Source organism: Chelonoidis abingdonii, chromosome 14 (genome assembly GCF_003597395.2).
Source record: "Chelonoidis abingdonii isolate Lonesome George chromosome 14, CheloAbing_2.0, whole genome shotgun sequence".
Lineage (NCBI taxonomy): Eukaryota > Metazoa > Chordata > Testudines > Testudinidae > Chelonoidis > Chelonoidis abingdonii.
In genome coordinates, this window is record NC_133782.1 from 3,410,009 (window position 1) to 3,535,555 (window position 125,547).

Genomic DNA, 125,547 nt, shown 5'->3' on the forward strand with positions numbered 1-125,547 from the left:
TGGCCCCTGGTTTTTGTATCGCGGGAAAGGGTAAATAACACTTTTTTCCATTCCATTCATGATTTTACAGATCTCTACGATAATCCCTTCTCCCCTTAATCATCTCTTTTCCAAGCTGAACAGCTCTAATCTTTTTAGTCTCTCCTCATATGGAAGCCATTCCATACCCTGGATCATCTTTGTTGACCCTTCTCTGGACCTTTTCCTGTTCCACTAGATCATTTCTGAAATGGGGTGACTAGAACTGGACACAGCATTCCAGGTGTGGATGCAGCACAGATTTATATAGTGGCATTATGATATTTTGTGTCTCATTTTCTATCCCTTTCCTAATAGTTCCTAACACTCTGTTAGCTTTTTTGATCGCTACTGCGCATTGACCTGAAGTTTGTGGAGAACTATCCACAATGATTCCCAAGATCACTTTCTGAAACTGTAACAGCTCATCTAGAACCCATCTTTATACATGTGTAGTTGGGATTATTTTTTCCAATGTGCATTACTTTCCACTTTCAATGCTGAATTTCATCTACTATTTTGTTGCCCAGTCACCCAGTTTTGTGAGCTCCCCTGTAATGCTTCCCAGTCACCTTTGGACTTAACTATCTCGACTGGTACTACTTGCATGAATTAGACAAGGAAGATTTGAGCCATTTTAAGGAACTAGCACATTACTTCTCTGATCGCACTGAGTTATCCCATATGTTCCCTGTTCCGTGACACACTCTACTGTTCCATTCTCATGTTTGGTTACTCATGCTCTGAAGCAGCTGATGTTGCAGCCTGTGGCTTTATATATGGCCAGGATTTATACCGGCTTAACTATCTTGGTTAAGGGGGTGATCTCTTTTCTGCTGAAATAGCTGTATCAGTGTAAGTCCTAGTGTGGGCACAGCTATAGCAGTATAAGGTGCCTTATGCTTATAGCTTATCCTCCTTCCCACAGGAACAGCTATACCAGTACAAGGCACCTCTGCACCAATATAACTGTGTCCACTTTCGAGGAGCTGTACCGCTTTAACCTCACAAGTGTACTTAGAGCACTGTTAGTTTTGTGTGTAGACAAGGCCTAAGATGCAATGACCTACCCCACATTTCCACACTTCTGATCCTTCCAGCCTGTCCCTTCATTGTAAAGATCACTTCATTCTTTCAGCTTCGTCCACCCACCTTTCAAACTCTAACACCCATGTTCAACAACCCTTCATCCGTGACTTGCCAACCCTACCTCCCTTGGGCTTCAGCCTGTTTCCCCATGTCCACTCCCCCTTCAGAAAGTCCCCTCCTGTCCTCAGAAATGCTAGTAAGTGTTGGAAGACTGTAGCAAGGAGGGAGGGGATGAAGGTTAAGCTGAGGGTTTCCAGTACTGGTTCCATCACGTTTAGATCAGGCAGTTCACAGCCGTGGCTGGACTGTGCCCCTGATGTTTGTTTTCCCCCTTCTCTGGATGGATGGAATAAGGGTTTCATAAACCAAAGCCTGGTACAGTGCTAAAGACTCAGCATCACTGCTATTTAAATATATTTTTATGCCTTGCTCCAGTCAGAGATGCAGCTCCAGGATCAGCAGCTGCTGGAGAAGCTGTTACAGCTGCACGCCAGCATGCAGGAGCTGAAAGTGGAATGCGCTTACTGGGAGAGTTCAGATCCAAGCAGGGAGATGATCCGCGCCAGAGCTCGATCCAGTTCAGAAGACATGGGTGCTCCAGTTCCCACAGGAGACTCGGCTCCATCCCTGAAAGGAGAGACAAGCAGGAGGAACTCCATCCCATAAGGCAGCTTAAGCTATTTGGGAACAGAATTGATGGTCATGTCAATGTTAAAGCCATCAGGAAATAACAAATCATCTCTCTCTTTTTTTAATGGTCATCCTGAGGCATAAATTGTGACTGCTTCTGTTAGGGCTGAGCTGGTCACTGCCACGCAGAGATTCTCTCCATGAACTGAATCAAGTGTCTGAAACACGCTTCATCAATCAGTGTTACTGCCACGTCAGTGTTGGTGTCTTCGGCCTAACTGATCACGATCGTCCCGGCCAACAGGCCTCCTTCAGTGGACACCAGGGAATGTTTTCTACTCAAACGCCCCTTCTGGGAAACATCTCAATATGCACAATAAAAGACTGCCCCAAGTGTGCGTGTTTCATGAACCTTCCTTTTCACTTCCCAATACACTGCCCCTGGTTTGGGGCAACTCCTCATGACAGCTTCCAAATTGAAGGAAGCCTGTGAAGTGATTTGGTCTGATGCCTAAGGGCCAGATTCTGACATCCTTATTGCCACTGAGAATCACCGTACTCCCATTAGTCAATGGGAGTCGTCATGGAATAAGGTTCCACTAAACCAGAGTTAAGGGTGTGTCTACACCGGCTGGCATGGGTGCTCTCTGGGGTGGGTAGACAGACCAGCATGATAGCTCTGTTTGAGCTATCATGCTAAAAATAGCAGAGTGGCTGTGGTGTCATAGCCAGCTGCTTGGGCTAGCCACAAGTGTACCCAGGGGGTCACACAGGCTTGTAGTCAGGCTGGTTAGTCCAAGCTGCTGCCTGTGTCTCCATGGCTATGCTGCTATATTTAGCTCACTAGCTCAAGCAGAGCTAGCACGTATCTGTCCACCTGCACTGGGAAGCACTCTCTCAGCTGCAGCATGGATGCAGCGAAGAGCACATCTGCTAGCGTGCTGAGATCTCTGCCTGTTGTACTGGCCAATACTGTCTCATTGTTTCCTTGCACTTTTCTGCTGGTCTGTATCCCTCTGTTGTCTCTTGTCTTATACTTAGGCTACGTCTACACTGCACGATTAATTCGAAGTAGTTTAAACCGATATTACAAAACCGATGTTATAAAATCGGGTTTGCGCGTCCACAGTGCAATCACAAAATCGATTGCTTGCGTCCCTGGTCCAAGGCTACCATCGATTTAAGGAGCGTGCCTGGGGTACCGCTGTTTCACTCAGCTATATCCCATGTTCCACTCCGTGAAGAGAGCACAGTGCCTGGAGGGCAGAACACATTGCCCGAGTGGTGCTGGTACAGCCTCACCCCTCCTTGTGAAGCAGCACAACCTTTGGCGCCTTTTTCGTAGATGATCATTGAGCAAACCATAGCACAGCATCTTTCCCTTTTTTCACTTGTTGGGGGGGGGGATATAAACATGAGCTGTTCCCTGAACCACGCCAGACACCTGTTTGAACCTACGACATTTAGTCAGCAAGATGAAATCAATATTCAGAGCACGTGCTGTGGACTGTGAGATAGTCGTCGCAGTCAATCTCGGAATTCTGTAGAGTACCCTCATCACCCATACCCCTGCGATAGAGGCCATTTCGAAGTTCTACTGGCTCCCGTTACGCTTGTCACCGCAGCGACTAATTAATGTATAATCCTGCATATTTTTATTCAAATACGCTCTCTTGCAGTTTTCGGAACAATGTACACACAATTACCTTTGAGTTACTGTAACGGGAACGATGCAGTTAGAAAAAATACAACAATTTTGGTTCATCCCCATATACTCACTCAATCAGACGTCCTTATATTCTCGCCCAGTTTATCCAGAGGTCCATCTGGAGCTCGTTTTGGATTTGAGACTGCGTCCCTTGCCAGCCGTGCTGATCAGAGCTCCCCCTGGCCCAATGCAGTGATAATGGTATTTCAAACAGATATCAGGCGGGCTTCCTGTTTACTGCCCGCTGCATCTGATTTCAGACTTGCTTCCAGACGTCATAGATGTGACACTCGACCCCGCGCCAATAACGTCGATTTCCGTCCACACGAATCCTAATCCGAGTTATCACTATCGAATTTAGCGCTACTCCTCTCGTTTGGGAGGAGTTCCGAAATCGATTTAAGGAGGCGGTAAAATCAATATTAATGAAAAAGTCATGTGAACGGATACAGCGTTAAATCGGTATATCGGCCATTAAACCGATTTAAAGTCGCAGTGTAGACCTGGCCTTAGATTGTGAGCTCCTGGGGCAAGGACCTTCTCTTTGTTCTGTGTCTGTACAGCACCAAGCACAACAGGGTCCTGCTCCATGACTGGGCTCGTAGGTGTCAAGCTAACACAGATAATGAATAGCTGTATCAGAATCTGGCCCTTTGACATCTGTGGATTAGTGCTTCCATGACAGCTGTTATTTCTGTTATCATGGTAGTTAGGGAAAGGAAGATTCCCAGAGACTGAAAGTTGTGGCAGCATGATGCTATAGCAGGGGTCAGCAACCTTTCAGAAGTGCTATGCTGAGTCTTCATTTATTCACTCTAATGTAAGGTTTTGCATGCCAGTAAGTAATACATTTTAATGTTTTTAGAAGGTCTCTTTCTATAAGTCTATAATATGTAACTATACTATTGATGTGTGTAAAGTAAATAATGTTTTTAAAACATTTAAGAAGCTTCATTTAAAGCAGAGCCCCCTGGATCGGTGGCCAGGACCTGGCAGTGTGAGTGCCACTGACAATCAGCTTGCCTACCGCCTTCGGCACGCGTACCATAGGTTGCTTATCCCTGTGCTACAGTGGTTGTGATTTATGCTTTTTATTCATGAAAATGCACCCACAGCTCAGAGAAGACACAGTCTTATCAATAGAAATAACTATCTGCTAAATCTGAATATGTGTGTGTGTGCTCACGGGCGTATAATATATTTGCGGAAGAGCTTTCAGAGATACCTGCCTTTATTCCAGTATCTCCATAACTGCGACTGGTGCTGGGTGTGCATCAGTAGGAGCTGGCATTTTACTGATCCTTGACAGCGAGGAGTTCCATCTGGTATAGAATGGAGACACAGGAAATGCAAATCCAGCTGAATCCATGACCAAAGCAGGAAATGTTCAAAGTTATTGCACTATAAGGTCAATTAACTAATTTCTTTTAAGACTTAATCAAAACTGTCCTTTAAAAAAAGAACAGAACAGAACTAATTTAGAACTGCTCTGGAAGTCTCTTGTTTCCCCATGAACTCCGTGTGCCAGCAGACTCTCCAGATAGTGACATATATTCAGAGCTGAAGGCCTCAAAAGTTCATTAGATCCTCTAGGCTGACCTCCTGTAGATTCCAGGCTATTAAATGTCACCCAGTTACCCCCGTATTGAGACACATAACGTGTGTCTGGCTAAAGCATCTTCCAGAAAGGCCACCATGATTTTTTTTTCCCCCCTATTGTATTCACGCCACTTTTAGGATAATTTGTAGTGAGGCACCCTTCCCTACGTGAGATGTGATGATTGGGACACCTTGGGTGGTTTTCTTTAAAGGAGAGGATGAATTCTCCAGAGCCAACAAAGTCTGTTCAGGTGACATGAGCTTTGTTAGACAGGGTTAGCTTGTGCTACACAATGTCATAGCTCCACCTGGGGAATAGCCCAGTACCAGGATAGTGGAATTGCAAAGAGCCTTTTTTTTGCCAACAGGAGAAAGGAGGTGGAAGAGCCAGCTGCTAAAGGAGGAGGCCGTAGAGACCCCTGCAATGACTGTGTTAATGGGGCTGTGTCCTGATAATAATAATAAAAAAACATTCCATCCTGCTCCATTTTCTTCCTCTTTCTGTGGATTCTCTGTAGCTGTCTCGAGAGGTTCCCACTGACTTCAGTGACACCTGCTAATGAGCTGACCTACTGCAGGGTGATCACTCAGGCCTAATGTGGGTAAATGAGCAGCTTATCCCACTCCCAGTGAAACCCATGCAGAAGGAAGGACAAGGACCCCATGCCAAGAGCCAGTCGTCCCCCATAAGGAAATGCAACGTTTGATCTGCCAACCTGCAGGTGCTGTAAGATAAGTACTTCTCCTAGAGGGGGGTTAGCACCAGCAGATATGCAAACCAGCAGGCAAAGGATCAATTTCTATCTCCAAAAGCTGCTCGGGGGATGGGCTGGAACCCACTAGATGTGCCAGAGATTTGCATGGGAAACATGTGAAAATATAACTGATGATAATTGAAGTCTAATTATCTCCCACTAGCACCAGGCCACCAGGGAGATGAGGAAAGCAACAGGGTGAAGAATTGTCCCTGGTGCTGAGAGGCAGCAGCTGCTGATGTGTCAGGCTGAGGCTTTGAAGCCCAGGAGGCTGTCGTCTGTGCTTGGGTTTAATGTAAAGCAAAGTGGATGTGATCAGGCTGTGAAAACTCTATTTGCTTTCCTTTTTTGCTGGAATATTTATCAATGGGGTTGATCTGCATCCCTCGAAACCATTTGTGGGAGGCGGGGGAGCGGTGTGCCATTCAGCATGTTAGCATCTCATCCCTGGCCAGTTACACACATGCAGCTGCCTATGTCACCACCATTGCAGTTCAGAAACAAAGGATTCTCCCACCAGAAACAACTGAGGTGGGGTCTAACTTTGCTCTCTGTGATTTCTAGTAGGGCCAGAGGTTTTCTGAAATTTCATATCATGACTTTTATTTATCATTTCTCGTAGCACCCTGCATGATCCCCTGTCCAGTGTTCCTGCCGGTTAGATGTTTGCTGATTGACACAGCCCCTCTGAGTTTCCTCATCAAGCTATATTGAATTCCCTACATCAGTTCTTCCAGCCCATGTTTCCCTTCTACAAATTATCCTCCGTTTCTTGGCCCATTCTACAGGAGGCTCCCAGAACTGCGCTGGGTTCTCGTCTCACACTGGTGTCAGGTTGTTATAAATGAGAAAACCAGGCTCACTGTGTTTAAATCAGACCATTCAAAGTACTCGGGCTGCAAGGCAAAAGGAAAAGCCCCAATCTTCTGAAATGTTTGCAAAAAACTAAATTATATCATCAACATAAGAGAGACATGGTAGGCCAGGTGATAACTTTTATGGGACCAACTTCTGTTGGTGAGAGAGAAACTTCTGAACTTTTGAGATAGTACTCAGCGAGTCACAGCTAAATACAAGGTGGAACAGATAAGGGGTTAACACATGTTGCAAGAGACCATTCAAAGTGAAGTGGGCAGCTAACACCTCTGCAGCTGTAGGACAAAGGAGGGTTAGTGGGTTACAGAGTGTTGTAATGAGCCATAAATCCAGTGTCTTTATTAAGTCCATGATTTTTGGTGTCTAGCACAGTTCTGAATTTAAGCTCCCAGGCTCGTCTTTTGAAGGTGATGTGCAGGTTTCCTTGGAGAACGAGGACTGAGAGGTCAGATATAGAGTGATCACTTTGTGACACGTGTTCACCCAGGGGAGATGGGTTCTGGGTTTTTATAACTTTTCTGCATGAGTTAATTCAAGAGCAGAGTGATTGTCTTGAGCCAATAAAAGATATTACCTCACCCCCCTTGTCTCGCTAATATCCTGAGACCAACAGAGCTACAACAACTCTGCAATCATCACCATGAAGCTCCTATAGAGAGTGGTGTGCTGGGATGATTCTCAGATTCACTCAGAGAGCCCTGCAGCCTGGGGGTGAGGGGGAGAAATGGCCTTGTTTACATTTTGAATCTGCTGTACTAGCAGGTCCCCACTGGAGCTCATGGAAAATTTCTGGGAGTGTCCTGTTTGTGAGACAGCAATCTACAACCATGCGCTTGTATGCATGCAGACATACAGCCAATCATGTTTACCAGACATGCTCAACAGGTGGGAACGAAACTATCAATGCACATACAAAGGGCGTCACTGCAGAATTTGGAGCAGTCTTGCAGGGACCAGATGAGTCATTTCCATCTGCAGTGCTGGGTCAAAGGGAGCTCCTCATTAGGACAGAGAGAATAAGGAACCCCCAAACAGAAAAGCTTCCCACACACTGCAACAGGAGCCCAGGGTTTGTGGCTTTCCAGCACAACCTTAGATTGACAACAGCATCCTCAGAGCACCTCCTAGAATACAGCAGCAGGATGGAGTTAAAAATTACCCAGCATAAGAAATGAAACACAGGGCAACTTTCAAAAGAGCCCTTAGTTTGCTGGGCTTTCTGCCTTCAGCCATGCTCCCATCTTACTCAGACTCCTGCTTCTGCTGCCTTCTTGAATGAAGAAAGAGGAATGGGAAGAAAGTTTCTTACTGGGCAAAGCCAGAGCAATTCAGATGCACTTTGAGCTACCAACAATGCAAATGTTTTGGGTAATTTTATATATGTTGGGAGAGTCACAGCAAAAGAATTGCAGAAAAGCAGTGAGAACTTTCTTCCCTGCAGGAGTAAGAACTGGAACGTACCATTGTGTTAATTCTCTAGATAATGCAAAACCAGCATGTGTGACTTGTCTGTCAGTCTCATGATGAGCTACACTTAGTGTCATTCACTGAAGAAGTGTCTGTTAGTGCAGCTGTCAGATCACCAGATTTATCCTTTACAGGGGCAGTGCCTCCTGGTGTCCAGGTCACGTAAGTTACTCTTTAAAATGCAATTTTGGAAAAACGATTGTAAAATGATACTGTGGGGTTCTATATTTAGTCTCATTTAAAATAGGCTCAGTTCACAAATCAAAGTAATTTTTTTTCTCAATGCCAGGATTGCGTATTAAGTCAGGGATGGGAAAATCCAGCTGTGTCCAGATTTCAGCCTCACAGTCTAAGCAGGCACAACTGGAACGTAGCTGGCATTTCTGTTAAGAATAGTGGAGGCAGAATGGAACCCAGCTCACTCTTGCATATGTGCATAGCTAACCGGAGTAAATGAAGCAGCTCAGATCCTTCAGCTGATCCAGAATGCTAGTGTAACTCAGGCACTTCCTGGGTGTGGTGTTCTGTCCCATCTAGTGGCACCGAGACCACTTAGAGAGGGAAAGATTAATGAGTCTGCTCTACAACCTTAGCTAAGGGCCCTGTGGATTTTAGCTCATGCAGTGGAAGCTTAATCCCGTTTAATCCCGCCCACCGACAACCGGGATCTGTCAATGTGACACTAGGAACTCATGAAACAGGTGCTCAAGTCTTTTCACTGCCACACTGTGTGATTCTGAGATGACAGTGAGAATCTTCAAAGCTCTGAATAGTCTGGAACCCTGTTATCTGAGAAACTTACCTCTCATCCTGGCCCATCATGATGGCTGAGAACAGTTCAGATGTTCTTGCTGCCGGCTTCTATCGTAAAACTCTGACCAGCGGCAACTCCCTTTCCACTGAGGGCTGTTGCCCTTTGGAATCCATTCTCCAGGAGGGAGCCCCCAGAGTTTGAGCTTGGAGGGTGGTGGGGCACAAGGCTTGTTTATTGTCTTTTGCATTGAGCTGATTGATTTTGTTCTGGGTTTATTTGATTTTGTTTTGGGTTATTTTCTATTGACATTTGTTGAGGGGGTAGCCTGGTGGTGGGAGAAAAAGGGCCATTATTTCAGGAGAGCTAGTGTCGGCGCCTAGAAGCTTTGTTCTGCATTCACTTCCACCAGTATAATTCCACCAAGTTCAAGGAAAATAGTCCTACCTACACCAGCATGAGATCAGCTTTCCATTCTATGGGCCAGATTCTGCTGTCCTATACTCCTGTGTAAACACAAAGTAATTGCATTGCAGCCAACGAATTTATACCCTTATAACTGAAAGCAGCATTTGGCCCTTTCTTAGTCTACCTAGGTGTGACAGTGATCCATGCTGTGCAATTAATAAAACATTACACATATTTTTATTAATTGATGTGAATTTATTGTGGCCTACGAATGTTAGCTTAGGCACTGAGATATTCCACTGAGCAAAGAATATAGCAGAATAGAGAGTAGCTTGATCAATACACAATTCAGACAGTGAATATACTGGTTTGTCTCTTGCCATTAAAGTAAACTGGAGATTTGCCATTAATTTCAATGGGAACAGGTAATGAAAGATTTTAAAGGGCAACCACTGTAAATTGGATTAGCCAATCTAGCAAACACATTTCTTCACTGATAGGCAAAGTGAATTTCAATAAAATTCAGTCCTTGTCCTAGAGGGGAAGGCTGCTTTTAGTTCATTTTGAAGTAGGGCCATGGGTAAATGTGGATGTTTGTTCTAAATGTTGTCAGTTAGGTGCGTCTGTTTGTTTTTCTTTTAAAGATGGCTTCAAAACCCAAGGCAGCCTAACCAAACATATTGCCACAAAAAAACAATTTCTTCACATCCTGTGCCTAAAGTTAAGCATGCGTGTGAGCAATCGTAGGGTCTGGGCCTGAGCCCACAAAAAGCTCTTGATAATAAATAGAATAATTAATAACAGCACTTTGAACTATCATCACACCTTTCCTGGGGATCTCAAAGTGCCTTACAGTGGAGGTTAGGGACTTGCTGATTGCACAGCTGGGGAAAAGGAGGCAGAAAGAGAAGTGGCTTATTCATGGTTACCGGTGGAGTCAATGGCAGGTATAACTAAAGGTATGTTTGTCTATTTGTATATTGATATTATACGTATCGCATAACACACACACACAGAGTTTCCAGTCTTTATAGGTTTGGGTTGTTTGTTTGTTTTTCTGGCAGACTGAAATACACAGCAACAAAGGCCTGAGAACAGCAGTTGGGCACCACAACAATAACGTGCTGTAAGGATCACACGAGCAACACAGGGATATTTCCATACACAGGCAGCCCCTCTGCACCGGGGTACGCCCAGGGCCCCCCACTGGCTGTTGCAGCTGCCGTGCGCTCGCTCGCTCGCTCCCCGGCTGCAAAGCGCGAGCCCCTTCTCCGCGGCACGCGCTCAGCTCGGGGTCTTCTCACCGCCGGCGGTTGGCTCCGCGAGCCACAGTTGCGCGTGCGCAGTCAGCGGCAGTCGGGCTGGCGGTGGCGGTTGAGCTGAGGAGAGAAGCGCGGGCTGCGGGCGAGCCGGCAGGTGCCCGACTGACTCGGCTGCCTGAGTCGGGGTGGGGTGGCCGCCGGTGCTCTGCGTGTAGGGGCTCTGCCACGGGCCTCGGACTGCCCGAGCGCCCCCTGGCCAACAGCACCTCCACCCCTCACACACCCCATCTCCTCACCCCACATACACCCCATGCCCTCCACCCTCTCACCTCATACCCCCAGGTACCCCACGTCCTCCACCCCCTCAGCCTGTACACCCCAAATACTCCCCAGGCCCTGTCCCCCTCACCCCTGCACCCCACATACACCCCATGCCCTCCACCCTCTCACCTCATACCCCCAGGTACCCCACCCTGCACCCCGCATACACCCCATGTCCTCCACCCCCTCAGCCTGTACACCCCAAATACTCCCCATGCCCTGTCCCCCTCACCCCTGCACCCCACATGCACCCCAGGCCCTCTGTCCCCCTGACCCCTGCGCCTCACATACACCCCATGCCCTCCACCCTCTCAGCTCATACCCCTATGTACCCCACCCTGCACCCCCATCTCTCTTACCCCACCCTGCACACCACATACTACCCATGCCCTCTGTCCCCCTCATCCCTGCACCCCATGCCCTCCACCCTCTCACACTATACACCCCACCCTGCACCCCCATCTCCCTCACCCCATCCACCCACCTTGCACCCGACATACTCCCCATGCCCTCTCTCCCTCATCCCTGCACCCCTCACCCCTGTATATACCCCATGCCCTCTGTCCCACTCATCCCATACCCCTATGTACTCCACCCTGCACCCCCACGACCTTCTGCACCCCCTCACCTCACTACCCCCACCCAACATCCTCATATACACCCTATGTCCTCCACCCCATCACCTCATACCCCCATGTGCACTACCTTGCACCCTGACACACCTACCTTGCACTCCCATGTACACCCCATACACCCCTGTGTATTCCCCACTGGCATCCCCTACACCCCCACTCCATATAACCTGTACCTCTATGTCCTATATCGCCCTCACTCCATATACCTGCACGCCCCACATCACTCCTGGGAGAATTCTGTGCCACTGGATATGCACAGAATTCATGTCCCCTGCAGATTTATTTGCTTCCCTGCAGAAAAATGACTTTCTGACAGGGGAAGCAAAGGGAAGCTGCAAGACCAGTCATGTACCACTCCCTAGCAGTGCAGATACGTCATTTCAGGCAGCTGGAGGAGAGGTAAATTACCATGGGGCTGGGGACACCCCAACCAGTGGCTCCTAACCTGATCCAGGATCAGCTGCTAGTCCCATCTGAGGTGGAGGCAGTAGAGGATGGGAGTTCCTCTTCCTTTGCAAGGGGTTGCTGGGGCTGTGTCAGATCCACCCCCAAAAACCTCCTCCAGCTGCGGGAAGCTCAGCTGCCTCCCCTGCTTCCTGCCCACATTGCTCCTCAGCTGTGGGAGGGAGGGGTCACTCTACAGGGAGCTGCTCCCTCATCCACCCACCCAAGCTCCATGCTTCCAAACCTCCCATACCCAGACACCCCTGCCAAGCCTCATCCAGAACCCCCACTAGCTTTCCATACTCAAACTCCACCCTACTGAACCTCAACGCCTGCATCTGGAGCCCCCCCTGCACCAGGCCATGCCTCAGTGAGCTCCCTGCACTCAAACCCCACCCTGATGCCCCAACCCGCTGCACCACCCTGAGCCCCCACATCCAGATCCCCATGCCACTGACCTCCAATTACCTGCACCCAGACTCCCCCCACCAAGCTCCACTCTCCCAATACCCAGAGCCCCCATCTGAGCATCTTCACCTGGAAGCCCATGCAGAGTCCCATTGCCCCTGCACCTGGAACTCCCCCACCCACCCCAAACAAACCTCTATGCATTCAGACAGCCTCCCACACTGTGTTGCCTGCACCCAGATTGTCCCACACAGAATTCTCTCACCCCATACCTGGATCCCCCCACAGTATGCCCCTTCACATTTGGATCCTGCCTGGTTGAGCCTGTCTGCCCCACACCTAGTGCACCTGGCTAAGAGGGGCAGACAGGACCCCCGAGTGTTTCTGGGGCAGAACCAGGCCTTGTGCTGTGTCAGGATTTGCTGCAGCCTCACTGCTGAATCCGTGGGTCAGGGATGGGGAGGCTGCAGGCTGATCTCCCACCTTTGTGCAGCCAGTGGCCCTTGCTCCCCGCTGCCATGCTGGAGCCTCTGCATTTATTTACTGACAAATGAAACTTACAGAATTTTTAATTTTTTTGGCACAGAATGCCCTCAAGAGTACTACATACCTTCCAACCTTCATTCCCCATGCCTTGTACCACCTTACCCCGTACACCCACACATACCATCCCACCATGTACTCCAGTGCCCTATATCATCCCTGCCCTCACCCCATACACCCCACATGCGCAGCTTATGTGGTATATCCTATCATACCCCTATTCCATATATGCCCCCTCCTGCCCTATATTGCCTCTACCCTTCATTCCATACACCCCTCCTCCTTAATATGCTTTGTCTTCCCCCTCACTCTGTACACCAATGCCCTATCATACCCCTACCACCTCTGTCTTCTTCCCATGTATCCCTCTCATTCCCTCTACCACCCTCCCCTTACACATGATCCATCATCCCTGCCCCACATCTCTCCTGCACCTTCTCCCTGTGCCCCCTCTCCACGTATCCCTGATTTCCCCTCATCCTATACCCCTTTCCCCTACATGCCATATAATACACATCTCATCCCCGCATACCCCTTCTTTCACCTCATTCTCCATTGCACATACATGGCTTACAACCTTGGCCCTACACATTTTTCTATTCTCCATCTTTATTTCCCCTCTCCCTCTACCCCCCACCTCTTTATTTCTCCAACCCCCCATCACATTCATTCTCTATTCTTGCAAACTAAACAAATCTTAGGTGGGCAGCACATGTTTTTAAAACATTCTCTTCCCTGCACCAACAAATGTAGACCCTTCTGCAGTGGTTCCAGAACTTCTACATTGAGTTGTGTGCGTGCTAATGAGATTGGTGTTCCAAATCTCAGTTGCTTTGCACCCTCTGGTGTGCACAGTTTCATGGGTTGTGGCATACTCGGAGGAGGAGTGCAAGAGGCTGGATGGCTAGTTGGTGGTGACTGGAAAGGGAATGGAAGGCCAGAAACTTTCTGTTCCATTCCAGTCTGCTTTCTCAAATTCCACACCCCTAGCTGGAATCTGCTTATCTTCCTATAAACTGAATCCCCAGGGTAGTGAAATCTTCCTGATTTCCAGACTTATCCCCCACAAAGGAAAACCCTTACAGCCCTAACCTCTTCCTCTCATATCCATTCTTTCATGAAAAGCTGCTTCCTAACTCAAAACTGTCCCATTAGCAAAGATAAAACCAACATCCAACTGTCATAACTATCCAGTACACGCACATACTTGTCTCCCCTCATGAGCCTCCACTTGCTATGAAACAATACTATAACACAGGGGTAGGCAACCTACAGCACGGGTGCCGAAGACGGCACATGAGCTGATTTTCAATGGCACTCACACTGCCCGGGTCCTGGCCACCAGTCCGGGGAGCTCTGCATTTTAATTTAATTTAAATGAAGCTTCTTAAACATTTTAAAAATCTTATTTACTTTACATCTAACAATAGTTTAGTTATATATTATAGACTTATAGAAAGAGACCTTCTAAAAATGTTAAAATGCATTACTGGCACGTGAAACCTTAAATTAGAGAGAATAAATGAAGACTCAGCACAGCACTTCTGAAAAGTTGCCGACCCCTGCTCTAACACTTATCCATGGGGAGTGGAAAGGACTATGACGCCTTAGGTGCTCTCTTCAATTCCTTCCCTCCCCCTCAAAACTTTAAAGAAACTTTTTATAGTTTCTGTCATAGTACATTACAAAGCCACTTTACAGAATGAATAATACTGACCAAGTTTTTGAATATGTGCAAAGTTAAAAAAAAAGTAGATTGAGATGAAAGAGAGGAACAATGGGTGGCTATTCACAAGAAGGAAGTAGAGGAAGGGTATTTGGAAGAGGATCTGAAAAGTAGCTGCTTGTACTTTCTGTTTCAGCAGATCTATAGTATTCCCTTTACTCCTCCTTCCTTTTCTGAAGACCATAGCAACATTTTATTAAAATGCATTTTGGGAAGTCCATGCCCTAGAATGCCATCTACTGTGACTCACTGGTACTTCAGAAGCAGTGACTCCTTTCTTCAGTAGGGATTGTAATGAGTATGGCAGCCTCTTTTTACCCTCTGTCTGGTGGGAGACAGCCAATGGCTTCTTCCTGAGTCTGTACAGGTCAGGAGATAATAATACTTATATCTTTTATTGCACGTTTTTTCTGTAGATCTCAAAGTACTTTACAAAGGAAAGTAAATATCGTTATTCCTGTCTTTACCCACCCTGAGAAGCTAGAAACGGTCCTTTCTTGCCTTTATAAGCTAGTTCTACAAAAGAGAGTATCTTTTGTAGTTGGGTGTACCTCATGCCCTTTTTTCTTTTCAATATCGATTTCCTTTTAATTCTCCTACTTTTTCTCCATTTCCCCTGCTTTTTGTCTATTCCCTTTTCTTCTCTGCTACTGAGCCAAGTACTTAAAAAAAACACACCATTCTACTCAAAAAAACACCTGCTCTTTGATTTCTGACTAACAGAAATGTTCAGCATGGTTTACAGTTTATCACTTTACTTTATACAGATTATATGACATACGCCTCTAATTTTGATAGGGACATATGTGGCTGTAACTAGCAGATGGCTTCTAATAATTTACTGAAAGATTTAGATTTTTAGAGAGTTTAGGGGCCCCAAAGTCATGTGTAATTGTATAGGTGCCATTATTATGCACAGAAGCAGTTAACCAGACATGTTTTCATGCATAGTCATACAATTTCTACACACAATAGAATTACACGAACATTTTGCAGGCCTAAACTGCGTGAAAATCCAATCTGAAGTATTTTATCCCTTTATCTTATAATGAACATTAAAGTCAGTATTCTTTAATCTCCATTAAAATTGTGCATTCCAATTTTTAAGATTAATTCTTATGTTTTTTCCCTAGTTTACATGAATTCAGCTACTGAGTATAGGCAACATGTTCTATATGCATTTGTTTATGAACAAGCGTGGGCCATTGGCCAAAATATGGCTCGCCGCTCACTGGGAGAAGAAGCTCACAAAAACTCACATATTTGAATGCAATTTGGAGACTACTATTGAAAAGATAATTTCACCAAAGGTATGTAACTGACTGAGATGTATAAGACCAGTTGTCAAAAGGTAGATCCTTGGTTTTTTGGAAAAAGAATATATCAACAAATATTGTAAAGGTCCATATTTGAAGTCAGTAAGACAAGGTAGGTAAGGTAATATCTTTTATTGGACCAACTTCTGTTGGTGCAGGAGACAAGCCCAGCTTACACAGAGCTCTTCTTCACATGTGGGGAAGGTACTCAGCATGCCATTGCTAAATACAACGTGGAACTGATTGTTTAGCATAAGTAGTTAACATATATCAAGGGACTCTTTGAGGTGAAGAGGGGCAATGGAAGAGGAGGAAGGTAGCTGGTGTGAGGGTTGTTAATGGCATAGATTGTTGTAATAAGCAATAAATTCAGTCTCTCTGTTCCCATGATTTTTAGTGGCTATCAAAGTTATGCCTTTAATCTTCCAGGCTCATGTTTTGAAGGTGCTGTGCAGGTTTCCTTTGAGGACAAGGACTGAGAGGTCAGATATGTAGTGATCACTTAGTGAAATGTGTTCGCCCACAGGTGATGTGGTGGTGTTGTCTTTTATCATTTTCCTGTGAGAGTTCATTTGAGTTCTTGTTTCATCCACATAGTTGTTATTGGGGCATCTAGTGAGCTACATCATATGTTGTGATAGGTATGTGTGGGATCCATGAATCTTGAAAGATGAGTTGCAGGGCTGTTGATCATTGTAGCAGTGTATATATGTCTGCAGGTTTTGCATCTGTTGCTCTGGTTGTGTCTGGTGCCGCATTGAGTTGCTGGGTCCTGAGCTGTGGGGAGCTTGCTTCTGATGATGAGCTTGGAGAGGTGAGGTGTTATTTGAAGGCCAGAAGAAGGGGTTCAGGAAAGATTTCTTTCAGGATGGGATCCCCGTCAAGTATGAGTTGTAGTTGTTTGATGATATCCGATATGGGTTCCAGTGTGAGGTGATAGGTGACAACTAGGGGTGTGCAGTCGGAAGGGGTTTTATTTCTGTATTGAAGCAGGTGTATTTGGGTGGCCCATTCCATGATGTGGTCCGCTTCTCTGGTGGAATGTCCTTCTTTGGAGAAGATGTTTTTGAGTGTCTTAAGGTGTATATCTCAGACTTTCTCCTCAGTGCATATTCTGTGGTATCTGAGTGCCTGGCTGTCGATAACAAATTTATTGGTGTGTTTGGAGTGGTTACTAGATCTATGAAGGTAGGTATGGTGATCCGTGCATTTCTTGTATATAATTGTCTGTAGGGTTCCATTGTTGAAGCTGATCATGGTGTTGAGAAAGTAGATGCTAGAGTGGGAGTGTTCCAGAGAGAGTTTAATGGGTACACGGTGGTTGTTGAAGTTATGGTGGAAATCTATGTGGGAGTTTGTCATCTGTCCGTCCAGAGGGTGAAAATAAAATTGATGTGTCTCAGGTGTATCATTGGTTTCATGCATAGGTGCCAGAACTTGGGGAGCTGGGGGTGCTACTGCACCCCCTGGCTTGAAGTGGATTCTATTATATACCGGGTTTACAGTTTGGTTCAATGACTCTCAGCACCCCCACTATAAAAATTGTTTCAGCATCCCTGGTTTCATGGTACATTTATTCAAAAATTCTTCTTAGAAACTCCAACCAAGATTGTGGCTCAAGTTTGAGGCACTGTACAAATGCATAGTAAGGGCTAGCCCATGTCTTGAAAAGCTTGTAATCTAGACAAGACAGACAAAGGGTGGGCAGGGACCAGAACATAGAGGTGAAGTGAGTTGCCCGAGGTCACATAGCAAGTGTGGCAGAGCTAGGACCAGAACCGAAGTCTTCTGAGTCCTAGTCCAGTACCCTATTCACCAGGAATTGTCTTCTTTTAAGTGACAATAGCTCTTGAGCTCCAACCCTGTGTTAGCCTGAATATCTCGGAATGACACATATTGTGTTGTTTTATTGTTTAATTGAGCTCCTTTTCTATACTTAGCTAGCAGATAAAGAAATTTTTCCAAGACTTCAGTAGTACACCTTTTGCTTTGTATAATAACTGAAATTATTTTGTCTTAATGATTTTGTCACAAATATTAATACTTGAACCATTTAAAAATGTTATTAAAGGTTAAAATTGCTCTGCGCACCTCAGGACACTTGCTTTTGGGAGTGGTGCGAATCTATCATAGGAAGGCAAAGTACCTCTTGGCAGACTGCAGTGAAGCTTTAGTGAAAATGAAGATGGCATTTCGTCCAGGTACGTACCAAATTCTGCATTTATCTGTCTATGTCCTTTACAGTTTCTCATCTGTAAATTTCATTTGGGATATTCCAGTCAGATATACGTTATTGATTTCAACAGAAGTTGGACTTCGTGGTGTTTAACAAAAAGAATTAATGGTTATTTTGAATGTAATTTGATCTTTTTGGCTCCTTCGTGGCCTTGGAGGAACCAGCTCTAGGAGTTAAAGGATAATTCTGTCTGCATTGTCAGTTCATTCCTTGTCCTTTCTAATGAGGCCACCAAATTCTCTACTGACACTGGCAGTTAGAGCCAATTCTGTTAGTGCTTTTGTGATCTACCAGGATGGAGACTACCAAATTCAGTTAAAATGGACCATCTGCTTAAGTTTCATTTTATTTTGGGCACCTAATAGGGAGGTAGTATTGTCTCATGGTTAGAGCAGAGGACTATGAACAGAGGAACTTCGGCTCTATTCCCAAACGTACCACTGAGTAATTATATGATCTTTGTCAAGGCATGTACCCTTTTTATGGTCTAGGACAGGTCTACACTTAAACTGTGACACTCTATACCTCGGAGGAGTGTCCTGTAGCCCCCATAGTTGTCATTTATATATAATCGTGATATTTCTCCTAAAGCATGCCATGTGATGTATCAAGGGAAAGGTTATGATCTGCTGAAAGTCATTGTTCTATCTAAATATGTATATCATTAGTGCATATGAAGTAATGAGACTGTGTTGTATGGTGGTTACTAACATATTCTGTGAGTTGGGGAATTGTCTAGATATTAGATCCCCAGAGTCAAGGACAAGGTTGCTAACCAATGCCTGGGCAGGTGTCAAACAACCGTCAACAGCCATTGTCCAGCAAGGGAGTTACAATTCAATTACTCACTTGAACAAGGCCACACCAGGGGAATTGCTCAACCAACCTTGCCTGGTGACTCAACAATGACCGCCGTACATGCCTGGACTTACGTTCTCCAAGCACATGGACTAAGGCAGTGGTTTTCAAACTGTGGGTCACGACCCAGAACTGGGTCACGGCGGCTCTGGTAAGCACTGCTGACTGGGCCATTAAGTCCCATCAGCGGTGCTGCCCAGCTAAGGCAGGCTAGTCCTTACCTGTTCTGACACCGCGCTGTTCCCCTGAAGTGGCCAGCAGCAGGTCTGGCTCCTAGGTGGGGGGGCCACAGGGCTCCGCGCACTGCTCATGACCCAAGCACCAGCTCTGCACTCCCATTGACTGGTTCCCAGCCAATGGGAGATGGTGGGGCAGTGCCTGCGGGCGAGAGCTGCGCGGAGCCACTTGCACACCTCCACCTAGGAGCTGGACCTGCGGCTGGCCTCTTTCAGAGTGCAGTGCGGTCCATGGTCCCAGGACTGTCAGGAAGCCTGCGTAGCACTCCTGATGTGCCACTGACTGGGAGCCACCCGAGGTAAGCCCATGCCCTAACCCCACCACCCAATCCCCTGCCTCAGCCCTGAGCCTCTTCCTGCACCACAAACCCCTCATCTCCAGCCCAGAGCCTTGACTCCCTGCCGCTGAAGACTCGGAGCACCGCCCAGTAAGTACAAGCCCTACGTGGTTTTTTTTTACATTTTTTTTAAAGTCATCCCTGCCGGGGCCCCGCCAAAACTGTTCAAATTGGGCCCCACGCTTCCTAAAGCCAGCCCTGATAACAGCACCTGGAGGGGTTTCCTGCTTGTCACTAGCAAAGCATTGTGAGATACAGCCCAGGTTGGAGAGTTAAGGCGGACACCATGGTGCCACAATCCCAAACTACACTCCAGGGATCCCATCACATAAACCACTGCACCGGCACAGCTGCAGTACTTCAGTGAAGACGTTACTTACGCCAATGGGAGATGCTTCTCCCATCGGTGCAGGTGCTCCACCTCCCCGCAAAGTGGTAGCTATGTCAACAGGAGAATTCTCCTGTCAATTTAGCGTTGTCTACCCAGGAGATTAGGTCAGTTTCACTACATTGCTCAGGATGTGGATTTTTCACATCCCGAGCGATGTAGTTATGTCAGCCTAATTTCCTAGTGTATACTTGGCTCCAGTGGTTGTTAGTGGCCAAAATTTTCCATGATCTTTGAAAAGCTATTAATTAGTAGTTCCAGTAGATTGACAGCATTTCAGAACCTCTAGCATTTTTCAATGGCACCATACATTTGTATGTATGCCAATAAATAGTATGCCTCTGAAATGTACATAAATTAAAGATTAAGTTCCATTTTGGGGTCCTAGTGACAATGGCAAACTTAGTTTATGATGGCATCATAATTCCTTGATAGATTAACAGTCTTATTGTAAACACTTGTGAGAACATTACTCCTTATCACGGCTCATTTTGTTATGTTTTGCATTTCTTTTAGGACTTGTTGATCTTCCAGAAGAGAGCTTTGAAGCTGCTTATAATTCCATTACATTGCCTGAAGAGTTTCCTGAATTTGACACACAGCTACCTGACTTGAAGTAAGTGTTTCTCAACTCTTTTTATATTTTGTCTAGCCTCATTTTCTCAGAGGTAAAAATGTATGTTCTTGCTTATTATCTGACCCTTACTCAGCATGCAGGTGGTACAGTCATTCCAGTTATTTGAATTTGATAACCCGATGCTTCCGTATTCTAGGCCATAGAATTATGTATTGGTACAGTTCTTCCAATCTCATTTTATGAACACAGACCTTTTCAATGAAGTAATTGTTTCAGCGTAAGCTTTAGAAGTTTTTCATTTAATTTATTTGAATGAATACTAGAGACAGAAAAGTTGAACTGTTGTGCTCCAGAGGAGGCAGCCCAAGTAACCTAAATTTCATTCTGATGTAAGAACAGGGTAGCCAGGATCCATGGCATAGAAGTCCTTCACTGGTATGATCTAAAATTGAATTTAAAATTCTGGTCTTTTGCTCCCTGAGGGTTGCTAGGCTATGGGAGGCAGCATTCTGACACTTCAAAAGTTAAGAGCTGGGAACTAAAACATTTATTTTTGATGGACTTTAGTGGGGGTCAGAGCCAAAGCATAGTGCACCTTCACAGACATTTTCCTTTTACATATCAATAAATTTAGTTATTTTGGATCTGAAAGTCTTTGCTATTTTTTGTTAAAAATCTAACTTCAGAAAACCTGTAGCTTGCAGATAAATAATACATAATTGTTTTCAGTCTAATAAAGTAATACAATGTGCCACCGTGTGAGGAACAATGATAGAGCTCCCTTTTTCAAATTACCTAAGGAATTTATAGGGTTTAATTTATAGATGATATGCTATATTGAGGAGTCCATTATGTGACATTGTATCTGGCAGAAAATGGGACTTGTATGTGAAAATATTGATAGAAGCTGAAGTTGGACAAGATGAAGGTGTGGTTTGTAGGCAAAAATAAGTTTTTGTAGAACGTCATAGGGATCATGTTTTCCCCTGTCAAGCAGGTTTGCGGTAAAGGGATATATCCTGATTACAAATTGCTCCCGTAGTTGGAGGTAGTGTCAGTAGCCAGTAGCCTCACTGCATTAATCTAAGGCCTTGTCTACACTGCCACTTTACAGCACTGAAACTTTCTCTCTCAGGGATGTGAAAAAACACCCCCCTGAGCAATGCAAGAGTCAGTGCTGTAAAGTGGCAATGTAGGCAGTTTAGACAGTGCACCAGCACTGGCAGCCGCACTCCCCGCGCTGGTAACTACTCCCCTCATGGGGGTGGGTTTTTACAGGACTGGGAGAGCTCTCTCCCAGTGCTGGTGCCACAATTACACTGCCATATTAAAGCGCTGCCGCGGCAGTGCTTTAACGTTGGTAGTGAAGATATTCCCTAAATGCTTTTCTCTCCAGCGTGGATCTTACCACAGTCATTGTACCTCTGTGACTTTGTGACTAGATTATTTAATATGCTGTGCAAACTTCTGTGAAGATTACCTAGAAGCTTCAGCAAGTACAGGAGGCAGCTGCCTGTTTGCTTCGAGGTATCAGATGTAGGGAATATATAGCATCTATTTTCCAGTAGCTATTCTGTCTTCCTTTTAGCGTCTAGATGCAATTAGAAGTATCAATTTTAATCAATAAAGCCCTAAGTAGTTCGGGTTCTGGCTGCCTGGGAGATTGCCTTTCTCCCTGAACAAGAGTTGACATCAGCTGGGATGTTTTGGAGCCTTAAAAAGTAGTAATTTATTGCTTTTTGTCTATAAAGGAAAACATGAAGTTTGAGGGCCCTTTGGTTACAAGCTTTTTGCCTTGTAGCAACATGGCCAATGGGTTTCAATTCATGTTGTTTTTTGTATCTTTACCTTTTTCATTAGTGCCATTGATGTTGCTGAACACTTTACTTTGAATCAGAGCAGACCTGAAGACATCACACTTCCAGAAGATTACAGAATGACAATGCTTCCCGGTGATGGGAATTTTGGTGAGAACAGCCAATAGAATTTGAAAAATTTGTAAGGATTTTTGCCACCATTTTTCTAAATTATTAGAATTGTACTTCATAAGCAAATGCATTTACATTATTAATGATTTATAAAATTACATTTTAAGATTTAATTACTGTATGCAAGCTCATAAAGCTTATTTTTACTCATATGAAGGATTTGTTTGCTTGTTGTAATTACTGAGTCTCCTTATTCTCTTTGGGCTTGAGCCAAACACCACTGAAGTCAGTGAAAATCCACCTGTTGGCTAAAGTGGGCTTTGAAATAGGCTCTAAGTGACTTAAAACCTAATGGGCGTAATTCTCATTTATGCTGATGCCCCTTTAAGTGAGTGTAAACATAATATATGCAATTTAGGCTTGCGTTCACTGCAAAGTTAACTTCACTTCTTACCTAACCCCAACCCAAGTTCCGTCCACACACACAAATCTCTCACTTGAATTGGCTGGCCCATCAGAGAATATAGATTAAAGCCTGAGTGCTGATCACATTTGAGCAGCTAACACAACCACTCCTCTGCTAGAGGAATGTAAAGAGGCCTTAATGTAAAGGAGAATCAAGCCTAAAGGCTATGTCTACACTGCACTTTTATTGGTAAAACTTCTGTGGGCCAGAGTGTGAAAAAAACAAACACACCTGACTCATTGGGGGGGGGGGGGTGTTATTTTGTCCACAGGAGAGAGCTCTCCTGCTGACAAAGGGCGGCTACACTGTGCACCTTACAGCAGCACAGCTGTGCCACTGTACGGTGCGCAGTGTAGACTTAGCCTAAGATATTTTGTGTTTTTACTGAATTAGCTTAAATTGTTTGTTCTGTAATGCAACCTCATTTTGAGAATTTTATAAAGTTCTGAGGAAATTGACATATATGTATTTTATCTGTATTGTTAGAAGGCATTGTCAGTAATTATATATGTTTGTTCAGGTGAGGAGACTGAAATACTAAGAGGACATAGCTTCTTCAGTGATGGCATACTAATGAGTACTAATAGTCTCTTGCCTGATCACAGCTCAGTGAGCACCACTGGAGACAAATCTATACTATGTGATGACACACATGGATTCAAACTTGACGGTTTTGGAGACGAAGATGTTCCTGGGGATATGATTGGTATGGTTTGTCATAGATTAACACAATCCAATCAGTTCTATCCAAAGTATTTTTACAGTAAAAACCCCACACAAAATGTAAATAAAAACAGAACTTGCATTTGAAAACATTTTTTCTGTAATTTACTATGTGTTTCCTTTTGCACTTTTAGTTTTTTGCTATTTAATAATAATCTGAGCTCATTTATATAATCCGAGACAAAACTCCATTGAAATGAAATTAAGCTTGAGAGTACATATCAGCAATTTAGGGTAAAATACATTACAGGAATGTTCCAATTAGCATTATAAAACCAGGAAATTGAGAGTTAAAGTTAAACTTAAAAGAAATTCAAACGTGTTAAGATACGGAAATGCACAGTTAGGGCATTCAGACAATCTTAACTCTGCCTCTTTTGTGACACCAAGCAATAAGCATATGATTTTGATTAAAGCATTTTAATGTTTTGGGTTCCAGATTCGATTAAAATGATATTTTAAAATACATTAGTTTTTTTTCTTTATTTCACCTCATTGTGTCACCTGTTTGGTCCACTCTTCTTCACCCCACATTTCCCAGCACGTGCATATGTGTGCACACAAACCAGTTTTCCCCTTCCCCACTGATCCACTCCTGCACTATATCTCTGGCTTCCCCCTTCTGTCCTCTGTTCAGTAGATCTGGTGCAACAGTTTGCTTTTGAAAATAAATATTTAGCATTAATTGTCACTTTTTGTCATTTTTTTTAACCAATAAAAGTCTCTCCATCAGCACAAGCTTGTATATAAGAATCTTCTTCAGTGAAACTTACTTAGAATTTGCAAAATGGTTTCAATAGTCCATTGTTCTCAGAAGGACTGAGGTCATGTCTTCCCTCAGTCAATATACTCTATTTAAAAATGACTGGTACTTTCCACTGTTTCCATTAAGAGTGAAGCCACTCAATTTTTTTGTGAAGAGCACTCTATGGCCACACTCCCATTGAGAACAATGAGATATAGGTGACCTTCTCAAAATGATCACCTAACAGTGGACAAGTTATGTCCTGAGTCGTCTTGAGAAAAATGGGATGGCAGCCATTTTGAAAGAGGGCAGTTCTAGACAGAATTCATTGTAATGGAATGTTATTTGTTAGCCTCTTGCTGGGGAGAAACGTTCAGCTATAAAGAATAAACAGGGAGAAATTACCACTAATTCTAAAAAATTAAGTCTTCAGATGTAGTCTATGGAGTGAGTTTTACCTGTAAATAATGTCCAAATCATTCGTATTATTCTGTTATTAAGTTCATTCAGGACAATTAAACAGCCCTACATTGTATGCCACATTTTTAGAGGATCTCTTTTTTTAATTAATTTTAACTCAATCAAATTAACAATTTACTTGTAAATTCTGAGAAAATTAATTCTGTTCCCAAAGAGTAAGTACAGCAGTTTTGAGAAGGATATGCTGTATCTTCTTACATAACAAAGCACTTGAGTCACTGCTTTAAGTGCAAAACTCAGCTCTGCCTTTACTATGGGCTTGGCTACATTGTGAGTTACAGCACAACAAAGGAGCCCCAGGTGCCCTAGTTCACTCCTTGTCCACACTGGCAAGGCATGTAAAGTGCTCTGACTCTGTGGCTACAGCACTGCTGGTATTCCGCCTTGGTGAGTAGAATAACGTTTGCTGCGCCCCCACTGGAGCGCTGTGGCACCAGTGTGGACGAGGTGTTGCATTACTGTGCTCTGATCGGCCTCCGGAAATGTCCCATAACCCCCTTAAGTCAAGTGGCCACTGTTGTCATTGTTTTGGTAGGAATGCGGATATGCTGTTTGAAAGCTCCATTTCTCTCAGCCGGGAATGCTGTGTGTAAGAGAGAGACGCGGCGGGAGGGGGAGGTCTGCTGTCTGAACTTACAAGACAGCATGCTGACATGCTCTCAGCCCCCCAGAAACCCACTTTCTGTCCCCCCACATACACACAACACACTCCCTATCACACTCCACCCCACTCCCCATTTGTAAAGCACATTGCAGTCATTTGCATGCTGGGATAGCTGCCCATAATGCACCGCTCCCAATGCCACTGCAAGTGCTGCAAATGTGGCTACGCCAGTGCGCAAGCAGCTGTCAGTGTGGACAGACTGCAGAGCTTTCCCTACTGTGCTCCCCGAAGGGTTTAACTCACAGTGATCTACACCTGCAAGTGTAGCCATGCCCTATGTCACTGCAAGTGGTGCTTCCATAATAAAACATCTTAAGTAAATCATCATTTGAAATTTATGCTTAAAACAGGTTTCAGTACATTTTCCTCAGCTTTTGTTTTTTGCATCTGTAGCCATGCAAAAACATTTTAGAACTACAGCCTTTCCTTTTGTACTACAACAAAATGCTTTTCTCAAAAGAAATATTTGGAAATTAATGGCAACTCAAGTGTGTCATTATGCCTGCAGTTTTGAAGGACCAGCACTGTAAACAGCTATAATTAATGGTTTTAGAATTTACATACAAACCCATTTATTTTAATGAAACTATTAAAAAAAATTTGTATAAAAGTTGGTATGCACATTTTAACTCAAAAGCACTTTTTTTTTTTAAAGTGCTGGAAGAAGAAAAAAGTATTGTTTTTAACTTTCAGGGGGGAAACATAGATGCAGAAACATAGATGCCCACTTAAACTGAATTTTTGTTTTTGACAAATAAAATATTATAATTTTTTTTTAATTTCATCCTTCTCATAATAGCAAGAGCAGCTAAGTACACTTTTTGTGTGGTCTGTTAAATTTTCATTATGATTTTGCAACACATGTACAAATATAAAATAATAGATATTTTACCACAGTATGGTGTTATTTTCTGCTTATTTATTTCAAAATAGTTTGTTTACAAACAGCTGTCTAGTAAGTGATTAATTTGTAATATGAGTTAATCAATGTTGACATTTTCACATAGAATTTTACTAATTATAAAGCACTCTGTATAAGTGCTGGGGCCTCGTTGGCAAGGTGCTGCACACCTCTTCTGATTAGCCAAACACCCTGAGCTCCCATTGATTTTGAAGGAGATGCACAGCATCTTGCAGGATTGAGCTCTATATAATTCCTTCTAAATAATTCATTTTAATGGATTCTGCTGGCCTATTGCATAAATAATGCTATTTTAAAACATTTTTATATATGTCTACCCTGTTGACCAGGTCACCTATGATTTACTTAATAGCTTTTTATTTGAGATGTAAATTTATATTTGTATTAATGTAGTTCATATACCACAGGGTATTGTAAAATATGATAATGTACAGATTAGTTTTAATTTTGAAATGTATATATTTAGCTTTTTGTGATTGCCATTGTATATAAGCTAGAACAGGTATGGGGGGTTGTTTGTTTTTTAGAATAAAGAAGTTATATATAAAACTATTTTTAAACAACATTAAAGATCATACTTTCACAGGTGAAAGGCAGAAAATTCAAAATTAAGTCTAATTCTCTCCTTTATATACATTGTTTAGTATTAAGAAAGCTTTAATTCTAAATCTTCAGACTTGTTTAAGTCGGTCTCTTGCTTTAGATGCAAGACTGATATTTAAATAGCAACATTTGGCTGTGTCATTTGTTTTATTATCACTAAAACTTAGAGTGATTAAAATTATGCATTTTATTTTCAAGAAAATCTGTTGAGGACTGAGCAAAATAGCCTAATTTATGACATTCTTGATATGGATGAAGAAGTTCCTTTGTCACAGGAGCTTCCTGATGATAATGGAGTGGGTGAGTTTGTAGTGTTTCTGTTCCTTCTGATTACCTAAATCAGTACCTCACTAATTTGTTAATGTATAAAACTAGTGTTATGCAGGCATTATGTGATCAGAATCATATCCTTTGCTTCATTACTGTCTTGGATTCTGTTTTACTTTTTTCTTTTAAACTTTGTTCCCCTTTCAGGTATAATTAATTCTTGGAATTCTGTGTCTGTAACTCGACATTGATAGAAACATGTTTTTACATTATACCCTTTTCTACCTCAGAGGATGTTGTAAGGTTTAGTTTGATATTGGCTCCTTGGATGAGAGGGGATATGACTGTTCTTTATAAATACATCAAGAGAGTAAACATTAGGAAAGGAGAAAAGCTATTTAAGCTAAAGGACAGTGTTGGCACAAGAGGAAATGAGTATAAACTGCTATGAATAAATTTATGCAGAAAATCAGAAGCAGGTTTCTAATCATCAAATGAGTGAGGTTCTGAAACAGCCTTCCAGTAGGTGTACTTGGGAAAAAACGATATCTAGATTTACTATGGAGCTTGATAAATTTATGTATGAGTTTATCTGATGGGGTTGCCTGTGATAGATGGGGACTAGAATTGATGACCCAGGAGGTCTCTTCCAGTCCTGTGTTCCTATGATGAAAGAAACTGCAGAAGTGAAAATATTTGTATTAAAATATTTTAGAAATTAGTTTCAGGGAGAAAAAAAATTCTATTGTACCTTAAGACTTACACTCATTTTTCTAACTCTAGTATTTGTGTTTTACTACCAAATTAATTAATTTAAAATATTTTTATTGGATTGTGGGATGTGTGTTTTACAGTGAATTTCAGCTATGTAGGTTCTATGCATCCAGAAGAAAGCCACCAGATGAGTGAAACTACGCTGTTGACAAATGAAAAAGAAGGATTTACACTTGAGCCAGTTGATGCTACAGGTCAGAGTTCAATCAGTTTCCTGTTAGGTGCAAATATTACAATTCCTGGTACATGCAAAAACCCTGAAAAACATGTTATATAAAATTATTCTAGTTATATTATTTGCTTTACTCTCCTCACTCATTATTACTAATGATATTTGTATCAGAGATTATTTTTATTTACTTACATTTCATCTGTTCCTGCTGTCCAAGTTCAGTTCTGTTCTGAAAAGTCACTATGCAAAAAGGGCATTTTCTTACATCAACTGATCCACTCTCAACGTTTATTCACAGTCCTCTCCACTTACTAAAATAAGTTTCATTATTTTTCACTTCTGTTAGCAATGCAAAACCAATACTGCTATAGGAGAAGTGAACTGTATTCTATTCTGGCTCATATACCATCAACAGAATTGTTAACTCAGTTCCAGTTGCAGAATCTTTGTGCTTTGTGGGCAAGTTGTGGCCAGAAAGAACCAACATTGACTTTCAGATTCCAGAGTGAATTTTCAGGGTTCTCTTTGTTTCATAGTCTTAATTTTACTTAAACATAAAGATTTCCCTAAGATACTGAAAAAGGAAAAATTTTCCTCATTACTGTGAATAACGGGTGTTCAAAGTTAGTTTATTCAAGAAGATTAAAATCGGATGGCTCAAAGAGACATCATCAGTCCTTGGAGATACAAGAAATGAAAGTGTAATTTGTTTCATCCAGTGGCCAAGTCATGTGGTACATTTGTGGGTGTTATCAAATACATAAAATGATACAATGGAAAAGAATGTTATGAAATAAATACCCACACCATTCATATTGAAACTAAACCTTAGAATGCTTACATTTTCGAACCTTCCTGCCAAATGACTATTGAGATGCATGTATACCATAGATGTGTTTCTCCATGTGTTGGTGTCTGTCTCCACATTCAACATCTTAAAGGGTTAAAGCTGACAAAACCAGACACTAATCCTAAAATACTACTTTTTTAAGAACGTTTGCAATTCTTGGCCTGGCTAACTTCTCAGTAGAGTAAACTGGCTGAGAGACAAGGGAGGTGAGATAATATTTTTATTGGATCAACGTCTGTTGGTGGACTGTACTAGCTTTTGAGGTATAATACCTGTCTCTCACACACTTAATGATGTCCTCTTACTTAAATAAACCATTACTTTGCAGCTTTTTGACTACAATATTTATAAATCTTCCTGCACTTAGAAGTATTTAAACTTGAGAGTATATAGAATTCCCAATAAAATGAAGAGGCTGTCTTTCTGAAAACTTTTGGTGAAAAGTTCCCCTCATTGTCAATGTAATTCTCCAGTTCACTCTACTTTTTTCTAAACTATTTCCAGCCTATCCTTTTTATTCCAACTATTATATTCATGCTTAACTTTTAAAGCATCAGAACTTGTTTGTATATGTTCATAATTCAACAAGAAATTAGAGGAAAATATTCTAAACTGGAGTCAAAATGTCCCTTATTGTTTGGCTGGTGGTTGCCGTATTGACACTTTTTTTTTTAGCTGAAAGATTGACCTCAGGATGTGAGGGTGTGAGAGATGAAGGTGATACTTTTGGCCCCTTAAGGACAGTTACCAGTACACATGCAATAAACAAAATGCCCTCTAAGTTGCTGCAGGAAAATGTTTTACGAAGAGAGTTGAGGACTGGGAGTAAAGTGAGGGAAATGGCCTCAAGGGGAAGGTCAGCAATGTCAGGAGGGCCTAATATTCAAATCTCTGCATTAAGAAGATCACAAGCCAGCCCCTCCCCATTCCACGCTCTTGTTATAGTATATGCTGTCATCAGAACTATGAATAAGGGAGAGCTCCTGTTCAAATGTTGACACCAACATGCTGAACAATGAAAATGTAGAAAAAATAATGCAATGTGAATAGCATCATTTACTTCAGGTGTGATACCCAACACCTCTAGTACAGTAATAGACAAGTGTCCATCAGAAAAAGAGATAAACGTCCCTGTTTGTGAATGTTTCTTATGCTTAGTTGTCATAGGGAGAAGGAGCTTTAAAAGAAAGAGGAAGTTGCTTGTTGATGTAGTGAAGGAGCTCAGCAGCAGTACTATTTACAAACAGCTTAGCAACTGCACGGATATTCTTACTATGTTGGATCTTGCACCCCCCACAAGAAAGTTGATGATGTGGAAGAAGTCAGGAGGAGTGGATAAACTTCTGTCCCACACTACACAGCCTTTGATTAATGCTGAGCTACAAATGGTAAAGGTTTATGCCTTTGTATGCTGTTACAACATTACCCTAATACATGATGGAATTGTTGCATATTTAAGACCTGATTATCAGAGATGGTCTCCAATTTCACAGGTTTCATTTTGTGGGCACAAGTAACTGTGTGTCCAATAAACTGCCGGTGAAAATATTAATAATTGAACATTATCTAATTATAGAGAAATTTGGATAATTGGACCTCTGATGACTATATTTGTATCCACTGGTATTTGCTTCTACTGAAAAGTCTGCCATCTCTAGAATTTTCAGGCCCTGAATCTTCAAAATTCCAAGAACCAGAACAAGAGGGCATAGAAATGTGAGCATATGTTTGTAATTTCACATATAAGTACTTAGTTGATTGCACACTGGCACATTATTATTTTTCTGATTTATTGCTCTGTAATTAGTACTAGACCATGGTGACCTTCTGCAATTATTGCTTGTTATAATAATAGTAAAAATATTATATAGTGCTTTCCATCTATAGATTTCAAAGTGCTTTTTTGTTTGTTTTTTGTTTGTGTTCTGAGGTCTTCAGGCTGCCAAGTAAATACAAAAGTATTATGATTATTTTTTTATTAATATAATCTTATTGAGTAGGAATTATATTCTAGGAAGTCCTAGTTTTGAACAATGAATTCAAAGAAAAAGAATTACTAACCTTTAAATTCGCAGAGCCAAATAAGATCAGCTTGAGGAAAAATGTGTGACTTGACCTGATGCTGTACTGTTGTAGTAAGAGCCTTATGTTAGAAAGAACATTCTAACAGTCTTACAAGGCAAGAAGTCTTACAGAGAAATGGTGTTAAAATTGTTTGAAATATCTGTGGACATGTCCAGTTTTACTGAAATTGTCATTTCATTAATTTTAGTTTCTGAAACATGTTTTTAGTTGCATCAAATGGAGACAGTGCCAGCTAATTAGATTACTGGTGGTGGCTACTTATTTATTGATTTAAAACAAAACTTCATCTGGTTACAAGTAGAATATACTTTAAAAACAAAACAAAACTGTATTTTAAGCTCTTATTGGAAGCACACAAGTCATTTCTCTAAGCCAGACAGAATTCAGCTATTCAATAATGGCATAGTGAACAGCTGTCACTATCTTGGTCCATCAACTGTTAGACAAAAAAGACTTCAGTTTTTCAGTATAATGGGACTAAAGTAATTGGAATAGAACATTAGCACAAGAAGACTTCTGTCAGATAAACATTGAAGCAAAGCAAAAGGAAGAAGTATGTTGTGAATCCTGAACAACAGTGTGTATGTTTAAACCAGCGGCCTGTGGTATACCTGTGTTTATATTTTTATTTCAAATGTTTTTTAGTTTTCCCTTTTATTAACTATTTTAGAGGAAGGCAATTGAAACCACTGAGGCTAGTTGCGTGAAATATAATGATTAATATTCTCAAAGCAGTGCAGGGGATTTAGATTAGGGTGACCAGATGTCCCGATTTTAAAGGGACAGTCCCGATTTTTGGGTCTTTTTCTTATATAGGCTCCTATTACCCCCTACCCCATCCCGATTTTTCACATTTGCTGTCTGGTCACCCTAATTTAGATACAGGTCTTTGTGTAGCAAAATTCCCTGCATTGCTTTCAAAATCTCAACTTTTGTGTTTTTAATTTTTCATTTTAAGTAAAAGCCTTCATTGGTTAATTGCAATAAGACCCTGTATTACATCTTTTTTTGATAATAACGTACTTACTAGTGTGCCATTGACCTAAAACAGTGGCTCTCAAACTTTTTTACTGGTGACCCCTTTCACATAGCAAGTCTTTGACTGTGACCCGCCCCCCCCATAAATTAAAATCACTTTTTAATATATTTAACACCATTATAAATGCTGGAGGCAAAGCGGGGCTTGGGGTAGAGGCTGACAGCTCGTGATCCCTTATGTAATAACCTCACGACCCCCTGAGGGGTTCTACCCCCCCCCCGTTTGAGAACCCCTGACCTAAAACATGTCTTTGTATCCAGCCATGTCTGCATCTCTTAGCTCATTACAAGATAAGAATCTCTTGAACACTGTCTTCTCATTATGCTGAAGGATATTGGCTGGAAAAATAGGTCAAATCATGCATGGAAGGACCTTCCAGGCATGGATCCTCACCTCTTTTCCACAGGAGGGAGATATCAGTTGCTTTTTGGCACTGTTCCCTGCTCCTTCTCCCATGATTTCAGGGACCTTCCAGACAACCTTCTGTAGGTTCAGGATCCATGATGGGGTGAAGACTGCTGGGAGAGCCCAACTTGGGTGGGAGTAAGGCAAAAGGAAGCATATAGTGTCCCTCTGCTGGCCCCACAGAGATTATATAGGCTCTATTACCTTTTATGTGGGATGCCTCTTTAGTGGGTCACCTCTCCTTTAAGAGTTTTCCAGGCGTCCATTCAGATAGCCTTAACCTCTTGTTAATCCTTTGGATACATACAGATCCCTCAGATCTGCAAGGTTTAGGGACAGAGCCACACCCTGTTCCACATGGAGACAAATCATGGCTCCACAACTGTATGAGGGAAACTCCCATGTGAATAACCTCACAGATTTTTCTTTCCCTTATCTCTCTCCTGTGGATAGAGAGAGATGATCCAGCCCAATGTTAGCTTTGCCACCTTCTCACTTAGAACAGCGGTTCTCAAACTGTGGCTTGGGACCCTCAAGTGTGTTGCGACCCCGTTTTAATGGGGTCCCCAGGGCTGGCTTAGACTTGCTGAGGCCAGGGGCTGAAGCTGAAGCCAGTCCCCACCATATGGGACCAAAGCCTGAAGGCTTCAGACCTGGGCAGTTGGGCTCAGGTTACAGGTCTCCTGCCTGGGGCTGAAGCCCTCAGACTTTGGCTTTATCCCCTACTCCAACCCCCCTTCCTAGGGTCGTGTAGCAATTTTTGTTGTCAGAAGGGGGTCGCAGTGCAATGAAGTTTGAGAACCCCTTATTTAGAGAATCTCTGCAAAATTTGTGAACAGGGTCTGAGTCAATGAGTCTAAATTCTGGATCAAAGCAATTAATATACAGTAACTGTCCATCATTTCCTTGTGTTTTCTGTTATGTTTTGTTGTTAGTTATTAATCTGAAGTTACATTCTAGAAATATAAAAAAGAAACAAATCTTTGTTATTACAGTTGTTTGCAAATTGCTTTAAGTATCATGGCTTTAAGACTGGAAGAAAAGGTATACAGACAGAGTCTGAAACTGAAGAAACAAGACAAGAGAGAGAGACTACAGGTGAGATTTTTATAACTCTGCTTGTCCCAATTGATTTTATTATTTAACCACCAGAAAATATTTTTTTTTAAACTCACACATTTTATTTAGTGTTTCAGACACAAAACATTCAATGTGCATCACTGCACAAACCAGAAAGGCAAGAAAGTTTAAAGCTTAAGAAAACTGGTTACCCACTTAACAAATTTGTTACAGCAATTATATTAATTATAGGGCTATCGATTAACCTCAGTTAACTCACGTGATTAACTCAAAAAACTAACTGTGATTAAAATATTAATTGCAATTAATCACACTGTTAATAGAATACCAATTGAAATGTATTAAATATTTTGGGTGTTTTTCTACATTTTCAAATATATTGATTTCTATTACAACACAGAATACAAAGTGTACAGTACTCACTTTATATTAGTTTTTATTACAAAATATTTGCACTGTAAAGATGACAAACAAAAGAAAGCATTTTTCAATTCACTTCATACAAGTACTGTAGAGTAATCTCTATTGTGAAAGTGTAACTTACAAACGTAAATTTTTTTGTTACATAACTGCATTCAAAAACAAAACAATGTAAAACTTTAGAGCATACAACTTCACTCAGTCCTACTTCTTGTTCAGCCAATCACTAAGACAAACAAGTTTGCTTACATTTATGGAAGATACTGCTGCCTGCTTCTTATTTAAAACATCACCTGAAAGTGAGAACAGGCATTTGCATGGCACTTTTGTAGCCAGCATTGCAAGGTATTTACATGCCATATACGCTAAACATTCATATGCCCCTTCGTGCTTCAGCCACCATTCCAGAGGGCCTGCTTCCATGCTGACGATGTTCATTAAAAAAATAGTGTGTTAATTAAATTTGTGACTGAACTCCTTGGGGTAGAATTGTGTTTCTTATTCTATTTTACTGGCATTCTGCCATATATTTCATGTTATAGCAGTCTCGGATGATGACCCAGCACATGTTGTTCATTTTAAGAACACTCAGGGCCGGCGCTTCCATTTAGGCGGTGTAGGCAATCGCCTAGGGCACCAGGATTATTGGTGGGCGGCATTTTGCTGAAGGGGGCGGCAGGTGGCTCCGGTGGAGCTGCCACAGTCATGCCTGCCGACGGTCGGCTGCTCCCGTGGCTCCAGTGGTCCTCCCGCAGGCACCACTGCAGCAGCTCCACCGGAGCCGCGGGACCAGGACGCGGGGCAGTGAAATTGCCATGCGCCTAGGGCTCTAAAACCCCTAGCGCCAGTCCTGAGAACACTGTCACTGCAGATTTGACAAAATGCAAAGAAGGTACCAATGTGAGATTTCTAAAAATAGCTATAGCACTCAACCCAAGGTTTAAGATTCTGAAGTGCCTTCCAAAATCTGAGAGGGACGAGGTGTGGAGCATGCTTTCAGAAGTCTTAAAAAAGCAACACTCCAATGTGGAAACTACAGAATCCAAACCACCAAAAAAGAAAATCAACCTTCCGCTGGTGGCATCTGACTCAGATAATGAAAATGAACATGCGTCGATCTGCACTGCTGTGGATTGTTATCAAGCAGAACCCATCATCTTCACGGACGCATGTCCCTTGGAATGGTGGTTGAAGCATGAAGGGACATATGAATCTTTAGTGCATCTGGCACGTAAATATCTTGCGATGCCGGTTACAACAGTGCCATGCGAATACCTGTTCTCACTTTCAGGTGATGTTGTAAACAAGAAGCGGGCAGCATTATCTCCTGCAGATGTAAACAAACTCGTTTGTCTGAGCGATTGGTTGAAGTAGGACCGAGTGGACTTGTGGGCTCTAAAGTTTCACACTGTTTTATTTTTGAGTGCAGTTATTTTTTTGTATGTAATTCTACATATGTAAGTTCAACTTTCATGACAGAGATTGCACTACAGTACTTACATCAGGTGAACAGAAATATACAATTTCTTTTGTTTTTTACAGTGCAAATATTTGTAATAAAAAATAAATATAAAGTGAGCACTGTACACTTTGTATTCTGTGTTGTAACTGAAATCAATATATTTGAAAATGTAGAAAACATCCAAACATATTTAAATAAATGGTATTCTATTATTGTTTAACAGTGTGATTAATTGCAATTAATTTTTTAATCGCTTGACAGCCCTAATTAGTTATAAAGAAGAAATACATATTTTGCTTCGTAAATACTTCAATGTCCTGCTTAAAAAATGCTTAAGAATAAGAGGCATAGTACATTTGTTAGGTTGGTGAGGGTCTCTGTATCTGGGAGACCACTGAAACCAAAGAAGGCTTTCATTTTATTCTGAGATTGATGAATAATAGCCCACTGTCCCAAGACAGGTATTTAGGTCTATTCTATTCCAGATGTTTGAGACTTTGTGGAACATCCAAAAAGAGACATGTTTCTTCCAGAAACTCTTGATTACAGGTGTTCCACTCATTTTTGATTCTCAAATCATCTAGAGAAAACAATCTGTAATGTTGTCAAGAAGTTAGGTAGAGGAATAGATTAGGATACCTCTATATCCACAGTTATTCTTCCTCAGTACTTAGCAGTGTACTCAGTTTCTTTTAAAAAAGATTTTCAGACCCAGATTCACCCAGTTCATTTTGAGCAGCCTCATGGCATAATTATAAAAATTTATAGGCATACTTTAATGTTTGCCTAATGGTAGTGAATAAACAGCATGTCATATCCAGCCTATATCACAAAGACATTAATCCACCTCTGCATGATGGCTGCTTGCTAAGTCTACTTACCCATGGTAACCAAACAAGCAAAAGGAAGCGTGTACAGAAGTGTTTACAGACCACAGACTAGCTCTCCCAGCATATACCACCATCCTGCCTCTTTTTGGCACTAGTATAACTTAGATCAATTTCAACCCTGGCATAAATGAGTGCAGAGAAAACAATCAAAAATGCACCTTTTATTCCAGTGTCGGAATTGGTCCCTTTTCTTATTTACTCCTCCTCCTTTATTAATTTGAGAATGTGACTACTAGCATTATACTTTACATTGAGTAGAATGGTATATTGTCACTTGCTGAATTGCACTGTGGGATGTGTTGAGAGAACTATACTTGCAGTGGAAAACAGTGTTTATTCCATGGTAAATAAGTCTGTTTCTTAACCAGTCATTTATTTTGTAAAGTTTGCCCAGTTTTCCTGCAAGTGAAAGGTCGGTCTTTAAATGCTTCCAAGAAAACTCTTCCACTAGTTTTTTGTCCCAAAGTACCATTGGGTACGCAGCTCCTTCTCAGGACTCATTTTGATTCTTACAATCCTTAATCGTTTGGTGTTAATGGTGGTTGATTTTTGAGATTCAATGTAACTTCATTTTAAACTTTGTTTTCTTGTTAATATAGAGATGTTGATAATAGAAGAGTCAAGTTACCTGCAAGAGTCAGCTCATACAGAAACTGAGAGAACTATTACTGATGATTCATTTGTGTTGGCATTACAGAATGGCAGAAATGAGGATGCTAATAAAATGAATGAGGCTATAGTAAGCACCTTCAATAAATGTAAAAGGACCAATGCATGTATTTATTAGCCATGCTTTATATTAAGTTTCCATTTACAGAGAGTTATAACATCTATTAATTATTTACTAAGTATGTTACAGACATGAGTAGTTTGTGTTATAGATGTTTTAAGTACATTAGTAAAATGCCTTATGGATGGTTATAACCCATGTTTATAAGCAAACTTGTTAGATACAATACCAATTTATTAACCATTTATTAAAATAGCTATTCACTTATTAACTCTTTATAAACTACTTATAAATTGAACCTAATTATTATTTAAGTGTGCTGAAAAAGATACATGTTAATGGCCATTTGTATCAAGGATAGGATTTCAGATCTCCCTGATATTTAGTAACATTAATGGTTGTGAAAAAAACCTTAAAAACTTGCACCAAGTCCCTGTTCTTTTATTAGTTGTCCCCTGTAATCAGTGGGGTTCTGTGGTCTTGTGGATCCTCCCCTTAGGCTGGAGGGGGATCCTTTAGCAGTGGGCGCCGCCCACTTCCCAGACACCCAATAGTACCAAGTTTAAACTTGAGTTTGCAGGCAGCTTGAAACAGTAGCTATGAGTGGTGTGAAGTGCCCCATTCCTCTTAATAGGTCAATAACTCCAAAATACAGAGATAACATTTTAAATGCCAGATTGGCCCATGAACAGTAGCAAAATAATTAAAAGGCTCTTTACTTGCATAGTAAGTAAAATGCTGTTAAACAAGATTTGAGCCCATCTGAGTAACAATATCTATCTAATGTTTTTACAATTCCTTACAGCCTAGTACTCCACACATGCCAAAAGCCCCAACTGTCCCCTATGCAACTACCAAAATACCCAGCTTCACCCTTAATACAGCTCTGATGTGGTTAGGCATTGTCAAAATAGATAACACACGAGCCACATAAAAAAAAATTGCAGCCTTAAAAAGTGAAGTTTACCAGGTAGAAAGGTAAATAACTGTTGAAATTTAAAGGAGTGAGCTAAAATACTTCTCCAATTTTTAACATTTTGGCATATGATTTTTTTACAAGTTACATCTAATGCTTATACTACTCTCCTATACAGGAGATGGTGAGGAATGATCAAGACAGTGAAGAAAGAAGGTGGAGCAAAAGAACTCTTCAAATATTGAACACTTTACGGGTATGACGTTGGATTTAGCCATTAGATGCTTTTTAAATCAGCTATTGACTTGGATTGAACCACAAAATATAATGTACAACCACTTGCTATTCGTTGATACATTACATGTGCAACTGGTCTCTGTAAGAGTTTCATGTGTGTTACAACCATGTTTTATTGTGTGTTGACCTAGATACTCTCAGGCTTCAGAATGCTTTGTATAATGGCAAATCCTGCACAGTTTTTGGAATTTTTAGAATTTTCTAACTGTGGAGTACTTGATTTCTTACTCTGAAGTTTGCTTTAACACTGGACCATGATTTTATTATTGGTGGGTCTGGTAGCACTGCCTATTATTAAGGTTGTCTGACACTTCCCATTGTAAGACCCTATTTTCAATTGCTCATAACTTTGCCAAAATTTGCCAAACTGTTCAAGCTAAAGTTTTACATGCTGGGTGTCTGCGTCAGGCTAAATTTTTTGGACAATTTCAGCCCAAATGATTCAGACATTTCTCAGAATGATGTTTGGGAAACATACATTGTTTTGCCCATATTAAAAGAATTCTGATGACCTTTATTTTAAGATGCTTTTATGCCCATATGCTTTGGAGCAGGATCTTGAAATTTGATAGCGGCTTTTGCCTTTGTGTCAGGGATGTGCTGTTTGCCTTCCCTGTGAAAATCTGCCAAATTTGGCCAAATTGTAAGCCTTTGAACAATTGCAACAATTGCTTAGTAGAGCTTCACAGCTAAAAACTCAGAAGGTTCATGCAGAATCTGGCATTCTCCAGCCCAGGACTGAGCAGGACTTCCCTGAAATTACAGGTCTGGACTGCTGTGGGCCAGGCATCAGAAGTGAGAGTGGGGAGACTGGCTCTCCTGTGCTCTTGATGCCCTCCTTCTCTCCCCTGCCCCCAGGCTGGCACTGAGGTGGCAGCTGTCTGTTTTGAATGTAGAGGGGACATAAGCCAGATCTTGGAGAGGGGGCAGATGACTGTGCCAGGCAGTTGGTGAGGGAGTCTGGGAGGAATGTGAAACAGAGAGATGACACCAGGCCTGGGAGATGGCTGTGGGGAGACTGGGTCTGAGAGATTGAGGTAAAGAATTAATAGTTCTTCAAATGGCTCTGCATATTCCTTCCCACTTATGAATATTGCCGCACCTGGTGGCACCTAACAGTACAACCTTCTCCAAGCACTGCCTGTTCGAGCGCATGTTCACACGCACACCCCAGCCTTCCCCTCAATACTTTTGAATGTTCTGAGGGCAAGACTATATAAGGGGGCACTGCACTCTACCACCTCAGTTCCTTCCAGTTGCTGCAGCAAACAGAAATGAACCATTCCAGTCCATTCAGATCCAGGGGTTTTCCTCCTTTGATAGTGCCTTTGATAGTTTTAGTTGTTGTTGTTAGTGTGCAGTGTAGTTAAGTAATAAGTGTAGATAGTTAAGGAGAGTTGGTAGGTTTGGTTCCATGATATGGCGGAACAGTAGAAGAAGAAGAAGAAGCTGGGATTTAAGAGATGTGCTTTGTGCTCGGCTGTCTTCCCATCATTGGATGACCACATTAGATGTCTGAGGTGCTGGGTTGGAGGTAATTCTCCTTCTGGGTGTTCCATTTGCCAGGATTTTATGCCCAGAGCATGCAAAGACAGACAGAATAGACTGAAGGTGCTTCTGATTATGGAGGCTTTAGCTGCTAAATCCTCTGGTTCTAAATGGTCATCGGATCTGAAGCCTAAGAGGTCAATTTCAGATCCTGAGGCTTCCTCCAGCAAGACTAAGCTCCTTAAAGGTTCCCAGGACATTGGGATCTTCAATAGTTTGGTCTCTGGATCCTTCTGTTAAAGACGTCAAGGCTTCGAAGGCACCACTAGTGTTACAAGGCCATCTTCCTGCTGAGGATCCTGGAGCCACATGGTTGGCTCCAGCCTTACCTGTTCTGAGGAAGAAGACAAGGGAGAAGACACCCAGTGTTAGCAATGCCAGATTCTGTACATCAGATTTATCAGCTCCATCCAAGTCTGACATGGCGTTTGTGGTTCTGATTCTGAAACCCTAGGTGGATCTGGGTTCAGCTTCGTACCTGGATCTGGTACTTAAGTTTGTGGGACAGGCTCCATCCTCTGTTTCTGTTTAGAGATTCTCCTCAGACCTGAAGAGGACTTTTACAGTGGTGTCTGATGTGCACCTTCCAGCTTCTCATCACTCATCAGATCCAACTGAGACGCAGAGGACGATGAAGAAGAGATGGGTGTCATCCATTCCATGGTCAATGTCTTCTTCATCTGGAAAGAGAAGAGCAGAGGAGATACTCTTTCTCCAGATCCATCAATGCAGCCTCTTCCTAAGACTCCTGCAAGATCCTCTGGCAGATCTTTCTCACCTTTTATTTCTCTTTGACTTCTGGTTCCATTGTTGTCTCTGGTATGATCAACAGTGGTTCTGAGGTAGTATCCTCATTTAAAGGAGGAAAGAAAGAATTAAGACACCTGATTCATCCCAGTTCATGCCTCCTCAGCTTGGGCTCCCTCACTTCTTTGCTTCTCCTCCTATGGTGTGTTTCCAGATCTCATCTGTTGGAGAGATTGGCAGTCCTAGTGTCCATGGCCCCATTGCATTGCACTGCAGGAATTTCTGAATCCTCCTCCTTATGAATGGAGAGGTGATGTCTCATCTAATAAGGATCCAGTGTCTCAGCAATCATTGGATCTGGTTGCACCAGATCCATTGGCAGCACAGGCAAGGGTACCTGATACACTATCGAAGAGAAGGATGAGAAGATAGCTCCTCTTTTTGAACAAGAACAAATGAATACTGACTTTGATGTCACCTGATGAGCTGATGTCAACTGATGAGCATGTGGGTGTGCTTTCTGCTTCTTCCGTTCTCAGGATACTTTTCAGTTCTACTACCTGGTGGATTGCATGGCATCCATATTGAACCTACATATGGTGGCCTTGGGAGAAGAGGCGGAGTGGGGGCAGGGTCTCAGGGAGAAGGGCGGCGCAGGAGGCGGGGTTACGATTCGGATGCTAGTGCCCCCCCTCCTTTGAGAGAGCTTCTGCCACTCCTGGAGTCAGTGCTTCAGTCATTATTTAATTAGGACTCTGTTCCAACTTTCTGAATTTTCAGCACTGCACATAATTGGGAATATGCAGAACTACTCGAAGAAATGAAGGCTACTTTCTTGTAACCAGAGTTCTGTGAGATGACTGCATATTCACAGTTTGTGCCCACCATCCCCTCTTTCTCAAAGTCTTATTATGGTTTCTCTGGGTTAGCAGTGGAAGGAACTGAAGTGGTACGGGAGGAAGACCCCCTTATAAAGCCTTACTCTCTTGACGCTATAGTGATGAGTACTATGGAAAAACCCATGAGAAAATTAATAATTTTCTCTTCAGAACAAGGTTTGAATAATGTACGGTAATAAGGCGTGGACCACACATTGAACAATTAGGAGAAAACAAAATATTGAATAGCTGTGTATTAATTGAGCATAGACTATTCTGTGCACTGAAAGAGGCAGGGATTCTGTGAAAAAAATAAGTGATCATATAATTAAAGAATCTATCAAAATGCAAACATACAAGGGGGGTACAGGCAACCTTAATTCTAGCATTTCCTAACTTTGGAGTACTTGATTTTGCAACCTTAATAATCTTCTTTTAACATAGTTTTTGTGAGAGAGATGTGTGTGTGTGTGTGTACGTACATATCCAGTATGATACATGTGTGTATGTTTACACAGTCACACGGCCATTTACAAAAATCACACAAACTTTTGCCAAGTTGTGGTAGACTTCACTGTATTTTTAATGGTATTTGCTGTACTTAGAAGGGAAGATAGTAAAAGCCACAGTAAATTATAACATAAGGACTGGCAGGTCTGCAAAGCCTTACACATGTGATTGTTTTTATGGATCTGAGTAGTCCTATTGAATTAAATGGAACTAATGACTTATACTGTAAATACACATGTAACGTTTTGCAGGATCAAGGCCTAAGTAGATTTTTATGGGATACATGGCATCTTGTATCATCAACAGTATTGCCAACTCCAACCATCCAAAAACCATGACTCAGACCCCCCAAAATGATGAGATTTTAAAATAAATGTTAGGTTCTTTTTATGTGCCTTTTGCTTTTTGGCCCCATTAGGATGCACTTGCTTTATCTTTTCAAGTATTTCTGCACAACCACAAAGGCTAGAATTTTGTTTAAAATGAAAGCTTAGATTCCCATGCAATCTCTTGATCCAGAAGGGTGTGTGTGGGGGGGGGGTTAAGAAAACACAAAATATCGTGAGACTTGTGATAAAATTGCAATAGTTGGCAACACTGTAAAATTTATAAAGAACTTTAGGAAAATTACATACATTAAAACTTACAGATAAGAAACCATCTTAAGGCCTCAATCCTGTAAATATTTACTCCTGTGCAAAAATGTTTAAAATCAGTAAAATCAGTACGTTGGTTCCAACACCATGGGAACTTGTTTTCTCAGTAGTTAAACTGACCTAAGTATATTTTTCAATTTCTTTTTTCTATACAGTACATCAACAAATCAGGAGTGAGTTCTGTCAGTTTTTTGGAGCTCTGTAAGAACAATGACCGGAAACAAGTTTCAGCCAAGTTTTACAGCTTCCTTGTTCTAAAGAAACAGCTGGCTATTGAGCTTACTCAGTGTGCTCCCTATGCTGATATTATAGCAACTGTGGGTCCAAAGTTCCATACAATCTGAGAGCTAGCATAATCTACACATACCATGGTTAAAACCTGTGCCCTGAGTTTTTCAAAAATTCTTTTTTCCAGAGGAGGGAGTTGCAGGTCTCATCAGACTATGGGGAATTGACAAATAGTTCCCCCCATATCATCGTTACACCTCCTCTCCGGATTATATAATAGCTTGTGTAGGTGTGATATATATGTCATGGTTATTCATGGAGAAGATATTTATTATAAGGTTTAGGTTTTTAAAAAAATATTTTGTTTAATATTATCAATAGTTCAATATTTTGTTAATGGAGAAAAGCTAAAAATAAGCATTTCACTCAAGCAAATTTTGTATTTAATATTAAATTTCTTTTAAAAATCTCTGTGAAAGTTCTGTAAAACCTGTCTAGAGTTATGACAAACACTGTTTTTAAAAATTGTTAAGCCAAAATCTTTTGCACTAGGTTATTTTTCAGAAAAGACCATTAAAAGACCTATTAAATATTCAGTCCAGATGTCACAGGGTACATGGATAGATTTGACTATTTCCTATGGCATTGTAAGGTTATAGAAGTGAGATACAAATGTCCATATGTAATGGTCCATGAAACCCTACTAACTAATGTAGATAATCAATTTGTGTACATCTCAGAAAACTTATATAGTTTATCACAAGCCATGGTACAGTCTATTTCATAACTGAAAGTCGTGTATTTATTTTTAACTTTATTTTTATTGGATAACACCACTAAAGCATATTTTTCTACTTTGTGATAACAGTGATACTTTAAGTGGTCTTTATTAGAAACATTACAGTCCAGTTAAAAATTATAATTTTCTTACAAGGAGAGTTTAAACTTTATATTTTAAGCTCTAACAATAGATTTTCAACCATTGCTGACTATGTCTCTTACTCTAGAAAACTAATAGTTCCATTTTCTGTTACTCTGCTGGTTCTTTAGGGCATTGTAGAGAAGTTACTCCAGACCTAAAATATTCATATAACATCAGGAAGACATGTTAAACTATGAAATACTGCTCAGTATTTTTCTTAAAGATTACTTTTTAAAAAATTATTTGTTGTAGTTTAAAATTCTTTGTTAAATTTATATATAACTAACTCAGTGCATTAGTATATCTTTTCCTTCCTTTTCTCCTAGGATGTTCTGTCACTTTTATTTCAGTGTTGTAAATTGGTGTTTTCTGCATTGAGAAATTAGTTATCTTAAATATACTGAAATGTGAGATGGTAATGTACATTAAATTTTTTAACAAAACGTTGATGTACTTTGTGTGCAAACCATTGAGATTAAATCCGTAAAAAGCAAAAATAGACATCTTCTTATCTTGTTGATATCAGTTGTAAAATGTCAAAAACAACAGACACATAAGCATGGCCATACTAGGTCAGACCAAAGTTCCATCCAGCCCAGTATCCTGTCTACCAAAGTGACCAAAGCCAGGTGTCCCAGAGGGAATGAACCTAACCGGTAATGATCAAGTGATCTCTCTCCTGCCATCCATCTCCACCCTCAGACAAACAGAGGCTAGGGACACCCTTCCTTACCCATCCTGGCTAATAGCCATTAGTGGACTTAACCTCCATGAATTTATCCCCCTGGTCCACATGTTTGTTGACCCCCTCAAAGAACGCTAATAGATTAGTAAGACATGATTTCCCTTTACAGAAACCATGTTGACTTTTGCCCAACAATTTATCTTCTTCTATGTATCTGACAATCTAAGGGATTTTAATATCTCAGCCACAATTTTTTTCTACTGTCTAAAAGATGGGACCAAATACTGTTTACGGAAACTGAAAAAAAGATTGGATTGCCATTGGTTTAAGTTATAGGAATGCTCCTTTCACCCAAAAGTTAAATGAGTGGTGTGAATTTTAGTTTTGAATTTCTGAATTTCCACACATTTATCAGTTTGGATACCTCCTCAGGGCCCAAACCCACATGTAAAAGCAGCAAAGAATCCTGTGGCACCTTATAGACTAACAGACGTTTTGGAGCATGAGCTTTTGTGGGTGAATACCCACTTCGTCAGGTGCATGTAGTGGAAATTTCCAGGAGCAGGTATATATATGACACCTCAACTGCTAGAACAGGGCCTCATCCTCCCTGATTGAACTAGCCTCATTATCTCTAGCTTGCTTGCATATATATACCTGCCCCTGGAAATTTCCACTACATGCATCTGAAGAAGTGGGTATTCACCCACGAAAGCTCATGCTCCAAAACGTCTGTTAGTCTATAAGGTGCCACAGGATTCTTTGCTGCTTTTACAAATCCAGACTAACACAGCTACCCCTCTGATACCAAACAGATGTTGCTCACCATCGACATGTAAAAAGTTACTTGTTTGTGGAATTGGGGTCCAATCCTGCATAAGAGTAGCCCTTCCCATTGATTCAATTAGACTACTCACATGAGTAAGAATTAGTAGAATTAACCATTAATTATTACTTAAATGCTGTTTGCTTGTTTTGCCCGGTTTGAGATAACCTAATAAGGTACAAATTTAAAAAGGAGTCCTTGCTGTTATTCTAGAGCTAACAATTTGACAGATTGCCTTCTGTGAAGAAAGAGACCCTGCCAGGCAGAGCTGAAAGACCTAAGTCTTTCTCTATAGAAGCAGAACATTTTCCATTGATGACATGTGCAGGAGAAATCTCATCCAAATTTAGATTGGCCTGGGACTGTAATTATGAATGGCTTATATTTTTCTTTTCTTTGAGGGCTGGCCAGACGCTTTTATTTAGGAGTCTGAGTACCAATTTGTGGAGAAAAAGGGAGTTTGTTTTTCAAAATCTAGCATCTGTTACCTTGGGAGCAGGCCCATGACCATGACCATGACCAAGACAGAAATAAAAAAGTCTCTCTGACTTCCAGTCCAAGGCCTTACCCACCAAAGCTTGCTGTCTCCCCATCTTGTATATGAATCGGGAAGGCTCAAATGATGGGCATTCTAGAAAATGTAGCTGTAAACCAAAAGTGAAAACTTGTGAATAATAGGCTCTAGGATGTTATGGAAGGAATTTTTTTGGAAATGGCTTCCTTGTCAGAAAAGTAGTTTTCAAGGACTCCCTCAGACCACATCTCACTATTTAAGGGAGTAGTTACTGATGCTATCATTTGTCACTCCTCAAGTAAACTTTTATGCTAACTTTTAAGCTAGCTGACTGCCAGAAACTGGGAATGGATGTCAATGGATGAATTATTCAATGATTGCCTGTTCTGTTCATTCCGTCTGAAGCACTTGGCTTTGGCCACTGTTGGAAGACAGGATACTGGGCTAGATGGACCATTGGTCTGACCCAGTGTGGTCGTTCTTATGTTATATTCTTCTGTACTTGGGGGGTGGGGAGGGAATTAACTGCATATTTTACATCTGCTACTGTCTTGTGGTAGTTTCTTCATAAATCCCAGGTAACCTGTTTGATAGCTGTTTTTTCAAGTGCAGAGTAGAGGAACTGACATGTTAAGGTATGATACAAGGAAGGTAAAGGGAAAGACCAGCAGTGTATGGTGCATCCAGAGAAAAACTGCTGCATGAGAGACTCACAGGTGGAGAGAAATTAATGCTAGTGATGCAGGAGATGGAGAGCAGGAGGGAGAAGAGTCTGAACATGAAAATAACTGCAGTACCTGAGGTGCATGAGAAGACACGACTACAGATCATAGGTGCTAGAATAATACAAATACAAAAGGACACAACAGTGAGTAGGAAGATGAACCAGCAGAAATATCTCTTTCCCTTGTGGAACTCTTCAATAGGACCCAGATTTCAATGCTGGAGATTTTGACTCCTCCACTTCAAGATCAAGATCTGTAGATGGTTTAGGAACCTTGCAAAGATCACTGTTTGAAAGACTTCCACAGAACGAGGTGTGCTTTGAAGAGGGATTTGAAGGAGGAAAGAGGTTATTTAGCTTGAGTGTGTCTAAGAGTGAAGGGCTTGCAGTATGGAAGAAAGCATGAAAACAAGAGTAGGAGCAGGATATAACAAAAGTCGTTTGGAAGAAGATCTGAGGAGGCAAGCAGGGATGAATACGAGAAGTGTAAGCCGGAGAGAGAGAGAAATTGAATACAATGTGTACACTTTAGTTGAATCAACTACAAACCTTACAAGAAAAAAATACTATAATAATATCATGTGCTTATAAATTATATCAGATTAAATATAAAATGAGAAATTAGGGATTTTATGAATGAGGTTTGCAAATATAGACAAAATTTTGGTTAGCTGAGTATATATAATATTTGAGGCATGAGTTTGGTTTATTTAATCTAGATGTTTGTATTTTAAATAATGTAGAAGAAGTTATATTAAATAGATATCAAAGAAAATATATGAGTAGTAGTATGACCAGCAAGAATGTGTATCAAGATATATTGCATAAAGGAATCTCTGCCTTCAATGTCAATATGGATTAAGGGTCTGAATGCATGTTTCCCATTAAATGTTTTACTTTTGAACTGAGAGGACATTCCGAGACATTTAAGAAGCTGTACACAAATATGTGTGTTGCCATTACTAAGTATAAACTTTTATTTTGTTAATGTTTATTAGTGTTTGTAGCTATATATTTTGTTAATTTCAGCCCAGATGTTGGCTGCATTGAGCCTGATCCTGCAAAGATTTTTGCACATGCTTTACAAATACTGCACAAAGTTAAGTATGTACAAAAGTCTTTGCAGGATTAGGACTTTATAGACTAAAACGACAGCACCTTTCATCCGAAAGTCTCTCAAAGCACTTCACAGATTTTCCATAGTATCTAGTCACAAACAGATTGAATAGTCAGGAAATACAAAATAGAATCCCAAATACCTTAAACACCTGACATCAAATGAACTGTCACCGTATCTCTCTGTTTGACTCTTCTGGGTCTGAATCTCCTCTCCTCTCCTCTCCATCAATTTTACACCAATATATTTCTATTGACTTTGCTGGAGTTACTCCTTTAACCAGTGTGAGAGGAGGATGAAGCCATGTCTATTGATTCCCAATTATAATTACATATTTTGGTGTGAGGAAGGGCCAAATTCTGGCCAATTACAGAAGTGTAAATTTGGAGTAACTCTGTTGCCTGCACTGGAGTTACTCCAGATTTAAATGAATGGTGCCTGAGATCAGAATCTGTCCTGGAGACTGTAAAGTGCTTTGGGGAAATCTGGATGGGATGCCTGTTGCTATAGAAACTATTATTGCTTGTGTGACATTTCCTGGGGCTTTTTTTTCTTTGTTTCTGTGGCAGCCTTCACAAGCTGTGCAAGCCATTGGGCTATTCATGGAGTTTCTTGTCCTTTCACTCCTGCTGCAGTTTATTAACACTCCCGACGCCCCCCCTCGCCTTGACACGGAATAAGTGAGGTTGTGTGAATTGCAGCGGGGCTGAAAAACCAGGCAGTAACTGGAATGTGGCTGGATTAGATATGTCCATGCGTGTGTCCTGGCCTCACGGCACTGAAGTCCGGAGTGGCACCAGGAATGACTATGGCCCATCATTCCGAAGTGGAGCTGATTTAGTAAGTCACAGCAAGAGCCCCTTACCACGCGTGGCTGGAGTGCTTCGGACCCCCTGATCGCTGGGAGAAGCGGGGAGGGTGGGGTCTGCTATAAACTTTGCAAAAATCGCCCTTTCCGGGGGCAGGAAAAGCCCAGCGGGGCGGAGACCCCCTTGCCGCTGCCAAGCGCCAGCTATCCCTTTAAGAGCCGAGCGGCAGTTACGCAGCAGCATGTGAGCGAAGCCAGGCGCTGCCTTCCATCCATGACCATCCCTCCCTGCCGCCCAGCCCCAGCGCAGCCGCCTCTCCCAGCGCCCGGCCGGCCGGCCACGCAGGAGCATCCTGGCATGGCCGCGGAAGCAGGTGATGGAGGCAGAGCTCCCATTCCCCCAGCCGGCACCGGCAATGGACGGTGCTTTGCAGGGATTAGGCTGCGGAGGGCGGGAGGGGGTGGGCATCTATTGCGGTGCGCCCTGGTGTGAGCTGGGGGGGTCTGTCCGTGCGCCTGGAACAGATGCAGGATGCTGCGCATCGCTCCCTGCCGGGGCTGAGATTTGGGAGGGGCAGGGGCAGGGGCCTGGGGGCTGGCTCTGATCCGTTACCCTTGCCTCTATGTTCCCTGCTGGCAGGTTGCTGAGCTAGCCGGCTGCCTGCTGCAGTACCGCAGTGGTGCTGCACCCCCCTCCCCCGGAGGAATTGCTGAGAAGACCCGGTGGGCCCCGCTGAGCAAACTCAGGTGAGCGCAACGCACCCAGGATGCGCACACAAAGCGCTGCATCACCCTGGGAGAGGAAAGCCGGGGCTGGGAGAATGCTCCGGAGACTGCAGTGGGGATAAGGTGTGAGGCTGCATTGGCTCTAGCCTCCCCATAAGTAAAACTTAAGGATGATGCATGTAACCGGCACAATCCCACCCCCACCCCAGCAAACGCAACGCAGCTCTGCAGCGAGGAGGCTGGCAGGCTGCTTGTTGTTCTGGATCACACCCTGGGCCAAAGGGGAGGATATTCCGCTTTGGGTCAGGCATGCCCCCAATCAGCTTCTGCCGGGGCCATTCCAGATGCCTCTCCTGCAGCATTTCACCCTGGGGCCTTGCTGTGCGTTTGGGGGGTTATTATTTAATGATTTTATGCTGCATCTCAAAGGAAACCTGGCAGCACATGGGGTGATTGATGAGTGTGCTCCTTGCTTATTTCTTCCCCCTCAAGGTCAATGAAGGCAGATTCTCCCATAAAAATCCCCTGCCGTGCATGTGTCATCTCTGTAAACTATCGCTCTGCCCCTGGGGCTAGACAAGGCATAGTTGAAGTAATGCCCTGGCTCAGGCAGGCAAAACCATTTTCCCCCAACCTTTTTTAGGTCTCTCTGATCTTTAAGCGGGTGCATCTTGTGCTCAAAAGAAAGCAACATCTGCCCATGCTTTGTAGGGCTAGCACAAAGTCTCCACCACCACCACAGAAACCCCACTTCATCCCCGAAGGCCTCCTTATAAAGCTCAAATGGGACTTCAGTGGGCCACAGACTTTGTGAACTGCCTCTCCTGGCACAGGGCGGATTGAGGTTAGAGGGGAGCTGGTTATACTAACATTTTGCTTTTTCTTCCACATTGAGAAGTGAATTTCTCTTCACGCGTCATTCTCCCTAGCCCCATGGAATTGTATCTTCAGTCCCTGGGCGCCCCCACACAGGCCAGCTCACTTTGCTTCTGTAATCAGCTGCGCTCTGTAGTGTTGCTGTTTCTCTGACTCGCTGTTCTATCTGGGCCTCACCTAGGAACATGGGGCCTAGATCCTAGGGATCCTGCCTTTAATCTACCCCTGCTCATCCCTCAGTATCTGTCACAGAATTCCACTCCCCATGCCTCTGCCCAGGAACAAGCGTCTCTGTGTCAAACAGGGCTTCTCGGAGAGACTGTGTTTTTTGATAAAGCAAGTTAACAGAGTGCCACATACTGTGCAAATTGGCACAGGTGCTGGAACTGGGGGTGCTGCTGCTCACCCTAGCTTGAAGTGGTTTCCATTATATCCAGGGTTTACAATTTGGTTCAATGGCTCTCAGCACCCCCACTATAAAAATTGTTCCAGCCCCCCTGCAGATTGGATCAGGCACAATGTAAAGTTGACAGCAAGTTAACCCTCGTGGAACTGGGAAAAGCTTGGTGAACTGAACCCCTCTGCACAACAGGGAATGTGTCAATTGTAACCAGCTTTAGAAGCTTGCCATATGTTTCTCAAAACTATTCTTGAAGACACACAGGGAAGCTTTCCGGTTGTATACGAAGGAAAAGGGTTACCCTCCAATGATCCCTTCCTCCTGGGAATACCAGCACCCTTTGTCCCTGCGTTAATATCAGTTTGAAAAAACGATCAGCTACTTAGCACAATAACGTATTCTTGTCTAACGAGTTTCTTTTCAATAGGATCTTTGATGCAAACTCAGCATTTAGTGGTGAGCCAAAAAAAGAAAAGGTTTCCAGTTACATGTGTAATAGCAGCTCTCAGAGAAATCCCTTTCTGCTGCTGTAGTGGCTCCTTAAAGCACAAATCTTGAATGTGCATGTTAGTCTAAAGCAGTGGTCCCCAACATGGTGCCCACGGGCACCATAGTGCCCGCCGGGGCATTTATGTGTGCCCGCCTAGTGCCTAGCAGGGGAGAGAACCACAGCCCTGTGCCTGCCGGGGACAGAGCACTCAGGCTGTGGGTGCAGTATTCTCTGTTCCTGGCAGGTGCGGAGCCTGCTTAGTGCCCCGCAGGGGAGAGAATCTGGGCCCCCGTGCCTGCTGGGGACAGAGTACTCTGGGGCTGCGGGCACCAGTGTTCTCTGTCCTCGTGGCTTTTCTCCAGCTTCTCTCTTCTCTCTGGATTCATATATTATGTAATATTAAATATGATCTGTTTTTGTATTATTTAATGTACAAATACAAAATAAGCCTTGAAAAATTGTTGGTGCCCACCACACTCTTCTGAAAACATGAATGTGCTACTGGCCATGAAAAGGTTGGGGACGACTAGTCTAAAGGACCACGTTTCTCTAGCCGCTTCTAGATGTCACCAGTCCCCTGGAAACCACCAAAAACCCCGGAGCCCACAGGATCAAAGGATCTTAGAGTGCAGGGCCGGCTCCAAGCACCAGCGCAGGAAGCAGGTGCGTGGGTCAGCCAATGGAAAGGGGCGGCACGTCCGGGTCTTTGGTGGCAATTTGGCAATGGAGCCCTCAGTCCATCTCAGAGTGAAGGACCCGCCACTGAAGAATGAAGTGATGCGGTAGAGGTGCCGCAGATTGCAGCTTTATTTATTTATTTTCCACGCACACTTCGCCTCTTAGGGTGGCAAAAAAGCTGGAGCCAGCCCTGCTATAGGGGGGCAGATGCTTCATCTGAAGGAGCAGGAAGCAGGGTAAACCTCAGATTTGCCCCCTTATAAAATTGTTATACTTTGCCTCGGAAATTTCCTTCAGATTCTGTGTCTTTAAAAACCATCATCCCACCTCTAAGATAAGAAGCTTTAAAAAATGTAAAAGGATAAGCCCTGTGTTTGCTGGGAGGAGCCAAAGGCTCCTGGACCTCGTTGTCAGAGATGCTGGGAACACAGGCTAAGTTTACACTGCAGGGGAGGGGTGAGCCTGGCAGCCTGGGTGACAGACTTACACTCGCTGGGCTGGAGCTAACGTCGTGGCTCCGGCAGAGACATGGGCTAGCCACCCAAGCTCAGATGCAGGGGATCGAGTGGGCTTGAACACCTGAGCTGCAGCTGAGCTACAAGGTCCATGCGGATATTTTTAGAGCACTAGCTTGAGCCCAGTTAGCATGAGTCTAACAAGGCTCACTCCCAGCTGCAGTGTAAACTTACCCACAGAGCCCTCATTGGCTTTCAATGGCCTTACAAGTGCTCAGCAGATATGAAAATCAGTCCACAACTGTGACTGTGTGTATACAATCATGCATAAGTAAAGCACAAATATTCCACAGTGAGGGTAACTAACCACTGGAACAATTTAACAAGGGTGGTCAGGGAGACTCCATAAATCAAGATCAGATATTTTTCTCAAGGATCTGCTCTAGTTCAGGGGCATACACAAGTGGGGGCAAGTAGGGCCCTGGGCCCCACAATAATTGGGGTGGGAGAGGGCGCAAAGCTCTTCTGACCCCAGGGCTGGGGCAGGGGACAGCGAGTGCCTCTGGCCTCAGGGCCTCAAGGGGGGCACAGAATGTGCCCCTCTGAAAGCAGTGAAATTTAAATTCCTGCATATGCCACTGTTCTAGTTCAAAGAGGAATTGTTTCAGGGAAGTCCTGTGGCCTGTACTATGCAGGAGGTCAGACTAGGTGAGCACAGGGCTCCCTTCTGGCTTTATAATCTATTAAATCGATTGAAGATGCCTGTAATTCCCACAAGCCAGCTAGCTGTCAAAAATTGTTACTTTGTATCTGCAAATGACATGGGCTCAAATGTAAAGGTTGAGATGAGGCTTTTTGAAAATTTGGCCCAGAATATCTTTTGTGTGTATTCTCCCTACTCTGCAGCAATGGTAAATAAGCATTTCCACTCCCAGAATGGGGTGTTTTCCTGCTGACCTTTGTAGGTAAGGCTGGAGCACGGCAGTCAAGGAAGTAAACAGAATGGGGCCATGATGGCTTGTGTGCTTGGGTTGAAACTCAGAAATAAATCGGTGTTGGCCCCGTGGAAAACTGCAAGCTCTGCAAGGAAACAAATGTTGGGTGGAAACATGAATCTGCTTTTGACAGTGTTTGCACACCTGTCTATGCATTACCCAAGCCTATTCCTTGCCAATGAAGCAAAGCAGGTCTGATGGGAAGGGCCCTGGATGCCCTTCACGTCCATCACTTCACCCCATGTAGCAGTTTGGGGATGGGGTAGATAATGAAGGGGAAAGGATTCTGGGTAAGCAGGGCCAACCTTCTATATTCTGCAGGAGAGTATTCAAATCTACATATGTTTAAAAACAATTAATGAAGCTATGGATTTCAAAGCCGTCATAAAGCTAGTATTGTCCCCAGGATCCAGGGTTCGAATGGTTAAGCATTTAACAAAGGCAGGAATTTCTCTTTCTTCCCCCACCCCTCCTTGCAGATTTATTATTAAGTAACAAATCTGGGACCAACACTGCCCCATTGGATTGTAACAGTAAGATCATAACTTAAGTCCATCAGTATTATGGGGCAATTGGCTGCACCATTGTAAACGGGTGGGATTCAGACTGTTGGAGTCCTACAGCCACAAAAATTACCAGGCTCTTCCTACAATCACCTCCATACTTGGGCACAAGAGAGACCAATGGCTTCAGAACACCCCCAGGTCTTTGTGGTGCAATTTGCTGATCAGTACTTAGTGCCTTGCAATTACCCTCTGGCAGGGGGAGTGGAATGTAACATACGCAAGTTCATTCGGAACAGAGACCGTCAGGTCTCCAGAGTGAGCAACCACCCCATGCCACTGATAACAGATCCTTGGAATCCATGTGGTTCCAGTTTATGGGGGGGCTGGATCCCACTGCTCCAAAGAGCCCATCTCAATCTGCCACTATGTTCAATGTGCCCCTAATATAAACATCTTGTATTCTTTGCCTTCCCTCCTCCCACCCCTGGAAAAAAAATAACCGATTGACATATTTGTAATGATCTTTCTGAACTTAGAACATCTTCCTCCATACCAGGTTTATGTTTTGTTTGTGATTTTTTTTTTTAACATGAAACAAAAAAAGGCCTAATATAGAAGAGTGCAGGGAGGCCTCTTTAAAGTGCATCTCAGCATTTTGTTAGATTTCAGAACTAAGGTTCAGCTCTGCCTTCACTGTGTGCCCTGTATTTTTAACCTTTTGGGGTTGCCGAACACTGGGTTTATCCCACTAGCAACTTTGCAGGATGTGGACGTGACACTGGTACTTGTGAGATCTCCTGATAGTATAGTGAAAAGCAGGGTACAGGAGCTCAAATGTAAATCCTCCATTTTATGGTAATTGCTGTCTTTTATTAAATATGTTTATATCAGAAATGTGTTCTTGATGCTACTGGAGTGATGTGCGACAAGGAAACCAAGGAAATTCTGAGTTCAGATAGTCTCTCTGTTCTTCCTTCAGCCCCATCGTGTCTCGGCTTTGCAGTCGCTTTGGGTTTTTATCAGTCAGGGCAGTGTGGTTGCACTGGAGCGCCAGACAGCCTTTCCACAGCATTGTCTTGGGTTTGCCAGTGACCTTTAGGGTCTGTTGTTGTTTTTTTCAGAAATGGTCTCCAGTTTTGTGGTTGCGGATGAAAGCATTGAGACATTTACCTGATTGCACCCGCAAATCAGGCGGTTAGCTGTCTAATTTCTGACATATGTGCCCAGAGTCATTTGCAGCCACAGAATTATGCCCACAGGATTGGAGACTGGGTTGAGGCTTACACCGAAGTATGGAGTAGATCAGGTTTTGTTTGCTTTCTTAAGGCAGGGCCCTGGTTCTGAATCAGGATCCTCTAGCACAGACCATGCAGAGTGTATCCAACTTCAGTGGGACGCCACACAAGTGCAGGGATTCATGTTAGCATATCCTGAGGCAGGACTGGGGATTGATATAAGAAGTATGTGGGGAAAGAGGGTGCGAGTTAACTTTTGGGACAAAAACCAAACTTACCATCCAGTTCCTGGCATTTTTGTTTTTATTTTTATTTATTCATTGCCAGTCAGTTAAAATCTTGCTCCAAAATGGCAATAATTCCCATTAAATTGAGAGTAAAGGCTGCAAAGGGCAGACATTAGATTAGTATAAATAAACTCCTAACCTTTGAGAGAAATGTGTTTTCCTGGGCTAGAACTTGATGGATGAGCCTCATTATAACTGAACTGGTCCCCTCTTAACTGACAGATTAAACTCTGTTTAGAACCTACATTCAGACACAGTCAAGTTTAAACCCTGCTTAAAGATCATTCTCAAACCCTGTTTAAAGCCCTGTGTGAGTGGGCGCATAGCAGAGTCTGCAACCAGGTTTAGTGAGCCCAGTTCTCGGGGGGGAAAAGATTGGCCCCCATCAGTCAGAAGGACCCTTCGAACACTATTAGCCAAAGCCATATTGAAACAGAGCTGTAGCTTGCTGAGTTCTGCTCCCTGGCAAGCTCAGTTGGGATGTGTGTAAACCGCTATTTAGAACTTTGCTTTGAATCCTCCAAAAGGAGAGATGAAGCCTCAACACTGCCCCCAAACATAAGGCAAGGCCATTCTGTTAGAAACTGGCAAATATCAGCATTAGCTCAGATTGTGTAAAATATAACAAAAGGAGCAATGAAAGGGAAAACAACCATAAATCGGACACAATAGCAGCACTGCATGAGGAACAGTGACTTGAATAGCAGGTGGCCGTACAATTTCAGTATCAGAGTTAATGTTCTGAAACAAGTCTCCTCTGAATGTTCCCACTCTTGGAACAATCTGAGGGATCCTGCTCCAATTACCCTGTAAAGTTTCTGGTCCATCTGCTGTCTCAGTTGGAAGGAACTGAGGGAGTCGGAGTGCCATGCCACCCTTTCGTAGCCTCACCCTTTGAACATTCACAGTCACCCGGGGGCATAAGAGTACTTCAACAGGCACTGCTGCTAGACTGTTCCACTGGTCCACCCTCACTGTTGCCACATCCCAGGAGTGTGAACGTCCCTGGGCCCTCTCAAAGAATTCTGGTTCATTTTCATATTGTCTTGGGAACTATCCATCCTCTACTTTCACATGACTTATGAGAAGAGGCTGAGGGAACTGGGATTGTTTAGTCTGCAGAAGAGAAGAATGAGGAGGGGATTTGATAGCTGCTTTCAACAACTTGAAACTTGGGGTTCCAAAGAGGATGGATCTAGACTGTTCTCAGTGGTAGCAGATGACAGAACAAGGAGTAATGGGCTCAAGTTGCAGTGAGGGAGGTTTAGGTCGGATATTAGGACAAACTTTTTCACTAGGAGGGTGGTGAAGCACTGGAATGGGTTACCTAGGCAGGTGGTAGAATCTCCATCCTTAGAGGTTTTTAAGCTCAGGCTTGACAGAACCCTGACTGGGATGATTTAGTTGGGGTTGGCCCTGCTCTGAGCAGGGGTGGGACTAGATGACCTCCTGAGATCCCTTCCAACCCTGATATTCTGTGATTCTCTGGTCACTGTTCTATACAGTAACCAGGCCCTATCCTCTCAAAAGGGCCTGTCCAGCTCTTGGCAGAGCCAATAGGTACAAGATGGTCTCTAGGCATTTTTAGTTAGATCATCAGCTGGCACAAACCAGCATAGCTCTGTTGCCGTGGTGGAAGCTATGCCAGTTGACCCCAGCTGGGGATCTGGTGCTATATCTCTGCAAAGAAGAGGCCCCTAACTGGAGGGTTTAGTTCTTTTATTGGGAAGACCCTGTTCTTCCCTTTCAGTAGGTGTCAGGTTCCCCTCTCACACAGATACTATTGCTTGGCTCCTTTCTAGGTGGCAGCTTTCTGCCTACCTGAGTGAGGTTCGATGGTGCTGAGGGCCTCAACTTCCTTTGGAGTCAGTGGGAGGTGAGGGCATCCAGCACCTAGCAGGGTGGTGGAGTGGAAGGCCTCGGCTAGGCTGCTGAGTTAGATTTGTCCTGGCCTTGTTCTGGAGCCAGCACAGCAGCCACTGATTCGCTCAGAATTCCAGGGTGGGAGACACCTGAAAATGTGTGTCTGCTTGGCACAGGAAGGGTGGCTGAGCTGGCGTCCCTCCCTGGGTGGATGGCAAACTTATTCCGATATCTATTTTAATGTGGTGCAATACATTGTGTTCCACTGTAATATAAACACCGTCAAATCTTTATCTCAGCTAGGCAGTAGCATGAGATCATATGTGATGGTCTCAGCAGTGCTATTTATCCTTTGACTCCTGTGAGGACTCCCTTTTGAATCAGGCTACTTTTGTGTATGTTTTGTCCCTGTAAAATGTCGGAAATAGCCGTAGCGGTGGTATGCCCGCAAAGCACCAGACTGTGAATGCTGGAATCACAAGATAGAGCAAAAGGCTCCTGACTGATCACTTCAAGTGCCGTTTTTAATTCACCTCCACCATCCCGTGGTGTTTAAAGCTCCATTGCTTGAAGTGGAACAGAGTCATCCACTGAAATGGCGATTCTACGTTCAAAGGCAGTTGAGGGTGTCCAGCATCTGTCAGGATTAGGCCCCTGGAGGAGGTAGCAAGGATCTGTGTGAGCCAGATATCTTCAGTGGGAGTGAGGAGGGAGGTACTTCAGGCATTTCAAGGGGAAGGAACAGATGAGTGGTTTGAAGGTAAAAGTATCAGCGGTGAGCACAGGAACTTGGGCAGCTCAAACAAGTGAGTCCAGTGCCCAGGCCCTGACAGTGGCCTCAGCACTGGATTCGTCAGTGGAAAGTGCAGGAAACCCTGGAGAAATTTGCCTGAGGAATAAACTTGCCCAAAGTCCCATCAGTCAGAGACTGGCTTATGCCCTGGACCCTGAGGGTTAATCTCCATTTCTAAACTCTTGTTGCTGTTTAACTTTCATGATGTAAGTCTGGAGGTTCCATTATCCAGAGAAATGCCCAGGTCTTTTTTTGACTCTTGCTAAGTTCTGGGGCAATGAGTGCCACCAGCTGATTGTGTTGCACAGAACAGGCATTTCCTTTAATGAATGTTAAATGTGCTCCCTTCCCATCGGATTGAATATTCCGCCCCTCTACCTTTCATCGTATTATCAACAGAAGTTCTGGTCTGCCTTCTCTAGGCCATTCTTTACTGTGTCTTCAGTTCCAGCACATCGGAACCAAGGACCCTCTCCCATCATTCCAAGCCCTAGTAAAAACCAGTAACATCAAAATAAAAACTAACTAATTAAACAACAACGAATTTTGCACTGGGGAGTGATCTGTTTTGACTTATGTCTCTTCTTGTTCATTAGGTAAATGGTTCTAGGGTGAGATCCTCACTCACTCTGGCTCCTTGGCTCTCCATAGAAAGACCCTAAAGCCTCATATGTGGGTGTGGGTGGAAGGCTGCCACCCAACTAATGCCTTGCAAGCCCTGGTGTGGGAGGTGTGCCCTGGGCAGGGCTGCAGTATGCAGCACTGCAGAGGTTCTGAGCAGGGCTGAAGTCTATAGCAGAGCCCTGGGAGGCTGCCACACCTATGGCCCCCAGGACTGTCTACGTTACACCAGGGGCCTGTCCAGCCCCAAGGCTGCCCAGATTTAAAAGGATACAACATCTTAATGCCATTTTAGCCTTCCCTCCACCTGTGCTGCCATTTCTGTGCTGTACCTCGTAGAACCACAGCAGAGAATTTCAGCCTGGATCTCTTCTATCTCTGTTCATATGCATGTTCTTCCATGTCATTCTTGTTGCCCATTTCAGAACCTGCTATATTTCTGTTAGATCCTCTTTGAGATGCGGTGTCCAGAGCAGAGCATTCGAGGTCAGGGCATAGCACTGATTTATAAAATGGCGTAATATGGCTCTCCATCCCATCCCTTTTTCATTCTAACACTTGTTTGTCTTTCATGACCCCTGTCTCATATGGAGCACAGAGGTCTCCTCTGAGCTGTCCACAATGATAGCTACTCTTTTTGTGAAGTTATAGCTAATTTAGAACCCAGTATGAGGCTCAGAGAGGATCTCTTTTGAGACTGGAATGACAGTGTCCCTAGCCCTCCCAAAGACAATGTGCTAATTTGCTCTTACATGACATACTGGAGAATCTGCTCTGCTGGATTTTGAAAGCCTACCTCAAAGTATGGAAGTTTATGATTTGATTCCCTGCTGGAAGTCTTACATTGGTACGGGGGGCTGAATCTTAAGGCTTCGGTACACACGGCTATCGTGCACCAGACTAGAGAGCTTGGAATGACTGAGCCAGTTCTTGCTGTCTGACAGTGACCGCAGTAACCAGGTGAAGAACTGAATCAAAATAAACCTCAGCCAGTGCTCTGACTGTTCCTGTTTAATTCAATCAAATCTCCATTTTTAAACGGCAATGAAGCTGGGTTAAGATTCCAGTCTGCCACACCAGAATCCCACACAATCTGGGGGACTTGCTGCATAATTTACGTCCAGCTTGCTTGGGAATCTGTGGGGCAAAATGATCCAAGGATGGGGAGGAGTCTGCTAATATGAATTCTATAGAAATTGTGAAAGTCTCTCTCTGAGTTGGCAACTGGCAGGCCCTCCCCCTGCCATCTGGAATGAGATCACCCTGGACTGCTTAGGGAGTCCCACCATGCTCCTGAGTAATGGCATCACTCGCGGCATTGGCTGTGTGTGGATGCTACGCCAGAGATTACTAAGCCAGTTCCAAGCCTCATGAGCAAAGGACAGTCACTGTTTAATATAACTGAGAAGCATTCTCCTTTCGGGTCCATTTCAGTTTATTCATGGTGAGATGTTCATGAGTTTCCAAAATGATCTGCTGCATTAAACAACACCCGCCAGCAAGCTGGGATTTCAAACATAGTCTAAATGCTTCTTCAGAAAACCCAGCTCCTCACCTGGTGTCGATGGTCTCATCTCGCAGGCCTCCCTGCACACGAGACTGGGCACATTCTGGCTATGCTGTATTCCAGTGGTTCTGAAACAGTGGCCTGGGACCCTAACTGGGTTGCAGGCCCATTTTAATGGGTTGCCAGCGCTGGTGTTAGACTTGCTGGGGCCTGGGACTGAAAACCAAGCCCCACCATCCAGGGTCGAAGCCCGAGAGCTTCAGTCCTGGGTGGCAGGGCCCAGGGTTACATGCCTCCTGCCTAGGGCTTAAGCCCTTGGGCTTTGTCCCCCCCGACCCCCGAGCAGTGGGGCTCAGGCTTTGGCTTTAGCCTCCCCACCTGGGGCAGCTGGGTTTGGGTGGGCTTCCCATCCTGGGGTCACGTAGTAATTTTTTTTGTCAGAAGGGGGTTGTGCCTCCGGTACAATGAAGTTTGAGAACCCCTGATCTACTCTGTACGTCTGTAGTGTGGTGACTTCCGAACATTACTGTGGAATGAAGTGCTTTCCGTGGGTGTAGACCGTGACTGATGTGCCCAGGTTAAGGAAGGAATTAAACTCTACTTGACATTTTAGACTCCTGCTGGTGGCCACCATGCTCCTGAGTAATGGCATCACTCACGGCATTGGCTGTGTGTGGATGCTACGCCAGAGATTACTAAGCCAGTTCCAAGCCTCATGAGCAAAGGACAGTCACTGTTTAATATAACTGAGAAGCATTCTCCTTTCGGGTCCATTTCAGTTTATTCATGGTGAGATGTTCATGAGTTTCCAAAATGATCTGCTGCATTAAACAACAGCAACTTCTGTCACAAGTGAAAGGATAAGGAGCCATCAGATACTCTCTTGGTGACTAACTCGCAGTGGGTTGTTATGTGGCCAATGACTTGCAGCCACACAACGATCGAACCATTCTACCCCTGTGGTTTTGGTCTTGTGTACTGCCGCACTGAGTCCAGGGGCCATGCTCACTGGGGTGCAGTGCTGCTCCCTCCACGTGTACTTCATACATCTTCATTCTTAATCCTTCCCCACAAATAGTCACGTTCAGCCCAAACCAAGACTGTCCTCCTAATTCCATAGGCAGTGGGCTGTGGGAGAGACAGGCAAATTGAGTTTTTTCTCTGATAGTTTGAACAAGTAATTCATGGCAAACAAAGGAGATGCTGGTGGAGAGTTTGTACTGCAGAGGCTCTGCTGTGTTCATGCATTTGTCCTGTGTACAGAACACTGCTGCATGTAACAGTCACCATCACCAATTGTCTGCGTGGTTTGAACCTGAGGCTTTGGCACCAGCACACAGGCCCTAGCACTTGAGCAAAAGGAGCAACTTTTTTAGGCGGCAGCAATAGTAGTTTGTTGTTTACGTGGACCAGTCACTAGAAGAGGATGTGACACGCTTAGCTCGTATGTTACACTTAGAACCGACAGCTTCTCTCAGTTTTGATGCTTTGCTGCTGTTTGGCTGCTGAAAATGGAGCCTGATTGTACCAGAGCAAATTCCAAATAGTACTTTATAGCATCATAGAAGTGTGGGACTGGAAGGGACCTTGAGAGGCCATCTAGTCCAGTCCCCTGCACTCAAGGCAGGACAACATAATAACTAGACCATTCCTGACAGATGTTTGTCTAACCTGTTCATAAACACAACTGTGGTGGTCCTACAGTTTAGTAAGGGGCCTATGCAAAATAACTTGGGTGAGGGCCGTCCAATACCCTCTACATAACCATCATCCCTACAAGAGCTGGCTGCCCCCTGGCTGACTGTAATCCCCTCAGGTCGTGACATCCCTGCCCATCTCCATTTTCATACACTCCCACACCAACCTGTCTGAAGTGCTGTTGCTCCCCGCGCTTGGGGCTGGCCGTGCAAGTTTCCACATGTGGGTCAGGTGACTGCAGTTGGGGAATTCTGCATTCTTCTGCACTCCCTGGCATCTCTGCCAAGCAGGACCAAGGGCAGGGACTTGGAGTGAGATTCTGGCTGGCAATTCAGAACCATGTGTGGTGTGGGACTCCATATGACTGCACAGATAGCAGAGAGCCCCTGCAGCCAAGTATCCGTGGACTTGGGTGGACTATCCCACTGGCTTTCTGAATAGCACTGGGGGCTCATGGCTTAAGAATATTTTGGAGGCTGGGAGATATGAACCCATTGACTTTTCCACCGGTGCTGGAGCACATCAGCCTGATGGTAGTGTAGGGGATGCTGTGTGTTGTCTATCTGCAGCAGCGTCAGATGCTTTCCGATCCGTTAAACCCCATCCCAGTTGCCGTGATAACCCTTTCAGCTGGGTTACAGCAACCTAGAGGCCAACGTGGATTTTTGTGGGGTGCTGGTAGCTGCTGCCTTGAGGAAGAGGAGGACTGGGGGGCTGGCAGGGCATTGGATTTCAGTGACAGCTAAGCTGCCTTAGTCCAGGGGCCATGGCTGAAAGCAGGGTGTCCTTTCTCCAGTAAATGCGATAAACAGGAAGTAGGGGAGCTGGGGCTTGGCAGTTTGGACATGAAAGGTGAAATTTATGAAATCCCAGTTGTAGGGTAGAAAAGGGTTAATCGGGCCCTGTAACAGAGTCTAAGGGTCAATCCCTTCCCCAGACAGCTTGTTTTAGGGCAAATGGTGACTTGCAGGATAACATCTGGAGCAATGAAGAAAGAAAAAAATTATTTCCAGCTCTGTTTTAGAACTCTTGTTACAACATTCCATGGGGCCTTATTCCATCTGATACTAAACCCCAGATAGCCCCATTTTGTGATTCTTGTGCGAGATGCATCTTCTGGGGATGTCGGGGTATTCAGGTGCCAGCAGAGTCACTCTCCTTTGGAAAACATGCTTTTGGACACTAGCTTTGCTCTCCAGGTCTGATAGTAAGTGGCCTGTAAACAGGGGAGGGCCAGGTTTTCAAAATCTGCATTTTCAGATCCATTTGGCATGCAACTGTGTGCTGCGCTCGCAGGCCCCATTTCAGAAGTTGTGCTCACAGCTCAGGCGTTTTAATGCATGTTAAAAGCTTGTCAAACTCTGCTATAATCACTCCTTCCCTTCTGACTGAACAGGCTGATGACGAATGACATAAAGAGATGAGGATCGGATCACTTATGAACTGATGGAATTCTCTCAAGTCTGCCATGTTCCTTCTGTTAGGCTTTGTCTGTGCTGCAAAGCTAGGTCGGCATAGCCCCATGGTGTAGATGCAGTCGTACATGCACAGAAAGAGTTGTTCTTCTTCGAGCGATGGCTCATGTCCATCCCAATAGATGCGTGCGCGCTGCGTGCATGATCGTCGGAAGTTTTTACCCTAGCGGTACCGGTCGGGTCAGCTGTGGAGCCCTCGGTGTATATAGGCCCCTGCCGACCCGCCACCTGCTCAGCTCCTTCCTACCGCCAGAGACGGTCATTGGAGCAACTGGTCTCTTGCTTTAGCAAGTGCTTCCTAGTGGTTTTCCCTGTACATAGTTGTTATCCTTCATCTTAGTTTATTAGTTAGTTCGTTAGTACATTTAAGTTGGGGGATTCCACCCCCCCAGTATTTTTCCCCATCACCGGGGCATGCGGCGGCCCCAGGGGTTCAAGCCGTGCAATAGGTGTGGTAGGCACAGGCCCAGAGGGGATCCACACACCGCTAGTCTGAAGTGCCTGGGAGAGGGTCATTGGCCAGAAAAGTGCACCGTCTGCAGAGGCTTCACGCCCAGAACTGAGAGGGAGAGAGACTATCACCTCACACTCCTCTGGGTGGAGTCCACTCTCCAGCTCAAGCGTTGGCACCAGCAGCCTCGGTGCACAGTGCACCAGCCTGGGCACTGAGTAAGGGCTCACATAAGGAGCATCAGCACCATTCCCCTGTGCGGAAGGCCAGCTCATCAGTGTGGCACTGATCACAATCCCCAGCACCACATAAGAAGAAGAAGGTGGAGCAGGGCCGCTCCCCTGCCAAGAAGAGTGGACAGGACTCCTCCATGGTGTGTCCCATGTTGGGACACCAGAAGGCTGCTCCGTCATTCCTGGCACCGTTGACTCCAGACTCCAGGGGGGTCTGTCGAGTCCAGTGTTGGTGAACTCTCCGATCCGGGAAGTGTTGGAGGAGGACTGGACCTATTGGAATGGACATGAGCAACACATCTTGAAGAACAACAGTTACCAAAGGTGAGTAACCGTCTTTTCTGCTGGTGTGGGACTCTTTTCTTGGCATAGCTGTGTCTACACTGCGGGTTTGTTGGCACTGCTGTGTTGGTGCAGTGGCATCCTCGCTGCAGGTTCAGCAAGACAGTGCTGCACGAATGCATGAGTGACGCCTGTACTCTGCACCCAGAAGGACTAGAAATGCCATTGGGTAATTACGTCAGCAGGTGGACCTGACGGCTGTTGGTTTGTATTGCTTAGTCCTGACCAGCAATGCTGATCTCTCCCTTTGTTGCAATAAATGAGCCATAACCTTGCCTGCTAATTAAGAGGATAGTCAAGAGATTCAATGTCAGTTCAGGGGTGCATGTTTGGCCTGGTCTGCGCTTGTTATGGCATGCAGGGCTGTGGCAAAATTTCATGCCCTGAGTGCGATGGTTAGGTCGACCTAACCCCCGGTGTAGACCCAAGAAGGACAATGGAAGAATTCTTCGGTTGACCTAGCTACCACCTCTCAGAAAGGTGGGTTAACTGCACTGATGGAAGAACCCCTTCTGTCGATGTAGGGGTGAAAGTAACTTAAAGGACCTATCGGTACTCTGGAGTCCTTAGGAGGGGTGGGGACTCAACCAGAAGAGGCGGGGCCTCAACCGGAAAAGGCAGGGCCTTTAAATCCCCAGGTGCTTTAAATTAGGATTTAAAGGGCCTGGGCCTGGGGCTGGAGCTGGGGCTGTGGTAGCGGCAGCTGGAACCCCAGGCACTTTAAGTTACCCCCGGAGCTACCAGCTGCAGAGGCTTTAAATCACTTTAAATCACCATCATAGGGAGTTCCCAGCTGTCACTGCCACCCTGGGGCCCCGCCTCTGGCGGAGCTTTAAAGAGCCCAAGGCTCCGCTGCAGTAGCGGCACCTGGGAGCCCCTGGGCCTCTAAATCACTGCCAGAGCCCCGTTGCCGCTGCCCCAGGGCTCCAGCAGCGGGGCTTGGGTGGCGATTTAAAGGGCCCCGGAGGGTAGCAGCAGTGGGAGCTCTGGGCCCTTTAAATTGCCGCCAGGGGAAGCTGATTGGCCCTGGTACGGCTCTCTGGCTCTTGCTGATAAGCCATACCCAGGGTGTACCGGCTTACTTTCACCTCTGGTCTACACTGTGGCTTTACAGTGGCACAGATGCAGCAGCTGTGGTGTAGACGTACCCTTAGAAAGAAACCAGCTTGCTACATACACTTCATTTTTCATGCATTCATTTCTATTGTCTGGATACAAAGGTTGCAATCCTGTTTCCATCTAAGTCAATTGCAAAACTCTGATTGGTTTCCATGGAGCCAAGATTTCATTCAGACTGTTGACATGAGCTTTTCTGTTACAGATGTAATCTCTGAAATGTTCCTCCCCATTCCTTTGGTCTCACGGAGCCCATCCAGTGCTGGTTTGGTGGAGCTCTTCCTGCCTGCTCATTTGTTTGTCTCTCATGGTGTTTTTTGGATAATTGACATGATCCTGGTTTGCGTCAATGTTTTCTTTCCTCCTGGCAAAGACAGCTCTGTTACTGGTACCTGCCTTACCCTGCACTCTTCATCACCGAATCGTCCACGTAATTGTTAGCAATGTCCCCTTCTCTTTTCTAGGTGATGTAAATACCCCTGACCTCACTGTTGCCTGACGCAGTGACTTCTTACTTAGATGAAGTGGCTTTTTCACCTCCCCTTTTTATGGACTGCTGCCTCACGTCTCTGCTTTGGCCTTCCCACTTTGCGCTGAAATCCTGCCCATCCTCTCCTGCCCCAGCTGCTTTTTGATCTCCCAGAAGCACCTCTCTCTCTCCTGCCTTTGATTACTCTTCTGCATTTTCTTGGCCATCCCCAGTGGCAGCTGGTGTATTTTATTGCTGAAGAGAGTACAGCACACGTGGGCATTCAGTCATTTATCTTTGAGCACTTTCCATTTCCTCTCTGTGTACTTTTCCTAATGACTAATAGACAAACAGCCGCAATAGAGTGTGTTGCCCACAATGCTTGGGCTCATCGCCACAGCAACAGTAAGACAGCTTCCATTAAAACTGCCATCAGAAATGCAAGGCATTTCCAGGGAATATGAGTACCGAGTGGAGTTGAGTGCCTGGGATGAAGAGGGCAGGGTAGAGATTCTTCCATGGAGGTGTATGGACTTCTACTAATGGGGCACCCCGGGGGTATAATTCATCCACAGAGGTAACAGTGCAAAACCCCGGAGTCCATCAAAGCGTCCATGCTTCCACCGATTCTCCACAGAATAAGTATTGTGCTTCCAGTGAAGAATTGCCTGCCCTTTATATTCTTATTAGCCTTGTACTGGGTAGGCTCTGCTCCCTCTTCTTGACAAAGTGCTCTGAGGCAGGGTACGCGGAACTGAGCTCTTTGCTGCCGGTATCCTCCTTACCCTTCAGATTCGACTAGCTAATCTTGGGTTTGCTGACGCTGTTGTGGAAGGACTATCTCTTTACTGTAAACAAGGACCCAGATTTCCATAGTGGCAATAATTGTGCCTGCAAATTGATACTTCACACGCAGTTACGCCCGTGAGCTAGTGCCGCCGAACCAGAAAGGGAAATGGAGTGATTCGTGTCCATTGTTCAGACTGAGCAAACCAGACAAGATAACAAACTCTTGTTTGCATTAAGCCACCAGAAGCAAGGGGCTAATGAGGGGGATTTCAGAAGCACCTGGGGCAGGTTGGGGCCTACCTCCCACTGATGACTTTGGAAATCTCCCCCTGAGACAAACCCTTCAGTCACCCACTACATAGAGCATCTCCATGTGGAAAACCATGTGACCGGAAGGGTAAGAGCTGGAGGGGGAGACAATACTCTGCGACTACCAGCTGCAAGGAGACATTTGCCCCATCAGATGGCAGAGAGGCTGCTAAGTTACTGATATTGCAGTGAACTGCGTTGTGCTAGCCGCTGTCTAGGAGCACGGTAACAGACAGTCCCTGTTCCAAGGAGCTTATGGCCAGCTAGACAAGCAGAAAGGAAAGATTATTCTCCACGTTTTACATATGGGGACTTGAGGCAGAGAGAGGTCAAGCAAGTTGCCATGGGGCATTCAGAGAATCTGTGGCAGAGCCAGGAGATGCTGCTGGCTCTTGAGTCCCCATCCAGTGCCTTAGGCACGAGACTGTCCTTCCTAGGGAGCTGGGGGGCTCACCCTGGAACTGAGCCAGGAACTGGCTGGCCTGGAGATATTTGTCTAGCACATGCAGCTCTCTGCAGGCACCAGCTGGTCTTAAAACTGTTGGCAAAAGCAGCGATTTCTCGCCGCGCGGCTGCCATTCCCATTCTCCCTCTCTGTACCCCGGCGCCGTGCTCAGAGCAGGTTAGTGCAGTTATCCCACAGCTCTCCTGCAGCCCCACCCAGAGCCAGTGAAATGTGGCCCACCTGCAGCCTGAAATCCTCTGCCACGTGCCTGGGGCTGCTGTCTCCTGTGCTCCCTGGCAGCGCTGGAGTGACTGCTTTTCGCTCAAGCTGCAATCAGTGCACTTGGCTCTCGCTGAGCCTCTTCAGTGGCAGTGGTGAGGTTGGAGGTGCGTTTGCAAAGCCCCTGCAGCCACCTGGCTCAGGGAGGCAGACGCTGGCTCCTACCCGGCTGAGTGCAAAGCTCTGATCCCGCATGGTCTGTCTGCTTCCTGCCTTCATACCTGGCTGCCGCCACCCCGAGCTTCCGTTCTTGAGGTGGAGCCCGAGGACCAGAGTGAGACGGCAAATATCTCGCAAGGTTTTTGTTGTTGTTCTGCACCATCCCAATAGCACGCTCGATACTGTGCAGACCTAGCCAAGGACACGGTACCTAACCTGGCCCACGTCACTGAGGAACTAGCTCAGGGGGTCAGTGCATTCATTTGGGTCTAGCCGTTGCTGGGGTTTTTGATTCTTTAACCATTTCAGCGCTGCTGGTTTGGGAGCCTTTATGCAGAAGTTGGATGCTGCGGGGGGAGGGAGGAATGGTGCTGCAGTCAGAGGCACAAGGTGGTATTTGCCATATTTGATATGCTCAGAAAAAAGGGGTTGAGTGAGGAGAGAGAAGGCGGGAGAAGAGCTATAGAAAATGTTGGTGAGCCCTTCAACTGCCGTTGGCTCCATCCCTGGTCATCCCCTCTCCCTTCCTCTCCTGCCGCCCCCCAAGAAGCATGGCCCCGCCAGCACGGAGCATTTCCAATAGCCACCCTATTGATTATGAGGTGACTGGCTTGATTGTTCCCATCTCGCTGAGATAAGGGGTGCTGGCAGAGTTTTCCATGCGAGATGAAACTGGTCAAGTCCTATTTAAAGCACCAAGCACAGAAGTGCAAAACTGCTGCTCACATCTGCTGCCCTTCGTGTGTGGGGCAGAGGAGGCCTGGGTGGGGCCAAAAGGAGGAGATGCACCTTCCACCCCAGAAAGTGCATTGACTGCGGCACAGAGCAGCCATATTTCTCATAGGTTTATGGTGTGTTGGATAGTGTGAGAACACATGAGGGCATGGAAAAGAGACACTGTATTCATAGATATAAGGCCAAAAGAGATGGCTGTGATCATCTAGTCCAGTGGTTCTCAACCAGGGTGCACGTCCCCCCGGGGGTACGCAGAGGCCTTGCAGGGCTACATCCGCTCAGCTAGAGATTTGCCTAGTTCTACAACAGGCGACAGAAAAAGCGCTAGTGAAGTCAATATGAATGAAAATTTCATACAGACAATGGCTTGTTTATACGGCTCTCTATACTATACACTGAAATGTAAGTACAATATTTATATTCCAATTGATTTATTTGCTAATTCTATGGTGAAAGTGAGAGAGTCAGCCATTGTTCAGTACTAGTGGCTGCGACATTTATGTCTGGCTGCGTATGCAAGTAGTTGTTAAGGGAGGGGGAGGGATAATTCAGTGGTTTGAGCATTGGCCTGCTAAACCCAGGGTTGTGAGTTCAATCCTTGAGGGGGCTACTTAGGGATCTACGGCAAAAATCAGTACTTGGTCCTGCAAGTGAAGGCAGGGGGCTGGACTCAGTGACCTTTCAAGGTCCCTTCCAGTTCTAGGAGATTGGTTTATCTCCAATTATTACTAAGTGAGGTGAAACTTGGGGGTGCACAAGACAAATCAGACTCCTAAGAGGGGTACAGTTGTCTGGAAAGGTTGAGAGCCACTAATCTAGTCTGACCTCCTGTATAACACCGGCCATAGAACTTCCCTGAATTAATTCCTGTTTGAAATAGAGGAAAAGCATCCAGTCTTGAGTTGAACATTTCCAGGGATGGAGAATCCGCCACAACATTACAGCAGTGCCTACTGTAATCTAGAGCAGTGGTCACCAACTGGTTGATCGCAATCGACTGGTCGATTCTAGAGGATCTCCCAGTCAATCACGATCTCTGGCAGTGCAGCGTGGCTGCCGCTAAGGCAGACTCCCTGCCTTCCCCGACCCCATGCCGCTCCTGCAAGCGGCCAGCACGGCCCCGTGGCCCCAGGGCAGGAGTCTCCCTCTGCACGCTGCTCCTGCCTGCAAACACCACTCCCACAACTCCCATTGGCCGGAGAGCTGCGGGGGGGTGCTTGCAGAGAGGGGCAGCGCTAAGGGCCATATGCCCCCTGCACTCCCCAGGGGCCGAAGGAGCACGTTGGCCCCTTTTGGGAGCGGTGTGGGGCCAGGATAGGCAGGGAGCCTGCCTGAGTCTTGCTGTGCCCACCGCTGACTGAGAGTCACTGGAGGTAAGTGCTGCTTGGCAGAAGGTTGTATCCCAACCCCTATCCCTGAGCCCCCTCCTGGAGTCAGCACCCCGAACCTTTCCTGCATCCCAAGCCCCAGCACTGCACCCCTTCCCAGAGCCAGCACATGTCCCTCCTCCTGCACTCTAACCCCCTGCCCCAGCCCTGACCCCCCCTCCTAGAGCCAGTACCCCATACCCTCTCCTGCACCCCAACTCCCTGCCCCAGCCCTGATACCCTCCTGCACCCAAACTCCCTCCTAAAGCTTGCACCCCTCATCCACTCCTGCACCCCAACCTCTTTCCCCAGGCTCAGCCCGGAGCCCCCTCCCACTCTGCAAACCCCTCAGCCCCAGCCCAGAGCCTGCACCCCCTCCCAAACCTCAACAGTGAGGGTGGGGGAGAGCGAGCGACAGAGAGAGGGAGGGATGGAGTGAGCAGGGCGGGACTTTGGGGATGGGGTAGGGCCTCAGGGTAGATCCTGGGTGGCCCTTAGATTCAAAAAGTGATCTTGGGCGTAAAAAGTTTGGAGACCACTGTTCTAGAAGATAGCATCCAAGGAGAATTTAGGTGCTGACCTCATATTTTCTAGATTTCTCTTCCCGTGCAGTTTCTTATTCCCACCCAGGGGCAGATCCAAAGGAAAGATTCCAGTTGACATCAATGGGCTCTAGGTCAGGCCCATTATTTGCAGTAAAAACCCAATTTTGGGTTTTTCACGAGATTCTCTGCTCATGCTGAATTGCCTGGAATCCTCTGTTTCCACATCTGGTTTCTTTGTGCTATGGATGATTTTGTTTTAACTGAGGAATAAATAGTAAGAAAACATAACATCTCATGAGGAATGTGCGTGACCAAGCCCTCTGGGGTGGACAGAAGAGTGAGGTCTGGCTGAAGCCCAGAGCTGGCAGTTAGGGACCTGCCTTCTACTCCCAATTTTGGACTGACTCACTCTTCAGCCTTAGGCAAGTTGCTTCACTTCTCTGGGCCTCGGTTTCTCATCTGTAAAACAGGAGTGAAATGTGCGCAGGGGGCCTGAGGTTAATGTTTGTGAAGTGTTTTGAGTTCCCTGCCTAGATGGCACAGAGCAGAGTACAGTATTAGGTGCCTGGTGATAAAACTGAAGGAGGACGGATAATACAGAGCACAGAAAAGGTTTGTTTAAAAAAAAACAAACCCATGCTGGACCAAATCTTCATGTGGTGTAAGTCAGCAGAGCGCCGCTGAAATGGGACTTGGCTCTCTGGGAAGAATGGCTTCCCCTAGGGACTGGAGAGGCCAAGCGCTTCCATTCTTGTTTGTTTGTGGTACCATAGCACCCTACAGGCTCCAATCAGGGAGTGGGCCCCAAAGCAGTAGGTACGGGGGACACGCAATGAAAAAGCTGGACCTTGCCCCAGACACTTAACTATGTATCCTCCAGTCCCCCAGTTGAGGTGCCTCTCAAGTGACGTCGTCCACACTTCCAGCTCTCACTCTCTTCCCTCCTGTCTTTCTCTTTATTTAGCTGGTGTGCCGGTTATCCTCACTGCCGAGACCTGCAGTGCTATTGCTATGTCCCTGCCGGGAAGCAGACGGTCCTCCGCTGGCTCTCGAAGGTGAATACGTCCAACCTATTGTTGTTGATGACACCGGAATCCCTGCAGTGCCTTTGCCGATAAAAGATACAAACTAGAGGCCATTTTTCCTTTCCTCCCAAATGCATTAGTGCAGCAAGAGTGCAGGAGGAGATCTGAGAGCTTTCGTTTAAGAAGGGCAGCTAGCAAGGTCCTTTTCTGGACCTGGACCGGCAGCATTGTGCACAGACCAGACTCCAGGGTCAGGCGATGGTTTTGGCAGCTGCCGAAGTACCTTGTGGCATGTCTTAATGACTCTTCTGCATAGCACTTGCAGAGGGGCCCGCATTCCTGCGTGCACACTTGCATTTGTATCTCCACTGCAGTGCGTGAAGTCGGGATTATCTCTTCAGTTCTGTTGAGGCAAAGGCAGGTGTTGATGGAGTATCCTTGTCCTCAGTCACTGGTGTAGAAGTTATGAGGATCTGAGGGGTTTGGCCCTTGAAGAGACCTTCCCTAGGCTGCCGTACTCTGGGTACAGTCCGAGGCTAGGAGAGGCATGCATGTTCACACCAGAGTTTGTTCATTAGAATCATAGAAGATTAGGGTTGGAAGATACCTCAGGAGGTATCTAGTCCAACCCCCTGCTCAAAGCAGGACCAATTCTCAACTAAATCATCCCAGCCAGGGCTTTGTCAAGCCGGGCCTTAAAAACCTCTAAGGAAGGAGATTCCACCACTTCCCTAGGTATCCCATTCCAGTGCTTCACCACCCTCCGAGTTTCCTAATATCCAACCTAGACCTCCCGCACTGCAACATGAGACCATTACTCCTTGTTCTGTCATCTGGTACCACTGAGAACAGTCTAGCTCCATCCTCTTTGGAACCCCACTTCAGATTCACAGCATCCCCGGACAGGGGTTATTTCACTATTGATTGTGTCAATGCCTTGCTAGCAGTACCTCCAGAGTGGCCATGAGAGAAGCCCAGAGGTGGCCCATCAGACAGATGTTTTTGGAGTAGCAGGGTTGACTTTGCTATAAATAAAACACAATGGGATTCCAGCAGGCTCAGGAAAGTGTTGGGCTCATGATGTGAAGGGGGCGTGGGGGAGGAGAGAGCAGAACAGAAAGTGGAGTGGGGGAGGAGAGTTCCGAGTGGCTCCAAACCAAAACGGCATCTGAGGCAAAATTCAGACCATTGCTGTCATTGGGTGCAAGATTCTTGCTGTAAAACGGGGTGGATTGGTGCCCGTTAGCCCAGCCCCGGCAGGGGCAGCTCTATGTATTTTGCTGCCCCAAGCACAGCAGTCAGGCGGGTTTTGGTGGCGTGCCTGCGGGAGGTCTGCTGGTAATGTGGATTCGGTGGCATGCCTGCAGGAGGTCCGCCAGTCCTGCGCCTTTGGCATACCCGGTGCCAAAATGCCACCGAAGCCGCGGGACCAGCAGGCCGTCCCCTGTGGCTTGCCGCCCCCAGCACTCACTTGGAGCACTGGCACCTGGCACCGCCCCTGGCCCCGGTTTGCAATGCCCTCTGTAAGGCTGCTGAAGAGAGGTAGAAGCTCTTTGTTGCGATGGGTAGTACACGTGGGATAGGGGCGCAGCCTCCCTGGCCTGGCCCAAGGGATGAGGGCAGCACCTGGTGTGCAGCTCCCCTCGGCCCCCCTTCGCTATTGTCGCAGTAACCGTTGCAAGACAGCCTTGCTCTGTTCCATCTTGATCCCCGCTGTTTGTTTTGTCCTTTTGTCTTGCGTGTCCCTGTGTCTGTGGTATTTGGAAGCCGTGGGTTTTATGGAAGGAGTGGCTTGGCCTCGTTCTTTAAGTCTTCAGCACCCCCTGCCACTCCGACTGAGAAACAGCCTCTTCTTCCTGCCTCCAGGCGCCCCTCTCCCCCCGTCAGCATGCGGGACACCTACGGCACCTCTTCGTTGAGCAGCAGCAGCAACTCGGGTTCCTGCAAGGGCAGCGACAGCAGCCCCACCCCAAGGTAACCCATCCATAGCGCCACGGGGATGCCGCCTCACCTCGCCCACCTGCTCCACTGAGTGTCCGTCCAGCCGTGTGGAACGGGGACACGGGCCTTTCAGTGGCTTAGTGAGATTTCCCCGAGGGGGTCTTGTTTGTGGAAGGCTCTAAGGCAGACTGCTACGCAGAGTCTGAAAGCTCTTGCCCCGTCACTGGCTGTGCTGGCAAAGAACAGTGTTAGAGTCTGAGGCATGGGCTTGAAACCCCTCAAATCCCTTCGTCCCATAGGTTCCCGTCCCCGCAGGGCTGGGGCCGGCGGGACTTGTGCACGTGCAATAAGGCGAGGCGTGGCACTGTGAGGGTGTGGAATGGCTGATCTGCCGGTAGGTTGTGTCAGAGGAAAGTTTTGCCCTGGTGTCCTTGTCCAAAAATTTCCCCATCTCTGCTCCATTTTCTTTCCCGCCCATCACCTATTTTCCAAGCACCCTTTTTCCTTTGTCGCCTTTCCCACCACCACACACGCTGTTGCACAGAGCACTGTGTGCCATTTGTCTGCTCCCCTCCCGCATACCCTGGTGACATACTGTGATATCCTTCAGGATGAACAGCACCATGGAAACAAGAGGTCGTGGTTATTGTCCCTTTGTGATGCCCGGCGGATGTTGGACTGGAAAGCAGGAAACCGATGGACTTGTTGGAAGAGGAGAATTTTAACTCTCCTCTGGGATAAAGGACAGTTGAGCATGGAGCACATGAAATGGCCCCAAATATTAAACACAGTTCCCGTTGCATTTCTTTCCCCCTTGCGAGTAGAATTGCTGGGCCCGAGGATGCTGTGAAATGCAGTGGTACTTGCTGCAGACAGCTAAGTTGGTCCCAGGGCTATAATGGATCGTTTCTATCCCTCTTCTCCACTCCCAGACCTGATTCCTCAGTGAATGGCCCAAGCTCATCATGGAGAAACTGACCAACTTCTCGCTATAAGTAAATGTGTGGCCCCCACCGAGTTTGCTGAGAAGGACTTAGCAGCTCAGAAACCCCCCTATCTCTGCATTACAGCTACTGTGAGCCCCTCTGCTCTCTGTCTGGCACCAATTCTTTGCTTGCGTGTCATCTGTGTGTATTGCAGCTGGCAGAACACATCTCCAGTGCTATGGCAATAGCACTTTGCAGACACAATGCACAGCTGGCTTGGTTTGTCACATGCCTCTTGGCCCTTAGAATCATAGAATCATAGAATCAAAAGGTTGGAAGGGACCTCATGAGGTCATCTAGTCCAACCCCCTGCTAAAGGCAGGACCACTTTCCCTAAATAATCCCAGCCAGGGTGCGGTCTAGCCGGACCTTAAATAGCTCTAAAGATGGAGATTCTACCACCTCCCTAGGTAACCCATTCCAATACTTCACCACTCTCCTAGTCAGAAAGTTTTTTCTAATATCCAGCCTCGACTTCCGCAACTGCAACTTCAAACCATTGCTCCTTGTTCTGTCCTCCGTCACCACTGAGAACAGCCTAGCTCCCTCCTCCTTGGAGCATCCCTTCAAGTAGTTGAAGGTTGCTATCAAATCCCCCCTTAGTCTTCTCTTCTGCAGGCTAAATAAGCCCAGTTCCTTCAGTCTCTCTTCATAAGTCATGTGCTCCAGTCCTCTAATCATTTTTGTTGCCCTCCGCTGGACTCTCTCCAATTGTTCCACGTCCTTTTTGTAGTGTGGCGCCCAAAACTGGACACAATATTCCAGATGCGGCCTCACCAGTGCCGAATAGAGGGGAATAATCACATCCCTCGATCTGCTGGCAACACTCCTACTAATACAGCCCAGTATGCTATTAGCCTTTTTGGCTACAAGAGCACACTGTAGGCTCATGTTCAACTTTCCATCTACCGTAACCCCAAGATCCTTTTCTTCAGCACTGCTACTTAGCCAAACAGTCCCCAGCCTGTAGCAGTGCATGGGGTTTTTCTGTCCTAAGTGCAGGACTTTGCACTTGTCCTTGTTGAACTTCATGAGGTTTCTTGTGGCCCACTTCTCCAATTTGTCTAAGTCTCCCTGAATCCTATCCCTGCCCTCCAGCGTGTCCACCACTCCCCCCAACTTGGTGTCATCTGCAAATTTACTTCTTGTGCTGCACGTCAGATCTGGGCCTTGCTGTATCATGTGTGTCTTGTCGTGCTTGACTCAGCCAGTACAACAGAAAGTGTGAGGGCTGAGTAAATGTCGGCGTCGTGTGAGGGCTGAGTAAACGTCGGCGTGTTGGCCAGGGGATAAATGACATGGGGTTTAGCAGCTGAGAAGATATTTCTGCTTTCTCTGTCCCCCTCATTGCCATGCTCTGCTCCCCAGTTAATGAGTGCATTTCCATTGATCTCAGGGCAGCTGTGCTGATTAACCCTAGTGGAGAATATGGCTCGTTGTTTGCAGCGTGTTGTGTGTTTAGGGTTGGGGCTGTATTGAAGCCCATTCCAGATAGGCCCCAAATCTCCTGGGTTCTCCAGAGGCACACACAGTCCAAGAGTGCCTTGCCAGGATAGATATTCTGCTTTGAATTTCTAAATGAATTCACTGTTTGGGACAGCGATGGACTAGTGATACCAGTCAGAGTCTGCAGCTAGACACTGCACTGGGCTTCCTCACATAGCTCTGGCAATGACTCACAGCTAGGGTGACCAGATGTCCTGAGTTTATAGGGACAGTCCCAATTTTGGGGTCTTTTTCTTATATAGGCTCCTATTACCCCTCAACCCTCATTCCCGATTTTTCACACTTGCTATCTGGTCACCCTACCCACAACTCTCCTCCCTGTTGTTCCAGCCCCAGGCCCCCCTGCAGTCAGGTCAATTCATTTCCATCCTGAGAGGCAGTCCCCTCTTCTAGTTCAGCCCTGGTTGTCTGGAGCAGCAGCAGCTAATCACGCCCCATTGTCCAGTGGCTTTGTGCTGTGGACAGGTGGCAGCCATCACCCTTTATTTGTGTGTCTGATGCCATGAGGATTTGAACGTAGGTGTGCAGGAGCAAAAAGCTAGCCCATGACTGACTACTCATCCCGGTCCTTAGAGTCCTCAGGTGACCCTTCGTGGCCACGAGGAGCGACTGCCTCAAGCAAGTTCTAATCCGGAGTTCTCTGCCTCTTGGAAACGGGCTCCTGGTGACATATTCCAGGGGAGAGGTCTCACCTTGGGCTCACTTTAGAAGATCACTAAGAATCTTGCATTGCCATGAGAGCTCGCTCAGAGAGGTCAGAGAGTTTGCTGTCTGCAGGGTTCCCCTCTCTCCTTGCAGAGCTCTGCGAAGGATCTACCCTTCTTCTACGTCCAGCTTTAGTGTTAGCGTCCCAATGCGTCAGTAACCAGGGCAGGCAATGTTTCTGTAAGTGTCATTTTTAATGAACACTTCCTTTTGCTTCTGGTGGCTGTATTTTCCAGGGCTAAAGTGCAGTCCCTCTCCAGGGAGATGCCCCAGCACCCATTCTGCTTATAGCCGTGGGACTGTCGGCTGCTTGAGGGCAAGGGCCTGTCTTCAGCATGTCTGTACAATGCTTTGCATGCCCATGACACTCTAGTAATAACAACAACTGTAGCTCAGGGCTGCAGCACAAAGACTGTCTACCTAGGCAGGGGGTGTCCTAAGGGGGTCTGGTTAGAGGACATAGCCTGCTTTAACTTCTGCGTGACAATGTGATATTCAGTAGTTCTTAATATTCCTACCATGTGTTCCACTTTAGGAATATTGGGGCTTTTACACTGCAGGGTGTTGAGGGGGGCCCTGTGTTAGTCACACAGACAGGCTCCTTTCTCCAGTACCAATCTGGGAATGCCCTCAGTGTGGTCAGCTGAGCGCACACTGGGATGTCTCACTGGAGTCCAGGAGGGTGTGTAATCCAGGAGGTTTGTACTTCAGATCTAAGAAGTGGGGAGGAAAAGGTTAAAATTCCCCACTTAGTGAAACTCCTCTTCCCTTTGAGACTCCTGGCTTCTATCAGCCTGTGCCCCAGCGCCTGGCTGTGCTAGACTCAAGGAAATGAGCTGAGCCGAGGTCTGGGGCGGAACGGCTCTGTGGGGAGCAGCACTGACGTGGTCAGGATTGTTTTACTTGGAGCGCTTGGTGGGGTTGTTTACTGTCCATGTTTTCCCAGGCGGCCCATCAAGTACAGTCTGTGCAGCGATAACCATGGGATAAAGCCCCCCACTCCTGAGCAGTACCTGACCCCCCTCCAGCAGAAGGAGGTCTGCATTAGACACCTGAAGGCCCGGCTGAAGGACACACAAGAGAGACTCCAGGACAGGTAAGTGCTGATGCAGGTGAGCAGGGAACAGGAGGCTCCCAATACCAGTGGGGATGAGGGAATGGGAAGGTTATAACTGAATGCATAGGAACCTCCAAATCAGGTCGGGCCATCTAATCTTGTGTCCTGTCTCTGACAGTAGCCAGTATCCACTGCTTCAGAGGGAGGCGCCAGAATCCATGTAGTGGATAACTATGACCAGAGGAGAAACAGCCTTCTCAGCTGCAGGCAGTTCATGGTTGGTTTGTGCCCTAAAGCTGAGAGTTTATATCCCTTATATAGGATAATAATGTGTAACTGTGGATGATCTCATTATCCACATGAATGGCTAATCCTTGTGCTAATCTGACTAAGCAGTCAGTACCATCCTGTGGCGGTGAGTTCCACAGGTTAGTCGGGAGTTGGGTAAAACAAAGGGTTTCTTTTTATTAGTTTTAAGCTTGTTGCCAAATTTGGGAAGGAAATTTGGAGATTGCAGAGACAGTGATTTTCACCTGGCAGGTTTGTGACTCTCCCGTTCTCCATCAAGTTGCTCTCTGATCTGATTTTCTTGAGCAGCAGATATTAGTACACTGTGGTACATTTCTGCCTGTATGCTGTATATTTATTGAGCAGTGTATATGAATACAAATTCCCCTCCGACCCAATACCTAATAACTTGGTGGTGTAGGAAAAAGGATGGAATTGTGAGCTAGACTCATGGACTCTAAGGTCAGAAGGGACCATTGTGATCATCCAGTCCAGGGGTAGGCAACCTATGGCAGGCGTGCCAAAGGCGGCGCCTGAGCTGATTTTCAGTGGCACTCACACTGCCCGGGTCCTGGACACCAATCCAGGGGGCACTCTGCATTTTAATTTAATTTTAAATGAAGCTTCTTAAACATTTTAAAAACCTATTTACTTTACATACAACAATAGTTTAGTTAGCTATTATAGGCTTCTAGAAAGAGACCTCCTAAAAACGTTAAAATGCATTACTGGCACGCGAAACCTTAACTTAGAGTGAATAAATGAAGTCTCAGCACAGCACTTCTGAAAGGTTGCCGACCGCTGCTCTATTCTGACCTACTGCAGGTTGCAGGCCACAGAACCTCCCCCACCCACTCTGGTCACAGACCCCTCACCTCTGGCTGAGGTACTGAAGTCCTCAAATCCTGGTTTAAAGACCAAGTTACAGAGAATCCAGCATTTGCACTAGTTTAAACCTGCAGAGCTAAGAAGATTCTCATCTGAAGGGACCACTGTAAGAGATGGTCACACGGTTTCTATTTGGCTGTCCCCCCTCTCTGCTTCCCTCAGGAAGTATCCCCAAGGCCCCTACGTGCCTTCTGACCCCCTTCCCCACTGAACACACACACCTCCCCAGTGCTGCTGTTACCCAAGGGAACCTGGGATTGGACAATCCAATCACAGAACAACTTTGTGCTTCGGTTTCCCACCATTTTTACCCATATAAGTCCTGTCTGCCCTTCTCCTTGTATAGAAGGTCCTAGCATAGGTGAGAGGAGAAAGATGGTGATTAGGGGGTTTGGACAATAGATTGCCCTCAGAGAGTGACCCCAGAAATGCACCGTCCAAACTACTTTTAACGTGGACTGTCAACACCTATGCAAAATTCCAACCTCCAGTCGTGTCACACCAGCCCCCTCAGGTGGAAGTGGTGGTGATTGTCTGTCTGTCTGGCGCAGGGATACTGAGATTGAGGATCTGAAGACCCAGCTCTCGAGGATGCAGGAGGACTGGATCGAGGAAGAGTGCCACCGTGTGGAGGCCCAGCTGGCACTCAAGGAGGCCCGGAAGGAGATCAAACAGCTGAAGCAAGTGATTGACACCGTGAAGAACAACTTGATGGAGAAGGACAAGGGCCTTCAGAAATATTTTGTGGACATCAACATCCAGAATAAGAAGCTGGAGACTCTGCTGCATAGCATGGAGATAGCACAGAATGGGGCTGTGAAGGAGGAAGGGGCTGGGGAGTCGGCAGGGGGCTCTCCAGCCCGGTCACTCACCCGCAGCTCCACCTACACCAAGCTGAGTGACCAGGCAGCAGGGGACAGGAACGCTGGGGACTCGCAGACCCTGTCAGCTGAGGAGATGGTGGACAGCGGCTTCGTGGCTGCAGATGACTCGCTAAGCCGGATGGACTTGCTGGAGCAGAGCAGCCTGCTTTCATCAGGGGTAGAGTTCTGCACAGAGGAGGGGTCTCTGCAGAGCTCCTTCACGCTGAGCTCCAGACTTCCCACCAGCTCCACCTATGAGAAACTGATGGGTACGCAAGGCAGCGTGGAGGCTGGAGTGCAGGCAAGCTGCATGCAGGAGCAGGCCATCCAAACTGACTTTGTGCATTACCAACCGGACCTGGACACTATCCTGGAAAAGGTCATGAAGTCCCAGGCTTGCAGCCGGGGCAGCCCCACTTCAGTGTGGGTGTCCGAAATGGAAGACATCGTGCCCAGCTCCGAGACTAAGGCCCAGAACTTCTCCGGGACCACGGACTTGATGGTGACTGAACCCAACTCCACTGTGGTGGTGACCGCAGGAGATGGGCCAGAGACTCCGGAGGGGCAAGAGGGCCGCCCAGGACTGGTGACCAACAACCCTGCTGTGTACCAGCCCTCTAGCACTAGCCAGTCAGTGAGCGTCGTTTGCACCCTGGAGGAAGACGCTGCCGAGCTGAGCCAAGAAGCCACAGTGCCAAAAAGCTACTGGAGCCGCCATTTCATTGTGGATCTCTTGGCCGTGGTGGTGCCGGCGGTGCCCACGGTAGCCTGGCTGTGCCGTACTCAGCGGAGGCAGGGTCAGCCCATATACAATATCAGCTCGCTGCTCCGCGGGTGCTGCACGGTCGCTCTGCACTCATTACGAAAGATCAACTGTCGCTCTGTTAGCAACATGAGAGGTAGCAGCGGCAGCTCCCAGCCATAACTCTCCTCTTCCACCAACCAAACACATTGCACATGCTTCAAGATCCGACATTGTGAAACGATCAGAATTTATCTGACCACTGATTGTAAATTCCAGACACACAAAACATTCGTTTTATTTATTTGAAGTACATGGGCAACTTGACATCCTCTGATCTGCTGCAGCTAGAATATGCAATTCCAGGAGGCTTGCGAGGGGCCTGAGGAGAATGAGCTTCTGGGTTTGCTTTGGCTTCTGAGATGTTTGAGGAATAAAAAAGGCCAATCCTGGGAGAGCAGAGTTTGTGGGGGGGGCACCCCAGCCTGCATGCTGAAGGACACTCGCTCAGCAGGTGATCTGGCTGATGGATTTTGCACTGTCCGCAAGTGAAGTCTGTGTAGCACAGATGTGTACATGCATGCGGGTGCGTCTACACAGCACAGCCCCCTGTGGCAGCAAGTCTCAGAGTCTGGGTCAGCGGACTCAGGCTCATGCTGCAGGGCTACAGATTGCAGTGTCGACGTTCTCGCTCAGGCTCTGAGGACCTCTCCTCACCCGGTATCAGAGCCCGGGCTTCAGCGCAACCCGATCATCTACACTGGCTTTTTTGAACCTGCTGCAGAAGCCTGAGTCAGTTAACCTTGTGCTCTGAGACTTGCTGCCATGGGACTCTTTTTGCTGTGTAGACGGACCCATGGTCACTTCATCTAGGGAGACAGAGTATTGCAAGCCCTCCCCTGGACTGATGGATTCCCTCCACCCCACCTCCCCTGACTAGTCCACTTCTGTTGTTCCCTCTGGCCATGGCAGGGTCATTTGAAAGGCTAATTGCCCAACTGGCCTTTAATTGCATTGGACTTGTTCCTACAGTTGTTCCTGAGTCCCAAGAGGAAACCGCCATGCCTGCCGTCAGTGCGAGGGGAGTCCTGCGGGTCAAACGGGGAGGGATGGCTCAGTGGTTTGAGCATTAGCCTGCTAAACCCAGGGCTGTGAGTTAAATCCGTGAGGGGGCCATTTAGAGATCGGGGGAAGTTGGGGATTGGCCCTGCTTTGAGCAGGGGGTTGAACTAGATACCTCCTGAGGTCCCCTGATATTCTGTGATTCTCTGAAACCCTGCCCAGGGCTCCAAGAACACAGGTTAATGGCTGTAGCTCTCAAGTGACATTGCTTGCAGAGACTCATTTTAACGTGTAGAGAACAAAGGGGAAATCAAGAAGGCATGGGCAGGAGAGATGGAGACAAGGGCTAGAATGGGGGAGGTGTCTCTCTGGAATAGATGTCCTTATTCCCAACACGCTTTGCAGAATAAACAGGGAGAGGCCTGAATTCCCGGTCTGCAGAGAGGAGTCTAGTCTCAATCGGTGTGAGAGCCGGTGCAGAACATGGCTTCTAGGAGCAGGGGTGGAGCAACGAGGGTTGCCCAGGTCTGCTCCCTTTGCCCATAGGAGAGTCAGTGACTCAGAATCCCTTTCCCCAGAGGATGGGGTCAGAGGACAGAGTGAACAGATGCTTGCCTATAAATTGACTTTGGAAACCACATGAATGTCACTCCCTTATCTTTGTCACCTCTTGGGGATTTGGACCTGTTGGTTCAAGTCCTGCTTTGCTGACCCAGTTCTAAAACTTTTTGCCTCCTGGAAGATGTGACAGTAAGGGCCTGGTGGCCAAGCAAGAGAAGCCCGATATACCTCATGTGAATCTCCAGAGCCACTTGCTGTATCTCTGTGCGGTATTGCATATACACCCAGGTTGCCCATGGGGAGAACTCCTTAAATTCTGTATCTTTCATTCCATGCTTTGCACTATGTTCACTTTTTGCAAACGGAAGCTCCCTTGTAGAGGTTTCTCTGCTGCAGGTTTGAATGACAGGCTGACATCTGCACTGCTGGCAGAGTCCTGAAAGGGTTACAAGGACGAACCAAGGCCCGGGAGTCCTTTGCTGCTGCTCTGCTTCCATCCCAGCTCTTCGTCCTGAGGCGGGGAGAACAGCTGGGGTTTCCTCAGGCTGGAGCAGTACTGGAGTGTCTGATAGGAGTGCAGGGTGAGAGTGTTTTGGTTTACGCTAGCGGTCGGGGGCGTCTGGCTGCGCATCGCCACAGAGCTTTCGGTGCTGATTCTGAAAGCTGGAGATGCCTGGAATTGGCATGGAGCGGTGGGGGGGACAGAACAGAGAAGGCAGAGGGCCATGCGGAGCACAGGGAGAACGTAGCCCTGGTCTCTGGAGGCAGCTTGTCTAAAACTCAGGCTGGCAGAAAACATCTTCAAGTGAAGGTGGCCTCCGGAAATGCCTTTAAAAGCCAAATTTCACTGCAGAGATCGATCAGCTGGGGACAAATACCTAGAGAGAATGAGGCCTCATCCAAACCATTTCCTCTAGATGTGCAGCACAAGCCTGCTGGCGTATGCTCCAGTGCTCTGACAGGTAATCTGCTTGGGGTTATCTGCAGTGTTCGGCCCTGAGAGTGCATAAAATCAACTCCGTGAGCTTGGGTGGCCTTGCCCCTGTCTTCTCTGGGAAGTGACTGACCCGAAAGGCCAGGGCTTCAGAATAGCATGAGTGCATTTTTGTGCGCACATGCATGCACGCAGGCACGCATGCGCACACACACGCACACACACACACGTACGTTTCTGAATCTGGCTGCAAAGGTTGTGTTTATCTTTACGATTACTTGAACTAACAATGTTTCTGCTCTTACGTTCCCCCACCCCCTGCCCCACTGCCGTCTCCTCCACATACGTGGGGTGAGGGAGTATTTCTTGTAATCGTTTTATTTTATGACAGTTTAAAGCTAGTTGTCTGGTGGGGTCCAATTGTCTGGGGCTGGTCACATTGCTACACCACCCTGTGGCTTTTGCCCTCTGGGTCAGACTGTCAAACAGCTTTAGTTAGACTTTACCACAGGTGGCTGGCTACCTTGGTCATGTGCCCCCCACCCCCTACCTACTGTTGCAGGGGGCAGGGGGGTGTCGCTGCATGTGTTGATGTTGCCACATGCTCGTACTTTCACTACCTGTATCCAGCATGCCTGGACTGCCACAAATCAATATCCCTTTGAGACAAGAACTTGTTGCAGGATAAAAGTGGGCCACTGATCTTCAAAATGTAGTGGGGAGCCAGGGTTGAAGGAGCCTTGGGTTTGATAATGTAATATAAAGTATTTGGAGGAGAAATGGACAAAGCCCAGGCACAATGGCAACTGTCACTGGAGCTAGGATATAAGGCTCTTGTGCAATGTATTTGTGAATGTGTGTTAGACTATCCAACGCTCTGCTGAGAAATCAGTGTAGGATTATATTTGAAAGAGAAATTTCTATATTTTTTAAATACAGAACTTAAAAGCTGTAACCACTTTTGTTCCCAGGGGCCTGTAACCTTTGTCTGTTGGTGGATGTAATAAATGTCATTGGGTCTCTGTTTCCATGTGGCTGTTTCCACGTAGCCGGCCGTAGGCTTCCGCTCTGGAGCGAGCTGGGCTGGAGCGCACATTCCACAGATGTTCCCCTTTCAAAGTGTCCCTGCCTCTGCGTGATGAAGCATTGCTGGGGTTAGGGCCTCGCCCCTGCTGCCCGGACGTGATGTCTCAATCCAGTGTGTCCATTCTGCTCCTGGGGCACTAACGGGCTCTCTGGCCTGAGCAGTCAAACCCGACCCAGGGATGGGGAAGCAGCAACACTCTGAGTGCCTTGTGCTTTCAGGCATGCCGTGCTGGTGGGGTCACGGTTCCTTCTGTCGGGTGTGTCTCAGGGAGGGACTTGGGAAGTGGGAAGGCTGATAAAGCAGACAGGGGATAGGGCAGTTCTAGTTTAACTCCTCGATTCTCAGTGGGACAGGGGCCCAGCACAACATCTGTTGCCAGCAGTGGTTCTAATGGCCCACGGAGAAAGGAATAAGATTCGTCTGACAGTGCTGAGCACGGCGTTCTGGGCCAGGACTGGGGACTTTATGCTGCATGGTGTTGGGACTTCTATCCACCAGTCCCCATTACGCCCCTTTGGGTAGCAGCCTGGGTGTATTAACATGCGCCTGTCTTTCTGCCTTGAGGCCGTTCCCATTCTCACCTACTCTACCCATTAATCTGTGATGGGACAAACCCCCTTGAATCTGACCTGCTCTGCAAACACCTCCCTCAAGCACTACAGCTGGCCCGGGATTTAGCTGAGGAAGAACCCACACACGCTGCTTGTCAAGTCCCAAGTTGTGCAAAGAGGAACAAGTGTGAATGCATTGCTAGCCAGCCGCAGGCCTCACCCTTCAATAGTAAATTGGGGTGGTGCTGCACAGTGGGTTTGGCACACTTGATGCTGGAGTGGCTACTGAGCCATTCATTAGCTCCTAAACCCACTCTCACTTCCCTTGGTTTAAGAAGAGGCAAATAGGAGCAGCTTTAATTGAGTTTATTAAAACAGCTCTTTGGTGGGTCTTGAAAGGGTTGCATTACATGACCTCCACCAGGGAGGCCCCCCCACAACCATTCACCTCGCTTCTGTGGATGTACACCTGCAGTTCTACCCACATCCACCTCCCCGCGCTCCTTCGGACACCAGCCGATTGCATGGACAAAACAAGGCTCAAGCCTATCCAGGTGAATTAATAAAAGATTAAAGGAAACAGATGGTTTTTGGTCTAGAATATCCCCCATCGAGATCCACCTGTTTTCCTGGCATTGTAGGGAAGTCTTTTGGGATATTGCATTTAATAAGAGGAAAGAAGATTCGCTGAGCTCCTGCTGACCAGAGGCCGGACTTTAAGCATCAGGAAGCGAGTGGTCCATGGATGACTTGATCTGCCCAGGTGACAGCCTAGTTAGTAGATGGGAAAAAGGTCAGTGAGGAAGTGTTTGTGCAAAGGATCTGCCCGGTATCTTTACCTAGCACCCCGCCTCCTTCCCTTGGCCAGAGCCTCCTTCCCGACATTCTGGGGGGCTGGGGAGAGCAGGAATTGACACTTTATGAACTGCACCAAAAACCCTGTACTAGGTAAAGCAATGTACGTAGTACAGAGTGCACCCAGGGCTGTAGAGAGAAGGAACATGATGTGGTCCCTGCCTCAAACAGCGTCCGCTCTAACCATGCAATGTACAGAGGAAGGTGGAGGAACGGGCCTGCAAAAAGCCTGCTGAGGAGCTGTGGGACTTTGCATGCACGTTGTTGGTGTCAGGGGGGGTTTGATTTTTGTTTTTTGATCCTTTTACTTGAAAAGGGAAAGATGCCAGAGGCCAGCAGCAGCCACCGGCCCGGTTGCACTAAGCACCATACAGAGGCAGTGGGGGATTTTTGGCACTATGAAAGGCATAATTTATTAGCAATTTACAGTAATTAACCTGACCCTTCTCTAGCGCCTGTGACTGAAAGCCCTCACCATTTCACAACCGTGTTTGCTTCAGCTCAGCGCCTCCCTGCGGGGTCGGGAAGGCTGATCCCCAGCGCAGCCTACGCTGTAATAAAAGCTCTGGCCCGGGTCAGGTTCGAGCTGGAGCCAGGCCTCTGAATGCTAACAGAGCTCTATGAAGAGCTCACAGATGCCTCCAGCTGGGACGCGCCGGGCCAGGAGGCACTCACTTTGCCATTGTGCGTGTGTGGGAAGCCAGTGTCCCTACCGTTTGACCATGTGCTCGTAGATCACTGTGGGGATGATGGTGATGGTGACGGCGTTACCAGCTGTAGCCAGGATATCCAGGATTTGTTTGTCCTTGAGGGGGGAAGAGTTGAGAAACACAATTTTACAGCCCCAGATACTGCACGGGCCAAGCATTCTCCCCCTAGGCAGAGCGAGCGCACTGCTGCCACTCCGCTGTGCACTCCTGCAGCAGCACAAAGGAGGTGCATCAAGGGCAGAGTGTAGGCCAGTTCCCTGCTAGGGGTGAGTTATGCATGCACAGGGGTTAGTTGCATAGACAGCTGTGCAAACCTAGCTAGTAAAAAAAAGAGTCAGCCTTGATTTTTTTTTTAAACGTTCTTAACGTGGCAGCCTTTAAAACCAAAAGCCTCACCTGCTGGAGGCAGCTGCAGGGACCTCCCATAAAGCAGCCCTTATTCAGGCTGACAACACACCAGTTAACATCACTAAATGACATGAAAAAAGACTTTGTTTCACTCCACCAAGCCCTGGGCTGGGGCACGCTGATCCCCCAATAAAAGGAAGGCCTGGGAAGAGGGACCAAAACAGCCACGGAGTGTTTGCTGCAGCAAAATACTCCAACTTATAATTTAATTTCTGGTACATTTAACTAGAGATGAGTTTCCTTCAGCCTCCAACCACAATATTTTCTTTTAATCAAAGACACCAGGTGGGGGAGATTTTCAAAGCCACAAGGGGGCGTTCGGGACCTTAGTCCCACTGAAAGGGGCTGGGTGGCTCAAAAATCTTCCCCTCAAACTCCTTGGTACCCAGCTGCTTTGTCTGGTCTGACCGCAGCACAGCGATCGCCCCAGGAAACACTTCCACAGCAGCAGTGAACAAGGAGACATCAGTAACCCACAGTGGCAGCAGTTCCTGTTTCTCAAGAGAGAGACAAATCTTCAGCTGTAGGTCACCCGACGGCTACCCCAGAGAGGTGGGATTCTCCCGCTGTGGGACCAGCCCTGAGCGAGAGCTGCTCCCTTTCCTGGCCAGGGGCCTGTCTCAGGGAGTCTCCCGCGCGCACCCCTCCTGGCCCATCTCACCAGGGGCCTTTTACCTTCAGGCCGATGACGTTCTGCCCGTTCAGCTCACAGATGTAGTGGTTGATGAGCAGGCCGTTCCGGGCTGCAGAGCTGCCTTTGGTGAGAGAAACGATCTTCCCCTTCTTGATGACGAACCCCACGTGCCCCGTGCTGTCCTTGTGCATCGTCACCGTGCGCTGGAAGGGCCTGGGGAGGGCACCGGAACATGGGCGGTTAGTCGGGACCTGACGCTCCACTGAGGAAGCCGGACACAGGCCGAGCAACCCCCATCCCCCACCCCACTCACCTGTCTCGCACGATCACGACGATTTTCTCCGGGGCGGCCTTTTTCAGGGCCCTGTTGGCCTTATCTGTGCTCCAGCCAGCGCAGTCCTTCCCGTTGATCTGCAGCACCTGGTCCCCGAAGCGCAGCCCGACAAGGGACGCTGGGGAGTTGGCCTTAACCAGCTGCACAAACACCCCCTGCGGGAGGAGCAGGAGTCAGACTATCACAGGGGCGGCACCAGGCATCCTGTGCCCGGGACAGCGCTCGCATCGCTCAGCGGCGACCACTCCCGCTGACTGCAGAGCGGCTCAGCAAGGGATGCTGGCCAGGCCTCGGCTGGAAGGATTTGGAGTTGCAGCGTGAGGGTTTGTGACAGAGGTAAAGTACCACAGCGGGCACTGCCAGGGCGACCCAGGCACCAGGCTGGCTCCAGGGAGTTTAGCTCCTGGTACCCCATCTCACAGTCAGAGCATCCTCAGACCAAACCGATCACTATCAATCACAATGGGGTCCAGCTTCTCCTTGTACTATTCTTATACAGCCCCACAGTTGCCCAGCAGGTCCCAGCCCTGACCCTCAGGAGCCAGGCCTGATGGGACCGCAGTGGACCCAAGGTGAGCGATGCACAGTGGCCTCAGAACCCACCTGGTCGATGCTTTTCAGCTGGAGCCCAGTCTTCCCGCGCTCATCCTTGCAGAGGTGGAGCTCCCGCAGGCCCGGTCTGATCTCTGCCCTGCGCAGTCCGAGGTTGTTTCCCGTCAGTGGGGCGACCAGCACACCCTGGGAGGAAGGGACCAGGGCCCCTGCCTGCTGGAGAATCCAACCGGAATGTGAACAATCTGAGTTGACTCAAGTGCAGATGGTCCATGGGGTGGAATGAGAGTGGGGAGGAAGATGGCATCAGGGCTGGTCCGTCACATGTGTCTATCACTGGAGTGGGCAGCGGGGGCGAGATGTGGCAGGAGAGAGGAGACTTTCTGGTAGCAGAGCCAGGCAACAGAATAGGGAGGTGACCCCGCCTGCACATCCCGCAGCCCCTTGCACCCAACAGCCCTGGGCCAGGGCTCAGCAAACTGCCACAGAATGTTGCAGATGCCAAGCGCAAGGCCCAGCAAGGTGCCAGGAGCAAAAGCCAGTGGCATCAGGAGTAACCAGTGGCTCGGGGCTAGGGGCTGGGTGGGAAGGTGGGATTCCAAGCAGTGAAGAAGACACGGATACAACATATTCCCCAGAAACGAGGGGCAGCCCAAAGTTTGGCATCAGCTTAATCCCCAAGAGCCATCTACGGGCCGGCCAGGAAGTGAGACTCAGGCTGGCTCTCCCAAGCCCACTCCTCAGGCACCAGACCAACTGCTTCTTCAGGGGGACTTCTGCCTGGGTCTGCAGGTTCTGTCCCCTCCTCTACAGAGTGTCTGGCGGGAGTGAGGGCAAGGACCCAGCTTATTGGGGCCTAGGACATGAGTGGTGCCATCGGGGGGGGACAGACAGACACAGTCACAGCGATACCTACGTTGCCACTTGCTGGGACCAGGGCTAGGTCCTTCTGGACCTCTTCACTGGAGAGCGAGAGCCCCATGTAGTCCCCAAGCTCCGTGAGGTTTGGGTACAGAACAGGTGGGGCTGAGGGGAGAAGAGAAAAGAACATTGTCCATTCAGAGAGCTAAGCTGAGCAGGCAGCGCCTGGGCCAGCCAGGGAGGCCCTGTCCTCCTGCCACAGGATTCGACTGCCTCCCTTGAAATGAAGAGCAACTACCCACATCCTGCAGCCCCGAGACCCCACGAGACAGAAGCCCTTAGCCCCACCACCCCACTGTGGGGCTGATGCTCTGAGCCCCGGCAGGCGCGCCCCAGTGCTCGAACTGCTGAACGTTGTCAGGCGGCTCGGCAGGTCCTTACGTTTGGCCACCCCTGTCCTATAGCTTCAGGGCAAAGATCTGTCCTTCCCCCAGAGGTCCCCTCCCCCCTGCATCACCCCAAGCAGCCAGTTCACAGCCCCTCCTCACTGTGCCCGGCCTGGGGCGGGGGGTGCAGCTGAGAATTAACCCTTTGTTCACTGGGGAATAAGTGCTTTCCCCTGCACCCTGAGCCGCTATCGAAACCACTCCTGGTCTAGAAGACTGTCCCTCAAAACCGCTTCTCGTGGCGAGAGGCTGTCTCAGCTGGGACTTACCCGTTGCTGGCTCTGACTTCTCTGCAACCCCAGACAGAGCCCTGGTGGCTGCATTCGCCTGAGCCTGGGAAGAGAAGACAGCCTTCACTATGTGGGATGGCAGTGGGCACAGACAGCGGGCAGGGTTGGCACGTTTTATCACCCCACCCCCCAGCTTCTGGGGAGCTGGGATTGTCCTTGTGCTCTGTCAGTGGCTGGAGCAAATCCACGCCTTCCCTTTCAGCACCGGGTAATGGGCTGGGAGACACAGCTGGGCTGGTCACTGAAACCAAACCACAGACGAAGGGGACCCTGCTCACTCAGTGTCCGAGGCCTTTGCTTGAAGAGGGACATAGCACATCACTAGGTGCAAGGCCGTCAGGGAGCACCGTCACCGCCCCTCCACATGGATGGGGCCACACTGGAGCCTCGACAGAAGCTGCTCCAACAGCCGAGCTTGGTGTCAATTGGACCCAAAACCCAACCTCTTACCTGCAAGGTTTGATCCACCTTCATGTCCTCCAGTGATGGGTACAGAGCTGACATGGCTGCTTCCGCCACAGGAACCACCTGTAAGAGGCATGTGAAGGCAAGGGTGAGACAGATGCTCTGAAGCAAACCGAGAGCAAAGGTTACATTTCTCCCTCCCTCCCAGTTCACTGTCAAACCTTATTCGGAGCCGCCTGATGTGCCAGGGCAAGGAAAGGCCCAGCCTCTCGGGACACAAAGCTCTGCACACTGCTGCATTGATGTCCAGAGTCAGCATGCTGCAAGGCCAGTCTACACGGGGTTGGGCAAGTACTGGCCCCTGGGTCCCAAGTTTCAGGTTCCAATGGGGTGTGTTCACGGCACACAGCCCAAGAGGTCAGAGAGAACATAAAACATTCTTGCTGGAGAGTTACTGGTTGCAAGGTAACATTGCACTGACAGACTCCAGAACCCTCACGTACCAGTACCAGAACCAAAACCAGAGAGAGACAAAGCAGGCTGCTCCCTAAGGCAGTGATGCACAACTCACCCTGGCCTTGCTTTAAGTGGTTTCTTTCTCTCTTGCACACTTTGCTATAGTGCCCCCCCTAGCTTCCAAGCAGGACCAGGAAACCCCGTGCAAATTAAAATGACAGCCTACAGTTCCAGCAGCTTTCAAATATACCAGCTCAAAGCAAAACCTGAGCCTAAACCACTATATTTCACCTGCCTCTGGGTTACAGCCACAGGAGGCTAATTCAGACCAGGTTCACCAAGCTGCAGGAAACTGGCACCTGAACCATGTCTAGTTTGGACCATGAATGCTGTCTGAGTTCTCTTAGCCACGCTGGGCACAACTCTGCACCCAAGTAGCCAAAGCAAAAGCAATCAGCCCAACCATCAATCCAACCAGCAATCAGCCCAACCTGTAATCTGCTCAGCCCTCATGGGCAAAAATCCCCAGCGGGGGCATGAGTGTAGGATGGGATCATGGCCAGACCTCCATATGTGAGTCACATCGGTGTTACAGCGTGTGCGCACGCGCACACACACACACACACACACACACACTCTCTCTCTCTCTCTCTCTCTCTTTCCAACGCCCCCACCCCCCTTCTCCTGGAGTTTCAGTGGAAATTTGCCAGAGAATAAGGTTTTTGTCAGGCTGCATCATGCCTGGTTCAAATTTTCCCTGGTGCATGTCAAGTGCCCTTGCCACCCTTGCAATTAAACACATTTGTGCCCTCCCTGCGGCTTGGGCTCCTTCAATTTTGTTGCACCTGTATCACATCTTTCCAATCAGTGGCCGCAAAGCTATTCATGTAGGCCAGGTGGGGATAACTGAGTGCAGGTAAGGTGGTGCGGCCTGGCCCAAGGTTGCACACAGGAAATCTGTGAAAGTGCCAGATAGTTTTTTTTTTTTTAGACCAACACCCCCAGAGCACCTTGGCCATTCTAATGACTGCAGCCTGCCCAGGGGTCTGCCAAACCAAGCAAGTTTCTGCTGCACGAGACCAGCGCCATGTGTCAGACATTGTTCTCTGTGTTTTGTGGTGTCCAACCTCTGCTGGTAATACCACAAGTTCTGTGGCTTTAGCTGGTGTGACCTGCTTGTCTGAATCGCTGCCTCTGTGCCATTAATCCCACAGAATAAACAGGCAGCGGGGCAGGCGCCTGCCCGGAGTCCGATTTCCCCTCGGCTTGAGGCCAACCAGCACGGGATGCTCAGGGCACAGGCGGCTGTGTCAGGCAGGCCACTGCCATGAAAAGATCCCATTCAAACAGGTTTGGTACGTAAGCCTGGGAATCATATACAGCTTTGGGCCAGGCCAAGTTTCTGCAGCATCACATGATTGGTTTCTCTCACCTAAAGGCAGGAACCCTAATGGCAGAACATCTTAAGGGACAGAGCCCTTTTCTTCTCTCTCCTGGCCAACCTCACCACCCGGAAGGCTGGCCAAAACCTGTTTTGGTAATGCCGTTATTCTGCCCCCTGGCTCTGCCCGCTTTCAAACTCTTCTCCTGCAGTGGGTGCGCCAGTGTGTCTTCTTACGGGCGTTTTATGTCTTTTTATGCACATTGAGGTGGGGGTCGTGTGTGTGTGTGGTGTGTGTGTGGTGCGTGTTGTGATACATCTGTCCTCTGTGTGTGTGCGTGTGAGACCAGAGAGAGAGAGAGAGAGAGAGCGAGCAGCAATGGAGCCTTTGAATGAAGCCAAGGGAAGATAAGAAAATACTGTTCCGCAAGCCTCAGCCCCTGAGCTCCCGCCCCTGAGACACACACATAGCGCGGCCACACACACAACACACACACACACCACAACAGTCACGTCACGAGAGTCCTAGGCTAACACCACTGTGGCCAGCCCCTCTGCTCTACCTAGCGCACAAATGGGGATACACAGGGATACCGGCACAAGGAATAGCATATTTCTGTGGGAAGTGAATGGTCTAATGGCAAAGCACCCACTGCTGTGCAACGGCTGGGGAAGCAACCTCGGCCTGCAGCCACTGGCAGCAGGGTGCTAGGGATTTACGCAAGAACCTGGGGTATTGCTGTGCTCGGACTTAGCCCAAGGAGGGTGCAGACTGCGGGTTTTCTCTGACCAGCTTTCGCCTCTGCAGCCAGGGTTAGTTCCTTGTGATGGCTTCCCCCAAAGAACCAAGTGAAAACCAGGCTTTTTACCAGGCCACGTTCCCCACTCCCACCCACCCACTATATTGCGAAGGCCAGCTCTACAATGACACGGGGAACAGGAAACCACAGGAGTGAGGTGGTTGATTGGGGGGGCTGGAGAGCTGGGGGAAATACTATGCGACTCCTTGTTTATCAGAGTTGCGCTTTACTTTCTTACCAGCTGCGGTCTGGCCTGGACCTCCTTTATAAGATTCTGGGCCAATGGTGCTTCAGTGGGGTGTTAATGCTGCGAGGGTCCTGGTTACACCTGGAAAGAATCCGGGCTTCCTGCACATTCTGACCCTACAGAACAAAACAGCTGCGGCTCGGGCACTCAGGCCAAAGCTCCTAGGTGTCCAGCTCCATTTGAACTCACTGAAATACGGCCCTGAGCCTGCGTCCCTCGGTCACACGCTTCCCTGTGAGCTAGTCCAGCGTGCGGTTTTCAATGCCCTAGTGACGCAGAGGGTGGTTGTTTCCACCCACGTCCCTCATCACTATCAGCTGATCTAACAGCAAAAGGCAAAGGTGGCTCTGCCCAGTTTTGTCACATGGTGACATCAGCCGCCCTTGTGGGGCATACTGCTCTGGAGGTCCGACGATTGCCCAAGCTCAGGCATTAGTTCAGAACCAACAGACGATGTTCTGGGGTTCGTCGCTTTATTTCCCCTGACTCTAGATTGTTGATTTATTTAACCCTCCAACCTAGCAGGGCTCCCGCTTACAAAGGCATTGTGTTGAGTGCAGCCCCTGGCTCTGAAAACACAATGCCAAAAGGTTGGGATCTCACGTAATGACATTGACCTTGGTGGATATAATCTGACATGGACCATTGCCACTGATAAGGGCCAAGATCTCAGACAGCAGCACCACCTGGGGCCGAGAGTAAAACCACCACCCTGGGTCCTGATGCCCCGCACTCGGACAGCTCAGCCCTTCTGGAACACGTGAATACCCAAAAACACTCAAGTGCCCAGGAATTCAGAGCTATAAAGGACAGATTGTACGCAAGGGAATTCAGTTAACTTCACTCACAGCTACCAGCCAGTGAAGGCATTTCTGGAAAACAGACTCCAGCCTGAGCTGCGTCAACTGTTTTCCCATCTTCCCGTCCTGGCACTAATCCTGTAGGAGGAAATTCAGGATCAGCCTGAGTCCAGTTGAAGTCAGCATGCTGAGTCGACTCCAGTGGGAGCAGATGGCCTCAAAGTACTCCAGGGTGGATTGGAAAGTACCAGAGGAAAAAAAATCCATCTCGTTCTAGGCACCACTTTCACCGCTTTGGACGCAGATCCAAAGGCAAATGTCGTGATTTTCCCAGCAACAAGAACAGGCCCCTTTCACACAAAGCCCCACAAGGGTCCTCAGCAATTTACCGCTTATGGGGCCGGGCCAACCTTGCTCATATGTGGAAAGTGTCAGATTTCAGTTGGAGTCGTGGACTAGACAATTTCATCAGCTGAGGGCTGTCTCCAGAGTGTTCCAGCGCCAGCACACAGGCTGGGCCCAGGCGTTCCCGTGTTTGGTCCAGCAGCGACCTGTGTGATCATCAGGCAGCTTTTTGAAGGTGCTCAGCTCCCACTGTGCACCCCAGGTGACGCTCCATTTTGAAAGTCTGGCCCTCTGAGCCAAATCCTGTTCGTTTGTGAACATGGAGCACTTGGGGCCGCTCGCACTTTTGGTCACAATGGAAGGCCGCCAGCATAGAGCAAAATCTTGTGACCTTAAACATGCTCAGTTAGAGAGGTTGAAAGCACCTTGTCTCGCCTGGTTGAAAAAACGTAGACTTCATTCCATTCAGCACCTGCACGCCAAGCCCCAGCCAAGTGTCCAGAGAGAAGAACAGCTGGGCAAACCAAGCTTTGCTGCTGCCGTTGGCCGAATGCCAGAACTGCGGCTGAACCTGAGCCCACAACAAAACCTGGGACTGATTAGCAAACAGGTAAATCCCCAATGGTCTTTTGATAGGTTGTTAGATGGGTGGGATCTGAGTTAACTACAGGAATTTCTTTCCTGACTGTCTGTTCTGGTGAATCTTGCCACATGCCCAGAGTTTAGCTCAGGGGTAGGCAACCTATGAACAGGTGCGAAGGCCGGCACAGTGAGCTGTATTTTCAGTGGCACTTTCACTGCCTGGGTCCTGGCCACTGCTGCGGGAGCTCTGTAATTTTAAATGAAGCTTCTTAAACATTTTAAAAACCTTATTTACTTTACATACAACAATAGTTTAGTTATATATTATAGACTTATAGAAAGAGACCTTCTAAAAACGTTAAAATGTATGACTGGCACGCGAAACCTTAAATTAGAGTGAATAAACGAAGACTTAGCACACTGCTGAAAGGTCTATGACTCTATGATTCTAAGGAAACCGAACAGCCCAAAGAAGGAGCAGTGGGATGGGGGCAGCCAGGTGAAGCTTAGTGCATCCCTCCCCACCTCTTGCTGAAGGGATGTCCCTCCTTACCTGGCAGACAGCTCTGAAGCAGGTTTCTCTTCTCCAGCACACTCTGCGTTCCTCTTCCAAAGGTCTGTGATTTTATAATAGCAGCAAAACACAAGTGCTGCCTCCCTGGGAGAGGCGTCACCCCATCAGCTGACGACGTAGTCACCAGAGAGGAATTCAGCAGCCCAGGAAAAAGGCAGGTGCAGGAAAGAGGAAGCCAAGCTCCATCTCTGCTCCACACTGGCAAAGTGTGCGAGGATCACCCAGCCCCGAAGCAAGGAGCGTGCGGGTCTGAGACTCAGGCTGCTCCGTGCAGCAAACCTGGCGTCACGGACACTTGGGTGCATTGCTTCAGCCGGGCACGAGCCTGGTGCTTTTTCTAGCACAGACAGTTCGTATCACACAGGTCCCAGGAACTAAAATGGCCCCTTGGCTCCAGGATTCAGGATCTGGCTGGAAGGCAGGTCTAGTCTGGGGGGATGGCTTCTCTTAGCCTATCTGCAAGGCCTACGTCAGTCACTGGCGCCTCCTTAGGGAGGCAGCGTGGCCTAGTGCTGTGGCTACAAGTCATAGGACCAGGGCTGACTCCTGGCTCTGACACCCGTGCTGTGGCCTTGGGTAAGTCACTTCCTGGCTCCACACTGGGGTTGGTGATACACAACCCTTTGCTCCCACGCACCAGCACCATCGTTGAAAAGCCTTTGCATCTGCATGTGACCATTTGGGACATTTTTAAAGCTGTTGCAAAGCCCTGTTTTCTCTAGCAACAACGTCCCACCTTTGTCTAGCACGTTGGACAGCCTGGGCACCACCGATAGCGCCAAGACACGAGGGCTGGGACAGCATGGTGATCAGTACCTTAGCCATCCTGGTGAGAACAGAACAGCTACAATGGCCCCAAATCTGTACTTGGGTCCAGGACTGCAAGTTGTGTGGCCTGGTAACGTTGATACAAAGCAACACAAACAGGCACACCCAGGGTGCAGTTAATACCGGAGCTGCCTGACTGCCCAGTTGCTGAAGGTGAGAAATGCACGTCAGAGTCCATTGGCTTTAAAAAGTTCCGGCCGAGCTCTGGGGTGTCGCCGCTACTTCCAGCTGCCGGTCTGCAGCACGAAGCCTGACAGTGTCATAGCCCTGCAGTCAGGGACAATGTGTCCCTGGATACTAATTAATGACATACTATTCTAACTGCTCAGCATTGCAATGACATGGTGACGGTTCTCGGGGTACCCAGGACTGTGAGTCACCGTGTTACCCCTGCCTCCAGAGTGCAGGAGACTTGCTTGTTCCTGGCTGGGTGGCAGCTTCTACCACCACCAGCCTATCAGCCGTTCTCTCTCCTCTGGGCTATGCCAGCCCTGGCTCTGCCTTGCTGATTAACAATATGTGTGCCCCAGGCCTCCAGACTCTTTGACTCGTCCCCTGTGATATCCAGCCCCTGACACTGGCTACTCACAGAAATCCCAGACCCTCTGCCCCTGAGGTGCCGTGTACCCCCATTGACTAGGTTTAGCTTAAGTCTCCATTCCTGTATAGCACATCACTTGTGAGCCCGTCCAGTACAACAGCAGTGGGTTGATTTAAGAAAGACTAAAGCTTTAACTAGACACAAGAGAGCCTGGTGAAAACAAATGGTTACAATACAGCAGGGGTGAAAGTAACGTAAAGGACTTGCGGTATTCTGGAATCCTGAGGAGGGGTGTGGCCTCCACCGGAAGAGGCGGAGCCTTTAAATCCCCAGACCCTTTAAATCAGGATTTAAAGGGCCCGGGGCTAGGGCTGTGGTAGCAGCAGCTGGGAGCCTCAAGCCCTTTAAATCACCCCCTGAACTCCCAACTGCAGAGGTGGCTGGGAGCCCTGGGGTTCAGGACCAATTTAAATGGGATTTAAAGGGCCCGGGGCTCTAGCTGCTGCTACCGCAGCAGAGCCCCAGGCCCTTTAAATTGCCAACGGAGCCGCAGGGCTCCAGCAGCAGGGCCCGGGGCTCCGGCTGCCGCTACCCTCCAGTTCCCTTTAAATTGTCTCTGGAGCCCTGCTGCCGGAGCCCTGGGGTAGCGGCGGCAGGGATCCAGTGGCTATTTAAAGATCCCAGGGTGGTAGAGGCAGCGGGAGTCCCGAACCCTTTCAATAGCCACCAGAGCCCTGCCACTGCTTCCCTAGGGCTCCAGCAGGCTCCGGGGGCTATATAAATGGCTCTGGCCCTTTAAATTGTCCCCGAAGCCCTGGGATAGCGGCAGTGGGGTACCAGCAGTGATTTAAAGGACCGGGGGCGGTAGCGGCAGCAGGAGCCCTGGGCCCTTTAAATGGCCACCCGAGCCCCGCAACCACTACCCCAGGGCTCTGGCAGCAATTTAAAGGGCCCTGGGATCCAGCCCTTTAAATTGCTGCCTCAGGAAGCCAGTCCACCCTGCTATGGTGCACCAGCTCTTGCAGGCAGAGGTGGCAGATTTGTAGAAATTTTGTGGTGCCCAGAACCTGCCCCTGCCCAAACTCTGCCCCCTCAAACTCCATCTCCCACCTGCCAAAGACTCTGGGAGGGAGTTTGGGTGGGGGAGGAGGTCTGGGGTGCAGGCCCTGGGCTGGGGCAGGGGACTGGGGTACAGGAGGGGTGCAGGGTGCAGGCTCTGGGAGGGTGGGGATGGGAGGGAGTGTGGAGGGAGGGGGTGCAAGTTCTGGGAGGGAGTTTGGGGATAAGTGGGGGTGTGGAGGGAGGGGCTGCAGGGGTGAGGGCTGTGGGGTGAGGCTGGGGTGGATTTGGGATGTGGCTGGGGATGAGGGGTTTGGGGTATGGGAGGGGACTCAGGGCTGAGGCAGAGGGTTAGGGTTTAGGGGGATGAGGGCTCTGGCTGGGGCTGGAGATGAGGGATTTGGGGTGCTGGAGAGGCTCAGGGCTAGGACAGAGGATTAGGGTATGGGGGGATGAGGGCTCTGGCTGGGGGTGTGGGCTTTGGGATGTGGCAGGGCTTGGGATGAGTTTGGGGTGCAGGCAGGCTGCCCTGGGACTGGAGACAGAGAGAAGGACTCCCCCCAGCCCTCTCCTTGCTGGCAGCAGCGAGCTCTGGGGTAGGGACCCCCCCCCCCAGCACACTCACCCCCCCATCCCACTGTCACTGCACGTGCTTTTAGGGCCCCTCTCAGGTCCAGGAATCCTCCTTGCCTCCCCTGTGGTGGGTGCCATGCTGGGGGGGGGTCTGCCATCACATGTGCGCCTCCTTCCCTGCTGCTGCCCCTCACTGGGGCTGCCCCTTGCCCAGCATGGGGCAAGAGCAGTGACTGTGGGCAGGAGGGTGGCCGTACCAGTGGGGGGGTCCCCCTGGAAAATGAAAGGGTCTGAGGGGGAATGGCAGCCTGCCCTGGTAGTAGTGGGGGGGGTCAGTAGGACCCTGTGCCGACAGTTAATGCAGGCAGGCAGCATGGCGCTGCAGGGGATGGGGAGAGACAAACACTCAGCTCCGGACCCAGGGAGGTGCATGGGGGCAGCAAAGGGGGGCCAGGGCGCTCTCAGGGGAGGTGCGGGGGGGCAGCAGGGGGAGACCTGGCCCCGAACATTCGTGGAGCTGGGCTCCCGGACCCTCAATTTTGCTGGAGCCCTGGGGCGGAGTCAGAGAGGGAGAGATGCTCCATTTTCTTGCTGGTAGCTACTGCACTTTTTCTTCCCGGTCCTCGTACCGGCCCGTACCTGCTTACTTTCACCTCTGCAATACAGAACACCAACCGAGGCCTATGCTTATTAATGGTTCCCTTTCCTAGCTAATAAAGTGGGTCCGTCCCCCTCCCCACACAGTTCAGTTTGGTGCTGAGCTGGCTGGCTTCCCAAGGCCATGAAAGCAGCCCTGCTCCCCAAAGGGTTTCCATAGTGAATGGATCCAGAGTGGGTCTCCTGCCTCTGTGTTAAACTGAAAACAGCCAGGGTGAACCCCGGCCTTGCTGTGTGTTTCCTTTTTCACCTTCAAGTGGTTTCACTTGTTTGCTGTTGCAGCTGGTAGTTTTTTTCCATTGAACATACTTGTATTGCACAAGGCTACGCAATTGAGCCAGGCATTACATCACCAGCTAAAAAGGACGGGGTGACACCACCACCCTGGCCGAATGGGCCATCACCGAGACACTTTATCCCCTGGGTCTAATTTCTAGCACCCAGTCTATAAAGCACACGTTCAATATAAATATGTTACTTCTTAACTATTACCCACACATACAGCTCATAATGATTGTGACGCTTGACAAGTTCTGAACTTTCTGTAGCTCTCTGTAACGCTTTATGGCTAAATAGCCTGTAAGAGGTGTGTTTGGTGTAGTGGGTTTGGCAGGGCTGAGGTGAGAGTTGTTTGCAAAGCTCAGGGGACCCTTTGCTAAGGGGTGTCTGTGTGACATTGATGCAGTAGGTTAGCCCACGGATGCAGGTCTGGTCTCTCTTTTCTGGCCAGGGGGGCTCCTGCCACGTTTGCTTTCCCTTTGACGTGCACAGTCTCCAGGTGCTATTCCTGCAGCCCTGTGCACTGGTGCAACATCTAGAGCTGGTACCTTCAGGCTTGAATGCACAGTGATCTGTTACCCCCTAATTTTCTATTGCACGGCTAATGGTTTAACTGTTTGTCTGCCCCATTGCACACTCATTCGCTGACAGGGTAGTTTTAGTCAATTGGGGTGAATGCAATGGGGTGGTTTTTGTTGCTCTCCCCTCCTTGCATTAGAACTGCCCCCCAGTCTGTATTGGATGCAGCTGTACCCAGTGTTAATAAATCCTCACCACCCCCACTGCAGGCAGCACTAATAAGCCCATTCTACAGATAGGAAAACTGAGTTACTCAAGGCTGTACGAGTCAGTGGCAAAGTCAGGAAAAGAGCCCAGGATTCCTGATGCTCAGGCTTGTGCTTATCTGCTAGACACTGCTCTGTCTCTGGTCATGAGCACAGGGGTCTGACACCACTGCGGGAGCGATCACATGCCTTCACTACAGCAGCCTACGTGACAGCCAATGTGGTAATTCCATGAGGTCTTTGAACCCAAGAAAAAAAAAATCAGTAGCTGGCGAGACGGTCTTGCAACAGCGCTTGTCACCAGAAGTCCTCACAAATATTCATTACAGTGGATCCTCCGGGTCCCTCTAATGTGAAAGGGGAGGTGGGCTGTGGATTTCTATGGCATCTAAGGGTGTTGGGCACACACTGTATTTCAAAGGTATAAAGGGAACAGAAGGTTCATGCTCAGGTTAAATGCAAATTTGGTCTGAGCAGCATTTAAATGAGCTTCCCCCTTTGATCAGCTGCCTCCTGGTTACAAAGGGTGTGTTTGGTCTGAACAAAGAGGGATAGAAGCTGGTAAGTATTTTTTGCATATGGCAAACCGCAGCATAAATAAGAAAGGATCAGGGAGCGAGGGTCAATTGTCAGGGCATAACTGCCCCCAGATTGGCTCTGCTGCTCTGATGATGGGCACAAAATCGGGCAATACCAGGGGTGCGGGAACCTGTCTGTTGTTTAGCAAAACCACCCCTTGTGTGCATGTCACCCTGACGCCCTGTGTGTGGGTTAGACAACAGGAGTAATTTCACCAAAGCCTTGGAATGCTGCCCCACCAGCTCTGGGACGTCATTGCAGGAGGGGCTCTCAGCCAGGGGAGGGCACATGGGCAGCAGCCTATTCTTAGCAGCAGCCGTGGGAAGGAGTGCCCTGGAAGCCCTGATAAGCTTTTTCCATAACACCCATGCTGTAACCTGGGCCTCTGTTTGTGAGAGTAACCCATAGCTAGCTGCAGGGGTGATGGGAGGGCGTGAGGCTGCGTTCCTCCACCCACAGCGTGCTCAGGCAGGGTCCCCCTGAGGATTTCCTGGCTGAGCCAGAAAGGGCCCAGCTTGATTTCCAGATGCCAGGCTGGCAGTGAGCGAAACCCGGCCAAAACCGGAGTAAGGTCAGAGTGTCACCAAGCCCCAAGCTACAGGGCTGAATCCACAAGAAAATGCTGCAGGAGCTCCCCATGCCCTGTGCTGTGCTCAGCCGATGCTGCAGTTGTAGCAAAGGTTGATATGATATGATATGATAGCAGTTGTAGCAAAGGTTAAACTGCTGGGATTAAAAATATCCAAAAGTCACACAGAGGAAAGGGGGTACCCTGGCACAATGATGAAGACACCTTAACAAAGCAGGACCCCTGGGATGCAGGGACTCAGCCTGTCACCAGTTGATGAGAAAGGGAGTTTTGTTAGGGATCTCAATGGGTCCTGATCCCCAAATTGCTCAAATTAAAATGGACACTGAAACTGACACTGCTGGAAGCAGCTGTGCCCGCCACACGGCTACTACTGCCCCGGCATGTTCAAAGCCAGCTCGGCCTGTAGGCTACACTGGCTCAAAACTTGCTCCTGAATCTCCAGCCCTGCCAGGCCCACAGAGCACAAGGCCGAGAGCACTGCAGGGCAGCAGGTCGGTTATGTCACAGCCTCCCGAAACTACGTTGGGCACACGCCCTGCTGCCAGCCACAGGGAGAGGCTTGCTACAGGTCAGTAGCTGAGCCCCCAGATCAGTTTGTAAACTCCAGAGAGGCTCAGATTCTGCAGTGATACACTCCAGGGGAAGCGCTGCAGAAGCTCGCCTGCCCTGCTTGAGTCAAAGGGAAATCTTCCAGGTTGCACTCTTCCTCTGCAGCTCAAACTCTGCAGCCTCCTGCTGCGGTATGAGAGCCAGAAAGTGAACCTGCCTAGAAACCACAGCCACACTTGGCTAAGCAACACCCAGGAAATGGTTACCTCATAACAGCTGCCTCTGAACAGGTGCTAGGCAACAGTGACCGACCCTGTGGATTACAGCACAACCAAGGAGTTTACTTCTGTGTCATGTCTTGTGTCTCATTGGCTCAGTGCAGTGTCAGTATGCCACTGGCGCGTTTGTTGGGGTGGGGTCATTCCAGCCCCCGATGGGACTGTCTCAGGCTCAGAGCATGCTCCAGCCAGCTCTCCTGCTCATGCAGTTGGAGTCATCTCTGGCCATTAAAGAAGTGTTTGAACATTTTTCTGTTTCTGATTTTAAGAGCAGAAGAGACTATCATGATAATCTCATTTGATTTCAGGCATAACACAGGACGGAGAACCTCACCCAGGAATGGCTGTAGTTCATTAAGAGATTCTTAGCGATTCTAAACGGGGTACAGTGAAGAGGCTGTTTGGATGGATTCGTCAATATCGGCCCAGGGCCTTGAAAGTGTCTCTGTACTAGCCGGAGGGCAGGGACTGCTCCAGTTAAGGTTCCAACTGCCTCTTTGGGGTTGATCTTAACTTTCCCAAACTTTCACCATTTGGACTGAAATTGTCCAGGTTTGGGGTCTGGTAAAAAACAGAAAAGAAAGAAACAGTTGAGCCATTTTGGAGTGGGGGGTGGGGAGGAAATGAACTTCTTCTATTACCAAAGAAACTGACCCAAACCCCCAAAACATATGAAGTTGTTCCAATTAACTTTACAGCTGAAACTCCTGTGCGTAAGAAGCTAAATATGGCAAGGAACTAGCTGTTCTTGAGGCAAAAGGCCTTTGAGAGCTGTGGTGTACCTGAATTTGATTTGACTGAGTGATGAGCCTTTGAAAATTGCCTGCTCTTCACATGCAGGCCCGTTTGGACAAGGTTTTTCACTAGCCCTGCCTCCACCTAGGGTGACCAGATTTAAAGTGTGAAAAATAGAGGCAGGTCTGTTTTCAGGGAGGAAGGGAGCATACAGTTGCCTATCAGAGACAAAGTCCCTAATAGTGGGAGGTCTGGTCTGGGCACTCGGCCTCTGCAGCTCACTTAGGCCCCAGCCTGACTCTGCAAAGACTTCAAGAGATGCGTAGCTTTACGCACTCTGGGTAGCCACACTGAAGTCAGTGAAACTACCAGTGCACAGTGTCGCCCCTTCCAACTGAGGCCAACAAGACTTGGTATTTGTCTTAAATCCCAGCACCTCAGTGAGAGTCCTGGGACTGTGGGTGACACTCAGTTTCCATTTTAGTTTTTAAAAAGTAAGACCATTCTAGCTCTCGTTGCTGCAGAGAAAAGCTTGAAAAGGTGACCCCTAAAGGCTCAAAAACCAGCAGGCAAAACACCACAAAACCCTCACTTCTTGGTTTTAAAAATCTCATTATTTTAGGGGGCTTGGCTGAAGATTTTCGAGCTCCTAGAGCTGGCAGTAATTTGACCCCACAAGCTGAGCGCTATAGCCATGCAGACCCCAGTGGAAATACTCAGCTCTTACTGACCCCCACCCTTCAAAGACTTCTCAGGCTCAAGGCCATACAGAACTTTTCATCCATGGATCTCAAAGCACTTTACGAAATTGGTCAGTATCATCCTTGTTTTACAGATGCGGAAACTGAGGCACAGATGGGGGTGATATGGCTTGTCCAAGGTCATCTGGAAGGCCACTACGGGAGCTGGGGCTAGAACCCACCCTGAGTCCTTAACTCTTGCTCTATCCACTAGCCCCCACTGCCTCTCTATCAGACAGTAATCTAGCAATCTTATAAGAGCTGAAATAACAAAGACACTCCCATGCATTTCAGGGTTTTTCCCTTACTGGGCGTTTTAAAAAAAAATGTAGAATCACTTTTTATTTATCGTCCAAACTTAGCAAAAAGAAAACACTCTGCGTACACAGTGACAAGTGCATCTGATTTCAGCATCTCACTAATCGGAGGTTCTATTTGTAACACAATGAATTTTGTTTTTTTATCCATTATGTATTAGTTATTGTCAGCTGGGTCACTTGGACACTGTCTGGTTAAAACTAAGTGAGAAGTGCCAGGGAGGACACAGATTTCTATTTCACACTAAAGAAAGCACATTTGAAAAACCATCCCTACTCTGAAGGAGTCCCTCGGTGGCGTCCCTGCCACTGCCTGTTGGGTAGCGTGTGGGAATCTACGTGCCACATGCCAGAATGCAGCCAGGGCTCCCTCTACAAACCCTGCTGAGAGAAATCTGCACACACAGAGTCCCCGCAGGTTGCATCCTGTCGCCGGGCCCGAGCCCTGTCTGTTCAGAGAGGCCCAGCCCCGGAAAAAGCGACAACAATGGAGTTCATACAGCTGGCCAGTGTTGATCTCTCTCCTGGCAGCTGAGCGTCCTGACCTACTTTAGCAAGCGTAGAAGAAGAGGCCTTGAGAACCCTGAGTTTCCCGCTCTCGGCTTCCACCCTCCAGTCAGGACATTGCTTGGGATAACTGGCCAGACTCTGCAGGTGCCTCTTCCCCCCAAGAGAATTAGGAGGGTTGCTTGTTAAGCACTATCCTGTGCTCAGCCCTGTACACAGACACAGAGCCCAAGCCTGATTGCAGTGATGCCAATAGAAAAAATCCTGTTGGCTTCTCCAGAAGCAGGATGGGGCACATGAACGATCCACGCCCCAGTGCACTAGGCATGGATGTGACGAGACTGAGGCCCTGGGATGTGCTGGAGGAGTCGGCTGCCCTGGGCTGCTTGTAGGTGTTGCAGAGAAATGGATGCCATTCTCGCGCTCGCTCTGGGGCCCTGCACTCAGGAACAGGAATACAGAGCCCCTCCCGCCTGGAAGAACAAGCTCTGTGATGAGGTGGCTGGGTGGGAGCCGGGACTGCTGTCCAAGCACCCGTGGTGCATTGAGCACCTGGCTTTTCCTAGAGCCGAGCTGCTGGGGCAGCGTGGAGAGATTGGCAGCTGCTGTCTGAGCCACACATGGAAGAACAGCAGGGAGCAGCTTCTGGCCTCCGAGCTCCTTCGCTTACTCCCAGACCCAGGGCCAAATTCACACCATGCATAACTCCCACTGTTGGAGATGCACCGGTGCAGGGGAGACAATCACAGAAGGGAACTGTGTGTTTCCCTCATGCATCAGCCCCCCCACCCCCACCTCTCCACCCCCACGCTCTCCCTTCGAGCACAGCCGCTGCTCGACAGTTCCCCGGGGGAACAGCCACATATGACACCCTGCGCTGCTCATGACATCAGCTCCCTGTTCAAACCCGTCACCCTGCACCTGGGCTCCGTGGGTGGAAATGATCCATCCGAGGGCCAATGGGCTGAGACACATGGCATGGCCAGCGCTTGCTTAACCGTTGCTACACTTGGCCTGTATGGCAACTGTTGCTAAGTAGCACAGCGGGGGCTGCGAGCCAGAGGGGTCACTTACAAACCTGATGGAAAACAAGGAAGCAGATTACAGCATTTTCACGGCCATGATAAATGGAGGCAGAACACGAGTTCAGCACCAAAAGATTACGCACATGCCATGTAGCTAGATTCACCACCTAGTGACTCATGCATTCGTTACATAAAGGGGTGGGGGCAGCGAAAGAGGGAGGGAAGGGGAAACGTAGAATGAAAAGCAGGAGGTGAATTGCTCTGTGGACTCTGGCACCCTGGTGGGGACCGAAAACTCATCGCTGGGCTGGATGCACACAGTGAGGAGCATCCGGAACTGGCCACGTGTGGGGTTCGGGGCACCCAGTGCTGCCACTGTAACAGTCAGCCTCACTAAGGGCAGGAGGCCAGGGCTTGATACAATCTAGGGGAAAATACCTTGACACACCATTTTTACTGCTAAAAATGAGCCATAGCTGGTCTCAGAATAACCCCCGCCTCCTCCAAAAGCCAGAAACCAGCCTCCAGCTGTACAGCCAGACTGCCTTGGCTTAGCCTGCACAGACATACTCCCACTGGGCTCCGCAGAATGCAGCACTGCCAGGCACTGGTTAATAATTAAAGCAAAGAAACCTGCAGCCTGTTTTTTAATACGTGCCTCAAGCACCCACCTAGAGTTGATCCTTCTGCAAGGAGCCTGAGCAGCACCCGGCATCGTTTATACCCAGGCGCCTGGAGGACAACGGCACTGCTGTCCTGGGATCTGACAGCAGCACTGGAATGCACACAGCTGCTGAGCCTGGGGAGACGTTTCAGGGCTTTGGCCAAGCCGTACTGGGCAGCAGAGCGGTGCTGGAGCCATGCTGCGGCTCAGGCTAACACAGCTCAGAGGAAGATGGAGCTGGCCCTATCTTTAATATAAGGCAGGATTTTCACAGGCATCAAAGTAGCTTGAGAGCAAAAGTGCCCATAGATGCTTTAGAAAACCCCAATTTCCTCTACCCCCAGTTCAGGCTCACACCTTCAGAAAGTCGGGAGGACAGGTTTTAATGACAGACCAAAGCCTTTCCAGGTGAGGGCCGCAGGGCTCAGAGTATCTATCTCCTCATTATCGCTGTTAGGAGCTCAGAGGCAAGGTGGTGACTCAGATGCTATTTTAAAGTGTGGAACCCCCTGCCCTTGCCCCCACTCCCTCAAGTTCTGAATCACTGGCACTGTAAATAGTGACAATTTTGAAGCGAGGCACAGAACTGCTGTCTGATGAAGGGACTCACCACGTGGGATAACTGATGGATGGGCGAGGAAGCTGGGATTCAGGAAAGCTTGATTCAGTGTGCTCAGCTGTGCCACTGCTTCCTCACGTGGCCTTGAGCAAGTCACCCAATTCTCCACACCCCAATCTCCTCCACTGTGCCACGCCGCTGGTCACCACCTTCACAAGGCAGCATGAGAGCCACGCTCATAGTGCAGTTAATTGATGGCTCCTGGCGCCAGATCCCTAAGCACTACCTCCACTCGCTGCCCTGCTGAAGTCACAGGCCAACAGAGGACTCACTGTGACAGAGCGATGGCTGTAGGTGAATGGGCCCCATTCCCGCCGAGAGCAGGATGCGAATCTGACTTCTGTCCGAGTGGTTTTATGGCCACTGCTCTAGATCTCCATTCCTCTCCCAGGGCAAAGCTCTTTGGAAGTTGTCTGCCCATTTCCCCCTTTGATGGAGCTTGAGTAGGGGTCAACTGCTATTTTCTTACCACAGACGAATCCTGTAAGCTGAGCTGTTGCTATCTTTGATGTCCACAAATGGCAGCACTCAGAATCCAGAGCACTTACACTGGGGAGAATCCACTGAGTGCAGGTATGTGCTGGGCAAACTCCCCCACTGCATGTGAAGCAGACCTTGCAGTACCCCTCCTGGTCCAGAAACAGCCAGTTCTCCAGGAACAAATCCAAAGAGCACCCAGTCGCGGGCCTGGGGAAGGGTGAAAGCAGAGATTTAGCTCAGTCAACTTTTCAACTTAGCACTATTGCTTGCTGAATGAAAATAAAGAGCCTCAAAGGCAGAATTCTGTTTAGATGTGAACTACAGAGTGATTCTGTGCCCAGCCCCAGCTTACAATAGATGCTTCTTGCTCATTCTCACTAGCACCCTCAGGTCCCCCCTTCCTCCTCTGGGGAGCAGCTCTTTGGAGGACCTGAATTTTAAGGCCACAGGAGGCTATGCCTAGCCTCAGTTCTTACTGCCCCAAATGAAGGGAATGCCAGCAGCTCAGCCTACTCATGCCAATCCTCAGCATCCTCCTCCTCTTGTCCCAGCTCTGGGGTGCAGAATAGTGCAGTGGAAAGCCTGATGTGGCAACTCGAATTCAGCTCTTCCAATGATCTTGCCCTGGACTTGCACCAGAACGTGACAGGCACTCAGAGAACCCGGACAGAAAGCAGTAACGAGTTCACATTTAAAGCCAGGAAAAAAAGTATTCATTAAATGAAGCATGTTAGTAATTTCAACTATTCTGTCCCTTGCTGGATGAATTACCCTTGAGAGGGAAGCTTCTGCTACTATCAAAGAAAACAACTCCGAACGTGTGCTTTGCCTGCTTTAAGCAATCAGTATGTTATTGAAACTGAAACATCAGAGGTCTCTGGCAATTTCATGAGGAGCCAAGAATACGGCCCAAATCTAGTCACAAGGAGCTGGGGGCAGCTGCTGATCAGACTGCAGAACAGGGCAGTCTCTTTTGGACACAGGCTGGATTTTTTTCCAGGAACTGAAAAATTCCCAAACCAAAAACAGTTGGTTTGTTTCGAAACAAAACTGAATTTTCAGGTTCCCCCCCCAAGCAAGGTCTCTGACTGCCAGAAGCTGGACCTGGATCACTTGATGACTGCCCAGTTCTGTTCATTCCCTCTGAAGCATTGGCACTGACCAGTCAGACACAGGATACTGGGCTAGATGGACCATTGGTCTGAGCCAATATGGCCATTCTTATGTAAACAAATCTCATTTTGGATCAAAAACACTTGTCACCAACACAGATTCCCCCCCGCCCCCAGGTTTTTGTTTATGGGCTGTTTTGTTTTTTATGAGGGTGCTGAAGACTATACCATCTAGATCAGTGGTTGGCGACCTTTCAGAAGTGCTGTACCAAGTCTTCATTTATTCACTCCGATTTAAGGTTTCATGTGCCAGTAATACATGTTAATGTTTTTAGAAGGTCTCTTTCTATAAGTCTATAATATGTAACTATACTATTGATGTATGTAAAGTAAATAAGGTTTTTAAAACGTTTAAGAAGCTTCATTTAAAATTAAATTAAAATGCAGAGCCCTCCCGGACCCAGGGCCAGGACCCAGGTAGTGTGAGTGCCACTGAAAATCAGCTCACATGCCGCCTTCGGCACGTGTGCCATAGGCTGCCTACCCCGACCTATAGCTTACTAGCAATCATTCCCCCCTCTCAACAAATTCGAGACTCAAAATTCCTCTCATGCCCTTGCATCATAAATAAAGGCACCAACATGGATCAAGAGCTAAGTGAACTCAGCAGTACGTGAGCACAAGCACGGCTGTCACACATAGGCTAGAAAGATAGATTTTGATTAGGCAAATCTACTTGCAGGGACATGAGTGCTGCACAGCTTCTGCTACTGAATGGCCACTAAACCAGAGTCCAAGATGTAACTTTGATCTCCTTCCCACAGACAAACGTTGACGTTGGTATCTCTGATGTCCACAAATGGTAGCATCAGGTCTCCTCTACGTACCCCTGGCGCAGAGTAAGCCCTCTGGACAGGTACAGCAGTGTGTCTGCTCCCAGCCCCCGACTCACCCGCCACTGACTTTCTTCCTCCATTTGTACAAAAAGCAATTTCAATTTCCTGCTGCTCCCACTCGGCAGTAAAAGTGACACCATCTGGCCAGATTCACTGTCCAGCACAGAGAAAAATAATCAAGGATTAGGAAGAGCGCGCAGGCAAGCAGGACACAGTGGATGGTGACCAGAAGAGAAAAGGGGGTGAGGGGCAGAGGGAAAGACAGCACTTGTTAGAGAGTTGACAAAGGTGGGGAACTAGGAGGTCTTTGGGGTTTCAAACATTTTGCATTTGTGACAAAGAGACAAACTTCTCCACAGCAGGGGTTGCCAACCTCCTTCCCTACTCAGGGCTCAATTCCTAGCAGCTGGGCAGAGTTGCCAGCAGCTCTCTGCTTTCCCAGCTTCAGGTGGAGCTTGTGGCTGCTGTTCTAACTAATCAGCTAGGAATCAGAAAGGCCTCAGGAGTCCTGGCCTCCCTGCAAAAGGCTGTACTACCACCCTCCCCTCCGTGCAGAAACAGGGTTTGCTCCCCGCCCCATATGCAGGGGCCCTGAACAATGCTGAGAACTGGAACGCTAAGCCCTGGCGCAATGCCCTGAGCTGCGCTGATACGAGGGATAAACCATTCCAGCCAGGGCTTTCGAACGCTCCCTACCCAGAGCAGGGCTGGTGCTTAGGTGAAGGCAATTCACCCCCTCAATGCCCTCAAGGTGATACTTTTAATAGCTTTACGGTAATGTAATTATGTAAACTTAGGCAGGCTGCCCTGTCACTGACACTCGCAAGGCATCTAGCAGCCTGAAGGCAAGTTCTCAGCCTCTCTGCGCCTAAAGGACCGAGATACCGAATTCAAATGCCTTGCTCTGGAGAGAGCTGGCACACCTACACAAGCCTTCGCACTCCTCAGACAACAGAGGCAGTTGTGCGTCCACACAGATCTGCTGCCTCCACCCCCAGCTTCCATGTCAGTGCGCTGTTAGCCAGCCGGGCTAAGTGGCAGAGAGGCGAGCAAAAAACCTCCGACACAGGGGTTGAGAAAAGCCAGCGTAAAGCATTTTATTGCAATAATAAAACATGATACTTTAATGTGGTGGAGGAGGAAGTGATGGCGGCAATTTCTCTTACCAAAAATTACTACACAGGGCAGAGGCAGGCGAGTGGGAAGGACCTCAGCAGAGCAGGACTGTGCGTCATACGGGAGACTGCTGCGAGCTGTGATGACCAGCATCAAGGTTTGGTAGAGAACACTCGGGTCTAAGTCGTAATTATGACGACTGGGGTTTGGGTTCTCTCTTGTGGGCTGGTTTCTTTTTGTATCTCCCCCCTCCCCCCATAAACAGCACCTTCAATTTAAAAAGTTCAATTCAAGTTCTTGAATGTAGGTAGTTGCAGAGCTTTGATGGCTAAAGATAAAAAGGTCTTTGAAATCCAAGAGAAAATAACCAAGAGATGGAAAAGTCAATGGGTAGCGATGGGGGCAGCTGTAAGGGCAGCCCCAGCCACCCTGGAGGGAAAATACTGCTGGGGCAGCAACAACGCGTTGAAACTGTCCTTCCACGAGGCAGATGGGAAGGGGGAAGCGAGTCGCTCCCAGAGGCCCAGTTTCAGCCAAGGAAACAAATACATTAGCCTAGAACTACTCTGCTTTCCAGAGTCACTCAGCCCTCGATCGCTATGGCTTTTGGAGCAGCAGCAATTTGTTTTTAATACACGATATTTGCATCCAAAAAATTAACAGGTTTTCTTTGTTCAAACAATTCCTATCTAAGGTTAACCCATCAGTGTACTTACGGTGAATGCTCAATCATACACAACTTAATCTACACCCAGAACAAAAATAAGATTAAGAATTTGACCCTCAAAATGGTGAGGTTTACGGCATATAGTTTAAAAGACATAAAACCACAATACAAGGAGGAAGAGTCGGAAGCAAAGCTGAGTGATCAGACACATTCAATCAGGGTACATGGTTATACAATGAGTGTAGTGGAATATCAGGAAAAGCTCCATACAAAGTCATGTGCATTTTTCTTGAAGCTGAGATTCTGGATGCCTCCATGTGCCAAACCTGTTGGAGAGAGAAGAGGAGCCAATGCATCAACGTAAGCTGCGGAGGGAGCCCAACTCAGAGTCCCAAGACCCCTGGAGAGAGTAACTGGGGCACGTGAGGGGATTTGAAGATGAAACCATTGCAACCCGGTTATTACCAGAGCAGGCGCATTCTGACATATGTTCAGCTTTTGCAATTAACTCTCCAGCCTGCAGCATGAAAGCCCATTCGCTGTGCTGGGTTAGGAGCAGATCTATGCTCTGCTTCACCTCAGAGCAGGCCAAGCCACCCAAATCCCTACACACAAGCAGGCTCAGTCTACTTTCCTTAAACTACTGTTACAGGCAACACCTTCCCCTCCTCCCTACACACTTCTGACTGATGCTACTTCCCCTCCTCAGAGATATGCAGAACCACCTGTAGGACATGCAGTTCAAGTGCTGGCGGTCATCAGGCAGTTCCTGGCTTTCACCTACCCAAGAACAGGGAGTTGAGGAAGGGGCCTCCTGTCATTCCAATTTAATAAGCTCTACATCAAAAATTAGCGTGGCATTTGGGGGGATGATGCCTGGGTGGCCAGTAGAACCGTAGGCGTAATCTGGAGAGATGATCATCTTTGCTCTCTGCCCAACACTCATCTGTGGAAAGACACAGAACAAAGTCAGACGAATGCAAAAACTCCAAACCAGGCAAAGGCACCTCGAGAGGGCAAAACATCTTCTAGCCGCGGCGGCTACCCACAGGGCAATGCCCGGTTAGCGCACAGGCATTCTGTCCACTGCACAGAGGAGACATGCAGTGAACAGACAACAGAACAATGACCACGGTCAGGCTGCTCTTGTGCTCAGACCACTGCCTGCCACGCTGACAAAGTCTCGTTGTTTCCCTGTATTCCCTGTCTGTAGCTGTTATCTTGTCTTATACTTTGGCTGTAAGCTCTTTGAGGCAGAGGCTGCCTTTTGTTCAGGTTCGTACGTCGCTAGCTCATGGACCAGCAACTCTTCATGACTACGGCTCCCAGGCACTCGGGTAACATAGATAATTAATAATAATTGGCCCCTGCAATGCAGCCCATCCTCCTCCTCGGGATATTCCTGAAGACAAAGAGGAAGGAGAAGTCACTTATCTCCTGTATGTGCTCAGATTCCATCCTGCTCTTACTGACTGATCTAGGAGGTGACCGTGTGGGAATTACTTCCATTTAGACTAGATTACAGACGCACTCGGGAATCACCTCACTCAGAATTAATGCACCCATGATTCTTGTGGGAAGGGACTACGTTAGCTATGTGCACTAACCTTTCTGCCCACGGTACTTCAGCATCATGGCAGATGTTCCTTTCTCTACTTAGTCAAAGACCCACAGCCTCAGATACTGTAAGTGTGATGCTAGGCTCCACAGTTCTGCAGAGGCCTGGCATAACCATGGAAGAGATATGCACCTGTATCCAAGTTCCTGACTCAACCAACATTACAGCAGACAGCTGTTCTGCTCTGATCAGGGGCTGGGTTACAGGCATGCTGCATGGGACATCAACCAAAGATATGGGGACTTGCACATGTGCTGTGTGGACAAAGGCAGCTAATGAAGCCTGCTGTGCCACCCACTCTGAGCTGAGATAGCTCAGCATCCCACCCACGAGCACTCTGCAAAGCGTAGCGGAAAGCCAAGAGTAAGAGAAGACTGAGACTGGGGAAAAATCTGACTTGGCTTAGATTCCTCCTGTCACCGCTGCCTAGGCACTCCTGTTGCCTAGTGATGGTTAGTCCTCCAAGCCCCAGATGCCCTGGAAGCCCCACTCCAGCACACATTTCACCCCTGTCCCATCGGGTGGAAGGTACTTGGAGTGAGATTTTCCAGAGCACCCAAGCAAGTTAGGACCCAGCTGCTAGTGAAAGTCAATGGGAGTTTGGTGCTTTAGAAAATATCATCATTCTTCTGGCTCCATGTGCTGGCCCAGCCAGGTGGGAAAGGAGAGCAGTGCAGAGAAAGTAACACTCAGAGGAGGAGGAGGAGAACAGGGCAGACTGACACACCCCATTACGGAGAAACAGAAGACTGTCGGTGAAATGGATGCATACCTTGGAACAGGAGCAAGGCCAAGACCACAGACCCAGGCGATGCAATAGGGGGCGCAGGAAGGCAGAGGGAAGTAGAGAACAGGAAGTAGAAAGAGCATTTGAAAGAGGAAAGTGAAGGGCACGCACTGAAAATGGGCTACACGTCCTATTTTTAGATCTTGGTTAAGGCGACACACTCAGGGGAGGAAGCGGAATAGGAGATGCCCTTCGTATGAGCAGCGAGAAGGGGAGCTCAGACAGTTTCCTCAGGATACTGGCCTGCTCTGTATTATGCAGGGGCTGCTACACACCAGGTGAAGCCTGAGCCCTGCACAGTCAGGAAGGATGGGAACTAAGTATCCACATCCTACTGAAACTGCAGGGTCTCAAAGGGGGCGGGGTAGAGCCCAGGAACCCAGACTGGAATTTGGCCAGGACAAGACAGTTTGCACTCTCCAGCCTACAGCATGCCTTGGGCTCCATTTTCAAGGGACACATTTACTTACTCTCTAGGAGCCCTCATCACAGACCAGGGTCCCACTGCCCTAGGTGCTGTATGAACACAGAACCCAAAGATGGTCCCTGTCCCACAGAGTTGTCAATCTAAGTATAAGCTGAGACACCAGATAGATACAGACTTACATGGGGAGCCCCAAGGAAAACACTATAGGTCAGCATGACAAGCGATGGTCTGAGCACACCAGCAGCCAGCCACTGCCCAGTTTTTTGTAGGCACCACAGCAGAGTTTTAAGGAGAGATCTGATGGTGGACAATGATTTTGCAGAGGATTACAGCGAGCTCTTCCCAAGCACGAGGGGCAGCCCGGGAAATGGTAGCCCCACTTTGGGTCTGTCTCATCTGAGAGACTGTGCTGGGACATCAGTTCAGCGCAGATTCAGCAGAAGAGATGGCACCTACTGAATCACTGACACTCTGTAAGTGTTCCACTGAAGAGCTTGGCAGGCCCAACCACGCTGAGCTCACCAGATCCAGGAGGCGGTGAGGCAGAAGGTGACATTTACTCCCACACTTAAAATCCTGGATCGGGGAAAAGAAGAGAACACCACATGCCGCAAGCATGAGTCTCTCCCATGTCTCTGATCCTCAGCTGCTCATCCCCAAACAGCCCTCGCAACAGACACGGAGGGATACAGTCACACACCTGCGCAACCCCTTCTTCCCAGCCGCGGATCACCTCCTGCTTGCCCATCACAAACTTGAATGGCTTGTTCCTGTCGCGGGAGGAATCAAACTTTTTCCCATCCTCTAGCATACCTGAAAAGAGAAGCAATACCTCAAACACGCAGCATGGAAAAGACCCCACACCCCATTAGAGCCTGGTGCAGTCTGACCATCCATGTGACAGCAGGGTGCTGGCTACCAGACACAGATGCCAAATGTTGCAGTCCTGGCATCAGGGAAGGCTCCCAGCAGAGCTCAGTTACTGGCCTCCAGGGGGCAGTTTTTCAAGTACAGGTGCCACCACAGGATGCACAGCCCAGAAAGCAGAGCTCCCAGAGGGAAGACAGTCCCACCAAACACCACTTGCAGCTGGACCCAATGAATTAAGTGCAATTCCAGATGCTATGTCCTCTCTAGCTAGCAACACGAGGGGAGAAGCTAAGGTCACGGAGAGAAGAAACGTTCAGACAGAACAGGTGAATTTATCACTCCCTCCTGTGTCAGGAACAGCTTCCTGACATGTCAGATCACATGCAAGCCTCCCGAGCTCAGAAGGAAGATGGGAATTACAATGATGGCGGGGAGGGAAGAGACCCCTTCCATCTCCTGGTGCTTCTTGATGGGTCATGTCGCACATCAGACTGCACCACTGTTCTTGCTGGCCTGATCGCACCTTGCTCTTCACAAGGTCAAACTCCCCAGTTAGTCTGTAGGAGCACAGGGAAATCTCTCCTCTCGCTTATGCCCACAGATCAGCAACCACCAATTGCCATGCCAACCAGGCACGCAGAGCTGAAAGAAGCTGTGCAGTGAACACCAGGATTTCTGGCACCTGCGCTACCAACCCCACCCAGGCAAGGGGGGAGATGGCAGGGCTTTTAGAGAGCCAACACTGCATAGCACACCCACGTTGGTCTGCTGCTAGAAGCTGGAATGGGGGCACTCGTATCAAGGTGTTTCTCCTGGATCTCCTGGCTTGTTTCAGTGCTGAAGAATCCACAAGCTGCAGCCAGAATCAGGGACATATTATGCTAGGTGCAGAATACACACCTCTTCTAAGGGAGCCCTGTACCCAGTCCTTACCACAGTGAGCGCATTGGTACTTTGGCTAAAGCAAGGTTAACATCCTCAGGGCTAAATATAGTTCATCAACACAAGCAAAGGAGGAATTTCCTCCTCTTCTGGCAGTTCCCTCTCTTTCTCCTTGGAGTTTCCGTGACCTTCTTGGGGAAACATGGGAGCCTTCACTGCCTTATACGCACAGCAGAGCTTGTCCATTGGCCAAGTTTCTTACACAAACGGCCAACCCAGGAATAAGCCGTTTGGGGGCTGCACACACAAGAGGAGCCTGGGGCACACAATGTATCAAAAGTGATTTCTGCACCACCGGGTGTTCTCCTGGAGTCAGCTTCCCATTTTACTGGCTTTGTCCTTATCCCACACATTCCTCTAACCCTCCACACATGGCCAGAGGCAGCCAGGTGACAGTCTAGCCAGTTCCAAGGGGAACTGAGCTGGGACCCCACTAACACAAGAAATCCAAACCATGGGGCTTCCGAGAACACCACAGAACGAGGGGGCCAAGGTGCACAGGAAATCGTTTTGCTCACTAAACCGAAGCAGGGCAATGAAGTGGGTCTATAAGCAGAACTAGAGTCACATTATCAGTTTGCTACAATGGATGCCTGAGGCGGTTTAGCCCAGGGCGGGTCTCCTTTCTACAGGAACCCTAGATACGGCTAACAACAGGTCCCTGAGAAATCAACACCCACAGGCACCAGACTGGAACAGGCTAGTTAGCTACTGCAAACAGGCTGAAGAGTAACCAGGAGTGTAATGATTAACTAACTGCACTACCCACACTTCTCTTTTCCCCAGTTCTTCAAAAATAAGCATCTGTTTTCTCCAGCAGAAGCTGTTTTACTCTTGGAAAAATAAATCTGTTGTCTCGTCCAGCAGGGCACTGTCCAGAGAGATATCCCCTAATCAGGACAGACAGTGAGTCACTGCCCGTGGCAAGAGGACAAAAATCACAGTGTGCATGGGGAGAGCAACAAATTACATCTTACTTCAGGCTACGTTATCACAGCAGCCAGAGCGTCTAGGAAGTGGCTCGGAGGGCCAAGGATATGGGCAGGGGCGGCTCCAGGCACCAGTGCATCAAGCCACAGAGGGTAGCCTGCCGGTCGCCGTGAGGGCAGCAGTCAGACTGCCTTCGGCAGCATGCCTGCAGGAGGTCCGCCGGCCGTGGCTTTGGCGGCAGGTATGCCGAAGGTGCAGGACCAGCGGACCTCCCGCAGGGGCGCCACCGAAAGCTGCCTGACTGCCATGCTTGGGACAGCAAAATACATAGAGCCACCCCTGGATATGGCTCTGGGTAGATCCGCTTTTCCATCCCGTGCTGGGGGAGCAGTAAGTACTGAAGTTCCTCGCATGCGTGAAGACACCAGTGAAGGGAGATGCAAGCAGCACAGGAGCTCGCCCTAAACAATGCTGACTAGATGAGCTGCTCCTTGATTGATCTGTGCGCACTCGGCTCAAAACAGCTGTCACTGACCAGCCGTGTCAAAACCACTATGCGCCAGGACTGCTAACACCACACTCACTGGGTGGGATCCCTGCTCGTCAGGCAGCCTGCTGCTATCCAGCCAGCATTCCCGAGGGGTAGAGACACCAAGCGAGACACGGCCTTTCCAAAAGAGGCCCATTAGCTCACCACTTGCCAGCAGTGCTGAGGCAGCACCGCCTGCCTTTCCAAGACTAAAGCCTCGAAGCCAGCAGAGTACATTTGAAAGGCAAAATAATTCCAAAGTCAGGTACACAAAGTGAAATCTGCCCTACAGTGATCCACATGCCTTCTAACCTGTGCGAAACGGCCCTCGCCGCATGGCGCAGTTCAGATTTAACAACAGGCTGGAGCACATTGCCGTGTGGAGACCATTCTCGTACAATCCATTACAGAACATTGCCAGAGTACCTCCCAAAGTGCTGTAATTACCATCACCTTACAATAGCGAAAAAACCAAAGCACAGAGCGCCCGGCCCCCATTCTAGCTCGCAGCGCCCCAGGCTCTGCAATGGCGCTGCCCCGCTGAGAGTGTAGGCGAGCCTGCCGATAATGGGCATTGTCTGCGAGTACACAAAGCGCTGGCAGGCTAAGAGGAGCTCTGTGCCTTGCTCTGTTTCAGAGGAGACCTAGCTGCAATTAGCACAGTTCTCACACGGTGCAGTCCGGCTCCATCCGAGTCACCCACTAGCACTCCAGCCTACCTCCATGCAGGCATGCGTTTGCTGGAGTTTTGTTCATTTACAGGAATAAGCTCCAGGGATTTTTCAAATACTGCTAATGTGCCCAGTGCTTGGAAAGCAGCTCCACTGCACCAAAGAATTCAACTCCAAGGTCTCTGGCTCAGCAAGTCAGCACCAGCATAGTCCTGCCAATCAAAACACTGTCCTGGCCCAGGGAACAATGAGCTAGTAGTTATTGCTTGCTTTTATCGGGGACACAACCCCTCCCGGTTCTCAGCCCTCTCGCACCTGGGATCAACAAACCACCCACCGTCTGCTGCGACTCCTCCAAATCCCACAATCCTTTTGAGCCACACACTGGGTGCTGCGCCAAAGCAGGGAGCAGAAGGCTGGTAGTTTTACAGGGTCAGGCTGGACAGTGCTTTGCTATCCTCCCCTCTCCCACCACCACGGTTTTCTCCTTTCCTGGAAGCAGAACACAACGCTGCCAGGGAGGTGCTGCAACCAGCTGGAGCAACAGCACAAAGAGGGAGGGAGTGAACATTCCCTCTCACAGATAATCCTTCCCCCCTCCCACAAGTCCTCTTTCCCCTCCCAGTTATCATCATTCTATTAACGATGGGTGTGGCACAGGAGCCCCTCAGCTCCAAAGGGACAGGCACGGCTATTATCTTCCTCTCCCCTGCACCCTCATTTTAGTGCACAGCCCCGGTGGCGTGCATGCCTACAGCACCACGGATGGCACTACGGTCACTGATTTCCTCTCTCCTACAGCTTGTGACTTCGGTGTAGAGCTGAGCGTCACGTGGCCTGGGTATGTTGTTAGTGCTAGGGAGCAGGTCAGCAAATGCTCCCACAAGCCAACTGCAAATTTTAGCAACGTAAAGGGAGAAACTATTCCCCAACCTTGCCCGCTCTACATTCAGGTACAATGCACCACGGCCAGGCCAGCGCTCAGAGTCCATGCACCAGTGAATAGCTTCCTGCCCTGGCCAATGCGTGGGGTGGGGGGATATCAAGGCATCCGATTTCCTGCAGAATTTAAACTCATGTAAGAGGCCCCAGCCAGGATCAGGGCACCGTTGTAACAGGCCGTGCACAGGGAAATGTGGCCCCAGCCCTGAAGAGCTTCACTTTCCAAGTATGACCTGATGAAGTGTTTTCCTGAGTCTGCAAATGCATGACTCTGGTGCATCTGCTCACATTTGTGGCATGGGGCAGAGGGAAATTAACAGGATGCTAGTCAGTTTCACAGATGCTCTTTGGAACCCTCTGGGCAGCTGTGACACTGTCAAAGATCAAGTCACTTCCACACTGCAGCTGATTAGGAAAGCTCTAGCAGGTCATGGAGTTAAGCAGAGTAGAAAGAGAGGGGCAGAGCAGCAAAGACAGCTGCCCCTTTTCTTCAGATGCTCTGGGACCACACTTCTCTCCAGTGGCAGGAGGCGAACCATCAAGACACTAACTAATCAGAGGCTGAAATGGAGCCCACAAGCAGGAAATCACCCTGGTGGGAACCTCAGCCCCCTCCTTTACTCTCCAGCAGTTGAGATGGCCGGGATGGGAGAGAGACAGGCTGCCCACTGGGACGTTGCCTCCCGACCCCAATGGGCAGAGTTCTGCTTCCTGTGCCTTTTGTATTTACTCCTGTAGTGGGTTTTTCGAGCTTTGGACTTGATGTTTCCCATTTGTCCCCTTGAGCAACAGGACAACGTGCTGCATCTGGCATGTTACTATTACTGCAAACCATGTCGCTAGCTGAGGTCTACACACCTTTAGAAACAACCACAGAGCAAAACGAGCCACAAAGGAGACAGGAGGATGTGTCCCCCAACCTCCCTTAGCATCGCCTCTCATGCAAGGTTCCCCTCTTCAAGAGCCCCTCCGCCTCAGAAAGAAATGAGCCCTGTAGAATGCCCTGCAACTCAACAGCTTTGGGCTACATCAGAGTGGAGGGTGTAGTGAGCTCCAAAGGCGAGGGACCCCCACAGAGAACAGACCTGCCAGCAGCTGCAGCCCAGGCACCTCCGTGGACCAAGTGTGGCTGCCTGGTTCAGGGCAAGAGCCATTCACTCAGGCAGGCAGTTCCCACACCATTAAGGACTTTCAGGTTAAGGATGTGGAGTCTCCTACCAATTCCTCTTTGGAGGCCTGATCGCTGAGATAATGGCACAAACTGACGACAGCAAAACCAAGCCAACAGGAAGTTTAAGGTTCGCAGACAGGCTTATGTTTACTGTGCAGTGTGAAAGAGAAGGCATTGTACTAGTCCTGCGGGGCATGTAATCCAGAAAGCAATCTACCTCCTGCACCAGGATCCCAGAGCACAGCCCGCTCTGAACTGCACTTGGCTCTGCTTCAAGAGCTGCAGACAGCACACACTTGGCAGTTCCTTGCTACGGTTTGCTCAGGCGACCTAAGATGCAATGTGCAAGCTAGCTAAAGCTCCCCGGCACTGCCCTCTTGGTCAGTAGCACTGGAAGAGGGATGGACTGAAATCCGCCTCTCCTCTGGATGAGCCAGCAACTTCAGGCCCCTCCATCTCCTAAACTGAAAAGCAGAATCAAGGTAGACGGAGCCCTCACTGGAGAAGAGGCTGCGAGAAATGGCATGGAAAACAAAGACCATTGCTGCACTAGCACTGTTTATTGCAGGAGGTATGAACAGAATGCCTATGTCATCCTAATGCTCTAAGAGACACCTCTGCTCAGGCCAGCTGCATTTCTTAACACTGGTAAAGGGGCAGGAAACCTTGCAACTCTAGGTCAGCTCTGAGCAATCTGGGTCAGAGGTAGCCTGTGAATAACAGCAGCATACCAGAGGTCACCAGTCCAGCATCCTGCCAGTGACCAACACCAGATGCTAAAGGAAGGTGTTAAACCCCACACTGGACAGTTACGTAATAACATACCCATGAGTTGAATCTCTTCCTAACTACAGACAACAGTCATGCTTTGTATTTATGGCAGCACCTCGGGGCCCCAATCATGGACCAGCAACCCACTGTGCCAGGCACTGCCCCAAACAATTTACAGCCTACATGGACAGGTTCTAACCTTCAAACCAATTCAAACAGACTCCTAACAAGGTCAGTGGAGTGCTATTAATTAAAGGACACTATTGGATTAACCTCCTCTCTAAGTTAACCAGTGTTAATTTTTCTAGGCTCTTTCTACAGAAGCTTTTCCGCATCCACTGCCCTTCTCTTAACCTTTTCTAATTCCTGCCATGTGCTGTAGAGATGTGGATGATCCAAACTGACCTGGGGATGTTGTCCTTTCCGCAGTGCAGCCTCACACCCGACTGTCTCTTTCTCAGTGCTACTGTGCAGCAAGTGTTTTCACTGAGCTGGCCACCATGACACCTACACTTCCCTTCCAGTGTCCCACATCCTGCATTTGACGCCACTAAACTTCACCTTCCGGCCCTCACCCAGCTCACCCTCAGCAAGCAGGAGCTCCCTCCACCTACCATGGCCAGCCAGAACTCTGGAGTGCAGATACCACAATGAGAAGCGCTATGTGAACACCCCCCATCATGTTACCCAATCTCCCACCTACGTTAGCTCTTTCTGTGGCTCTTCTATATCCCCTCGAGTCTCAACTGAGCTAAATAACTGCAGCCTCAGTACGCTTTGCCATCCTACTCTCCCTCCCCCCCACCGATCATTAGTAACCAGCCCTAGCACAGATCCTTCGGACTCCTCACAATTAACCTATTTCACCGTTCAGAAGCAGCTATTCAGTCCCACTATTTTCTCTTAACCAGTTTCTAATACATGAGAGAACTTTACCCTCGACTTAGTTTCCTTAATAGCCTTTTGTAACAGACTTTATCAAAGGCTTTTTTGAAAACCCAAATGTGTTGTATCCAGCAGGGCTCCTTAGCCGCTGCACTGCTAACCCCTCAAAGAATCCTGAGAGGCTGGAGAGAGACACCTTCCCATTACACACACAGCTAAACCCAGGGTTGTGAGTTCAACCCTCGAGGGGGCCATTTAGGGAAGTGGGGATTGGTCCTGCTTTGAGCAGGGGTTGGACTCCTGAGGTCCCTTCAACCCTAATAACCTATGATTCTGTAACATACTGGTTGGTCTAGCATGCTTTCCTAGGTGCTTTAAGACTATTCTTCTAACTTGTTTACCTGACACTGTGGTAAGGCTCATTGGTCTAACTGCCAGGATCACCCTGCCCCATTTTTAAAGACAGGCACAATACTGATTACCCTACAATAGAGTGGCTGATTTTGATCGATTACACATTTGAGTTGGCTCCAGGTCTAGTTCCTGGTGGACAGGTGTCTATGGTGAAAGCCAAGATGGGCACTCAGCCATGGGCATCCTCTTTCTGCTAGAGGTGGTTCCTGGGGAAGAGGGTTAAGGTACCTTGGTAGGGAAGCTCAGGGGAACACGGCCGCTCTGGCCCATGAATACAGACTGTGCGGATTAGAGACATCAAGCTCCAAGGATGTCAATCTAGCATCTTTCATGAACGCTCAGTTTGACTGATTTTATAAAATGAAACACTTGTGGAAGTGCTGGGTCAGCCACCATGGGGACCAGAGCCCGCTACCATCCCACACATGCAGTATACACATTCTATTGCTGAAGAACTGGTGGAGCAACATTCTGAACACGTACTTACTAAGCGGCAGCCTAGAGAGACTTCTCCACAGACTTTTGGCAAATGCAATATGTGCTTTTTACCTAAGTCACCGTGCTCAAGAACTAGATGAGTTAAAATGAAACCAAATAGGACAGAGAAACAGGAGCACTGTGGTTTACTTGCACCCAGCTAAGCTAAGCTGCTTTGCTCTTGCTAGTCACATCCATGCAAGAGATCCTGAGCTTCTCTAGTTTTGCAAATTCAACATAACAGGTACATTGATACTATTAAATAGACCGTTCTGAAAGATCCCATTTAATTATGTTGAAATAATGGTTTCAGAAGTAGATATTTGACAAAAAACAACTTTCTAATCAAATGACTCTAGAACTATAACTTAATGAAGTTGAATTAAATAAGACCTGCATTGCCATATAGCAATTGTGAGCCATTACAGAAAGCTACAAGTATGCAGCCTTGGGACCGGAAATTCCTTCACTGCCAAGAGTAGAAGCTATTTGCACTTCAGACAATTGTGATTTGGGGATTAATCCCATATCTGTGCCCTTTAAGGTACCTTTTGGGAACAGTATACAATGCACTCCAAATTAGTGCTCTCATTTATGCTGTTCTAGATTCTAAGAATGTTACTAAATAGCCAGTGGGACAGGGGAGCTGAGCTGTGCATGCCTGAAACATTTATTTAGGACAAGTCTCCTCTCCAATCGGCACAGCAGACCTTGACTCATCCTGCTCTTGACATGCCCCACCACAGGGAGAGGGGGGTATTAGAGCCAACAGCCACTGCGCAGACAGGAGAGTTTTGTTGGAATTGTCCTGGGGATTCAGCACATGAGGGTCTCTCACTGCTGAGCTGCCATTCTCTCAAGGAACCAACAATTCAGAGCAAATCTTCAGCCCTAAGGGCCATTACAATATAAGCGGGGGGGGGGGGGGGGGGGGGGGGGGAGAGTGGGAAGCACTGAAGACAGGCTGCTGCTGCTTCAAGAGTAGCCTCAGATCTGTAGTGGGGATGGGACGGGAAGGAAACACTTGGGACATCTCCCCCGAATGAATCTGTGGGGAGGAGTTAGGAAGGGGTCCCAGAGAGAAGCCTCTGTGCTGCCTCAAAGCCAGTAAAGGTTAGCAATAAGGATGGGAGAGGGGATGCGGCTGGGGAGTTTGGAGGGCTGGCATGCAGCAAAGCTGGCCCACCAAGAGCCACTTGACTGCCTGCCAGCCATCCCTTTGTTCTTCCACTGGCAGAGGAAATGGGGCTGCCGGCAAAAGAGGCAACCCCATTTCCTCTCCCCCACCCCGCCTCTGATTAAAAGGTTAGCGGGGAAGGAAGGAGAAGCAGATGGCCTGGTTGTGAGCCATCAGCCTCTCAGGAGCAAGCACAAAGGTCTAGCCTCTCCATACCCTGGAACCTTCCCCTCCCCCTATCACCACCATGGGGCAGGACCGTAAGGGGCACGGCTCGATGGACTCAGGTGTTCCTCACCCCATCCCGACAGTGGCTCTTCTTCAAACAGTAGCAGCCTCAGGAGACTGCCACCTCTCCTCCTTCCTCAAGACAGGAGGAAGAGTAGAGTTTGGAGCATGGAGACAGGGGAGAACTATCTGAGATCATTCATCTTAAAAGTGACCATGTTACTGAAGACAGGGCTAATAGGCTAAGCCATAGCAACATGGTCCTTAGAAAGACCTTGGAATGACCACCACCACCACGAACGGCCGTGAGCTGGGAGTCCTACACTTGGTGTGCCAGAGCAGAGACAGGGAACCAAGTCGTAAAACATCCATCGCTCACCAAATGACAGCTGGCATCTCCCACTGCCTCTCTTTATAGCTACAGAGCTGATCCTAGAATTGAGAGCTGCAGGTTGGCTGAGTGGGTGTGCCATTTTACATCACGGCCAATCTGGCTTCAAACCAGGAGCGCAAAGAATTGCCAAAGAGGGTAAAATAGGCTATTTGCTTGTCCCAGCAGATGCACAATGTTACATCACGGAGAGCGTTAAAAGGTAACAGGCAAGGAATGAGGATTGGACAGGAACAAGACCACGTGTCACTACAGGGTATGCGGCTGTGGAGAAAGGTTAGTCTGCTCAGATATTTCTGAGCCAAGGAGCAGCAAGCCCAACCCTTCTACACAGTTTTATTTAATTGCTTGTCAGGAAGACTTTACAGCTGGGTTTAGTCAAGAATTTACAGGGGGAGAGAGATAATAGCCTGACCAGAGCACAGAATGAACAGCACCTTCACAGAAAGGATTCTCCAAAAGAGAGAACTACCTCTGACTTCTTGTGTAAAGGAGACACTAACCACCTCTTCGGGGCACTTACACTCTACACTAATACAATTGTATCTTGGGACCCAGTTAAAACACTGTTCCTTGACCTTCCCCTTCTTCTGTGGCTGAAGCTTTGGACAGCACCAAGACATTAACCACATTATAGTCCTGTCTTTGCTGAAGTTGGAATCCTATTACAATTAGGTTCCTGACATTTGTAATGTAGATGGACCCACAGCGTTTGGACTTCATGCCACCATTCTCACCATCAAAGGGAACAGACTTCTGGCTGAGAAGGGTAGAACAAACTGGAGACATTAGGGAAAAATGACAGGGCAAGTCGCTTGCAGACCCTCCTGCTAGACCACAGATCCAACCAAACAGCAGGACACCCAGAAACTTCACCAAAGCGCCTCCTATTTGACCTACAGCCAAGTGTGGGGCTGCTAAATGTGCTAAACCCATCAGAAGAGACACAGCAAAGAAAGTGAGAAGATCCTTAGCAGAATATTGTATGCGAAGGAGCTTTCAAGTTACACAGCCCCCCGGGGACTGCCTGAACAGAGGGCTACAAAGCAGCTGCTCGTTCAAGTGCTGCAGTGAACGGTTACCCCTTGAACGTGTATCCCAGTCCAGGGTGGGGTCTGCTCTCAGCTCTTGCGGGGGCTCCTTCTGTACCAGGCCTCTTCATTGCCTCGCAAAAGCCAGGTTCCAAAAGCTGAGCAATGGACTGCCCCGCAGCCTATCCACAATGGAGACCTCCATGTGCCTTCCCCCCCCTTACTCCTGGAGGAGGGGCAATGGCCCATCCCATAACCACTTCCCCACAAGCTAAACACTCTACTGCCCCCCCCCCCC

General features: G+C 47.7%; 4 protein-coding genes across 10 annotated transcripts; 2 read left to right on the forward strand and 2 right to left on the reverse strand.

Moving 5' to 3' along the window:
- The first annotated feature begins 15,806 nt into the window (after positions 1-15,806).
- On the forward strand, positions 15,807-43,190 carry RAD21L1 (RAD21 cohesin complex component like 1). Its single transcript, XM_032766341.1, has 12 exons — positions 15,807-15,950; positions 18,028-18,157; positions 20,529-20,628; positions 22,450-22,556; positions 23,504-23,689; positions 27,319-27,420; positions 28,242-28,355; positions 30,342-30,571; positions 33,708-33,810; positions 37,164-37,303; positions 38,389-38,466; positions 43,002-43,190. Exons 1-12 carry the CDS (start codon positions 15,807-15,809, stop codon positions 43,188-43,190), a joined length of 1,623 nt encoding a protein of 540 aa, XP_032622232.1.
- Positions 43,191-48,452: 5,262 nt separating this feature from the next.
- Positions 48,453-81,758, forward strand: SNPH (syntaphilin). 4 transcript variants are annotated; one of them, XM_032766334.2, is made up of 6 exons: positions 48,453-48,702; positions 49,311-49,417; positions 71,479-71,569; positions 73,307-73,513; positions 77,624-77,773; positions 79,462-81,758. In XM_032766334.2, the coding sequence occupies exons 3-6, from the start codon at positions 71,526-71,528 to the stop codon at positions 80,696-80,698; spliced, it is 1,638 nt and encodes a 545-aa protein (XP_032622225.1). In that variant the 5' UTR covers positions 48,453-48,702; positions 49,311-49,417; positions 71,479-71,525; the 3' UTR covers positions 80,699-81,758. The 4 variants fall into 4 exon arrangements, with proteins under 4 accessions (XP_032622225.1, XP_032622223.1, XP_032622226.1 ...); XM_032766332.2 differs by lacking the exon at positions 48,453-48,702 and adding an exon at positions 48,965-49,044; XM_032766335.2 differs by lacking the exon at positions 48,453-48,702 and adding an exon at positions 48,965-49,044 and having other exon boundaries at positions 73,406-73,513.
- A 3,196-nt stretch (positions 81,759-84,954) lies between these two features.
- SDCBP2 (syndecan binding protein 2) lies at positions 84,955-95,585 on the reverse strand. 2 transcript variants are annotated; one of them, XM_075072444.1, is made up of 9 exons: positions 95,370-95,585; positions 90,251-90,328; positions 89,780-89,843; positions 89,120-89,229; positions 88,255-88,416; positions 87,631-87,806; positions 87,359-87,530; positions 86,279-86,370; positions 84,955-85,481 (listed from the first exon to the last, which is right to left on the reverse strand). In XM_075072444.1, the coding sequence occupies exons 2-9, from the start codon at positions 90,302-90,304 to the stop codon at positions 85,427-85,429; spliced, it is 885 nt and encodes a 294-aa protein (XP_074928545.1). In that variant the 5' UTR covers positions 90,305-90,328; positions 95,370-95,585; the 3' UTR covers positions 84,955-85,426. The 2 variants fall into 2 exon arrangements, with proteins under 2 accessions (XP_074928545.1, XP_032622235.1); XM_032766344.2 differs by having other exon boundaries at positions 84,957-85,481; positions 88,255-88,419; positions 95,370-95,582.
- Positions 95,586-110,277: 14,692 nt separating this feature from the next.
- Positions 110,278-117,313, reverse strand: FKBP1A (FKBP prolyl isomerase 1A). 3 transcript variants are annotated; one of them, XM_032766348.2, is made up of 4 exons: positions 117,257-117,313; positions 114,521-114,633; positions 111,773-111,934; positions 110,278-111,314 (listed from the first exon to the last, which is right to left on the reverse strand). In XM_032766348.2, exons 2-3 carry the CDS (start codon positions 114,629-114,631, stop codon positions 111,806-111,808), a joined length of 240 nt encoding a protein of 79 aa, XP_032622239.1. In that variant the 5' UTR covers positions 114,632-114,633; positions 117,257-117,313; the 3' UTR covers positions 110,278-111,314; positions 111,773-111,805. The 3 variants fall into 3 exon arrangements, with proteins under 3 accessions (XP_032622239.1, XP_032622240.1, XP_032622236.2); XM_032766349.1 differs by lacking the exon at positions 117,257-117,313 and adding an exon at positions 117,147-117,168; XM_032766345.2 differs by lacking the exon at positions 117,257-117,313 and adding an exon at positions 115,450-115,623.
- Between the last annotated feature and the right edge of the window lie 8,234 nt (positions 117,314-125,547).

What these genes read in the sequence shown, in the direction of transcription:
- RAD21L1 (XM_032766341.1), top strand. Translation starts at nt 15,807, where the DNA reads ATGTTCTATATGCATTTGTTTATGAACAAGCGTGGGCCATTGGCCAAA. An exon ending in GAAGATGGCATTTCGTCCAG is followed by an intron (nt 18,158 to 20,528) that starts GTACGTACCAAA and finishes CATTTCTTTTAG; the next exon opens with GACTTGTTGATCTTCCAGAA. An exon ending in AAATATTGAACACTTTACGG is followed by an intron (nt 38,467 to 43,001) that starts GTATGACGTTGG and finishes TTTTCTATACAG; the next exon opens with TACATCAACAAATCAGGAGT.
- SNPH (XM_032766334.2), top strand. Translation starts at nt 71,526, where the DNA reads ATGTCCCTGCCGGGAAGCAGACGGTCCTCCGCTGGCTCTCGAAG. An exon ending in TCCTCCGCTGGCTCTCGAAG is followed by an intron (nt 71,570 to 73,306) that starts GTGAATACGTCC and finishes GGTATTTGGAAG; the next exon opens with CCGTGGGTTTTATGGAAGGA. An exon ending in GACAGCAGCCCCACCCCAAG is followed by an intron (nt 73,514 to 77,623) that starts GTAACCCATCCA and finishes ATGTTTTCCCAG; the next exon opens with GCGGCCCATCAAGTACAGTC.
- SDCBP2 (XM_032766344.2), bottom strand. Translation starts at nt 90,304, where the DNA reads ATGTCAGCTCTGTACCCATCACTGGAGGACATGAAGGTGGATCAAACC. An exon ending in AGGTGGATCAAACCTTGCAG is followed by an intron (nt 89,844 to 90,250) that starts GTAAGAGGTTGG and finishes TTCTCTTCCCAG; the next exon opens with GCTCAGGCGAATGCAGCCAC. An exon ending in TGGTCCCAGCAAGTGGCAAC is followed by an intron (nt 88,420 to 89,119) that starts GTAGGTATCGCT and finishes TGGATTCTCCAG; the next exon opens with CAGGCAGGGGCCCTGGTCCC.
- FKBP1A (XM_032766348.2), bottom strand. Translation starts at nt 114,631, where the DNA reads ATGCTAGAGGATGGGAAAAAGTTTGATTCCTCCCGCGACAGGAACAAG. An exon ending in GGGAAGAAGGGGTTGCGCAG is followed by an intron (nt 111,935 to 114,520) that starts GTGTGTGACTGT and finishes GTCTTTCCACAG; the next exon opens with ATGAGTGTTGGGCAGAGAGC.